The sequence below is a fragment of the Lampetra fluviatilis genome, chromosome 45 (assembly GCF_964198595.1).
Source record: "Lampetra fluviatilis chromosome 45, kcLamFluv1.1, whole genome shotgun sequence".
Taxonomy (NCBI): domain Eukaryota; kingdom Metazoa; phylum Chordata; class Hyperoartia; order Petromyzontiformes; family Petromyzontidae; genus Lampetra; species Lampetra fluviatilis.
The window spans coordinates 6,962,995-7,079,541 of NC_136319.1; the positions used below are offsets into that span (position 1 = coordinate 6,962,995).

The 116,547-nt window shown below is 48.1% G+C and overlaps 2 protein-coding genes and 1 non-coding gene across 3 annotated transcripts; 1 reads left to right on the forward strand and 2 right to left on the reverse strand.

Moving 5' to 3' along the window:
* The first annotated feature begins 4,251 nt into the window (after positions 1-4,251).
* Positions 4,252-4,323, forward strand: TRNAA-UGC (transfer RNA alanine (anticodon UGC)). Its single transcript has one exon. It is a non-coding gene; the product is annotated as a tRNA-Ala (tRNA).
* Positions 4,324-9,986: 5,663 nt separating this feature from the next.
* On the reverse strand, positions 9,987-65,361 carry LOC144947556 (zinc finger protein RFP-like). The gene is made up of 6 exons (XM_078876776.1): positions 64,804-65,361; positions 64,236-64,331; positions 51,824-52,057; positions 49,317-49,339; positions 48,954-49,036; positions 9,987-10,670 (listed from the first exon to the last, which is right to left on the reverse strand). The coding sequence occupies exons 1-6, from the start codon at positions 65,359-65,361 to the stop codon at positions 10,120-10,122; spliced, it is 1,545 nt and encodes a 514-aa protein (XP_078732902.1). The 3' UTR covers positions 9,987-10,119.
* An 11,570-nt stretch (positions 65,362-76,931) lies between these two features.
* On the reverse strand, positions 76,932-97,548 carry LOC144947499 (E3 ubiquitin-protein ligase TRIM11-like). The gene is made up of 6 exons (XM_078876723.1): positions 96,976-97,548; positions 96,286-96,381; positions 88,828-89,061; positions 87,031-87,053; positions 86,559-86,662; positions 76,932-77,521 (listed from the first exon to the last, which is right to left on the reverse strand). The coding sequence occupies exons 1-6, from the start codon at positions 97,546-97,548 to the stop codon at positions 76,974-76,976; spliced, it is 1,578 nt and encodes a 525-aa protein (XP_078732849.1). The 3' UTR covers positions 76,932-76,973.
* Between the last annotated feature and the right edge of the window lie 18,999 nt (positions 97,549-116,547).

The following is a 116,547-nucleotide window of genomic DNA, read 5'->3' on the forward strand; positions in this document are numbered from 1 at the left end:
CAAAGAGCTACGGTGAGCAATGTGGATCAAAGCAGATACCAGTAACGCGATTTGTTATTATCACAGATGTTAATTTGGCATCTTTGGACTGACATACATCAGAATCGGAATATTTATACTACAAGAGGAATCCGATGACCTGTAAAGCTCTTTTTAACAGATGTCCAGTAGAAGCACGGGGTAAGAACGTTACAACAAACAGTACACAATCATGATAGCGCAAGTACAATGAAAGTTAACACATCACCATAATACATCCACAGTAGTTTAACACGTAAAGCCTTCGCGACCAATATCCATTACAGTTTTATTGGGGGTTAACCATCTAACTCAAACAACCTGCATTATAGGACATCTACAGTATATATACATATAAAAGTTAGTAGTTCCCTGCGTCTTGTTGACATTCGGGTGATCACCAGAAAGTGCTTTGCTTTATCCACCGCTTTCTTTGTTGTCTGAGTGCAGCGACGAATTCGCCTTGGCTCCGTGTCGCCATAGACTGCGACTGTATAGCGCGTTGTGGCGAACGGCGTGCGAGTGGTGCAGCTCGTTGACGCCCAGCTGCTGCTGCTGTTGTTGTACAACATTAATGGTTGACGCCACATCAATGTCACTTTCAATTCACTACGCGCGATTGTATCACCGATGTGACTTTTTTACTTTGACGACAGACACTTCTCATCGTTCTTGATTTGAAGCTGTAAAAAAATATCTACGCGATTTTACCGAAAGAACCAAGAATATAAAATATATTGTTCAATGTTTAAAATCGTCAATACCTAAACAAAATAAGTCATCACCTATGCTTGTCAATGTTAACATTTTACATCCTTTACTCTGGCTGATTTTGGCAGATTATATGTAAAATATTTCTTTATATTTTACCAGGTAAGATCCACGGAGCTATATAACTCTCTTTTTTAAGCGACCTGGCCACGATTGAAAGCTCAACAACGTGGCTTTTCGCGTGGATATGTTTTCAGCCAAAAACTTTAAACGCGTGATGTTGATTCTAAATGTCGAGGGGAAACCAGAGGAAGCAGAAAAAATCCACGGGACCACGGCGAGAGGGACACGCAAACTACAAATATACAGCAGGCGTCAGGGTTGGAATGGAACCCACGACCACCTGTATACCAGGCAAGGTAGTTAACATCTCCTAGCCACCGAAGCGATTTGTAAAAAGCATGGAGCAACCACGACGAACAAGGAAACGATCTGACTTCACCTGCAGTTAAATTATGAACAGCACTAGACTCGCCCTGGAATGTTCCCCGCGGCAGCCCATGCTCACCTGTGTAGACGTGGCGTTACATTTGTAATGTAGCTCTCAGAGACACCGTCTTATTCTTCATGTATATTTATTATGAATAAAGTCTGCTGACAACGTAACGAGTGACGATATACACTTGGGTAATTATACGACTCTATTCTGATGAGACAATGTAATTCTAGCCTCAAGACTACTCAGAGACGATGGAGACGACGGCGATTCCCCACAACAACAGCTCCCAGGTCCGGTTCGCACCGGCTCTTATTCAATCTACGCCCTTGTTTCACGTCACGGCCATTGGGTCACGTGCTTCCCCTCACGTGATCCTGTCAACGCTCGTCCCATCAATCATCATTAGCACTTCAATTAGTAACCATGGTCCCGGGGAGCCGTACTCTCCCTCTATCGCTTCGTACTGTCTTTTCAGATTTAAAAATATAAGTAGGCTAATCGCGACCAATATTATTCATTAAACGTGTTTTTGGGTTAGATCGCGTAAATATTTAACGTGTCGTTAAACCCGCCACCACCCGACACAATCAAAGAGAAAGGTTTGTCACGTAAACAAAACACTGGCTAGGGTGAGGCTGTGCGTTTTTCCCAGCAAATCACACCCATGTCAGATCGTATTCAGGGTTTAAAAAACCGATTCCCCTAAAGCAGGGGGTTCAGAAACCAAAATAACGAGACATTTTTTCTTTGTTTGTTACAATTCGGTAAGTAAAAAAACCCAACACGTTATTTCAAGAGCCGCAATGCAACGTGGTGTGAGTACGAGAGACGGTGGTGGTGGTCCTTGATAAATAAGAAAGTGGTGTGAGTACGAGACATGGTGGTGGTGGTCCTTGATAAATAAGAACGTGGTGTGAGTACGAGAGATGGTGGTGGTGCGTGATAAATAAGAACGTGGTGTGAGTACGAGAGATGGTGGTGTTGGTCCTTGATAAATTAAAAACGTCTCACGAAGCAGCCGTCCCTCAAAGAGCCGCACGCCGCTACGGAGCTGCAGGTTGCCGACCCCGTGCTCTGAACCAACTGGCGTGAGCGTCAAGTAATAATAATAATTTAATACTCTTTGGTTCACTATGGGAACCTCATTTGCCAGTAAAAATATGATAATTGGTTCTTTACCCTTCTATCTGGCAACAAAACTGACACCTTTTTACAAGGAGTCATGTTTGCATAGACCGCAATACCTGCAGTCATAATACAAACAAAAGAACATAACTCTGATAATGTGCACATAATGTGCACATTATCAGAGTTATGTTCTTTTTATCACTCTTTGGTTCTTTCGGTAAAGTCACGTAGGTATAAAATAAATTAAATCACGACGTTTCGGGCGCAACACAAGCGTCCGTCATCAGGTGGGACAACCACAGCAAGAAACAATACGGGTAAACCCATATGGGTTGACAGGTATGGGTATGTAACAACATTACACATCACACTATACAGCACACTATGCACTGTATATACATCAGCTATAGTACATGGTGAGAGTATGTAACAACATTACACATCACACTATACAGCACACTATGCACTGTTTATAACTCAGCTATAGTACATGGTGAGGGTATGTAACAACATTACACATCACACTATACAGCACACTATGCACTGTCTATAACTCAGCTATAGTACATGGTGAGGGTATGTAACAACATTACACATCACACTATACAGCACACTATGCACTATCTATAACTCAGCTATATTACATGGTGAGGGTATGTAACAACATTACACATCACACTATACAGCACACTATGCACTATCTAAAACTCAGCTATAGTACATGGTGAGGGTATGTAACAACATTACACATCACACTATACAGCACACTATGCACTATCTATAACTCAGCTATATTACATGGTGAGGGTATGTAACAACATTACACATCACACTATACAGCACACTATGCACTATCTATAACTCAGCTATAGTACATGGTGAGGGTATGTAACAACATTACACATCACACTATACAGCACACTATGCACTATCTATAACTCAGCTATAGTACATGGTGAGGGAATGTTGCAATATTACACACACGTGTACTATATCTGAGCTGTACACAGTAGATAGTGTGATGTGTCATGTTATAGACAACCTCATTGCTTGGGTCCGGGTAACGGCCCCCCAGATAGTAAATATAAACACACCCTGACATAGCTACTCATTGGTGTGAGTCACTCTCTTTCATTTTGATACAATACTGACGCATTTACAACTCATTCAAAAATATTAATATAAACACAAAATCACATAGCTACTCAGTGGTGTGAGTTACACTCTCATAGACACACGAAGAAACCGATATGCACACAAATATTGTTACGTGCAAATTCACACGTAGTAAATCGTTTTATAGAAGTTTAAAGGCATGTGTCACTTGATACCTTGGACAACCTTGCTAATGAGAAGTTCAATCGAGCGACTTTCCCATCATAATATTTTAACCATCAACATCCTGGGGGCTCACAACATCGGAGATGAACAAGGAAGCCAACATTTCTTAGCACGAGGTTACAAACCTCACGAGACACTCCGTGGAAATGTGCTCAGATAATACAGGTAGGAACAATGTTCCACACTGCCCACCAGGGATTTATTGTCTGTCTGTCTGACTGTCTGTCTGTCGTGCATAAATAAATATATAATACACACAGCTCTTTGATTGGTGGAGACCTACTGCCGGGTACGGAGAGGGGAGGTGCCTAAGGGAGGAGGGTCAGGGGAGGGGCCTAAGGAAGGGGGGAGTCAGGAGAGTGGCCTGAGGGGGGGGGGGGATCAGAGGAGGGGCCTAAGGGAGGGGGGGGCAGGGGAGGGGCCGAAGGATATGGGGGGTGGTCAGGGGAGGGGCCTAAGGGAAAGGGGGTCAGGGGAGGGGCCTAAGGGAGGGGAGGTAAAGGGAGGGGCCGATAGTTAAGGGGGCTGGCTTCCTGGCTGGCTGCCAGCGTGGTGGAGATGTAGCTCAGTGGGAGAGTGCACGCTTTGCATGTGCGAGGCCCTGGGTTCAATCCCTGGCATCTCCATGTCGGAAACTTTTATTTAATTATTTTATTCAAACTAAGTTTGAATTCCAAAATCAATTGGCTGTGTCAATGTCCCTGTAATAGGGGTGCACATGAACTCTCGTAAATATTACCCTATATGAACGATACCTTCAGATGCATTTGTGTTGATTTCAGGAACTTGCTATTTGTACAACCAGCGATGCAGACAGTGTTCAAATGGTTTACTTTAACATTTAGAGATGAAAGCAAGTGCTTAAAAGTATCCAGAACACTTTTATTTACGAATTAAATATTTCCAATAATAAATTAATTAGGACAGCATTATAGTATCCATCCACATGTATTCTTGTTATTTATTTTGTTTCAAAGAAATACATTTTGCTTGGACTCTGTGCAGACTCGATGTGTCCAGGGCCCAAGGCCAACAGGAGAGTGAGTGGGGTGACAAGGGAGAGGAAGAAGCTGATGACGAAGTTTCACCCCGTACCGAGGTGGATCTGCGCCCCGGTAGAACCAGAATGGAGATGTAGCTCAGTGGTGGAGTGCACGCTTCGCATGTGTGAGGCCTCAGGGTCAATCTCCGGCATCTCCATGTTGGATCTAGAATCCATGTTGGAAGTTTTTTTAAATTTATGTTTCCAACAAAGGTTGATTTTCAAAATCAATTGGCTATGTCCATGTCCCTGTAATCGGGGTGCACATGAACTCTCGTCAACACATTCCTGCGGAGGGAGCTGGAAGGAACGTTGGTTTTCTCGGTCAATGGCCAGGGTCAACGGCGGCGTGGTGTATTTCGCAAATATGGCCAACTGTGAGGTTGGGCACAAGCCGGCGTGAGTCGGTTAAACGTTGAGTTTTATAAAGGCACCACGGGGTGACCAGCCCTTCCCCACCCTCCCCCACCCAGCCCCTCCCCTCCCCACCCTCCCCTCTCCACCCAGCCCCACCCCTCCCATTTTTGGATTCACGACAGACGGACACAATAATCCCCTGTGGGCTGGTGGAACCAGGTGCTTCCTACCAGTATAACCCTATATGAACGATATATGAGGGTGAATTTGTGTTGATTTCAGGAACTTGCTATTTGTATAACTAGCGATGCACACACTGATCAAATAGTTTACTTCAAATTTTGGAGATGAAAACCAGTGCTTTAAAGTATCCAAAACACTTTTTTATTTCCGAATTAATATTTCCAATAATAAATAAATTGGGAAAGCATCATAGTATCCATCCACATGTATGCTTGTTATTTCTATTTCTTTCAAATAAATAAATTTTGCTTGGACTCTGTGCAGACTTGATGTGTACAGGGCCCAGGGCCAACAGGAGAGTGAGTGGGGTGACGAGGGAGAGGAATAAGCTGATGACGAAGTTTCACCCCGTATCGAGGTGGAACTGAGCCCAGGTAGAACCACCATGGGGATGCAGCTCAGTGGTGGAGTGCACGCTTCGCATGTGTGAGGCCCCGGGGTCAATCCCCGGCATCTCCACGAGGTGATATTTTTCCAGTGGACAATTTTACTCGAAAGAATATGCGTGGCTTGTTTTCATTCGTTATGGTTGCTGAGCACAGATCCAGAAGACCAACATGTCAGCAATGAACATCACTACAATCAAAGTTGTAGTCGATAAGAGTTAACATGTTTATGGCATTCATATTCTCACGTAGAATGGAAAAAATAAAATAATAAAAACATAAAACAATAAAATTATCACGACGTTTCGACTGCAACACAAGCAATCGTCATCAAGTGTGAAATCAAAATATTTATGAAAATGATCAAGATAACCGTAGGATGGACTTCCAAATTTGAGCAGTGCGTGGAGGAAGCCGAGAGAAAAGTGTTGTGACCTGCCGAGTGGTGGTCGAACGGAGTGGGTGAGAAGAACATCAGTTTGGAATCCTCATCGCTGAAGGATAACTCAATGAGTGGAATTATACAGGTAGGAACAACAGTTTCACACTGCCCACCAGGGATTATTTGTCTGGCGTGCATCGCCCCTCCCAAACATGTATGTTCAGGGATTGGTTGAAGTGCATCACGTGACCGCGGGCTTTCTGTCGTGCACGAATGTGCTGTCTAACCAAGTTCCTACCTGCCCACTCCGAAGGAACGTGTTCAAGGTCACAGACACGAGTTTCGTATCGCACGCAACTGTCTAGAGTCTAGACGCACCGTGAGACACGTTACACGGTCGGCTTTCACCACTTCCAGACGGGAGCCAGGTCCACTCGCTACGCTCTCAGTGGGAGCTGCCAGCGCTCGCCACGACTCTCAGTGGCTTCTCACCGATAGCCGCTCGTTGTGGCTGAGAGACGCTGTCCCAGTAGCGCACACGGCAGCGATGAACCAAGACACGAATCGACTCTCACCTGCTTAGACAGGAGCGTGGCATTCACACCGCGGTGTTGGGGTTTTCGGGTCGCGATTTCTACAAAACCCAGAGAGGCCAGGCGAACGGTGATGGTTTGTCCCTTGGACTGATGTCGTCGGCTATGGTGAGGCTTCGTGGGATTCTGCACCAAACCGTACCGTGTAAAAAAATATTATTAAAGGTTTAAAAAAAAAAGTATGTCGTCTCTATCATTGCCATTATTTTAGCATGACAGTTTCAAATTATCTTTAAAAAGAATCAACTTAATATTGTAATTTTTTTGACAAATGATCTTCTAACTTCACGTGTAAATGAGTGGGGGGATCAGGTGGGAGGGTAGGAGGGTGATCGTATTGGGTGGTTGAGCAGGTGTGTGTGGGTGGAGATTAGTGTTGTAGTGGTGAGTGCGCTGTGCTACGAACCTGCCGACCCAACTTCGACATCCACTCACGGCCACCAACACCAGTGACCATTGTCTGAACCGGTCATGGGCATCCCCTAGGTCGACTCAGCCTCAAATGAGTACCTGCTGCGGAGTATAAACATCGTCACTCGGGAGACAAAGGCGGCCGGGCTTGGTGCTGGCCACCCACCCACTCGTGTGCCGTGCCAGCCGTCATAGGTGCTCGCTAACAGCACTTGCCCAACAGTCTGTTCAGGCTATACGGGGCATTTTTGTGTGGGTGTGTGAATGAGTGGGTTTGCAGGCGATCAGGTGGGAGGGAGATCAGCCGGGAATGGGCGCCTGAATATGCATGAGGTGGACGGGTGAGAGGTTGGGCAGGCGAGTACGTTGGCGAGTGGATGGGCAGGTGGGAGGGTAGGAGGAACGGGTGGCAGAATGGGCAGGTGTATGGCCGAGCAGGTGTGAGTGTGGGCACGTGGGAGGGAGGGTCTCTGTAGATGGCTGGGTGAGTCGTGGGTTAAGGAGTGACAGGTATCGGGTAGGAGAGTATTGGGTGCAGGTGAGTGGGTTGTGGTCATCATTACCAAGCATAGTCATTGTTATTTTTATCATCATCATACTCTTCATCATCATCCATCAGTCGGGATCAATTCATGATAGCTCATCGTGAATACGAACAAGCAAACTGACCGATTGTGCAGTTATAAATACCACGAGACACGCCATAGAATTTGGCCCAATGCTACAGACAACACTTACCTGTGAAGGCGTATGCTGTAGATTTCCAAATCGTACCGGGTTTAATCTCGCGTAATATAACACAAGGCAGTCAGGCTCAGCTCTGAGAGAGAAACATTCAAGCCTGGATGACAATCTTGAAAATAATTTTCAAATTTTATTTTTATTCACCCAGAATATTTTTACCCTTGACCCACATACAACGTGATTCCAATTCACAGGTAACCCAGAACACAATCAAGTATACTTATATTTACGCGATTTAACCCAAGAAACCTTTATTATTGATAATATTGGTCGCGAAAGCCTACGAGTTAAAGTCGATTTGTTTAACCACGTGAGAACTCAAGATACCAGGATGAGTGTCGGTTTCAAGAGTGATGATGCTGCTGCTACTGATGATTCTGTTACTACTATTACTGATTATATTATTAATGCTGCTGGTCCTACTCCTGATAATATTGATGATGATAGCGATGATGCTGCTGCTTATGTTATTGATTATTCTGTTACTGCTGATAATGATTGTATTATTATTGATTATGGCCCTACTTCTGATACTGATCATGATGCTAACGATGGAGCTACCACTGCTAATGCTGTTGCTCCTGCTGTTGTATTAATTTTGCTGCTGATGATATTTCTGCTGATGATGATCGATTCGAGTTAAATTTGAGTTCAACGAAGTTAGCACTCAGGAGATCAGGATAAGTCTCATTGACAAGAGTTACCTGGTTCACAAAAAAAATAGCAAAACAAGTCAAACCCATGCCAGCAATTAAGAAAATATAAACCTCACACAGCCCAGAACACAATGCGATTAGCGTTCACACAATTACACAACTTAGACTCGAGGTTGGGTTCACACCGGATTGGTGTCTCGCGTTAAGGAGGGGCGCCGTGGTGGCTCAGAAATGTTAACTCCCTCGCCTGGTTTGAAGGAGGTCGTGGGTTGGATTACGACCCTGAAAGCTGCTGTATATTTGGATTTTGCGTTGTCTCTATCCCTGTAATAACACACAATGTCTCTGTGTTATCAATGCGTGTTGAGACAATATTAGTCGTGTTGTAGTGTAAGGTAGATCTTAACTCTCGATATATATCAGGCGCTTAATAACTTTAACCCACTTTAAAGTCAAAACACAGTTCCCATTGTTGTCAGCAGAAGCGTTATCCCATGAATCGAAGGTTGTGGCTTCAGGTCCAAGTCTGAGAGCAGATGATTAAAATATTAATCAAAACAAACCTTTACGAATAATATTGGTGGCGAAAGACCTCCTACTACTACTAGGTATTAAAATGGCTTATATATCTCTCTATGCCCTGTAAAATAAAACTAGTTTGGGTGGGGGGTGTCACTCGACCCCAGGTTATAACAAATGTTTTAGCCCAGCGACGCTCAACATACACCAAGAGTAGTCCCCCCTAGTGATGCCATCCCATTCCCACCCCGGGTTTATCGCCCAACGAGCGAGTGACCGCGAGGGGGACGGCGCGCGTCACCCTGTAGCGTCACGTGACGCGTGTTCCCAGCACGCCCACGGTGGAGCTCCGCCCTCTCGGCGCTGAGCGCCCGTTGAGCGCCACGTGGCGCGCGGTGCAAGGGACGGTGATGTCAGAGAGAACCTTGGCTCCCCCCGCCCTCCCCCACCAGTGCGCTAACCACTGCACCACCGCTCCACCCCACACTGCGCACATGGCTCTCTATACGCTAACCCTAACCCTGTGTAGCCTTCACAGACTGTAGGGCAAGTGCTGTTTGCTAGTAGCACATATGAAGGCCCGCACTGTAGCACACGAGGGGGTCGGTGACCAGCACCACGCCCGACCCGCCTTTGTCTCCCCAGTGGCGATGTTTGCACATCGCAGCAGGTAAAAGTCAGACCCCCCATCAAATGACGTCACAAAGCTTTGCCCCACCCCCCCCCCCCAAAAAAAAACATGCTTCAAATTGCTTCAAGCTATTGTCATTGTAGTGTGTATTTAATGTGGCGCTGCATTCTGATGTTGTAGGAGAACATATTTATTTTAAAAAAAAGTCTATTTAATTAAGTATATTTAAAGTTACTCATTTTGACGTGACGTCACATTTCTCAACCCCCCCCCCCCCCCATCGTCACAAATGTCTGACCCCCCCCAGGTGCGTGACGTCATTTATGGACGGCCCCATAGGTGCTCGCTGACAGCACTTGCCCCAACAGCCTGTGAAGGCTACACGGGGGATCTGTGTCTTTGTGTGCGTGAGTCTGTGCGTTGTGCCCGTTTCTCTGCGCTGCTCACACTCCGTGCTCTCAGGACGCACGACTCAGATCCAGAATCCTCACTGAGCTACCAACAACACCACCCACACGCAGTGCGGGGTAGAGCGGTTGACTAAACGAGTGGTGGACGGAGTGCAGCAGCTCTATGGAGTCGGCGCGGTAAAACGACAGCAGCCCCGCCTCCCAGTGCAGGTGACACCCGACTCTCCGGAGAGGATCCCTCACCGGCACTGAGGTCTTCACACCACCATGACGCACGTAGCAGCTGTTGTTATATTTATATAAAACCCAGGATGAGTCGTTCTGTCCCAGCCCGCACTCGTCACCACCCCCTTTCCGTGCGATCGTCCCGTACGCGACTCCAACCTCACAGCTCCCCGCCGCACCCCCCACGTCCACCTCCCAGTAGTGCTGACCCGACGAGAAGCTCTCGGAGCACAGGGCTTGTGGACAGGCATCAAAATGGTGTGGGTGATCGGGGCGACCCTGGGAGACAGCGGTCCACGTCACCGTCCTGAGGTCCGAGGAAATCTGGAGGTAGTTGCAGGCCGAGTTTGGATCCACAGTCGGTGAGCGTCCGTCTGCAGTAACGATAATCACAGTAGCCGTGTAACAACAGCACCACTATAACAACAGCACTCGTGCACTAACACGCACGTACACTACAATAGAGCAATTCATAATGAGCATTGTTATACACCGTTGTAATGCGTAGCTATCGGTGTGATGACATGTAACGGGCACTTTGTCAATCCACTGATGGATGAGGGCTTCCCTACACCGTGCGGGTCGCGGGGGATATTTGACCATACTTCACCACGCCGGTCACCGCGCGTTGGCGAAGTCAGGCGGCGCAGCTGGCGAGAGCACAGAAGTACAGTACAGCGGTGCGTTTGTCTGCCCCGTCATCTACATTTTTAAAAGTCGAGCTTCAGTTCAATATTCACTGTGTAATAGATGTAAAACATTTGATGATAGCATCAAAATGTGAACTGCTCTATATATTTTAATGCAAGGCTGAAAACTTAAAATATATTAATTGCTTTCAACATGTATTTGTTAAAAATTTTAATTGAAATAGAACGATCAAACATAGAACAATTGTTAAGTTTTTTCGGTAAAGTCATGTAGTAAAATAATAATAAAATACTATAATAATAAAATAATACTAAAATAAAATAATAATGCTTTCAAAATGGTAGCAATAAAATAAAATAATAATAAAAGCATATTTAAATAATAATAAAATAATATAACATTTATAGTTGTGCACTTATAATAAAATAATAATAAAATAATATTCGTGATAAAATAATAATGAAATGATAATAAAATAATAGTAAAATACTAATAATAAAATAAAGTAATGATAATAAAATAATATTATATTCTAAAGTGATACAGTAAATTTAGCTGTGACGGTCCCCCGTGAAGACGGAGACTTGTGTTGCCTCCGAAACGTCGTGATTTAATTGAGTCATTTGCATTTATCATTTTATTTATTTATTTTTACCTACGTGACTTTACCAAAACAACCTAAGAGTATGAATCCTTGCAGTCACGAAAGCTTCAAATCTAGAATTAATTGTTAAGTTAAATCAATAAAGTTCTAATAATAAAAAAATAAAACATTCCAATAAGAAAGTAATAGGACTTTTCAAAAATCGCAGCCTTTGCGATTTGCTAATCGCGTTGTTTCAAATTGCGACTTCGATTTGAAATCGATTCATCGTTCAGCCCCACTGTGCGGTAGTGCACGTGGGAGGCAGTGGGTCACAGCAGCAGCGGCAACGTGGATATCAACACCGCCGCAGCGTCTCTGTGTGTGTACCACAAACACAACCATCTACTGTGTGTCACCTTTCACAGGCTGTAGGGGCAAGTGGTGTTGGTGAGCACCTGTGAAGGCCGGCACGACACACGAGGTGGGTGTGATAGTGTAGTGATGTACACTCGTGTGTGTGTGATAGTGTAGTGATGTACACTCGTGTGTTTGTGATAGTGTAGTGATGTACACTCGTGTGTGTGTGTGTGTGATAGTGTAGTGATGTACACTGTGTGTGTGTGATAGCGTAGTGATGTACACTCGTGTGTGTGATAGTGTAGTGATGTACACTCGTGTGTGTGTGTGATAGTGTAGTGATGTACACTCGTGTGTGTGATAGTGTAGTGATGTACACTCGTGTGTGTGATAGTGTAGTGATGTACACTCGTGTGTGTGTGATAGTGTAGTGATGTACACTCGTGTGTGTGATAGTGTAGTGATGTACACTCGTGTGTGTGTGTGATCGTGTAGTGATGTACACTCGTGTGTGTGTTAGTGTAGTGATGTACACTCGTGTGTGTGATAGTGTAGTGATGTACACTCGTGTGTGTGTGATAGTGTAGTGATGTACACTCGTGTGTGTGTGAGTGTAGTGATGTACACTCGTGTGTGTGATAGTGTAGTGATGTACACTCGTGTGTGTGATAGTGTAGTGATGTACACTCGTGTGTGCGATAGTGTAGTGATGTATACTCGTGTGTGTGTGATAGTGTAGTGATGTACACTCGTGTGTATGTGTGTGATAGTGTAGTGATGTACACTCGTGTGTATGTGTGTGATAGTGTAGTGATGTACACTCGTGTGTGTGTGATAGTGTAGTGATGTATACTCGTGTGTGTGTGATAGTGTAGTGATGTACACTCGTGTATGTTTGTGATAGTGTAGTGATGTACACTCGTGTGTATGTGTGTGATAGTGTAGTGATGTACTCTCGTGTGTGTGTGATAGTGTAGTGATGTACACTCGTGTGTGTGTGTGATAGTGTGGTGATGTACACTCGTGTGTGTGTGATAGTGTAGTGATGTACAGTCGTGTGTGATAGTGTAGTGATGTACAGTCGTGTGTGATAGTGTAGTGATGTACACTCGTGTGTGTGTGATAGTGTAGTGATGTACACTCGTGTGTGTGTGTGATAGTGTAGTGATGTACACTCGTGTGTGTGTGTGATAGTGTAGTGATGTACACTGTGTGTGTGTGATAGTGTAGTGATGTATACGTGTGTGTGTGTGTGTGATAGTGTAGTGATGTACACTCGTGTGTGTGTGTGTGATAGTGTAGTGATGTACACTCGTGTGTGTGTGTGTGTGTGATAGTGTAGTGATGTACACTCGTGTGTGTGTGTGTGTGTGATAGTGTAGTGATGTACACTCGTGTGTATGTGTGATAGTGTAGTGATGTACACTCGTGTGTGTGTGTGATAGTGTAGTAATGTACACTCGTGTGTGTCTGATAGTGTAGTGATGTACACTCGTGTGCGTGATAGTGTAGTGATGTACACTCGTGTGCGTGATAGTGTAGTGATGTACACTCGTGTGTGTGTGATAGTGTAGTGATGTACACTCGTGTGTGTGTGTGATAGTGTAGTAATGTACACTCGTGTGTGTGTGTGTGATAGTGTAGTGATGTACACTCGTGTGTGTGTGTGTGATAGTGTAGTGATGTACACTCGTGTGTGTGTGTGTGATAGTGTAGTGATGTACACTCGTGTGTGTGTGATAGTGTAGTGATGTACACTCGTGTGTGTGATAGTGTAGTGATGTACACTCGTGTGTGTGTGTGTGTGTGATAGTGTAGTGATGTACACTCGTGTGTGTGATAGTGTAGTGATGTACACTCGTGTGTGTGTGTGATAGTGTGGTGATGTACACTCGTGTGTGTGTGTGTGTGTGATAGTGTAGTGATGTACACTCGTGTGTGTGATAGTGTAGTGATGTACACTCGTGTGTGTGTGATAGTGTGGTGATGTACACTCGTGTGTGTGTGTGTGTGATAGTGTAGTGATGTACACTCGTGTGTGTGTGTGATAGTGTAGTGATGTACACTCGTGTGTGTGTGTGATAGTGTAGTGATGTACACTCGTGTGTGTGTGTGTGATAGTGTAGTGATGTACACTCGTGTGTGTGTGATAGCGTAGTGATGTACACTCGTGTGTGTGATAGTTTAGTGATGTACACTCGTGTGTGTGTGTGATAGTGTAGTGATGTACACTCGTGTGTGTGAGAGTGTAGTGATGTACACTCGTGTGTGTGTGATAGTGTGGTGATGTACACTCGTTTGTGTGTGATAGTGTAGTGATGTACACTCGTGTGTGTGATAGTTTAGTGATGTACACTCGTGTGTGTGTGTTGGTGTAGTGATGTACACTCGTGTGTGTGTGATAGTGTAGTGATGTATACCCGTGTGTGTGTGTGTGATAGTGTAGTGATGTACACTCGTGTGTGTGTGTGTGTGTGATAGTGTAGTGATGTACACTCGTGTGTGTGTGTGTGTGATAGTGTAGTGATGTACACTCGTGTGTGTGTGTGTGATAGTGTAGTGATGTACACGTGTGTGCGTATGATAGTGTAGTGATGTACACTCTTGTGTGTGATAGTGTAGTGATGTACACTCGTGTGTGTGTGATAGTGTAGTGATGTACACTCGTGTGCGTGATAGTGTAGTGATGTACACTCGTGTGTGTGTGATAGTGTAGTGATGTACACTCGTGTGTGTGATAGTGTAGTGATGTACACTCGTGTGTGTGTGTGTGATAGTGTAGTGATGTACACTCGTATGTGTGTGTGTGTGTGATAGTGTAGTGATGTACACTCGTGTGTGTGTGTGTGATAGTGTAGTGATGTACACTCGTGTGTGTGTGTGTGCGTGATAGTGTAGTGATGTACACTCGTGTGTGTGATGGTGTAGTGAGGTGCACTCGTGTGTGTGTGATAGTGTAGTGATGTACACTCGTGTGTGTGTGTGTGTGATAGTGTAGTGATGTACACGTGTGTGTGTGATAGTGTAGTGATGTACACTCGTGTGTGTGTGTGTGATAGTGTAGTGATGTACACTCGTGTGTGTGATAGTGTAGTGATGTACACTCGTGTGTGTGTGTGTGATAGTGTAGTGATGTACACTCGTGTGTGTGATAGTGTAGTGATGTACACTCGTGTGTGTGTGTGATAGTGTGGTGATGTACACTCGTGTGTGTGTGTGTGTGTGATAGTGTAGTGATGTACACTCGTGTGTGTGATAGTGTAGTGATGTACACTCGTGTGTGTGTGATAGTGTGGTGATGTACACTCGTGTGTGTGTGTGTGATAGTGTAGTGATGTACACTCGTGTGTGTGTGTGATAGTGTAGTGATGTACACTCGTGTGTGTGTGTGATAGTGTAGTGATGTACACTCGTGTGTGTGTGATAGCGTAGTGATGTACACTCGTGTGTGTGATAGTTTAGTGATGTACACTCGTGTGTGTGTGTGATAGTGTAGTGATGTACACTCGTGTGTGTGAGAGTGTAGTGATGTACACTCGTGTGTGTGTGATAGTGTGGTGATGTACACTCGTTTGTGTGTGATAGTGTAGTGATGTACACTCGTGTGTGTGATAGTTTAGTGATGTACACTCGTGTGTGTGTGTTGGTGTAGTGATGTACACTCGTGTGTGTGTGATAGTGTAGTGATGTATACTCGTGTGTGTGTGTGTGTGATAGTGTAGTGATGTACACTCGTGTGTGTGTGTGTGTGTGATAGTGTAGTGATGTACACTCGTGTGTGTGTGTGATAGTGTAGTGATGTACACTCGTGTGTGTGTGTGTGATAGTGTAGTGATGTACACGTGTGTGCGTGTGATAGTGTAGTGATGTACACTCTTGTGTGTGATAGTGTAGTGATGTACACTCGTGTGTGTGTGATAGTGTAGTGATGTACACTCGTGTGTGTGTGTGATAGTGTAGTAATGTACACTCGTGTGTGTGTGTGTGATAGTGTAGTGATGTACACTCGTGTGTGTGTGTGTGATAGTGTAGTGATGTACATTCGTGTGTGTGTGTGTGATAGTGTAGTGATGTACACTCGTGTGTGTGTGATAGTGTAGTGATGTACACTCGTGTGTGTGATAGTGTAGTGATGTACACTCGTGTGTGTGTGTGTGTGTGATAGTGTAGTGATGTACACTCGTGTGTGTGATAGTGTAGTGATGTACACTCGTGTGTGTGTGTGATAGTGTGGTGATGTACACTCGTGTGTGTGTGTGTGTGTGATAGTGTAGTGATGTACACTCGTGTGTGTGATAGTGTAGTGATGTACACTCGTGTGTGTGTGATAGTGTGGTGATGTACACTCGTGTGTGTGTGTGTGATAGTGTAGTGATGTACACTCGTGTGTGTGTGTGTGATAGTGTAGTGATGTACACTCGTGTGTGTGTGTGATAGTGTAGTGATGTACACTCGTGTGTGTGTGATAGCGTAGTGATGTACACTCGTGTGTGTGATAGTTTAGTGATGTACACTCGTGTGTGTGTGTGATAGTGTAGTGATGTACACTCGTGTGTGTGAGAGTGTAGTGATGTACACTCGTGTGTGTGTGATAGTGTGGTGATGTACACTCGTTTGTGTGTGATAGTGTAGTGATGTACACTCGTGTGTGTGATAGTTTAGTGATGTACACTCGTGTGTGTGTGTTGGTGTAGTGATGTACACTCGTGTGTGTGTGATAGTGTAGTGATGTATACCCGTGTGTGTGTGTGTGATAGTGTAGTGATGTACACTCGTGTGTGTGTGTGTGTGTGATAGTGTAGTGATGTACACTCGTGTGTGTGTGTGTGTGTGATAGTGTAGTGATGTACACTCGTGTGTGTGTGTGTGATAGTGTAGTGATGTACACGTGTGTGCGTGTGATAGTGTAGTGATGTACACTCTTGTGTGTGATAGTGTAGTGATGTACACTCGTGTGTGTGTGATAGTGTAGTGATGTACACTCGTGTGCGTGATAGTGTAGTGATGTACACTCGTGTGTGTGTGATAGTGTAGTGATGTACACTCGTGTGTGTGATAGTGTAGTGATGTACACTCGTGTGTGTGTGTGTGATAGTGTAGTGATGTATACTCGTATGTGTGTGTGTGTGTGATAGTGTAGTGATGTACACTCGTGTGTGTGTGTGTGTGATAGTGTAGTGATGTACACTCGTGTGTGTGTGTGTGCGTGATAGTGTAGTGATGTACACTCGTGTGTGTGATGGTGTAGTGAGGTGCACTCGTGTGTGTGTGATAGTGTAGTGATGTACACTCGTGTGTGTGTGTGATAGTGTAGTGATGTACACGTGTGTGTGTGATAGTGTAGTGATGTACACTCGTGTGTGTGTGTGTGATAGTGTAGTGATGTACACTCGTGTGTGTGATAGTGTAGTGATGTACACTCGTGTGTGTGTGTGTGATAGTGTAGTGATGTACACTCGTGTGTGTGATAGTGTAGTGATGTACACTCGTGTGTGTGTGTGATAGTGTGGTGATGTACACTCGTGTGTGTGTGTGTGTGTGATAGTGTAGTGATGTACACTCGTGTGTGTGATAGTGTAGTGATGTACACTCGTGTGTGTGTGATAGTGTGGTGATGTACACTCGTGTGTGTGTGTGTGATAGTGTAGTGATGTACACTCGTGTGTGTGTGTGATAGTGTAGTGATGTACACTCGTGTGTGTGTGATAGTGTGGTGATGTACACTCGTGTGTGTGTGTGTGATAGTGTAGTGATGTACACTCGTGTGTGTGTGTGATAGTGTAGTGATGTACACTCGTGTGTGTGTGATAGCCAGGGCCGGCCCGAGGCATAAGCGAACTAAGCGGCTGCTTGGGGCCCCCTGGCCACCAGGGGGCCCCCGAATCGTTTTTTTTTTACTAATATTCGCTATAACATTATAGTGTGACATTTGTGTCAATAATCTTCTAGCACAGATGAGTCTGCGTGGTGGGAGGGGGGCCCCCAAATCAAATTCTGCTTAGGGCCCCCAAGAGGCTCGGGCCGGCACTGGTGATAGCGTAGTGATGTACACTCGTGTGTGTGATAGTTTAGTGATGTACACTCGTGTGTGTGTGTGATAGTGTAGTGATGTACACTCGTGTGTGTGAGAGTGTAGTGATGTACACTCGTGTGTGTGTGATAGTGTGGTGATGTACACTCGTTTGTGTGTGATAGTGTAGTGATGTACACTCGTGTGTGTGATAGTTTAGTGATGTACACTCGTGTGTGTGTGTTGGTGTAGTGATGTACACTCGTGTGTGTGTGATAGTGTAGTGATGTATACTCGTGTGTGTGTGTGTGATAGTGTAGTGATGTACACTCGTGTGTGTGTGTGTGTGTGTGATAGTGTAGTGATGTACACTCGTGTGTGTGTGTGTGTGTGATAGTGTAGTGATGTACACTCGTGTGTGTGTGTGTGATAGTGTAGTGATGTACACTCGTGTGTGTGTGTGTGTGTGATAGTGTAGTGATGTACACTCGTGTGTGTGCGTGTGATAGTGTAGTGATGTACACTCTTGTGTGTGATAGTGTAGTGATGTACACTCGTGTGTGTGTGATAGTGTAGTGATGTACACTCGTGTGCGTGATAGTGTAGTGATGTACACTCGTGTGTGTGTGTGTGATAGTGTAGTGATGTACACTCGTGTGTGTGTGTGTGATAGTGTAGTGATGTACACTCGTGTGTGTGTGAGATAGTGTAGTGATGTACACTCGTGTGTGTGTGATAGTGTAGTGATGTACACTCGTGTGTGTGTGATAGTGTAGTGATGTACACTCGTGTGTGTGTGATAGTGTAGTGATGTACACTCGTGTGTGTGATAGTGTAGTGATGTACACTCGTGTGTGTGATAGTTTAGTGATGTACACTCGTGTGTGTGTGTTGGTGTAGTGATGTACACTCGTGTGTGTGTGATAGTGTAGTGATGTATACCCGTGTGTGTGTGTGTGATAGTGTAGTGATGTACACTCGTGTGTGTGTGTGATAGTGTAGTGATGTACACTCGTGTGTGTGTGTGTGTGTGATAGTGTAGTGATGTACACTCGTGTGTGTGTGTGTGATAGTGTAGTGATGTACACGTGTGTGCGTGTGATAGTGTAGTGATGTACACTCTTGTGTGTGATAGTGTAGTGATGTACACTCGTGTGTGTGTGATAGTGTAGTGATGTACACTCGTGTGCGTGATAGTGTAGTGATGTACACTCGTGTGTGTGTGATAGTGTAGTGATGTACACTCGTGTGTGTGATAGTGTAGTGATGTACACTCGTGTGTGTGTGTGTGATAGTGTAGTGATGTATACTCGTATGTGTGTGTGTGTGTGATAGTGTAGTGATGTACACTCGTGTGTGTGTGTGTGATAGTGTAGTGATGTACACTCGTGTGTGTGTGTGTGCGTGATAGTGTAGTGATGTACACTCGTGTGTGTGATGGTGTAGTGAGGTGCACTCGTGTGTGTGTGATAGTGTAGTGATGTACACTCGTGTGTGTGTGTGATAGTGTAGTGATGTACACGTGTGTGTGTGATAGTGTAGTGATGTACACTCGTGTGTGTGTGTGTGATAGTGTAGTGATGTACACTCGTGTGTGTGATAGTGTAGTGATGTACACTCGTGTGTGTGTGTGTGATAGTGTAGTGATGTACACTCGTGTGTGTGATAGTGTAGTGATGTACACTCGTGTGTGTGTGTGATAGTGTGGTGATGTACACTCGTGTGTGTGTGTGTGTGTGTGATAGTGTAGTGATGTACACTCGTGTTAGTGATAGTGTAGTGATGTACACTCGTGTGTGTGTGATAGTGTGGTGATGTACACTCGTGTGTGTGTGTGTGATAGTGTAGTGATGTACACTCGTGTGTGTGTGTGATAGTGTAGTGATGTACACTCGTGTGTGTGTGTGATAGTGTAGTGATGTACACTCGTGTGTGTGTGATAGCGTAGTGATGTACACTCGTGTGTGTGATAGTTTAGTGATGTACACTCGTGTGTGTGTGTGATAGTGTAGTGATGTACACTCGTGTGTGTGAGAGTGTAGTGATGTACACTCGTGTGTGTGTGATAGTGTGGTGATGTACACTCGTTTGTGTGTGATAGTGTAGTGATGTACACTCGTGTGTGTGATAGTTTAGTGATGTACACTCGTGTGTGTGTGTGTGATAGTGTAGTGATGTACACTCGTGTGTGTGTGTGTGTGTGATAGTGTAGTGATGTACACTCGTGTGTGTGCGTGTGATAGTGTAGTGATGTACACTCTTGTGTGTGATAGTGTAGTGATGTACACTCGTGTGTGTGTGATAGTGTAGTGATGTACACTCGTGTGCGTGATAGTGTAGTGATGTACACTCGTGTGTGTGTGTGTGATAGTGTAGTGATGTACACTCGTGTGTGTGTGTGTGATAGTGTAGTGATGTACACTCGTGTGTGTGTGAGATAGTGTAGTGATGTACACTCGTGTGTGTGTGATAGTGTAGTGATGTACACTCGTGTGTGTGTGATAGTGTAGTGATGTACACTCGTGTGTGTGTGATAGTGTAGTGATGTACACTCGTGTGTGTGATAGTGTAGTGATGTACACTCGTGTGTGTGATAGTTTAGTGATGTACACTCGTGTGTGTGTGTTGGTGTAGTGATGTACACTCGTGTGTGTGTGATAGTGTAGTGATGTATACCCGTGTGTGTGTGTGTGATAGTGTAGTGATGTACACTCGTGTGTGTGTGTGATAGTGTAGTGATGTACACTCGTGTGTGTGTGTGTGTGTGATAGTGTAGTGATGTACACTCGTGTGTGTGTGTGTGATAGTGTAGTGATGTACACGTGTGTGCGTGTGATAGTGTAGTGATGTACACTCTTGTGTGTGATAGTGTAGTGATGTACACTCGTGTGTGTGTGATAGTGTAGTGATGTACACTCGTGTGCGTGATAGTGTAGTGATGTACACTCGTGTGTGTGTGATAGTGTAGTGATGTACACTCGTGTGTGTGATAGTGTAGTGATGTACACTCGTGTGTGTGTGTGTGATAGTGTAGTGATGTATACTCGTATGTGTGTGTGTGTGTGATAGTGTAGTGATGTACACTCGTGTGTGTGTGTGTGATAGTGTAGTGATGTACACTCGTGTGTGTGTGTGTGCGTGATAGTGTAGTGATGTACACTCGTGTGTGTGATGGTGTAGTGAGGTGCACTCGTGTGTGTGTGATAGTGTAGTGATGTACACTCGTGTGTGTGTGTGATAGTGTAGTGATGTACACGTGTGTGTGTGATAGTGTAGTGATGTACACTCGTGTGTGTGTGTGTGATAGTGTAGTGATGTACACTCGTGTGTGTGATAGTGTAGTGATGTACACTCGTGTGTGTGTGTGTGATAGTGTAGTGATGTACACTCGTGTGTGTGATAGTGTAGTGATGTACACTCGTGTGTGTGTGTGATAGTGTGGTGATGTACACTCGTGTGTGTGTGTGTGTGTGTGATAGTGTAGTGATGTACACTCGTGTTAGTGATAGTGTAGTGATGTACACTCGTGTGTGTGTGATAGTGTGGTGATGTACACTCGTGTGTGTGTGTGTGATAGTGTAGTGATGTACACTCGTGTGTGTGTGTGATAGTGTAGTGATGTACACTCGTGTGTGTGTGTGATAGTGTAGTGATGTACACTCGTGTGTGTGTGATAGCGTAGTGATGTACACTCGTGTGTGTGATAGTTTAGTGATGTACACTCGTGTGTGTGTGTGATAGTGTAGTGATGTACACTCGTGTGTGTGAGAGTGTAGTGATGTACACTCGTGTGTGTGTGATAGTGTGGTGATGTACACTCGTTTGTGTGTGATAGTGTAGTGATGTACACTCGTGTGTGTGATAGTTTAGTGATGTACACTCGTGTGTGTGTGTGTTGGTGTAGTGATGTACACTCGTGTGTGTGTGATAGTGTAGTGATGTATACTCGTGTGTGTGTGTGTGATAGTGTAGTGATGTACACTCGTGTGTGTGTGTGTGTGTGATAGTGTAGTGATGTACACTCGTGTGTGTGTGTGTGTGATAGTGTAGTGATGTACACTCGTGTGTGTGTGTGTGATAGTGTAGTGATGTACACTCGTGTGTGTGTGTGTGTGTGATAGTGTAGTGATGTACACTCGTGTGTGTGCGTGTGATAGTGTAGTGATGTACACTCTTGTGTGTGATAGTGTAGTGATGTACACTCGTGTGTGTGTGATAGTGTAGTGATGTACACTCGTGTGCGTGATAGTGTAGTGATGTACACTCGTGTGTGTGTGATAGTGTAGTGATGTACACTCGTGTGTGTGATAGTGTAGTGATGTACACTCGTGTGTGTGTGTGTGTGATAGTGTAGTGATGTACACTCGTATGTGTGTGTGTGTGTGATAGTGTAGTGATGTACACTCGTGTGTGTGTGTGTGTGTGATAGTGTAGTGATGTACACTCGTGTGTGTGTGTGTGCGTGATAGTGTAGTGATGTACACTCGTGTGTGTGATGGTGTAGTGAGGTGCACTCGTGTGTGTGTGATAGTGTAGTGATGTACACTCGTGTGTGTGTGTGATAGTGTAGTGATGTACACGTGTGTGTGTGATAGTGTAGTGATGTACACGTGTGTGTGTGATAGTGTAGTGATGTACACTCGTGTGTGTGTGTGTGATAGTGTAGTGATGTACACTCGTGTGTGTGTGATAGAGTAGTGATGTACACTCGTGTGTGTGTGTGTGATAGTGTAGTGATGTACACTCGTGTGTGTGTGTGATAGTGTAGTGATGTACACTCGTGTGTGTGTGATAGTGTAGTGATGTACAGTCGTGTGTGAGATAGTGTAGTGATGTACACTCGTGTGTGTGTGTGTGATAGTGTAGTGATGTACAATCGTGTGTGTGTGTGATAGTGTAGTGATGTACACTCGTGTGTGTGTGTAATAGTGTAGTGATGTACACTCGTGTGTGTGTGATAGTGTAGTGATGTACACTCGTGTGTGTGTGTGATAGTGTAGTGATGTACACTCGTGTGTGTGTGATAGTGTAGTGATGTACACTCGTGTGTGTGTGATAGTGTAGTGATGTACACTCGTGTGTGTGTGTGTGTGTGATAGTGTAGTGATGTACACTCGTGTGTGTGTGATAGTGTAGTGATGTACACTCGTGTGTGTGTGTGTGTGATAGTGTAGTGATGAACACTCGTGTGTGTGTGTGTGATAGTGTAGTGATGTACACTCGTGTGTGTGATAGTGTAGTGATGTTCACTCGTGTGTGTGTGATGGTGTAGTGATGTACACTCGTGTGTGTGTGTGATAGTGTGGTGATGTACACTCGTGTGTGTGTGTGTGATAGTGTAGTGATGTACACTCGTGTGTGTGATAGTGTAGTGATGTACACTCGTGTGTGTGTGATGGTGTAGTGATGTACACTCGTGTGTGTGTGTGATAGTGTAGTGATGTACACATGTGTGATAGTGTAGTGATGTACACTCGTGTGTGTGATAGTGTAGTGATGTACACTCGTGTGTGTGTGATGGTGTAGTGATGTACACTCGTGTGTGTGTGTGATAGTTTGGTGATGTACACTCGTGTGTGTGTGTGTGTGTGATAGTGTAGTGATGTACACTCGTGTGTGTGTGATAGTGTAGTGATGTACACTCGTGTGTGTGTGTGATAGTGTAGTAATGTACACTCGTGTGTGTGTGTGTGTGATAGTGTAGTGATGTACACTCGTGTGTGTGTGTGTGATAGTGTAGTGATGTACATTCGTGTGTGTGTGTGTGATAGTGTAGTGATGTACACTCGTGTGTGTGTGATAGTGTAGTGATGTACACTCGTGTGTGTGATAGTGTAGTGATGTACACTCGTGTGTGTGTGTGTGTGTGATAGTGTGGTGATGTACACTCGTGTGTGTGTGTGTATGTGATAGTGTAGTGATGTACACTCGTGTGTGATAGTGTAGTGATGTACTCTCGTGTGTGTGTGTGATAGTGTAGTGATGTACTCTCGTGTGTGTGTGTGATAGTGTAGTGATGTACACTCGTGTGTGTGATAGTGTAGTGATGTACACTCGTTTGTGTGATAGTGTAGTGATGTACACTCGTGTGTGTGATAGTGTAGTGATGTACACTCGTGTGTGTGATAGTGTAGTGATGTACACTCGTGTGTGTGTGATAGTGTAGTGGTGATACGCGCTGGGTGTATATGTCGTGTGCCAGCGCGTATGTACGGGTGTGTGTGTGGTGACGCGCGCTGACGGGGAGGAGCAGGCGTCAGTGCGCGGGTGGGGGTAGTGCTGCTGATTGGCTGTGTGCCGGTGACGCGCCCAGAGGGAGTGATCGGGTAGCAGCGCGGGGTGATTGGTCGGAGAGTGGAAACACGCGCTGAGCGGAACCGGATCGTGGGGATAGCGCGTGGGGATTGGGTAACGGAGGAGCGGTGCCGACGTTGAGGTCCGCATCCGCTCCGTCTCCCGGGAAGAAGGGGTATATAAGGTGATGCACAGAGGAGCAAGGGGCAGAAGTGGAACCATCTAAGAATGAAGACGAAGGTGTAGAGATAGAGCCCGGAGAGGAGAGTAATGGAGAGTAGAAGAGAGTAAGGTATAGTGTGTAGCCAGCGAGATAGAACGGTCTACACGAGCTGAGTAATGTATAGTGTGTAGCCAGCGAGATAGAACGGTCTACACGAGCTGAGTAATGTATAGTGTGTAGCCAGCGAGATAGAACGGTCTACACGAGCTGAGTAATGTATAGTGTGTAGCCAGCGAGATAGAACGGTCTACACGAGCTGAGTAATGTGTAGTGTGTAGCCAGCGAGAGAGAACGGTCTGCATGAGCCGAGTATGCATACGGTGTAGCCAGCGAGAGAGAACGGTCTGCACGAGCCGAGTATGCATACGGTGTAGCCAGCGAGAGAGAGGCAAAGTCTACACGAGGCGAGAGAGGAGAGTGTAGCAGAGGCGCAGAGTCTACACGAGGCGAGAGAGGAGTGTAGCCGAGGCGCGGAGTCTACAAGAGGCACAGAGAGCCGGCAGCACAGAATCCTGAGTCAAGAGAAGTGCGGTGTGAAGAAGAGAGGCCACGCGTTGTATTGTTACAAGTCAAGATTTAATAAAAGAAGTGTGTTCCCGTCAAGGAGTTTCCTGCCGTCATTTTCCAATACTTCATCTGGCGTCAGAAGTGAAACGGGCTTCCAAGTATGGAGACGAGGAAGACCCGTAGGACCCACGGGATTGACCGCGAGGAAGACCTGGACGACTCGGAGCCGCTGGTGGCGGGGGGTGAGGAAGAGGACTTGCCCACGCTGCAGGGTCCGTCGACGGCGCCGGCCGAGCGACCGGGGACAGACGCCGGGCTTCGTGAGGCGCACTCCCGACTGGCGGAGCTGCTGCTCGCCGCCGCGTCCATCTTGGCGGAGATCAGCTCGTCGGGAGGAGCGGGGACGGTGGGGGACATTTTACAAGGTCGCCCCGCAGATTCCCGCCAAAACGAATGGGGGATTCCCGCCATTGCGCCTGGGCCTACTTTTGGCGGGAACGGCGAGCGCCACGTGGTGGTGGGTTCCCAAGCGCGCGCATCGACGTCATCAGCGCGCGAGGGGGTCCGCCATCTTACGTCTGCTGCTGGAGCCGCCATCTTAGACACCGACGGACAGGCGGAGAGGAACCACGAGGCGGATGACTTCATTTTTCAGCAGCGCCTGCCCACGTTGTCAGCCTTCAAGGCGGAAGGCGGAGACTGGGGCCAATTTCAGCGAAGGTTTTTGGCGCATCAAGAGATGTCAGCGTGGTCCGATGCTACGGCGCTGCGGGCATTGCCCGCCATGCTGGACGACGATGCGCTCGCGGCCTTCAGGGCTGCACGGAAGTCGGACCGCTCCACGCTGAAGGATGCGCTGGGTTTGTTGGCCAGGGTCTACGGGCCTCCCTCTACATGCCGCCATCAGTTCTACGCAAGACGGAAAGCGGCCACGGAGACCGCGCTGGCCTATCGCACGGCGTTGCTGGCTCTTGCTGATGCTGCGTTCCCTCGGATGGACGAGGAGGGCCAAGACGCGATGGTTTTGGAGCAGCTGCTCAAGTTGGCGCAGGACCTGGGGGTCCCTATCAACACAGCTGACGACATTGATATTTCTTCTTTGAGAGTCGCCACGAGTATTCAAGCGCACGAGGCCCTACAACGGAAGCAAGGCGTTGGTTGCAACGCTGCTGTCGTCGCAGCCCCGGGGTTGGTGGTCGCCGAACCCCAAGTCGTCAGCCCACGAGAGGAGGCGTTCGCCACGGGACGACCAGGGGACTGGAGGCCGGGGGCCCGGTCGCCTCTGCGATCGGGCCGAAAGTCGGAGCAACCAAGATCTACTCCGACCCTCGTCACGTGCTATAACTGCGGCCTCCGGGGCCACGTGGCGTCCGGGTGCCGCGCTCCGCGGCAGCGCGCCATGGGAGCTCGGCTGGACGACGACCGAGAGCCCAAGTCATCTCTACAATCCCCGGCAAGTCGCGGCACCTCACACGCTCGGCCTGTTTATTCGGCACACATGGGACGCCGCGTTGCGGCGGAGGAGGGCCGGTTAAGGTTCGGGGATTCGGTTCGGCGAGGGGGGTTCGGCCGGGACCAGGGAGACATTGAATGGGCGGAATTGGGGCATAGAATTGTGGCTGCTTCGGCGGGTTCGTCCGTTGTTACGGGATCTATTGATGGGGTTGAGATTAGGGTGTTAGTGGACACGGGGGCATCGGCAACTATTATATCGGACCTCATTTATAATATTCTTCCAGTCCAATGTCGTCCGCTGCTTCCAGTGGATGTGCCATTTTACGCCGCTAATGGGGGATCGTTGGGCATTATCGGTCAGGTTAGGGCGTCCATTTGCATTGGAGATATCAAATTATCGGGACCCGTTTTCGTTTCGTCTTCTTTGGCAGTTCCGTGTCTTTTGGGCACTGACTTTTTGGCTAAAATGCCCATTAAAATTCTTATCGATCAACGATGCATTGAACTGCCATCGGGTCGCCGGATTTCATTTTTGACGGGCCCTACTGACATTCGGACGGCGTGCGCTACGATACAAGCGGTGGCGACGCAGACAGTGCAAGTGCCCCCGGGTTCACAGATGTTGATTCCCCTCCGGTTGCGAAAACCATGGGTGAGGGAGGCTTCGGGACAGAGTATGCTTTTGGGTCCTTCTAACAAGGCTGTCGGGGGTCTTGATTTATCGGTGGCTCACACTTTGGTGCGGGCTGACAGGGATCCGTTTGTGATGGTTTTGAACGCGGGGTCGCGACCAGCTGTCATCCCGCAGGGCACCGTGCTGGCTCACGCGGCGCAGGTTCCTGGGGATGATGGGTTGGTTGCGCAGGTGGGCTCGAGCCCCGCGCGGAACGTTGAGCCAAGGGAAGACCTTGAGTGGGTCCATTCGTTATGTGCCGCCTCGGACGATTTGTCGGCGGCGCAGTTGGGTGCGCTGCGCGAGTTGCTCATTGAATTCTCTGATGTATTCAGTAAACATAAGTATGACATTGGGTGCACGGATTTGTTGCACCATCACATTGAAACGGGCGATGCGGCGCCGGTCAGGCTAAATCCCTTCCGACTGAGTCCCGTGGAGAAGGAACATGTTCAGTCGGCTGTTAACGATATGCTAGAAGCCGATATTATTTCACCCTCCTCTAGCCCGTGGGGAGCGCCTATTGTGCTGGTTAAGAAGCAGGACGGGTCCCTGCGATTCTGCGTTGATTTCCGTCGCCTGAATAAGATCTCTGTGGCTGACGCGTATCCGCTCCCCAGGATGGATGAGTCCCTCGATGCATTGTCTGGTGCGCGATATTTTTCGACTCTTGATTTGTTATCGGGGTTTTGGCAGTTGCCGCTCGACGAAGAGTCGAAACCTAAGACAGCATTTCGGACTCCAGGGGGGCTGTTCCAGTTTAACCGGTTACCCATGGGACTTCACTCCTCTCCAGCGACGTTTCAGCGACTTATGGAGCTGGTTTTGTCGGGCTTGCAGTGGGATACATGCTTGATTTATATGGACGATGTCATTGTTTTCAGTAAAACGTTTGAGGAACACCTCCGGCGATTGAGAGGGGTGTTCTTGCGAATGCGATCGGCTAAGTTGAAATTTAAACCGGCCAAATGTCACCTCCTTCGTAGGTCCGTTAGATACTTGGGTCACATTGTCGATTCTTCGGGGATCTCCACCGATCCCGCGAAGACGGATTGTGTCGGTTCGTGGCCGACACCTACGTCCGTTTCCGACGTGCGTAGTTTCATCGGGTTTGCTTCTTATTATCGGCGGTTCGTTGAGCACTTCGCCACTATTGCAAAACCCTTGCACGCTCTAACGGCGAAGGGAGTGAAGTTCAAATGGGGACCGGAGGAGGAGGCCGCGTTTCGCTCCCTCCGGGACGCCTTGGTGGGTGCCCCACCCTTGTGTTATCCCGATTTTGCCAGTCCCTTTTTGCTGGACACGGATGCTAGCAACACGGGCATTGGGGGGGTGCTATCCCAAGTCGTTGGGGGTGTCGAAAGAGTTGTCGCCTACGGTAGTAGGGTGTTGTCTCCGGCGGAGCAGCGCTACTGTGTCACCCGTCGCGAGCTGCTTGCCATTGTTTTTTTTGTGCAGCAGTTTAGGCCATATCTGTATGGTCGTCACTTTACAGTCCGAACGGACCACGCGGCGCTACAGTATTCATTGAGGGTCGCCCAGCCCTCGGGCCAGTTGTCGCGTTGGTTGGAAGTCCTCCAGGACTATCAGTTTACGACTACGTACCGTAAGGGGTTGCGACACACGAATGCCGATTGCTTGTCGCGGTTGTTGCCTTGTGATGAATGCGCGTGTTTGTCGGGATCGGCGCGCTGTAAACCGACGCTTGCGGGGGAGATGGGGGCACTGGCTGCGACAGCGGGCGCACCGAGTGGGGATGATTCCACTGCCTCTCAGGGTCGGGACTCGCTGCTCTCGCTGTCGCTCAGCGAATGGGGCCGCCTCCAGATGGCGGACAGCTCGCTGCTAGCATTGCGCCGCAAGGTTGGGGGTCCCGAGGGGGACCAGGAGCGTACCGGCTCCTATGTACTTGAGCGGGGCGTGTTATTGAAATGGGACAGTTTGTCCCGGCGGAACGCACTCGTGGTGCCTTCCGCTGTGAGGGGGAGGGTTGTCTTGGCGGCACACGAACGCCTCTTGCACTTGGGAGTTAACAAGACGCTTGCCCTGCTTCAGCGTGACTATTACTGGCCGGGAATGGGAAGTGATGTGGTGCATATTCTGAAGGGGTGCGTTGAGTGCGCCAGGCGTAAACCACCGGCCGTGGCAGCTAATCCACCGCTGCAATCTATTCAGGTCTCGCGTACCAATGAGCTCGTTGCACTCGATATTTTGGGGCCCTTCCCAGTCACGCCGAGAGGGAATAAATATTTGTTAGTGGGGGTCGAATACTTTACCCGATGGCCTATGGCGTGGCCTCTCGCTAACCAGTCGGCAGCGGCTGTGACGGATGCCTTCGTCCAGGGCTATGTCCTGGACAAGGGGGCTCCCGAACGCCTGCTGACCGACCAAGGTAAAAAATTTTCTAGTAAATTGTTGCAAGAGGTGTGCGATCTGTTGGGTACCAAGAAGGTGCGTACCTCCCCGTACCACCCGCAGACTGACGGGACGGTGGAGAGACTCCACAAAACCTTGACTTCCATGCTGTGCCAGCAGGTGTGCGAGGCACATGTAGATTGGGACCTGCAGGTCCCGGGAGTCCTTGCCGCGTATAGAATGGCCCCCCATGCAGCTACGGGGTTTTCCCCATTCTATTTGATGTACGGTCGGGAAGCTGACCCGCCAATAGAAACGCAACTTGGCCTGTCCGCTCCACGAACTAATTCTAATTTGGCAGAACATATTAAGTTTAATATTCATAAGCTGACAGAGGCGAGGGAGGCCGCACGGCTTAATTCGCGGGCTCGCCAAATTGCTAATGAACGGTTGCGGGCACGGAAGGTGTCCATGCACGAATGGAAACCAGGTGACAGGGCCTGGCTGCATTGCCCTCAGGCACCCTTGGCTACGTCGCCTAAATTGTTGAGACCGTGGAGGGGACCCGTGGAGGTCGTGCGCGTTGCACGGCCCCAGTGCGTTCAGATAAAGTGGGGAAAGCGCCGGTGGTACGTTCACCCCTCCCGACTGAAACCGTTCTCGCCTCCATATGGCCTCCCCTTGTGTCGTGATGGCCGGGCGTGTGACGTGACCGGCGACCCAGAGGGGGAAATGTCTCTGCCTGATCCACACGTATTGTCGCCTGATCTGCTCCCAGGTGTCTCGGAACTGACAGCTGCCGATCACCGGCGGCCGGATCTCCGCGGCGGGGCCGGCCCTTTCAGGCCCGTTCCGCGCCGTCTGGAGCGGCCGGAACCGCCGGACGGTCGTCAGTGTCCCGCCCCATACGATGGACCAGCCAGACGGACTCGCGCCAGGTCGTGCTACTTTGCATGACCTGCCTCGTGAGGAGTCGGGGCAGTTGGAGCGCCTCGTCACTGCGTGTAGTCGCAGGGACGTGGGGCGCGTTCGTTTCGAATTTGCTCGTATCGTGTTATTGTTGACTTTTCGCGTTCATTGTCAATCTGTACATAGTTATTCTTGTTGTTGTTGTTGTTGTGTTATGTTACGGGGCACACTCGGGGGGTTATGGGGTTTTTTTTTGTTGGTTGTCGTTTTATCGTCGTGGTTGGTTGTTGTTAGCAGCCGGGCCGGCTGCGAGCTATGTGGGAGGGGGTGATGTAGTGGTGATACGCGCTGGGTGTATATGTCGTGTGCCAGCGCGTATGTACGGGTGTGTGTGTGGTGACGCGCGCTGACGGGGAGGAGCAGGCGTCAGTGCGCGGGTGGGGGTAGTGCTGCTGATTGGCTGTGTGCCGGTGACGCGCCCAGAGGGAGTGATCGGGTAGCAGCGCGGGGTGATTGGTCGGAGAGTGGAAACACGCGCTGAGCGGAACCGGATCGTGGGGATAGCGCGTGGGGATTGGGTAACGGAGGAGCGGTGCCGACGTTGAGGTCCGCATCCGCTCCGTCTCCCGGGAAGAAGGGGTATATAAGGTGATGCACAGAGGAGCAAGGGGCAGAAGTGGAACCATCTAAGAATGAAGACGAAGGTGTAGAGATAGAGCCCGGAGAGGAGAGTAATGGAGAGTAGAAGAGAGTAAGGTATAGTGTGTAGCCAGCGAGATAGAACGGTCTACACGAGCTGAGTAATGTATAGTGTGTAGCCAGCGAGATAGAACGGTCTACACGAGCTGAGTAATGTATAGTGTGTAGCCAGCGAGATAGAACGGTCTACACGAGCTGAGTAATGTATAGTGTGTAGCCAGCGAGATAGAACGGTCTACACGAGCTGAGTAATGTGTAGTGTGTAGCCAGCGAGAGAGAACGGTCTGCACGAGCCGAGTATGCATACGGTGTAGCCAGCGAGAGAGAACGGTCTGCACGAGCCGAGTATGCATACGGTGTAGCCAGCGAGAGAGAGGCAAAGTCTACACGAGGCGAGAGAGGAGAGTGTAGCAGAGGCGCAGAGTCTACACGAGGCGAGAGAGGAGTGTAGCCGAGGCGCGGAGTCTACAAGAGGCACAGAGAGCCGGCAGCACAGAATCCTGAGTCAAGAGAAGTGCGGTGTGAAGAAGAGAGGCCACGCGTTGTATTGTTACAAGTCAAGATTTAATAAAAGAAGTGTGTTCCCGTCAAGGAGTTTCCTGCCGTCATTTTCCAATACTTCAATAGTGTAGTGATGTAAACTCGTGTGTGTGTGATAGTGTAGTGATGTACACTCGTGTGTGTGTGATAGTGTAGTGATGTACACTCGTGTGTGTGTGATAGTGTAGTGATATACACTCGTGTGTGTGTGATAGTGTAGTGATGTACACTCGTGTGTGTGTGATAGTGTAGTGATGTACACTCGTGTATGTGTGAGAGTGTAGTGATGTACACTCGTGTGTGTGTGATAGTGTAGTGATGTACACTCGTGTGTGTGTGTGATAGTGTAGTGATGCACACTCGTGTGTGTGTGTGTGATAGTGTAGTGATGTACACTCGTGTGTGTGTGTGTGATAGTGTAGTGATGTACACTCGTGTGTGTGTGTGTGTGTGATAGTGTAGTGATGTACACTCGTGTGTGTGTGTGTGTGATAGTGTAGTGATGTACACTCGTGTGTTTGTGTGTGATAGTGTAGTGATGTACACTCGTGTGTGTGTGTGTGATAGTGTAGTGAGGTGCACTCGTGTGTGTGATAGTGTAGTGATGTACACTCGTGTGTGTGTGTGATAGTGTAGTGATGTACACTCGTGTGTGTGATAGTGTAGTGATGTACACGTGTGTGTGTGATAGTGTAGTGATGTACACTCGTGTGTGTGTGTGATAGTGTAGTGATGTACACTCGTGTGTGTGTGATAGTGTAGTGATGTACAGTCGTGTGTAAGATAGTGTAGTGATGTACACTCGTGTGTGTGTGTGATAGTGTAGTGATGTACAATCGTGTGTGTGTGTGATAGTGTAGTGATGTACACTCGTGTGTGTGTGATGGTGTAGTGATGTACACTCGTGTGTGTGTGTGATAGTGTGGTGATGTACACTCGTGTGTGTGTGAGTGATAGTGTAGTGATGTACACTCGTGTGTGTGATAGTGTAGTGATGTAAACTCGTGTGTGTGTATGATAGTGTAGTGATGTACACTCGTGTGTGTGTGTGTGATAGTGTAGTTATGTACACTCGTGTGTGTGTGATAGTGTAGTGATGTACACTCGTGTGTGTGTGTGTGATAGTGTAGTGATGTACACTCGTGTGTGTGTGTGTGATAGTGTAGTGATGTACACTCGTGTGTGTGTGTGTGATAGTGTAGTGATGTACACTCGTGTGTGTGTGTGATAGTGTAGTGATGTACACTCGTGTGTGTGTGTGTGTGTGATAGTGTAGTGATGTACACTCGTGTGTGTGTGTGTGATAGTATAGTGATGTACACTCGTGTGTGTGTGTGTGATAGTGTAGTGATGTACACTCGTGTGTGTGTGTGTGTGTGATAGTGTAGTGATGTACACTCGTGTGTGTGTGTGTGATAGTATAGTGATGTACACTCGTGTGTGTGTGTGTGATAGTGTAGTGATGTACACTCGTGTGTGTGTGTGTGTGATAGTGTAGTGATGTACACTCGTGTGTGTGTGTGTGTGATAGTGTAGTGATGTACACTCGTGTGTGTGTGTGTGATAGTGTAGTGATGTACACTCGTGTGTGTGTGGGTGATAGTGTAGTGATGTACACTCTTGTGTGTGATAGTGTAGTGATGTACACTCGTGTGCGTGATAGTGTAGTGATGTACACTCGTGTGTGTGTGATAGTGTAGTGATGTACACTCGTGTGTGTGATAGTGTAGTGATGTACACTCGTGTGTGTGTGTGATAGTGTAGTGATGTACACTCGTATGTGTGTGTGTGTGTGTGATAGTGTAGTGATGTACACTCGTGTGTGTGTGTGTGTGTGATAGTGTAGTGATGTACACTCGTGTGTGTGTGTGCGTGATAGTGTAGTGATGTACACTCGTGTGTGTGATGGTGTAGTGAGGTGCACTCGTGTGTGTGTGATAGTGTAGTGATGTACACTCGTGTGTGTGTGTGATAGTGTAGTGATGTACACGTGTGTGTGTGATAGTGTAGTGATGTACACTCGTGTGTGTGTGTGATAGTGTAGTGATGTACACTCGTGTGTGTGTGATAGCGTAGTGATGTACACTCGTGTGTGTGTGTGATAGTGTAGTGATGTACAATCGTGTGTGTGTGTGATAGTGTAGTGATGTACACTCGTGTGTGTGTGTGTGATGGTGTAGTGATGTACACTCGTGTGTGTGTGATAGTGTAGTGATGTACACTCGTGTTTGTGTGTGATAGTGTAGTGATGTACACTCGTGTGTGTGTGATAGTGTAGTGATGTACACTCGTGTGTGTGTGTGTGTGATAGTGTAGTGATGTACACTCGTGTGTGTGTGATAGTGTAGTGATGTACACTCGTGTGTGTGTGATAGTGTAGTGATGTACAATCGTGTGTGTGTGTGATAGTGTAGTGATGAACACTCGTGTGTGTGTGTGTGTGATAGTGTAGTGATGTACACTCGTGTGTGTGATAGTGTAGTGATGTACACTCGTGTGTGTGTGTGTGAGATAGTGTGGTGATGTACACTCGTGTGTGTGTGTGATAGTGTAGTGATGTACACTCGTGTGATAGTGTAGTGATGTACACTCGTGTGTGTGATAGTGTAGTGATGTACACTCGTGTGTGTGTGATGGTGTAGTGATGTACACTCGTGTGTGTGTGATGGTGTAGTGATGTACACTCGTGTGTGTGTGTGATAGTGTGGTGATGTACACTCGTGTGTGTGTGTGTGTGTGATAGTGTAGTGATGTACACTCGTGTGTGTGTGTGTGTGATGGTGTAGTGATGTTCACTCGTGTGTGTGTGTGTGTGATAGTGTGGTGATGTACACTCGTGTGTGTGTGTGTATGTGATAGTGTAGTGATGTACACTCGTGTGTGATAGTGTAGTGATGTACTCTCGTGTGTGTGTGTGATAGTGTAGTGATGTAATCTCGTGTGTGTGTGTGATAGTGTAGTGATGTACACTCGTGTGTGTGTGTGATAGTGTAGTGATGTACACTCGTTTGTGTGATAGTGTAGTGATGTACACTCGTGTGTGTGATAGTGTAGTGATGTACACTCGTGTGTGTGTGTGATAGTGTGGTGATGTACACTCGTGTGTGTGATAGTGTAGTGATGTACACTCGTGTGTGTGTGATGGTGTATTGATGTACACTCGTGTGTGTGTGTGATAGTGTAGTGATGCACACATGTGTGATAGTGTTGTGATGTACACTCGTGTGTGTGATAGTGTAGTGATGTACACTCGTGTGTGTGTGTGTGATGGTGTAGTGATGTACACTCGTGTGTGTGTGTGATAGTGTGGTGATGTACACTCGTGTGTGTGTGTGTGTGATAGTGTAGTGATGTACACTCGTGTGTGTGTGTGTGATAGTGTAGTGATGTACACTCGTGTGTGTGTGTGTGATGGTGTAGTGATGTACACTCGTGTGTGTGTGTGATAGTGTGGTGATGTACACTCGTGTGTGTGTGTGTATGTGATAGTGTAGTGATGTACACTCGTGTGTGATAGTGTAGTGATGTACTCTCGTGTGTGTGTGTGATAGTGTAGTGATGTAATCTCGTGTGTGTGTGTGTGATAGTGTAGTGATGTACACTCGTGTGTGTGTGTGATAGTGTAGTGATGTACACTCGTTTGTGTGATAGTGTAGTGATGTACACTCGTGTGTGTGATAGTGTAGTGATGTACACTCGTGTGTGTGTGATAGTGTAGTGATGTACACTCGTGTGTGTGTGATAGTGTAGTGATATACACTCGTGTGTGTGTGATAGTGTAGTGATATACACTCGTGTGTGTGTGATAGTGTAGTGATGTACACTCGTGTGTGTGTGATCGTGTAGTGATGTACACTCGTGTGTGTGTGAGAGTGTAGTGATGTACACTCGTGTGTGTGTGATAGTGTAGTGATGTACACTCGTGTGTGTGTGATAGTGTAGTGATATACACTCGTGTGTGTGTGTGATAGTGTAGTGATGTACACTCGTGTGTGTGATAGTGTAGTGATGTACACTCGTGTGTGTGTGTGATAGTGTAGTGATGTACACTCGTGTGTGTGATAGTGTAGTGATGTACACTCGTGTGTGTGTGAGAGTGTAGTGATGTACACTCGTGTGTGTGTGTGATAGTGTAGTGATGTACACTCGTGTGTGTGTGTGTGTGATAGTGTAGTGATGTACACTCGTGTGTGTGATAGTGTAGTGAAGTACACTCGTGTGTGTGTGATAGTGTAATGATGTACACTCGTGTGTGTGTGATAGTGTAGTGATGTACACTCGTGTGTGTGTGATAGTGCAGTGATGTACACTCGTGTGTGTGTGTGATAGTGTAGTGATGTACACTCGTGTGTGTGATAGTGTAGTGATGTACACTCGTGTGTGTGTGTGTGTGTGATAGTGTAGTGATGTTCACTCGTGTGTGTGATAGTGTAGTGAAGTACACTCCTGTGTGTGTGATAGTGTAGTGATGTACACTCGTGTGTGTGTTGTTGTGTCTATACCCTTTTTTTAATTAAGAACAATTCAAAAAAATATAATAATTTTTTTTAACCTATATATATATACCTTTTTTAAATTAATTAATGAAAACAACTCACTTCTCCTCACAAGAACACCAGGAATCCATGAAACATGGAGGGCTGTTAAAATGTTGAGAGTTCGGTCACAAAGAGGTCATGGACATCCAGATGGACAAAAGATGTATGGACTAAAAACTAAAGAGTACGAATTCCAGAAAGCTTAAGTGCATAGTACACTTAACCTCCGGACATAAAAAAAATTAACTCAGAATAAACACCAATCTCTGGAGAACTAAACTTGGCGAAACCCAAAATAATAATGTGACGAGGATCATGACGAATATTCATTAAACATAGACGAATGATAACCACGATACTAAGACCGAAGGAACTCATAAAATATAATTCAAGAATAAATGTAACACACAGGACCACATAAATGTATTACAAACATCTCCTCAGCCACCTTTGTCTTCCAGCGGGGTCTGACGGGCAAGGAGGGAGCAAAAGGTCACAAGGGGGGGGGTGTCTGCTTCTTCTCACTCTGTCTTGTTTGTTTTCTCTCGCAAGAGACGCGGAGAGAGGGGAGTCACGTTTTGAGTTAGGCACGGGCGCACACAGCGAACAGACAGTCTGGGTTGAGTCGGTCCGAGTCGCGCTCAGCGGTGCGACGGGGCACGCAAGGGAGCTGTGGCAGTCGTGCCTCGAGAAGAGATGGGACGACGAGACATCGTTAAAGTGGCAGCCTGAGAGCAGTCTGGGTTGAGTCGTGCTCAGTCTCGCAACTCGGCTTGCGACGCGGTGTTGCGACGGGGCTCGCAAGAGAGGTGTGGCAGTCGTGCCTCAAGGAGAGATGGGACGACGAGACGTCGTTAAAGTGACAGTCTGAGAGCAGTCTGGGTCGAGTCGTGCTCGGTCTCGCAACTCGGCTTGCGACGCAGCGTTGCGACAGGGCTCGCAAGAGAGCGGGGGCAGATCGTGCCTCGAGAAGTGATGGAACGAGGAGGGGTCGTTCGAGTCGCAGAAGTCTGAGTTCAACCTGGGTCGGGGCTGGGCTTCAGCCATGCTCCGGCTGGCGGAGCGTCGTGAGGAAACGAAACACCGATGCCGATAGAAGGTGTCGCTTCTCGCAGAACGAAGTTAAGTGCGAGTGAAGCTGGCAGCTGCACGAACAAAGGAAGCACGGAGCAGAGAGAGTGACGAGTGACGACAAGCAATCAACCTGTAAAAGGGCGGAGATCGCCAAGCGTCGACCAAGCGAGCAAAGCAGAGAGCGCGAAGCAGTGGAGAAAGCCTGGTCAAACGGCTGTGGAGAGAGAGAGAGCGCAAGAGCAGCACGACTCGGACGTCACCGGGCGTCACCGAGCGTCGTGCCAACTCGTCATCCAGCAGTGGAGAGAGAGAGAGCGCAAGAGCAGCACGACTCGGACGTCACCGGGCGTCACTGAGCGTCGTGCCAACTCGTCATCCAGCAGTGGAGAGAGAGAGAGAGCGCACAAGCAGAGACACGCAGAGGCTCGCGGCGGCCACGCCCAACCCAGAGAAAACTTCTGGCCGCTGTTTGTATCCTCCTACACCACACAAGCTAACGACACAATTAATATTACGAGGGGACAACGCACACACAGCACGCACACGAATAAGACTAAAAAAAATATTGTCTTTGCGTTTCAAAAAGGGTTGCCATTTCGAGGTGGTGCGTTCAATATCAACTGATCGTGCAAAGCAGTGCTGCCGTCGAGTTACATGAATAAGAAATATTTAGTCATTCATTTTCGTTAACTGCATAGTATCGCAATGCATAAGAGTTGGTTATTCATGAATTATTGACGCATGTTTGACCTGCATGATAGAATGTCACATGCTTGTTAGAATAAAATTGCTTAACACCAACTGTTCGAGTGCTTCTTTCCAAGTCCATGCAAAACTGTCTTATTCATAAGAGCTGTATCCTGATGAGATCTGAACTGGTGACCTTAAATATCATAACACACACTAGGATAATCGGTAAACGTTTAATCGATGATAATCGTGTTATCCTGATTGACAACTCTGGATAAACGAAGCTGAGCCTAATTATCACAACTGCACACATTAACATCGTCGCAAGCATCCGCATAAATTACTACGATTATCTCAGCGATTATCATAATTTATGCATATAATTACACGCATCATCATAATTTATGCATATTAATACACACATTAACATAATTAATGCGATTTGCGCATTTTTCGGAAAATTATTAATTTTTATTATTTTTATCAAAATTTCATAACCCGACACATACAACAGTGTGATAGTGTAGGGATGTACACTCGTGTGTGTGTGTGTGTGATAGTGTAGTGATGTACACTCGTGTGTGTGATAGTGTAGTTATGTACACTCGTGTGTGTGATAGTGTAGTTATGTACACTCGTGTGTGTGTGTGATAGTGTGGTGATGTACACTCGTGTGTGTGTGTGTGATAGTGTAGTGATGTACACTCGTGTGTGTGTGTGTGATGGTGTAGTGATGTACACTCGTGTGTGTGTGATAGTGTAGTGATGTACACTCGTGTGTGATAGTGTAGTGATGTACACTCGTGTGTGTGTGTGTGTGATAGTGTAGTGATGTACACTCGTGTGTGTGTGATAGTGTAGTGATGTACACTGTGTGTGTGTGATAGTGTAGTGATGTACACTCGTGTGTGTGTGTGATAGTGTAGTGATGTACACTGTGTGTGTGTGATAGTGTAGTGATGTATACGTGTGTGTGTGTGATAGTGTAGTGATGTACACTCGTGTGTGTGTGTGTGTGATAGTGTAGTGATGTACACTCGTGTGTGTGTGTGTGTGATAGTGTAGTGATGTACACTCGTGTGTGTGTGTGATAGTGTAGTGATGTACACTCGTGTGTGTGTGTGATAGTGTAGTGATGTACACTCGTGTGTATGTGTGATAGTGTAGTGATGTACACTCGTGTGTGTGTGTGTGATAGTGTAGTGATGTACACTCGTGTGTGTGATATTGTAGTGATGTACACTCTTGTGTGTGATAGTGTAGTGATGTACACTCTTGTGCGTGATAGTGTAGTGATGTACACTAGTGTGCGTGATAGTGTAGTGATGTACACTCGTGTGTGTGTGATAGTGTAGGGATGTACACTCGTGTGTGTGTGTGTGTGAGATAGTGTAGTGATGTACACTCGTGTGTGTGTGTGTGTGATAGTGTAGTAATGTACACTCGTGTGTGTGTGTGTGATAGTGTAGTGATGTACACTCGTGTGTGTGTGTGTGATAGTGTAATGATGTACACTCGTGTGTGTGTGTGTGATAGTGTAGTGATGTACACTCGTGTGTGTGTGTGTGTGATAGTGTAGTGATGTACACTCGTGTGTGTGTGTGTGTGTTAGTGTAGTGATGTACACTCGTGTGTGTGTGTGTGTGTGTGATAGTGTAGTGATGTACACTCGTGTGTGTGTGTGTGATAGTATAGTGATGTACACTCGTGTGTGTGTGTGTGTGATAGTGTAGTGATGTACACGTGTGTGCGTGTGATAGTGTAGTGATGTACACTCTTGTGTGTGATAGTGTAGTGATGTACACTCGTGTGTGTGTGATAGTGTAGTGATGTACACTCGTATGTGTGTGTATGTGTGATAGTGTAGTGATGTACACTCGTGTGTGTGTGTGATAGTGTAGTGATGTACACTCGTGTGTGTGTGTGTGCGTGATAGTGTAGTGATGTACACTCTTGTGTGTGATAGTGTAGTGATGTACACTCGTGTGCGTGATAGTGTAGTGATGTACACTCGTGTGTGTGTGATAGTGTAGTGATGTACACTCGTGTGTGTGTGTGTGATAGTGTAGTGATGTACACTCGTGTGTGTGTGTGTGTGATAGTGTAGTGATGTACACTCGTGTGTGTGTGTGTGTGTGATAGTGTAGTGATGTACACTCGTGTGTGTGTGTATGATAGTGTAGTGATGTACACTCGTGTGTGTGTGTGTGATAGTGTAGTGATGTACACTCGTGTGTGTGTGATAGTGTAGTGATGTACACTCGTGTGTGTGTGTGTGATAGTGTAGTGATGTACACTCGTGTGTGTGTGATAGTGTAGTGATGTACACTCGTGTGTGTGTGTGATAGTGTAGTGATGTACACTCGTGTGTGTGTGTATGATAGTGTAGTGATGTACACTCGTGTGTGTGTGTGTGATAGTGTAGTGATGTACACTCGTGTGTGTGTGTGTGTGATAGTGTAGTGATGTACACTCGTGTGTGTGTGATAGTGTAGTGATGTACACTGTGTGTGTGTGATAGTGTAGTGATGTATACCCGTGTGTGTGTGTGTGATAGTGTAGTGATGTACACTCGTGTGTGTGTGTGTGATAGTGTAGTGATGTACACTCGTGTGTGTGTGTGTGATAGTGTAGTGATGTACACTCGTGTGTGTGTGTGTGATAGTGTAGTGATGTACACTCGTGTGTGTGTGTGTGTGATAGTGTAGTGATGTACACTCGTGTGTGTGTGTGTGTGATAGTGTAGTGATGTACACTCGTGTGTGTGTGTGTGTGATAGTGTAGTGATGTACACTCGTGTGTGTGTGTGTGATAGTGTAGTGATGTACACGTGTGTGCGTGTGATAGTGTAGTGATGTACACTCTTGTGTGTGATAGTGTAGTGATGTACACTCGTGTGCGTGATAGTGTAGTGATGTACACTCGTGTGTGTGTGATAGTGTAGTGATGTACACTCGTGTGTGTGATAGTGTAGTGATGTACACTCGTGTGTGTGTGTGTGATAGTGTAGTGATGTACACTCGTATGTGTGTGTGTGTGTGTGATAGTGTAGTGATGTACACTCGTGTGTGTGTGTGATTGTGTAGTGATGTACACTCGTGTGTGTGTGTGCGTGATAGTGTAGTGATGTACACTCGTGTGTGTGATGGTGTAGTGAGGTGCACTCGTGTGTGTGTGTGATAGTGTAGTGATGTACACTCGTGTGTGTGTGATAGCGTAGTGATGTACACTCGTGTGTGTGTGTGATAGTGTAGTGATGTACACTCGTGTGTGTGTGTGATAGTGTAGTGATGTACACTCGTGTGTGTGTGTGATAGTGTAGTGATGTACACTCGTGTGTGTGTGTGATAGTGTATTGATGTACACTCGTGTGTGTGTGATAGTGTAGTGATGTACACTCGTGTGTGTGTGTGATAGTGTATTGATGTACACTCGTGTGTGTGTGATAGTGTAGTGATGTACAGTCGTGTGTGAGATAGTGTAGTGATGTACACTCGTGTGTGTGTGTGTGATAGTGTAGTGATGTACACTCGTGTGTGTGTGATAGTGTAGTGATGTACACTCGTGTGTGTGTGTGATAGTGTAGTGATGTACACTCGTGTGTGTGTGATAGTGTAGTGATGTAAACTCGTGTGTGTGTGATAGTGTAGTGATGTACACTCGTGTGTGTGTGTGATAGTGTAGTGATGTACACTCGTGTGTGTGTGATAGTGTAGTGATGTACACTCGTGTGTGTGTGTGATAGTGTAGTGATGAACACTCGTGTGTGTGTGATAGTGTAGTGATGTACACTCGTGTGTGTGATAGTGTAGTGATGTACACTCGTGTGTGTGTGTGTGTGTGATAGTGTGGTGATGTACACTCGTGTGTGTGTGTGATAGTGTAGTGATGTACACTCGTGTGTGTGATAGTGTAGTGATGTACACTCGTGTGTGTGTGATGGTGTAGTGATGTACACTCGTGTGTGTGTGTGATAGTGTGGTGATGTACACTCGTGTGTGTGTGTGTGTGTGATAGTGTAGTGATGTACACTCGTGTGTGTGTGTGTGTGATGGTGTTGTGATGTACACTCGTGTGTGTGTGTGTGTGATAGTGTGGTGATGTACACTCGTGTGTGTGTGTGTGTGTATGTGATAGTGTAGTCATGTACACTCGTGTGTGATAGTGTAGTGATGTACTCTCGTGTGTGTGTGTGATAGTGTAGTGATGTACTCTTGTGTGTGTGTGTGATAGTGTAGTGATGTACACTCGTGTGTGTGATAGTGTAGTGATGTACACTCGTTTGTGTGATAGTGTAGTGATGTACACTCGTGTGTGTGATAGTGTAGTGATGTACACTCGTGTGTGTGATAGTGTAGTGATGTACACTCGTGTGTGTGTGTGATAGTGTAGTGATGTACACTCGTGTGTGTGTGATAGTGTAGTGATGTAAACTCGTGTGTGTGTGATAGTGTAGTGATGTACACTCGTGTGTGTGTGTGATAGTGTAGTGATGTACACTCGTGTGTGTGTGATAGTGTAGTGATGTACACTCGTGTGTGTGTGTGATAGTGTAGTGATGAACACTCGTGTGTGTGTGTGATAGTGTAGTGATGTACACTCGTGTGTGTGATAGTGTAGTGATGTACACTCGTGTGTGTGTGTGTGTGATAGTGTGGTGATGTACACTCGTGTGTGTGTGTGATAGTGTAGTGATGTACACTCGTGTGTGTGATAGTGTAGTGATGTACACTCGTGTGTGTGTGATGGTGTAGTGATGTACACTCGTGTGTGTGTGTGATAGTGTGGTGATGTACACTCGTGTGTGTGTGTGATAGTGTAGTGATGTACACTCGTGTGTGTGATAGTGTAGTGATGTACACTCGTGTGTGTGTGATGGTGTAGTGATGTACACTCGTGTGTGTGTGTGATAGTGTAGTGATGTACACATGTGTGATAGTGTAGTGATGTACACTCGTGTGTGTGATAGTGTAGTGATGTACACTCGTGTGTGTGTGATGGTGTAATGATGTACACTCGTGTGTGTGTGTGATAGTGTGGTGATGTACACTCGTGTGTGTGTGTGATAGTGTGGTGATGTACACTCGTGTGTGTGTGTGTGTGTGATAGTGTAGTGATGTACACTCGTGTGTGTGTGTGTGTGTGATGGTGTTGTGATGTACACTCGTGTGTGTGTGTGTGATAGTGTGGTGATGTACACTCGTGTGTGTGTGTGTGTATGTGATAGTGTAGTCATGTACACTCGTGTGTGATAGTGTAGTGATGTACTCTTGTGTGTGTGTGTGATAGTGTAGTGATGTACACTCGTGTGTGTGATAGTGTAGTGATGTACACTCGTTTGTGTGATAGTGTAGTGATGTACACTCGTGTGTGTGATAGTGTAGTGATGTACACTCGTGTGTGTGATAGTGTAGTGATGTACACTCGTGTGTGTGTGTGATAGTGTAGTGATGTACACTCGTGTGTGTGTGTGATAGTGTAGTGATGTACACTCGTGTGTGTGTGATAGTGTAGTGATGTACACTCGTGTGTGTGTGATAGTGTAGTGATGTACACTCGTGTGTGTGTAATAGTGTAGTGATATACACTCGTGTGTGTGTGATAGTGTAGTGATGTACACTCGTGTGTGTGTGATAGTGTAGTGATGTACACTCGTGTGTGTGTGATAGTGTAGTGATGTACACTCGTGTGTGTGTGATAGTGTAGTGATATACACTCGTGTGTGTGTGTGTGTGTGATAGTGTAGTGATGTACTCTTGTGTGTGTGTGTGATAGTGTAGTCATGTACACTCGTGTGTGATAGTGTAGTGATGTACACTCGTTTGTGTGATAGTGTAGTGATGTACACTCGTGTGTGTGATAGTGTAGTGATGTACACTCGTGTGTGTGATAGTGTAGTGATGTACACTCGTGTGTGTGTGTGATAGTGTAGTGATGTACACTCGTGTGTGTGTGTGATAGTGTAGTGATGTACACTCGTGTGTGTGTGATAGTGTAGTGATGTACACTCGTGTGTGTGTGATAGTGTAGTGATGTACACTCGTGTGTGTGTAATAGTGTAGTGATATAGACTCGTGTGTGTGTGATAGTGTAGTGATGTACACTCGTGTGTGTGTGATAGTGTAGTGATGTACACTCGTGTGTGTGTGATAGTGTAGTGATGTACACTCGTGTGTGTGTGATAGTGTAGTGATATACACTCGTGTGTGTGTGTGTGTGATAGTGTAGTGATGTACACTCGTGTGTGTGTGTGTGATAGTGTAGTGATGTACACTCGTGTGTGTGATAGTGTAGTGATGTACACTCGTGTGTGTGTGTGAGAGTGTAGTGATGTTCACTCGTGTGTGTGTGTGATAGTGTAGTGATGTACACTCGTGTGTGTGTGTGATAGTGTAGTGATGTACACTCGTTTGTGTGATAGTGTAGTGAAGTACACTCGTGTGTGTGTGATAGTGTAGTGATGTACACTCGTGTGTGTGTGATAGTGTAGTGATGTACACTCGTGTGTGTGTGATAGTGCAGTGATGTACACTCGTGTGTGTGTGTGATAGTGTAGTGATGTACACTCGTGTGTGTGATAGTGTAGTGATGTACACTCGTGTGTGTGTGTGATAGTGTAGTGATGTACACTCGTGTGTGTGATAGTGTAGTGAAGTACACTCGTGTGTGTGTGATAGTGTAGTGATGTACACTCGTGTGTGTGTGATAGTGTAGGGATGTACACTCGTGTGTGTGTGTGATAGTGTAGTGATGCACACTCGTGTGTGTGATAGTGTAGTTATGTACACTCGTGTGTGTGATAGTGTAGTGATGTACACTCGTTTGTGTGATAGTGTAGTGATGTACACTCGTGTGTGTGATAGTGTAGTGATGTACACTCGTGTGTGTGATAGTGTAGTGATGTACACTCGTGTGTGTGTGATAGTGTAGTGATGTACACTCGTGTGTGTGTGTGATAGTGTAGTGATGTATACTCGTGTGTGTGTGATAGTGTAGTGATGTACACTCGTGTGTGTGTGATAGTGTAGTGATGTACACTCGTGTGTGTGTGATAGTGTAGTGATGTACACTCGTGTGTGTGTGATAGTGTAGTGATATACACTCGTGTGTGTGTGTGTGTGTGTGATAGTGTAGTGATGTACACTCGTGTGTGTGTGTGTGTGTGATAGTGTAGTGATGTACACTCGTGTGTGTGATAGTGTAGTGATGTACACTCGTGTGTGTGTGTGAGAGTGTAGTGATGTTCACTCGTGTGTGTGTGTGATAGTGTAGTGATGTACACTCGTGTGTGTGTGTGATAGTGTAGTGATGTACACTCGTTTGTGTGATAGTGTAGTGAAGTACACTCGTGTGTGTGTGATAGTGTAGTGATGTACACTCGTGTGTGTGTGATAGTGTAGTGATGTACACTCGTGTGTGTGTGATAGTGCAGTGATGTACACTCGTGTGTGTGTGTGATAGTGTAGTGATGTACACTCGTGTGTGTGATAGTGTAGTGATGTACACTCGTGTGTGTGTGTGTGTGATAGTGTAGTGATGTACACTCGTGTGTGTGATAGTGTAGTGAAGTACACTCGTGTGTGTGTGATAGTGTAGTGATGTACACTCGTGTGTGTGTGATAGTGTAGGGATGTACACTCGTGTGTGTGTGTGATAGTGTAGTGATGCACACTCGTGTGTGTGATAGTGTAGTTATGTACACTCGTGTGTGTGATAGTGTAGTGATGTACACTCGTGTGTGTGTGTGTGTGATGGTGTAGTGATGTACACTCGTGTGTGTGATAGTGTGGTGATGTACACTCGTGTGTGTGTGTGTGTGTGATAGTGTAGTGATGTACACTCGTGTGTGTGTGTGTGATGGTGTAGTGATGTACACTCGTGTGTGTGTGATAGTGTAGTGATGTACAGTCGTGTGTGATAGTGTAGTGATGTACACTCGTGTGTGTGTGTGATAGTGTAGTGATGTACACTCGTGTGTGTGTGATAGTGTAGTGATGTACACTCGTGTGTGTGTGTGATAGTGTAGTGATGTACACTCGTGTGTGTGTGATAGTGTAGTGATGTACACTCGTGTGTGTGTGTGTGTGATAGTGTAGTGATGTACACTCGTGTGTGTGTGATTGTGTAGTGATGTACACTGTGTGTGTGTGATAGTGTAGTGATGTACACTCGTGTGTGTGTGTGTGATAGTGTAGTGATGTACACTGTGTGTGTGTGATAGTGTAGTGATGTATACGTGTGTGTGTGTGATAGTGTAGTGATGTACACTCGTGTGTGTGTGTGTGTGATAGTGTAGTGATGTACACTCGTGTGTGTGTGTGATAGTGTAGTGATGTACACTCGTGTGTGTGTGTGATAGTGTAGTGATGTACACTCGTGTGTATGTGTGATAGTGTAGTGATGTACACTCGTGTGTGTGATATTGTAGTGATGTACACTCTTGTGCGTGATAGTGTAGTGATGTACACTCGTGTGCGTGATAGTGTAGTGATGTAAACTCGTGTGTGTGTGATAGTGTAGGGATGTACACTCGTGTGTGTGTGTGTGATAGTGTAGTGATGTACACTCGTGTGTGTGTGTGTGATAGTGTAGTGATGTACACTCGTGTGTGTGTGTGTGTGATAGTGTAGTGATGTACACTCGTGTGTGTGTGTGTGATAGTGTAGTGATGTACACTCGTGTGTGTGATAGTGTAGTTATGTACACTCGTGTGTGTGTGTGTGATAGTATAGTGATGTACACCCGTGTGTGTGATAGTGTAGTGTTGTACACTCGTGTGTGTGTGATAGTGTGGTGATGTACACTCGTGTGTGTGTGTGTGTGATAGTGTAGTGATGTACACTCGTGTGTGTGATAGTGTAGTGATGTACACTCGTGTGTGTGTGATTGTGTGGTGATGTACACTCGTGTGTGTGTGTGATAGTGTAGTGATGTACACTCGTGTGTGTGTGATAGTGTGGTGATGTACACTTGTGTGTGTGTGTGATAGTGTAGTGATGTACACTCGTGTGTGTGTGATAGTGTGGTGATGTACACTCGTGTGTGTGTGTGATAGTGTAGTGATGTACACTCGTGTGTGTGTGATAGCGTAGTGATGTACACTCGTGTGTGTGATAGTTTAGTGATGTACACTCGTGTGTGTGTGTGTGATAGTGTAGTGATGTACACTCCTGTGTGTGAGAGTGTAGTGATGTACACTCGTGTGTGTGTGATAGTGTGGTGATGTACACTCGTTTGTGTGTGATAGTGTAGTGATGTACACTCGTGTGTGTGATAGTTTAGTGATGTACACTCGTGTGTGTGTGTTGGTGTAGTGATGTACACTCGTGTGTGTGTGATAGTGTAGTGATGTACACTCGTGTGTGTGTGATAGTGTAGTGATGTACACTCGTGTGTGTGATATTGTAGTGTAGTCACTATTTCGTGATTTACACGGCCAACCATGGTGAAGCCCTTGGCTGGCTGGCTGTCTGATAAACCTCTGAATATTCACAAATAATTCTCAGAGTACCTTTGATTCTGAGAGCTCTAGGCATTTACACTGAACCCTACGAATCCTAACGATGTCTCAAGTACTAATAAATGCATCCTAAACATATCAGCCATAGTGTCTCTGTGTAAAAACTCACACAGCATAGCAACAGCATCCTCATACATTAATACACACGTGTAGTGTTAATAGAGCTCATGTAATACTCTTTTACACTCGTGTGTGTGCTGTATGTTAACGTAGAGGTATTGCAATACATTGGCAATAGTTATTTATCTGTATGTTTGCACAGTGATACACATGATCAGCCAAAGTTATACCCCCGTCTAACTCTGTGAGCCTCGGGTATTAACCTCTAACCCCAATAATCCTTAAGGTGCCTTAATTTGGGATATAGCAGCCTCAAGAATTATGAATGAATCCTGAGAATCCTAAGGCTGCCTTAGTCTGGATATGAGCCTCCGGCATTATCAATGAACCCTATGCATCACAACGGTGATGTAGTCTCGCTCTCGTCTGATAATGACATCCATCACAGAGAAGACTTATAGTCAGATGAATATGCTACAATAGTTACTTTGGCCAACAGCATCCTCACTGGATAATACACACGTTTTAGATCAATGGAGCTCATGTAATAGTGAATTACACTTATGTGTGTGCGATATATTATTGTCCAGGGAATACATTACCGTCACCACGTCTATCATTGTAGTGATAGACAAGGTTGACCAAGGTTATGAATTAGTCTGGCTGTGAGCCTCAACCATTAACTGGGAAACCTAAGAATTCTAAAAGTGCCTTAGTTTGACACTGAGCATCAGGCTGTTGGCATGAAGCCTACGAATCTTAAAAGTGTCTTCGTCTGGATTATGATCCTTGGGTATTAACAATCAACCATTACATTCCTAAAATTACCTTGATCTCGTTCTAAAAGCCATAGGCTTTATCATTGAACCATACGAATCCCGCAGGCTGCCTGTGTTTCCGCTTTGCCGATGTTTGCAAGATGTACTCATTAAGGCTGAGCCGACTTAGGAAAGGTCCAGATTTGGTTCTGAACTGATGCAAGCCATGGCCTGTTGGTGTCCATGTTTGTATCTCTGCACAAACCATCCCATCTTCACTGAACATCCGTATTCGCTCTCGCTCATCCATACACCTCCGATTAGCACGGTTGGCTTATTACGATGTGAAAGAAGTTCAACATTTATCCATACAGACACTATTACAAAGAAAAAGATACCCACTTATATTCTTAACAGAGTTTTTGGGTAAGTGCTGTAAGCAAGCACATATGAACGCCGGCATGGCACACGAGGGGATTGGTGGCTAGCACCACGCCCGGCCGCCTTTGTCTCCCCAGTGCTGATGTTTACTACACACCGCACTAGGTACTCATTTGATGCTGCGTCGACCTAGGGAAGGCCCATGACGGGTTCAGATAATGCATCACTGGTGTTGGCTGTGAGTGAGAATCGAACTCGGGGAGCTGGATTCATCACAGAGCATTCTAACCACTACACGACCGCTCTGCAACATGTACGAGCACAATTATACGCGCAATAATACACAAGCACACGTGACAAGAGTCCGTGGAACTCACACATGAACGCCAGCTGGTTCCTTATCGAGGCGATGTCTTCTTCCTTGGGACATGGAGGTGGAGTTCCCTTCTGAGCGCCTCTCCTGTGAGACCAGAACCAGCAGTGACTCACACAGCCCGTGTCTTACACAGCACCAACACACACAGCACCATCACAGTATCATCATCACAGCATAATTCACAGCATCATCACACCATCACAGAGCAAGTGCCTTACACAGCATTATAACATACAGTATAATCGATCACAGCATCATCACACACAGCATCATCCACTCACACACACACATCATCTACTCACACACACATCACACATAAGGCGTCACCCAGTGTGTGAAACTGTGCAAGTTCATGAGTCCATACCGGTTTGTCTCCTTCAGGTGAACCTGCAGGAGTCAGACACAGGGCAGGGGGCGCGAGTCAGTTCACCTCCAGCCACGTTAACCACACGGTGATTGGTAGACGCGATGAGCTGGGCTGTGCTCAGCCATTCGCGTATTCCAGTGTTGTTGGTTGTAAACAAGGAAAAGCCGTGGACTCGTTCGGACTCGATGGTTCTCATCAGCAAAGTGTGGCCTCGAAAACCGTGACACATTGGTACCTGATGTCACGGGCAAGAGGCGTCCATAGCACTCGACATCGAGTCGCAGTGATTGTGACCCAACATTCAAAATAATGATCAATCTCTGGGTTTGTTTCACATGTCTGAGACTCATCAGCAGTCGGTGCTAAACTACAAATGCTTCTAACTTTACTGATGTTAAAGGTGCTTCTCTTTTCAGTTTTACTAAATGTTGGTCTATATTTGGTTACATGAATAATCAAAATTTAGCATGAAGTAGCCTCAATCTGTGGTAAATTACAGGACCATGCTGTTACGGTTTTTAATGCCAACATCTGCATACATTACCAACCATTTATTAACTGGTGGGATTTTTGTGTTAATCGTTTATTTATTCTTTGGAAATTCAGCGGTAATTTTCATTTTTGTCAGAATATAGCATGGGCTATAGGTTGTGTTGAAGGTACAAGTTGTGTTATCCTGTGCTTTGTGATACATCGCATGTGGCACATTTATAAATGCACAGGCAGTCCTCGATTTACGAACACCGGCACTTACGAAACAGCTTCCTTGAAATATATATATATTTTACATTGACTTAAAACGCAAACTCACACTTGCAAACTAAACTCCAGAACTATTTTTTCAGCGGAGCGATCCTCCTCGAGATGTAATGAGTCAGCTGCACGCTCGGAGTGAGTATGTGTTCATGTGTGCGCCCGCAGGCAAACATGTCGAGCGGTATTATCTTTACATCGGTTGCGTAACGCTGTGTGGAAGCTACCTGGTCTGTCGCTCCACACGAAGCTTCAGGTCTTCTTTGCCACAGTCATGCCCTCCCTTCTCTACACTTGCAAAACGTGGACCCCCCTAATGGAACATCTTCGCCGGTTAGAAACATTTAGGCTGGCCTGCCTACGATCCATCCTGGGTTTAACCAAGCTGGATTGTGTGAGGAGCTCACAAATCCTTGAAAGATCTGGACAAAGTCCCATCGGTGAGCTCTTCCAGCAGGCAAGGCTGGGTCATGTAGACCATATGCCCAGCGACCGCATGCCTAAACAGCTTTTGTTTGGCCGGATAGGGGGGGCTGAATGGGCACGTCACGAGCTAGAGAAAAGATGGAGTGATGTGGTACAAGAGGATGTGGAGCTGAGTGGACTTGCTGACGACTGGTCCTAGCGGTGTTAAGATTGGCCTCTGTGGAAGAGGCTCATGAAGGATGCTACTGGGCAGTTGGAGGCAGTGGCCCTCAAAAAACAATGGAGGGCAGAGAACCGATGCTCACAACAACCAGCGGAGTGCCGGGTGGCTAATGCCCAGCAAGTTGGCACAGTAGGGGGGCACAGGTGGTGCATCAGCCAGTCATCTCAGTTCGTTAACCCGTGGCACCTGGGTTTGCCCCGTGACCTCCTACCAGGAGATGTTCACTTCACGTGGCCTCGACGTGGACATAACCTAGCACAATCGCCGTGGTGATGTTACAGCCACTTAGTGGCGAATGGCGGTTGTTGTTATTGTGTGGGGAGTGGTAGTGCAATGGTTAGCGTGCTGCACTATCAACCCGGTAACACGAGTTTGATTCAGCCTCACAACCAACACCAGTAGCAATTATCTGAATGGGCGCTGGGCCTCCCCTACGTTGACTCAGCCTCAAATGAGTACCTGGTTCGGTGTGTAAACATCGTCACTGGGGAGTCAATAGTGGTCAATGGTGGCCGGGCATGGTGCTCCCCATTCACTCCCTTGTGTGCCGTGCCGGCCTTCATAGTTGCTCCTCTACAACAGTCTGTTCAGGCTATATGGCACATTGTTGTCATTGGAGTATGTCTGTGTGTGTGCGCATGCCCCGTGTGTGTGTCTTTGTTGTGTCTGTCAGTGTATATTTGTCTTGTGTGTGAGTTTGCGCGTGACCCATGTGTGTGTGTGTGTGTTCAATTGTAGTCACTAATTGCGCCCCTTCTAACAAGCAAGATAGGATCAGGACTCAAGGTAATTAAAAATAAAACCGATTTTTGTTTTCAATTTATATCACTTTATCTTACGTGTTATATGCTATACAATTATTTGACAGTGTTACATGATAATGTACAATATTTATTCTTATTTATTAGTTTAACAGTACTTCAATTTTTTGTTGAGCTATAAGACATTTCATAACACCGACTGTATCGGCATTTAAATAGAGTACATTGTTGTGTTCTGACTTACGAATGGGGCTGATGAACGAGTTGTGTTGGTCAGTCGAGGACTGTCCATAATGAACACGTGAAATGGGACACTCGACCTGGTTCCGCAAGCACTCTACCTGCACGAACGTGAGCGAGTCCCTCTCCTCCTGCAGAGTTCGCAGGCGCGTAGCTGCTGCCTGCAGCTCGCTGATCTCGCGCTCGTAATGAGCGATGTTCTCCTCGATCTGGGACAGCAGCTCGCTCCCCTTCATGTCCACGCGATACAAAGTTGTCCTCTCGTCCTCATCCAGCGTCACTCTCATGCGGGTGAACTCCCCTGAGATGCAAGCCTTGGTCTGGGCCATGGAATCCTGCAAGGGGTGTGCGATGGATTCTATCAATTCGTATTCCATGCTTTAAGACCAAAGTCACATTGTTTTCCAGTTACTCCAAACCTTTTTTCCCCTGCCTTCTTGTCTGTTGACTCATCCCATTGAATAGGTCGATAACTTTAGAGGTATCAAGGTGCTATCTTGCCCTTAACATTGATCATATCGCCAGTAAGATAAAAAACATTAACGAAATCCCCTATATAAACACATTGTCTCACCTCGGCTCCATCTTCATGTAGTCCAAGCTGCCATCCTCCCCACCTTTGACTCCTGTGACATCATCGACTGCCGAGCATTCTGTTCCATTATACCACCTGGCCGCCCACCTCTGACCTTGATGCCTCCATATCAGCACATTATGCAATTTGTCACCTCTGGATAAGTTTAGAGACCACCAATGGGCTGTCTTCATCCTAATATTCCTTTTAAACAAATCAGCCAAATATGTAAGGACCTCCTAACTCCGGAAATTCCCAGTCGCAACCTGTTCTCCCTAAAATTACCATATATTAAAACTAGGTTTGACGATGCGTCCTTCCACGCTGCTGATATTACCCCACATTACTGGAGTGTCCTTGCTCCTCAGCCTAGGCTGGGCTCCCTCCCCAGCCTCCACCACGATTAGAGAGCTGCGTGATGAGTGAGATATGAACCAGTGCTTGACTCTACCTTCACCAACCTGCACTGACCCACGTAACTAAGTATGGCCAACTAGCCTCAATGATCAACACGATGTTGCGGAACCTTCGTCCAGAAGTGTATTGGCGAGGATCTGGAAACTCACCCTCGGGGACAGCGACATGCGGTTTACAGCGCGCCGACCCCATAAAACACGCACATTCGGAACGAGGCGACAATCGCGACAGGGCATCCGCGTTGGTGTGGCGCAACCCCTTACGGTAAGTGGTCGTAAATTGATAGTCCTGGAGGACCTCCAACCACCGTGACAATTGGCCCGAGGGTTGGGCGACCCGCAATGCGTACTCAAGTGCCGCATGGTCAGTATGGACCGTAAAATGACGGCCGTAGAGATACGGTCTAAATTGTTGTACAAAAAAAACAATAGCCAGTAACTCGCGACGGGTCACGCAGTAGCGCTGTTCAGCTGGCGATAAAACCCTGCTACCGTAGGTGACCACCCGTTCGACTCCCCCGACCACCTGTGAGAGCACCCCCCCAATGCCTGTGTTACTGGCATCTGTATCCAGCAGGAAGGGTCTCGTAAAATCAGGGTAACACAAGGGCGGGGCACCCACCAAGGCGTCCCGAAGGGAGCAGAACGCGGCCTCCTCCTCTGGCCCCCAGCGAAACCTGACCCCTTTGGCCGTCAGAGCATGCAAGGGTTTGGCTATGGTGGCGAAATGCTCAACGAATCGACGGTAGTAGGAAGCAAACCCAATGAAACTGCGGACCTCAGTAACCGACGTGGGCGTCGGCCATGAACTGACGCAGTTTGTCTACGCGGGATTGGTGGAGATCCCCGAAGAGTCGACAATGTGGCCTAAGTACCGTACGGATTCCCGAAGCAGGTGGCATTTAGCCGGTTTAAACTTTAACTTGACCGACCGCATCCTCAGAAACACCCCCCTTAATCGTTGGAGGTGTTCCTCGAAAGTCCTACTGAAAACGATGACGTCGTCAAGGTAAATTAAGCAGGTATCCCATTGCAGACCTGACAGAACCAATTTCATAAGGCGCTGAAACGTCGTGGGAGCAGAATGGAGTCCCATGGGCAACCGATTAAACTGGAACAGGCCCACAGGAGTCCGGAATGCGGTCTTAGGTTTTGACTCATCGTCGAGTGGTAATTGCCAGAATCCCGACAGTAAGTCTAGCGTCGAAAAATACCGCGCCCCAGCTAACGCATCCAGAGACTCATCCATTCTGGGGAGCGGATATGCATCAGCCACGGAGATCTTATTAAGGCGACGGAAATCAATGCAAAAACGCAAGGACCCGTCTTGTTTTTTAACCAGAACGATGGGTGCTCCCCACGGACTGGATGAGGGCGAAATGATGTCGGCGGTTAGCATGTCATTGACGGCCGATTGAACGTGTTCCTTCTCAGTAGGACTCAACCGGAAGGAATTCTGCCGAACTGGTGCCACGTCACCCGTTTCAATGTGGTGGCGTAACAGGTCCGTGCACCCAATATCATATTTGTGCCTGCTGAACACATCTGAGAATTCGATCAGCAGAGCGCACAGTGCACCCAATTGCACACTCGACAAATGACTGGAGCCCGCACACAGCGAGTCCAACCACTGCAGGTCATCCCCTGATTGAAGTTTCTGCGCCGGGACGGGATCAACGTGCGCAATAAGCCACTCTTTCGCAGGGAGCGGTGCCGCGTGAGCAAGCACGGTGCCCTGCGGAATAACGGCCGGCCTTGAACCTGCGTTCAAAACCATGACAAACGGGTCCCCGTCAGCCCGTACCGTCTGAGCCACCGCCAAGTCCAGACCCCCCACAGCTCTGTTCGACGAACCCAAAAGCACGCCCTGCCCCGCAGTCTCCCCACCCAACGGCTTCCGCAACCGGAGGGGTACCAACATCTGCGAACCCGGGGGTACGTGCACCGTATGGGCCGCTAGCGCTTGGACCGTCGCACAAGCTGTCCGCAATTTAGTAGGGTTAGACAAAAAGGAAATACGGCGACCCGATGGCAGCTCGATACAACCTTGATCAACAAGAATTTTAATGGGCATCTTAGCCAAAAAGTCTGTACCCAACAGACATGGAACCGCTAGGAGAAGAAGAGACCAAAACAGGTCCCGATAATTTAATATCCCCTATGCAAATGCTCGCCCGAATCTGGCCGACAATGCCCAACGAGCCCCCATTCGCCGCATAACATGGCACGTCTACCGGGAGCAGAGGCCGACATTGGACGGGGAGAATGTTGTAAATAAGGTCAGAGATGATAGTTGCTGACGCGCCCGTGTCCACCAGCACCCTGACTTCGATACCGTCTATAAATCCCGTAACCAGACGCCCCGGCCGATGCGGCCACCATCCTGTGGCCCAACTCGGACCATTCAATTTCTCCCAGCCCGCGTACGAACCCCCCTTTCCGAACCGAACCCCCGGCCCCCATGCGCACCTCCTCAGCCGCGAAGCGGCGGCCTATGTGTGACGTGTATGCGGACCGAGCATATGTAGTGCCGCGACTTGCCGGGGGTAGTTGGGACGACTTGGGGCCTTGGTCGTCGTCCAGTCGAGGTCCCGCGGCGCGCTGACGTGGAGCGCGGCATCCGGACGCCACGTGGCCGCGAAGGCCGCAGTTGTAGCACGTGATGAGGGACGTCGCAGGTCTCGGTTGCTCCAGCTTGCGGGTGGATCACAGAGGCGAACGACCCCCCGACCTCCAATCCCCCGGTCGCGCTGTAGCGAATGCCTCCTCCCGTGGGCGGCTGACTTGAGGTTCGGTGTCCACCGGGGCAGGAGCTGAGACCGCGGCAGAAGCGCAGATGACCGCCTGTTTCCGTTTTAGGACCTCATGCGCCTGGATGCTCGTTGCAACTCGCAACGAACAAACGTCCACCTCGTCCGCCGTGTTGGTGGAGACCCCCAGGTCCTGAGCCAGCATCAGCAGCTGTTCCAATACCATGGCGTCCTGCCCCTCCTCGTCCATGCGAGGGAAGGCGGCGTCAGCGAGAGCCAGCAGCGCTGTGCGGTATGCGAGCGCTGTCTCCGTGTCCCCCTTCCGTCGCCCGTAGAATTGGTGGTGGCAGGCGGAGGGTGGACCATATACCTTGGCCATGAGGCCCAGCGCGGCCTTGAGCGTGGAGCGGGCCGACCTCGGAGCGGACCTGAAGGCCGCGAGTGCATTGTCGTCCAGCATCGCAGGCAGTGCCCGTAGCACCGTAGCGTCAGACCACCCCGACATTTCCTGATGGGCGAGGAATCTCCGCTGGAAGGCGCCCCAGTCACCCCCTTCGGGTTTGAAGGCCGTCAGCGCGGGAAGTCGCTGCTGAAAAACCATGTCGTCCTCCGACAGCTGATTTTCCTGCGCCACGCCGTTGGTATGGGAAATGGCGGCACCTATCACGGGCGGTTGATGGCTGACCGCAGCGCACGCTGATGACGTGAGCGGCAGAGAATGGAGGTCCCCGGTCACGTGTTGCTCGCGATTCCCGCCAAATGACGGCGGCTCGGTAAAAATGGCGCCATTTTGAAAGTCCTTGGTGCGCAGCGCATTTTGGCGGGAATCTCCCACGCGACCCCTCTCGACGTCCGTCGACGTCCTTCCTCCTCCTGACGCGGTGAGATCTCCGCCAAGATGGATGCTGCGGCAAGTAGCAGCTCTGCCAGACGAGAGTGTGCGTCGCGGAGTCTGGTGTCGGACCCCAGCGGATAGTCGGGCGCCCGCGAAGGGTCCTGCGACGTCGGCATCTCTTCCTCCTCTCCTCCCGATGCCCGCTGCCCCGAATCGTCATGGTCGTCCTCCCGGTCACGCTCGTGAGTCCGATGAGTCTTCCTTGTATCCATGACTTGAAGACAGGTTCACTTCTGACGCCAGTTGTAATATCTTCAATAATGGCGGGAGACGAGTTGATGGGGCAGCACTCTTTATTCACAACGGTTGCACACGTAACAGTCCCAACCGAGATAACACCTATGTCACACGTGCCTAACTCGCCCACGTACTCCGTCTTCCCCGTGGGGTACGCGCACCTAACTCTGCCTCGACTCAGGCTCTCCGGCTACACTCTCCCCACGGGGAGCTATCAGACCCCTACGCGCACCCGGCTTGGGCCGCACTCAGTCTCTCCCGTAGGGTACGCGTGCCTATCTCTGCCTCGACTCAGGCTCTCTGGCTAGGCTCTCCCCACGGGGAGCTATCAGACCCCTCTTGTCAGACCACGGGTCTCGACCACTGGGCTACACAGCCCGAGCCCTTACAAGGGTGTCAGACCATGAATCCCAAGGCCTCGTCTCTGAGCCTCTCAGAGCCCCGGCCCTTACAAGGGCAGCGGGGCTAGGGGTCCCAGGGCCTAACTCTTCCTTCGTCTTCTGTCTTCACCGGTTACCAACTCCCCGAGTGCCCGCGCGCATCGCCTTACATAGCCCTCCGCTTCCGAGGGGGCGGAGCGTATGCGGACCGCGATGTGAGCACCCACTCGATGTAACCAATCACCACGCGCTGCCTCACGATCCCTCCTGCCAGCGCGTATCACCACTACATATATATGGGGATGCGTTCTCGTCAGTGTTATTTCTTTCAGATGACCAATATATGAGGGCTTCATTGGGGTATCGGTAAAAGCACCAATCTAGATTTGAAGTTTTCGTGATTGCAGGGATCCATACTCTTTGGTTCTTTTGGTAAAGTCACGTAGGTATAAAATAATATAAATCACGACGTTTTGGGCACAACACAAGCGTCCATCATCAGGTGCGACAACCACAGCAAGAAACAATTGCTGAAGCGGGTGAGAGGGCTGCCGTGACAAGAGGATATCGGTAAGAGAAGGGGGAGGAGCAAGGGGAGACAGATAGAGAGGGGGGGGAGCAATGTGAGAGCGTTAGGGGACGAGCAGACGTGATGCCAGTGGGGGGAAGTGGGTGGGGCTGGGAGTGGGAGGCTGAAGAAACTGGAGAAGCAGATATGAAGGCAACAACCATAAAGCAGTTAATGTTTTACCTGGTTAATAACATCCTTCCAATGATTGCTCAATTTGTAACCATCTTCTCGATTGAAGTTATGTCTATGTTTAAATATCTGGATGGCTTCATGAACAAACCTTTGATAGTTGCCCGAAGGTTTGCAGAGCATCTTGGTCTCGGAAAAAAAACAAATTTAGCAAAGACGAGTGCTCTGAACTCGCAAAATTGAAAAAGAGAGATGACATAGTCATCCTCTCGGCCGACAAGGGCAATGCTACTGTCATCATGGATAAAACCATATACAACAACAAAATGCAGGACCTTCTTAATGATGGCAGTTACACCAAAATCAACAAAGATCCTACTAACCGCCTGGCTACAAAAACCAACAATATCATTACCAGTTCGACTTCTCTAATCGAACCATTCAAATGGCTCTCTCTTAAAACCTGCTACTAGACCACCCAGATTCTATGGTCTTCTTAGAATCCATAAAGAAGGTACTCCACTTCGGCCCATCGTTTCCACTATCAATTCACTGACCTACAAACTGGCCCGTTTTCTGTCTGATACCTTGCTTCCATTCACTGCCAAGACTACCTCAGCAGTACGTAACTCAGCTCGCTTGGTCTCTCTAATCAAGGGCATTTCACTGTCCCCAGATGATTTTCTCATCAGCTTTAATGTAGTTTTTCTGTTCACCAAGGTTCCTGTGCCTGACACCTTAGCAATCATTGAAGATTTAGTCCAACATAGACTGAATCCTGATGTTCCTACTCTGGTTAGGCACTGCCTTACCAACACTTACTTCACCTGGAATGGTACTTTCTACAAACAAAATGAAGGTACTCCCATGGGTTCCCCCTTATCACCAGTGATGGCGAATGCTTTCATGGAGAAATTTGAAACAGATGCCATCCATACTCATTGTTTTTTTCGGTGAAGTCACGTATGTGGAAATAAAATTAAATTTAAATAAATAAAATAAAGTTAGATTAAAATAAATCACGACGTTTCGAACACAACACAAGCACTCATCATCAGGTGGAAATGGGGTAAAACAGAGAGCAAAGAGTGACCAACGTAGAAGAAATAAAATATCTGATGATGCAGCAGTGATGAGAAATAAACTGGCACTAGATGAACACATGCAGTAAGGAAAACAACAGGCAAATGAAAAGTGTCTTGTTGTTCAGAACTATGGAAGGAACCGGAGAGAGAGTAAGACCTCACACAGAATGGATTGATGACATTAAAGATTGTTGCCAGAAAGATGTGGCACTACTAGAGCATATTGGCACAAGACAGAGAGAGGAAAGTGGAAACCAATGACGACATGGGCAGTAGACATTACGGGCTATCTGCCCATAGATCGTCATGATGGTGATCACCAGGTAGGGCAGTGGTGGTGTGGTGGTCATCAAACTGTTTGGTGAGTAATTTATGAATGGGTGCTGGGCTGTCTTCACCAACCCACATTGGCCAACTTGGTAAAATATGGTTAAGCAATCTGATTGCTTGTCGGTTGTGGAAAGGCCTCAATGTTACACTCGTTTCACAAAGAGTGTAAATTATCCATGAGAGGTGTTTGTGTACAAACATAATGTACATACATGTAAATTATGTATGTTGATTAACTGTGAATAACCCAACTAATAATATATATAAATTGTAATTTGTATAAATACATGAACCCCTCCCCCATCCCCAGGTCTTCGCAACTGATTAGCTGACAAATAATGACATCGCATTTATCTCTCTATTTAACACCGAAATCAGAGGATTTCTCCACAATTTTGGCTGTTGCCTGATGAAGCTGGTTGAAATTACCGGTGAAACGTCATACTCGAATTGTAAATGTTGTGGGTTTACTCTCCAACACACCGGTGTGCTGAACTAGTAACTAATTGGCATGTTTTGTTTACGTGGCAAACTTTACTTATTGGCTGTGTTGGGTGGTGGCAGGTTTAATGACACATTTATATTTTCACGATCTAACCCCAAAACACCTATTTTGGATAATATTGGTCGCAAAAGTGTTAAACTGGTGTAAATTATTATTACCATCACAAGGTGACTCGATGGAGGATACAAATCAATCATTAGCAGGCCGTTGTGTAGCGATACTCGTGATACATCGCCAGGCAACCCTGTCCTGGGTTCCACTCCATGTCAAGAGCAGGCCACCTAGATGAGAATGCCTGAGATCGGCCTCAATTGTGCGTCCAGGTCAGCCTCTGCCTGCCCCTGGGCCACCTCCAATAGCGAGGAAGGCCGTCAATGATTCCACGCAGAGCTCTGGTGTGATGAGCCAACATGTCAGCTTATGTAATCTATCCACAGAGCCAGATCCTCCTGGCTGTGACTGCTTCAAACAGCGGCTGTCGTGCTGTTCACCGATGGACTCCGGTATTTGAGAAAAGCTCGCAGAGTGAATGTGAAGTCTCCGTCGCAAGCTACACTGGTCAAAGGCGTCAAGTTCTCTATATGATGAAATGCTCTCTTGAATGTCATATATTTGGTTAGAATATTAATCCATGCGGTTGATAGCAACGAGGCTCAGACCCATTTCCTTGCAGAAATATTAAAAGTATACGCAATTGCATTATTATTGGTTGCCTTATGCGCACGACACCAAGATGAAGCAATTAATACATCACAATGAACGCAAACTGTAATGCAAGTGAAACCAGTTTTAACATTTCATTATTTATGCATTGTCTACTTTATACTTGTGTAATGCGGGCGTAAGCGACCTTCCGGATGTGACGTCACGGGGGGGGGTGGAGTCATGTCACGTGGGAGGAAGGTTCAGGTCCTTAAAGGGGTAAACCGGAAGGAGAAGGCAGTCGGGGTGTGAATGGAAAGGAGTGAGGCCACGCGGGCGAACGAGAGGAGGGGGGCACCGTCGGCCATCGGGAGCCAACCCCGGGGAGTAGGGAGCTACTGGGTGGTGTGAAGCTGCAGAGAAGTACAGCCAGTAAGGCTGTGTGTTAGAGGCAGCGGTGTGGCTGCCAGGAGTTGCAGGAGCAACCAAGAAGGAGACAGCACGAGGCTGTCAGAGCTGCGGAGTGGCTGGGAGAAAGAGAAGAGCTGCAGCAAGGACAGCCAGGGGGGCTGTGTGAGAATAACAGCAGCGGAGCTGCTGTGGTGCTACGAGAGCGACAAGGAACAGCAGCGGGGCTGCTGATGGTGACTGGAGCGACATCGGAGCCAGCACTGTGGGGACTGAACAAATAGGAGACAGCCGTGTGGGAAATACTGTACGAACCAAATAAAGGACACTGAGCCAGACATCGTGGTCAAGTCTTTTATTACACTGGTGTCAGAAGTGAAACGGCATGTCGAAACAAGTAAGGAAGAAAATTACTCCGGCGCCAGCATCGGCTTCTTCGTCCGACGACGACGATTTCCCTCCAACCATGGATCCTGCTGGGGTGGTGGAGGAGAGCCCTGCTGAAGCGAGCACGGGGACGGGAGTGGAAGATGTTGGCGCGATGGCGGGTCCGTCAACATCATCGGACGCTGATCAAAGATGGCAACAGATGGCGGAACAACTGGAGGCACTCAAGGACGTCCTGGCGCAACTTTGTCATCTCGTCACGCCAAGGACGATGGAGGAAGCGGAAGGTGCTCCACGGGCCGCCATGTTGCCTGCCCTGCCGCCGCCATTGACCACGTGGCAAGAAGCCGCCATCTTGCGCGCTCCGCAGCGCCAAACCGCCATCTTGGCCACGCCGCGGGCCGACGCCATTTTGAATTTGCCTCCAGAACAACCACCATTGGAGGACGGCGTGAAGAGGAGTCGGAGTCGCCACCTTACCACAGTTAAAGAATTCTCCATCGGGGGCGATTGGAGCGCTTTCACCTGCCGATTCTTGGCAGCGGTTCGTTCAGCAAGATGGTCCGATGCGGAGGCTTTGGAGGTGTTGCCGACTCTGCTGGACGACGAATCTGTTCGATTTTTCCGTTCTATAACGACCGATAAGAAGAAGACCTTATGTGGAGTTTTTGAAGAAATGGCCGACGCTTATGAGCCACCTGACGACGCGCATCGGCGATTCGCTCAACGACAACGAGCACCTGAGGAATCGCCCGTGGCGTTCAGGGGTGCGGTGCTGGAGCTGGCCATGGCAGCCTATCCTGAGACGCCACAGGACCTGCTCGAGCCTCTCATATTAGGTAAAATGCTGGAGTTGTCTCGGGATCTGGGGATCCCCATGCCTGTGTGTGGGCATGAGAAGCTTACTTCTCGGGCGGCAGCAAAGTGTCTGGATGCGCAATTTAATCTCCGTCGCTGGAAGCAAGTGGCGGCGTGGACGGGGGGGCCCGTCAAAGAGGGGGGCGCGCTGGGGTGGGACCCTACGAAGGCGGTCTACTTTCCGGAGGAGCGGGGCCCTCAGGAGCTGACGGCCGCCTCTGCTCCATGGCCGGGGCCGCGCGCTACGCTACCAGGACGGAGCCGTCGGGATGCAAGGCCTGCGCTTCGGCGCAACGATGTCGACTGCTTCCGCTGCGGGCGGAGGGGCCACTACGCAAAGGATTGCTGGGCCCGCTTCCCGGGTCCGCCGCAGCAGGAGGCCACAACACCGGACAAGCGGACCAAAGAACCTCCGAAACAGACCGGCCGTGACACCGCAGGGGACGAGGGGCCCCGCTCGGAGGGCGCCTGCCAGGTCTGCGGGACCCTCGAGCCCTGCAGCCCTTCCGACCCCGCTGCAGGCACAGTCGCGGGACACGGCCAAGACTAATTCTTCAGGGACACGGGACGTTGGTGGACTTCCAGCCGCAACAGGGGAATTACCCCCTGTCATTCTTCGAGTTCCATCGCGTTCCCGTTCTGCAAGTGGGCCGCCGACCGTCCGGGACGGGCCGGCGTCCCGCACACGTTCCAAATCGCTTACGTTTCGTTGATTGTATGTTGTGTTATTGTTCTTGTTCTTACCGCTGTATTTATTGCATGCTTCTCGTACGTTCGTTGATGTTACTTGTGTTGTTGTTCTTGTTGTTATATTGCATGCTTAGTGTCCTTTAAGGGGGAAGGTCGTTCGCCGCATTACGGTTTGGTATTGTTCAGCCGAGGTCGGCTGGGATTTTCTCTACGGGGGAGGGTGGTGTAATGCGGGCGTAAGCGACCTTCCGGATGTGACGTCACGGGGGGGGGTGGAGTCATGTCACGTGGGAGGAAGGTTCAGGTCCTTAAAGGGGTAAACGGAAGGAGAAGGCAGTCGGGGTGTGAATGGAAAGGAGTGAGGCCACGCGGGCGAACGAGAGGAGGGGGGCACCGTCGGCCATCGGGAGCCAACCCCGGGGAGTAGGGAGCTACTGGGTGGTGTGAAGCTGCAGAGAAGTACAGCCAGTAAGGCTGTGTGTTAGAGGCAGTGGTGTGGCTGCCAGGAGTTGCAGGAGCAACCAAGAAGGAGACAGCACGAGGCTGTCAGAGCTGCGGAGTGGCTGGGAGAGAGAGAAGAGCTGCAGCAAGGACAGCCAGGGGGGCTGTGTGAGAATAACAGCAGCGGAGCTGCTGTGGTGCTACGAGAGCGACAAGGAACAGCAGCAGGGCTGCTGATGGTGACTGGAGCGACATCGGAGCCAGCACTGTGGGGACTGAACAAATAGGAGACAGCCGTGTGGGAAATACAGTACGAACCAAATAAAGGACACTGAGCCAGACATCGTGGTCAAGTCTTTTATTACACTTGTGTTATGACGTTGGAGACACCGACTTTAGAGGGTTTATTTATTTCTTGACCTTTTCACAGCGTTGGCTCGATTACACAGTCACCACTTGACTATACATCAACGACGGACTATATAGCGATGACTGACGACGAAGTGACAGCAGCGATGACAACGATGACAGCATCGACCCCGATCCCCACGGCAGCCCAGAACCCCGCTTCTCGCCCCCTTTTACCCTCCAGCGTGGCCCATGCCACCGCCTCTGCCCACACCCCGCTTCTCGAACTCTCTCACAGGTTCCTGAAGATTCCATCATTCCCCTCTTTGTTTCCTGGCTTGGTATGGTTACTAGTCGTATATACTGTCTCTGTTGTTACCACTCGTCTCCTATAATGTCTCCACACCTGAAGTTAACCACTCGTGGTCGCTAGTCCACGCACTGTCTCTACGTTTGGATGCATGACGAGACGTTTTCCCTTCATTACCTGTAATATCTCTTCAAGTCATCTCTTGTGTTCTAGAATTAAAGAGCTAAGATTTACTATTATATTTTATCACAATCTTTACTTGTTTAAGTGTTAGTTTTTAATCCAACACAATCGTTGCCCCATTCACTTTTATTTTATCAAACCCGTAAAAAGAATTTCCCTTATACGTCTTTGCAGTGGTACTAGAAATTAACGTTTTGTCATAAACGTTGCATTTTAATATCCACATTCAAGAAGCAATTTACATCATGTATTGCTCTTTCCTATTACACTGACGCCTCACGACGTTCGCTTGAATCTACGGAGTTGTCCTCACAGGAAGTCACAGATTCCACGGAGGGTGAAGGTCACAATGTAACAGAGCCCACGCGTGGTACCTGCACGTCCTTGCGAGCGGCCTTCATCCGTCCCACGGACGCCTCCGCCTTCTTCCTTTTCTCCTCCACCACTCGCGTCTCCTCTCCGACTCCACTCTGCAAGAGACAAAGTCACCAGAGGAGACTCCACTCCCTGAGCGGCCCCCCTCTCAGCCACACTTCACAGGGAGCACTCCACAGTGATGGCTCTATAATTGTCCACCAGAAGAGTGCTCAGTTTGTCAGGCTGGACTGACTTAACATTTTGTAAACAAGTAGGCAAGGCTCAGTGATGAGAATAACTTCCTGGTATTTTTGATTGAATGAGATGTGGAAGTTGTGAATTTGTCAGCTCGACTCCTGGTATGGTAGAGGCCACATCAGGGGACATGGACAAGATCGTTCCACACAACAGCTCTTCACTTCACGTGCAATGTCCAATCACGGCCTTCCTCCAGCACGGCTCACCCAAAAAGCGTCGAACCACCCTCCTCCCTGCACTCCAACTCCTGTCCCTTCCTTTCCCTGCCAAAACCGAATGGCTACCTTGAACTGAAGCGATCCCATTCTCACACACTGAGGTGCTCACCTTCCGCGTATCATGCTCATCCTCCAGTGTGTCGACATCATGCCCTCTATGTTCCCCGGTAATGGTACAGGCCATGCACACCGGGCTCGCGTCCTGCTTGCAGTAGAACATGAGCTCCTGTTTGTGCTTCTTGCATCTTCTTTCCTCCAGGCTGACAATGGGAGCCACCAGGACGTGGTCCATCAACTTGGGGGTTTTCAGATGAGGCTTCAGGTGGGATTCACAGAAGGAAGTCTCACATCTGAGACAGGTCTTCACTGCAGGAGTCTCCCCATCACCACAGGTGTCACAGAAGACAACTGCAGCCATCCTCTCTCCAACTCTGAGCTGCTCCACCAGGTTGGCGAGCGCCACGTTCCTCTTCAGCTGGGGTCGCTCAGGGAAGGCCGCTCGGCACTGCGGGCAGCTGAAGTTGCTCGCTGTCTTCCAGGCACCGTCCAGACACCGGAGGCAGAATGAGTGTCCGCAGCTCAGCGTGGAGGGGCAGTCAAACGTGCCCAGGCAGATGGGGCAGCTCAGCTCACTGTCTACACAATCACTGGGAGACGCGCTCGCCATGGCCCATGGCTTCACTCGGACTCAGTCGCTCGCCGCGGCTCACAGAGGAGCTATCGCAGCAGCAGCTGCTCACGCAGCGGAGACGAACAAGGAAATGAACTTGACTTCACCTGCAGTTAAGTTATAAATACCTCGAGACACGCCCTGGAATGTTCCATACGGCGGCTGGGCTCACCTGTGTAGACGTGGCAGTACAGTCATGCACTGTGTTAGCTAAAACTGACTTTTGTGTTTAGTTGTCCTTCCCCTGCACTTCCGATTAGCACGGTTGGCTATGTACGGTGTGGAAGAAGTTCAACATACATACATACATAGCTTTGACCGCTCTCAAGTGATATAATTTTTATACAAACAAAACCCAGCAGCAGCAGCAAGGGACGCAGCGCTAATGGTTTGTCCCACAAGCTGATTGACCGGCTAGGTCAGGCTGTGTGCATTGCACACAGTGGAACCGCACCTTGTACAAACATTCTGATGGTAAAGGTTAACTAGTTTTTTCCCATCTGTGTTTTCATTCATTATTTTTTATTGCAAGGCCTGTTTGTTTAAGCTTCAGTCTGTAATCGTCTTCCACCTTTATCAACTAATATTTAACTACTGGCTTCATGCACCCTCTGTTCATCTGTCAATAATTGTTTAGTTTTTTTTTATTCTGACTACACCGTATTATGCTGAGTGGACGGTGGTTGTATGTATGTTGAACTTATTTTTCACCGTACGTAGTCAACCGTGCTAATCGAAGGTGTGTGGGTGAGTGATTTAGTGTGTGGATGAGTGGTTGGGTGAGGGGTTTGGTGAGTGGTTTGGTGAGTGGGTGTGTGGGTGAGTATGTATGTTGAACTTATTTCGCAGCGTACGTAGCCACTCGTGCTAATCTAAAGTGCGAGTGAGTGGGTGGTGGAGTTTGAGTGAGTAAGTGGGGGGGTTATTGGTGAGAGGGGAGACAGATGGGCAGGAGGATGGCGTGAAGGATGGACGAGCAGGTGGTGAGGGAGGGCTGGAGGAAGGGTGGCTGGGAGGGCGTGCGGTTGAGTGGTTGGGTCCCTGGGTGGGTGGCCTCACAAATGATCACCTATTGTTAATGTTAAGATTTTAAATCCTGGAATCGCTGAGTTTGGACGATTTCTATAAAACCTTTTTTTTATTTGACCAGGTAAGGCCCACTGAGGTTTACAGCTCTTTTCAGAAGCGACCTGGCCACAAATCATAGCTCAACGACGTGGCTTATTATGCGGACATTTATAGCAGCCAAACACTCTAAACGCATGTTTCTAAGTATGGAGGGAAAAATTGGGGAAACGGAGACAAATTAACGCGACTACTTGTAGAGAGACAAGCAAACCCCAAGTACATGTACAGGCGTCAGGGTCGGGATCGAACCGACGACCTCCTGTATACCAGGCGAGGTAGTTAACATCTCGTAGCCACCACAGCGAGATGAAAAATAAATCACAGATCAGCGACAACGAACAAGGAAACGAGCTGACTTCACCTGCAGCTAAATTATAAACACCACGAGACGCGCCCTGGAATGTCGCACGCGGCAGCCCGTACTCACCTGTGTAGACGTGGCGTCACATTCACACACACAGTGTCAAGGTTAAAGAGTCGCAATTGATATATTTTTACAAAAACCCCACGGTAACCATGAAAACAGTGATGGTTTGTCCGATAGACTGGTTACACCCGCTTGGCTGAGGCTGTGTTTTTCTACTGTAAACCTCACCGTGTAAATTCTTATTAAAGATTTAAAATAATAAATAGGCTATCGCGACCAATATTATCTATAAAACGTGTTTTTGGGGTAGATCGCGTAATTATAAGTGTCGTTAAACCCGCCACCACCCGTCACAACCAATGAGTAAGGTTTGTCACGTAAACTAAATAAGTAAAATGTAAAAATATTTTTTTTAACACGCTTTAATGAAATGTACCATACTCTTCTTGGTTCTTTCGGTAAAGTCACGTAGAAGGGAAGTAATAAAATAATAAAAATAAAACATTACAAAGTAATTCTCACGACGTTTCGACTTTACCGAAAGAACCAAGAAGATGAATCCCTGCAGTCACGAAAGCTTTAAATCGAAATTGTACCATACTCGTAATGGCAGAACTCGACGACGCCAGCAAGTGGCCCCGAAGCTTGCCACAACGTAAGGGACCGTGGTGATTTACAGCCAACGTTAGTTGAGCGTAGACAATTAGACCCAAGCCGAAACATAACATGTAAAAAATAATGTTTAAAAAATATACTTGTTTTTATATAGAGTACTAGCATAAGTACCCGGCGTTGCTGAGGCTGGGTTTTAAAAATATTTCAAAACTACTGTTAATAATGTAACTGCAGTGCGTACTGACTGTGGTGGTACCTGCTTTCACTGCAGCAGTGCATACTGTGGTGGTACCTGCTATGATTACAGCAGTACATGGTGACTCTATAGCAGTATTTATGGACTGTATAGCACAAAGTACTCACCTGTCAGAGTGGCGTGGTGAGGCCTAGTCCCGTGCAGAGCCTCCGGCCTCGCCTAAATTGGCCACCCGGCTGAGGCTGGGTACTGGGGCCGCTACCCCCCCCCCCCCCCGCGCTACAATAATACTGTCTAATCGTTATAATTTTATTATCTACCGAGCCTATAATAGTAATTGCACACATTGTGGTGGGGGGGGAGTGAAGAGGACGTGAAACTTTGATGAATTTACCTCAGAGTCGCGTGTTAATGCGTGCGCATATTTTTAACGGGAATTCAAAATGGCGTCCACCCCGCAGCGAATGCGTCGCTACCCGTTGCCAGGGGCAACCGCCATGGAAAACCAAACGGACCAATCGCGTCTCGCAAATCCCTGACATTTCGTCCGATGAAACTGCGTATGGTCCGGCGACACACACACACACAGACAGACAGACAGACAAACAGACAGACAGATTTGCGATTTTATATATATAGATAGTATTGTCATCAGTATGAGTATACCAAGTTTGTAGTCGATACCACATTGGGAATTGGGTTAAAATTGAGTTACAAGATTTCAGGATACGACAACAACAACAGTGAGTTCAATAAAAGCGTGTAATAATAATACAAACATTCTGGCTAGAGTGAGGCTGTGCGTTTTGCCCAGCAAACCACACAGCTGTCAGTTCGTATTCAAGGTTTAACAAAAAAAGATTCCCCTAAACCAGGGGGTTCAGAAACCAAAACAACAAGGAGAGACATTTTTTCTTATTTTTTACAATTCGATAAGTTATTATTTCAAGAGCCGCAATGCAACGTGGTGTGAGTACGAGACACGGTGGTGGTGGTCATTGATAAATAAGAACGTGGTGTGAGTACGAGACACGGTGCTGGTGGTGGTGGTCATTGATAAATAAGAACGTGGTGTGAGTACGAGAGACGGTGGTGGTGGTCCTTGATAAATAAGAACGTGGTGTGAGTACGAGAGACGGTGTAGGTGGTTCGTGATAAATAAGAACGTGGTGTGAGTACGAGAGACGGTGGTGGTGGTGGTGCGTGATAAATAAGAACGTGGTGTGAGTACGAGAGACCGTGGTGGTGTTGGTCCGTGATAAATAAAAACGTCTCACGAAGCAGCCGTCCCTCAAAGAGCCGCACGCTGCTACAGAGCTGCAGGTTGCCGACCGCGTGCCCTGAACCAACTGGTGTCAGTGTCAAGTAATAATAATAATTTAATTATGTTATTATATTAATTTAATTATTATGTAATTGGAAATGGATAATGTTACGAATATAACTTAACCATCATCCGTCGATTCAAATTTGAATTTGTTAATAATCGTATTATAACAGTTACAGTGATTTATCATGCTGACTTACATTAATTTGTCTAGATTTGAAGCTTTCGTGACTGCAAGGATTCATATTCTTAGGTTTTTTCGGTAAAGTCACGTAGGTAAAACATCAAAATTAATAAAAATAAAATAAAATAAAGATCACGACGTTTCGGAGGCAACACAAGTCTCCGTCATCAGGTGGGACCGTCACAGCCAGATTAGCTGCATCAAGTGAGGCAATGATTCAAGATGTAATCCCTTAAAAGCGAGTTGAGGAGGGAGGAGAGGGGGGGGGGAGCTCATCAGAATGTGGTAGCCAATGAATGGAACGTATCGGGAGGGAGGGTGGCGGGGCCAAAAGGGTGGGCGACGGCGTGGAAGCGATTGTGCGCAAGCGACAAACTGCTGCACACGCCAACGCATTGGACAGAGAGGGGGGAGGGGGAGGCCTGATACACATGGGCATTTCCGTTCTTTTCTATCATGTGTATCAGGCCTCCCCCTCCCCCCTCTCTGTCCAATGCGTTGGCGTGTGCAGCAGTTTGTCGCTTGCGCACAATCGCTTCCACGCCGTCGCCCACCCTTTTGGCCCCGCCCCCCTCCCTCCCGATACGTTCCATTCATTGGCTACCACATTCTGATGAGCTCCCCCCCCCCTCTCCTCCCCCCTCAACTCGCTTTTAAGGGATTACATCTTGAATCATTGCCTCACTTGATGCAGCTAATCTGGCTGTGACGGTCCCACCTGATGACGGAGACTTGTGTTGCCTCCGAAACGTCGTGATCTTTATTTTATTTTATTTTTATTAATTTTGATGTTTTACCTACGTGACTTTACCGAAAAAACCTAAGAATATTAATTTGTCTTGCAATGACCCACGGAGAGAGAAACCATTATCAACCACAGGGGTGATTTTATTCCATAATTTAACAGTTTTACGAATAAAACTTTACCCTATTCCGTCGATTCAAGTTGTAATTTGTTAATTATTCTATAATAACAGCTGCAGTGATTTTATAATTCTATGTCTTGTTTTTAATGTTTTTAAGTAAAAGTTAATGCGAAATTGTTGCTACTCCCCCCCTTCCCGCTGAGTAAGTGGTACATTCCGAACAGCCCAACAGCTACGGTGAGCAATGTGGATCAAAGCAGATACCGGTAACGCGATTTGTTATCACATATGTTAATTTGGCATCTTTGAACTGAAGTACATCAGAATCGAAATATTTATACTGCAGGAGGAATCCGATGACCTGTAAAGCTCTTTTTAACGGATGTCCAGTAGGAGCACGGGTAAGAACGTTACAACATCAAACAGTACACAAACATGATAGTAGCGCAAGTACAAGGAAAGTTAACACATCACCATAACACACCTAACAGTATTCTTAGGTTTTTTTCGGTAAAGTCACGTAGGTAAAAAATAAAAAATTATAAAAGTAAAATAAAATAACACAAGCTTCCGTCTTGCCTCCGAAACGTCGTGATTTTTATTTTATTTTTTATTTTACTTTTATTAATTTTAATTTTTTACCTACGTGACTTTACCGAAAAAACCTTAGAATATGAATCATTGCAGTCACGAAAGCTTAAAATCTAGAACACCTAACAGTAGTTTAACACGTAAAGCTTTCGCGACCAATAACCATTATACAGTTTTATCGGGGGTTAACCATCTAACCCAAACAACCTGCATTATGCACATCCACAGTATATATATATAAATATAAAAGTTTGTAGTTCCCTGCGTCTTGTTGACATTCGGGTGATTGCCACAAAGTGCTTTGCTTTATCCACCGCTTTCTTTGTTGTCGGAGTGTAGTGACGACTTCGCCTTGGCTCCGTGTCGCCATGGACTGCGTCTGTAGCGCGTTGTGGCGAATGGCGTGCGGGTGGTGCAGCTCGTTGACGCACAGCAGCTGCTGCTGCTGTTGTTGTTGTACAACCAGAACCGGCCCTAGACCTTTGGGGGCCCTAAGCAAAATTTGGTTGGAGGCCCCTTTGATGTATGATTTTTTTCACCCACTAGCTAGCAGTGACTCTAGGGGGCCCTCTGCTTTCCACGGGGCCCTTTGCAATTGCAAGGGTCGCTTAGTGGCTGGGCCGGCTCTGTGTACAACATTAATGGTTGACGCCTCATCAATGTCTCTTTCAATTCACGATGCGTGATTTATCACCGATGTGACTTTTATTTGACGATATCATTCTTGATTTGACGCTTTCGTGACTGCAGCAATCCATACTCTTTGGTTGTTTCGGTGAAAAATATCTACGTGACTTTACCGAAAGAACCGAGGAGTTTACTTCTCATAATTTTCTCACAATAACCTCGCCTTAAAGCTTTCGTGACTGCAGGGATTCACCTTCTTGGTCAGGTCTGTCTCCTCGGCAGACCTGTTCTCCACCTGAGGATGGCTGCTTGCGTTGTGGCCGAAACGTCGTGAGAATTATTTTATTATGTTTTATTTTTTATTATTTTATTATTTCCATTCTACGTGACTTTACCGAAAGAACCAAGAAGAATAACCTCGCCGTTGACTGTTTACAGCTCAGATCTGGCACATGATGTGGGTATGCAGAGCTGTCAGCCCCTTTTCAGTGCCCTACTTTATTACGGACCAATACAGACGTGATCGGTCACTCCGTGTCCCTTATAAATCTCAGCATTCATCCATCAAAGTCCCATCACAAGGGAGAAACACAAAGACATAGACAAACAAAATTATTTTACTCAATTTTCCTGGACAACAATATGGGTAAACCCGTATGGGTTTACAGGTTTTGGTATGTAACAACATTACACATCACACTATATAGCACACTATGCACTGTCTATAACTCAACTATAGTACATGGTGAGGGTATGTAACAGCATTACACATCACACTATACAGCACACTATGCACTGTATATAACTCAGCTATAGTACATGGTGAGGGTATGTAACAACATTACAGATCACACTATACAGCACACTATGCACTGTCTGTAACTCAGCTATAGTACATTGTGAGGGTATGTAACAACATTTCACATCACACTATACAGCGCACTATGCACTGTATGTAACTCAGCTGTAGTACATGGTGAGGGTATGTAGCAACATTACACATATACACTATACAGCACACTATGCACTGTATGTAACTCAGCTATAGTACTTGGTGAGGGTATGTAACAACATTACACAGCACACTATACAGCACACTATGCACTGTATATAACTCAGCTATAGTACATGGTGAGGGTATGTAACAACATTACACATCACACTATACAGCACACTATGCACTGTATATAACTCAGCTATAGTACATGGTGAGGGTATGTAACAGCATTACGCACACGTGTACTATATCTGAGCTGTACACAGCAGATAGTGTGATGTGTCATGTTATGGAACACATCATTGCTTGGGTCTGGGTAACGGCCCCCCAAATAGTAAATATAAACATACACTCACATAGCTACTCAGTGGTGTGTTACACTCTCATTTAGATACAAATACATACGCATTTACAACTCATTCATAAATATAAACACACACTCGCATAGCTACTCAGTGGTGTGAGTTACACTGTCATAGACACATGGAGAAACTGAAATGCACACAAATATATATCTGTGCAAATTCACACGTATTTTTAACATTGGAGAAAACTCACGTTTATTCATGACACTGTATGGACTTAGACGGTAGTACTGTATACAACAGGTGACGTTTCGAGCAACGGCCCCTCTTCACAGCACATTCCGAGCCCGGAAAAGTGTAGAGCGACTCTACGAATGTGCTGATATTGTTTCTTCGTGGTTATTTGTGCGCCACTGTCAAACGCAGCGTCGCTAAAAATAATCGGTGATTTGAGAACGGCTCGCCACGCTGCAGAAGCTGGCGTTGTTATTTATTTATGAATTCGCTGTTGATCCGCTAAACTCTGCCACGTGCACACAGAGAGAAACGCGTGCGTGGGAACCAATTCCAACCCCTTACATTCACTCAAGCAACGATCATCAGAGTAAAAACCGAAACACGCACGCACTCATTCAGAATTGCAGTCCTTCATCTTTGGTTCTTTCGGTAATGTCACGTATAAAGATAAAATAATAAATTAAATAATAGCATACGACCTTTCGATTGCAACACAAGCAATCATCATCAGGTATAAATGAAATAGCAACAAAAAATCTAACCAGAAAACTATAGACAGACATATAAGCAGACAGATATCTCCAAGATACATAGAGAGAGAGAGTAACACAAGTACAGATAGGGAGATCGTCTCTGGGGAGTGGCCTTAAATAGGCAGAGGGGGCGGGGGCAGAGAGATGGAGGGGGTTAGAGAAAAAATTAACATGTCAAGGCCACTCCACAGAGACGATCTTGGCTGCGTGGTATCACGTGGGCCAGGGATTATAAGGGGTGGAGAAAGACAGCACGTGGTCAGTGTGCGGAGGAACGAAGGGGAAAGCCACGTGGCTGGTGCCGTGGTCCCGCTCCAGCCACGTGGCGGGCCACGGCAGTCTCTCTCACGCTGTCAGCCAGCAGCGTGAAGGAGCAGAGAGGGAGGCGAGGGAACCGAGTGTGTGAATGCGGTGGAAGGCTGTGAACAGGAAAACGAATAAACAACTCTGAAGTCAAGATGTCGTCTGAACGGGATTTATTACACCTGTGAAGGTATATGCTGTAGATTTACAAATCGTACCGGGTTTAATCTCAGGCTCAGCTTTGAGAGAGACACTTTCAAGCCTGTGTAATGCGAGCGTAGGCTGGGGCTTCGCCGCCCCAGCCCCTAAGCCATCGGCGGCAGGGTTCAAGGGTGGAGCCCGACGGCGCTAGGGGGTGCTATTATCTGGAAACTTCTTAAGGGGTGTGGTGAAGGGCGGAGTCTGGGTGACGCGGGAAGGGGCTCGTGGTCAGTTGGTCAGAGCTGTAAGCTGGACCACGTGGCGGGTCTCCGCGAGCCATCGGCCACGTGGCAATGCGGAGATGGCTCCCAGCACGCCGTTTGCCAGCGGTGCGCGGGAGCGGAGAAGCGGGGCACCAGCTCACGCGACGCGGAACGTCCGAGAGAGCGGAACGCGAGCTGTCCAGATAACGAAGAAATAAACAGATGGAGACACAGTCGCTTGTCGTCGACCTGTTTTATTACACCTGGATGACAATCTTGAATAAAGATTTTCAGATTTAATTTTTAATTCACCCAGAATATTTGGACCCTTGACCCACAATACAATGTGATTCCAATTCACAGGTAACCCAGAACACAATAAAGTCTATTTATATTTATGCAATCTAACTCAATAAACATTTATGATTGGTAATATTGGTTGCGACAGCCTACGTGTTAAAGTCGATTTGTTAAACCAGGTGAGAACTCAAGATACCAGGATGAGTGTCGGTTGCAAGAATGATGATGCTGCTGCTTCTGATGATTCTGTTACTACTACTAATGATTATATTAGTATTAATGCTGCTGGCCCTACTCCTGATAATATTTATGATGCTAGCAATGATGCTGCTGCTTATGTTATTGATTATTCTGTTACTGCTGATAATGATTGTATTATTATTGATTATGGCCCTACTTCTGATACTGATCATGATGCTAACGATGGAGCTACCACTGCTAATGCTGTTGCTCCTACTGTTGTACTAATTTTGCTGCTGATGATATTTCTGCTGATGCTGCTGATTATGATCGAGTCGAGTTGAATTTGAGTTCAACGAGGTGAGCACTCAGGAGATCAGGATACGTCTTATTGACAAGAGTTACCTGGGTCACAAAAATGAAAAAAAAATTGGAAAACAAGTCAAACCCATGCCAGCAATGAAGAAAATAGAAATCTCACACAGCCCAGAGCACAATGCGATTAGTGTTCACACAATTACACAACTCGTACGATATAATAGATGTCTAAAATCATCTACGCGTCGCTAAACAGCCTCAGACACGTTAAGGAGAGGCGCCGTGGTGGCTAGGAGACGTTAACTCCTTCGCCTGGTATGCAGGAGGTCGTGGGTTTTATTACGACCCTGACAGCTGCTGTATATTTGGAGTTTGTGGTGTCTTAATGCATGTTAGTCGTGTTGTAATGGAAGGTAGATATTCACTCTAGAAAAATATCAGGCACTTAATTATTTAAACCAACTTCAAAGTCAAAACAATTAAAATATTAATCAAAGCAAACCTTTATTATAATGAATAATGGTGGCGAAAAACCTCCTCCTATTACTAGGTGTGGCTTCTCTCTGTCTATACCCTTTAAAATAAAACTCTTTTGGGTGGGTGAAGGAGTCACTCAACCCCTGGTAAAAAAAAAATGCTTCATCCCAGCGACGCTCAGCATACACCACGAGTAGTCCCCCCTAGTGATGCCATCCCATTCCCACCCCGGGTTTATCGCCCAACGAGCGAGTGACCGCGAGGGGGACGGCGCGCGTCACCCCGTAGCGTCACGTGACGCGTGTTCCCAGCACGCCCGCGGTGGAGCTCCGCCCTCTCGGCGTTGAGCGCCACGCAGCGCGCGGTGCGAGGGACGATGACGTCAGAGAGAAGCTTGGTTCCCCCCCACCAGTGCGCTAACCACTGCACCACCACTCCACCCCACACTACGCACATGCCCCTCTATACACTAAAGACTAAGATACCCCGTCTAGCCTTAACAGACTGTTGGGGCAAGTGCTGCTAGTAGCGAGTAGCAACTATGAAGACCGGCACTGTGACAGACGAGGGTGTGGGAAGGCAGCACCACACCCAGAAATACACACAAAGACACACACAGTAACAAAGACACACAAAGGCACGCACAGACACAGTAACAAAGACACAAATACAATAACAAAGACACACAAAGACAAATACACGCACAGACACAAAGACAAAGATATGCACAGACACAGTAACAAAGACAAACATATGCACAGACACAGTAACAAAGACACAAACACAATAACAAGACACACAAAGACAAAGGCATACACACCAACCCACTTACCCGAAGACAAAGATCACCCGTATAGCTTTCAAATACTGTTGGGTCAAGTGCTGCTAGTGAGTAGCACCTATGAAGGCCAGCCTGGGAGAGACCTGCCTTTGTATCCCCAGAGGTAATGTTTACTCATCGCACCAGGTAGTCATTTGAGGCTGAGTCGACCTAGGGGAGACCCAAGACCGATTCAGATATTTGCTATCAATGATGTTTGTAAACCGGTCATGGGCCTCCCCTATGTCGACTCAGCCTGAAAAATTTGTTCCTGGTACGGTGTGTAAACGTTACCACTGGGGAAACAAAGGCGGCCGGGCGTGGTATTGGCCACCCACCCCCTAGTGTGCTGTGCCGGCCTTTATAGGGGCCGTCGTTAAATGACGTCACTCGATATTTTACCCCCCCCCTTTCGTCACACGGCGTCACAAGTCACCCCCCTCAAATATGACGTCACAAAGCTCTGCCCCGCCAAAAATATAAAACATGCTTCAAATTGTCATTGTAGTGCGTATTTAATGTGGCGCTGCACACTGATGTTGTAGGAGAAAACATTTATTAAAAAGTCTATTTAATTAAGTAAAACTTGTTGTCTGTATTCATTTAAGTTGCGCATTTTGACGTGACGTCACATTTTTCACCCCCCCCCCCATCGTCAAAAATGTCCAACCCTCCCCCCCTAGGTGCGTGACATCATTTATGGACGGCCCCAGAGGTGCTCGCTAACAGCACTTTCCCCAACAGTCTGTTAAGGCTACACGGGGGATCTGTGTCTTTGTGTGCGTGAGTCTATGCGTTGTGCCCGTTTCTCTGCGCTGCTCACACTCCGTGCTCTCAGGACGCACGACTCAGATCCAGAATCCTCACTGAGCTACCAACACCACCCATACTCAGTGCGGGGTAGAGCGGTTGACTAAACGAGTGGTGGACGGAGTGCAGCAGCTCCATGGAGTCGGCGCGGTAGAACGACAGCAGCCCTGCCTCCCAGTGCAGGTGACACCCGACTCTCCGGGGAGGATCCCTCACCGGCACTGAGGTGCAGACATCACCATAATACACTGAGCAGCTGTTGGTATTTTTAAATAAAACCCAGGATGAGTCGTTGTGTCCCAGCCTGCACTCTTTACCACTCCCTTTCCGTGCGATCGTCCCGTACGCGACTCCAACCTCACAGCCCCGCGCCGCACCCCCCACGTCCACCTCCCAGTAGTGCTGACCCGACGAGAAGCTTTCGGAGCACAGGGCTTGGTCCCAGACATCAAAGCGGTGTGGGTGATCGGGGCGACCCTGGGAGGCAGCGGTCCACGTCACCGTCCTGAGGTCTGAGGACATCTGGAGGTAGTTGTGGGCCGAGTTTGGGTCCACAGTCGGTGAGCGTCCGTCTGCAGTAACGATAATCACAGTAGCCGTGTAACAACAGCACCACTATAACAACAGCACTCGTGCACTAACACGCACGTACACTACAATAGAGCAATTAATGATGAGCATTATTATACAACGTTGTAATGCGTAGCTATTGGTGTGATGACATGTAATGGGCACTTTGTCCATCCGCTGCTGGATGAGGGCCTCCCTACACCGTACGGGTCGCGGGGGATATTTGACCATACTTCACCACGCCGGTCACCGCGCGTTGGCGAAGTCAGGCGGCGCAGCTGGCGAGAGCACAGAAGTACAGTACAGCGGTGCGTTTGTCTGCCCCGCCATCTACATTTTTAAAAGTCGAGCCTCAGTTCAATATTCACTGTGTAATAGATGTACAACATGTGATGATACCATCAAAATGTGAACTGCTCTATCCATTCTAATGCAAGGATGAGAACTTAACAAATATGAATTGCTTCCAACATGTATTTATTTAAAAAAATATTAATGAAATAGAACGATCAAACATAGAGCAATTGTTAAGTTAAATAAATAAAGTAAAATTAATAAAAAAAATATAAACAATTCCAATAAGAATGTAAAAGGACTTTTCAAATCGCAAAAAATCGCTGCCTTTGCGATTTGCTAATCGCATTGTCTCAAATTGCGACTTCGATTTGAAATCGATTCATCGTTCAGCCCCACTTTACGGTCGTGCCCGTGGGAGGCAGTGGATTACAGCAGCAGCGGCGTGGATATCAACAACGCCGCAGCGTCTCTGTGTGTGTACAACAAACACAAACATCTCCCGTGTGTCACCTTTCACAGGCTGTAGGGGCAAGTGGTGTTGGTGAGCACCTGTGAAGGCCGGCACAGCACACGAGGTGGGTGTGATAGTGTAGTGATGTACCCTCGTGTGTGTGTGATAGTGTAGTGATGTACACTCGTGTGTGTGTGTTGTTGTGTATATGCCCCCCTTTTTAATTTTTAAAATTAAAATTTTTTAAGAATTATTCTGCCAACATAGATAATATCGTTTTTTAATAGACACGGGGCAACGTGAGAACGGACACGCCCCCACACTCCCACAGATGTGCGCACACCTCATTTCAAAGGAAAGAGGGCATGAAAGAAGGGTAATCAAGATCATAAAAACTCCCCGAATTTCACACAGGAGGAACAAGAGAGGGGGGAATGGCAGGCGGGGGGGTTGGAATGACACCCTCTCGTAAAAAAAACCTTGCAGGGCCGGGCACCACGGAGGAAGAGAGAATGTTATGTCTTAACAAAGAAACAGCATTAACGACAAAAAGCACAAACGGGTTTTGAACCATGTTAGACAAACCAGTACAACTTAGCCATGAAGTAAGCAAACAGTATCCATCCTCACTCCAATTGAAAACCAGAGTCGCGATTCATCAATTGTTAATTTAATACGGACATTATTTACCTTAAATAATTCCTACGCGGCCGGGCCGAAGCATAAAAGAATAATTATGGCTTGGGGGTCCAAAACAAAATTCCTAGCCGAGATAGCAGATTAAATAATCACAAGAAGTCAAATAATAAGTACGGAATTAAAGTAGAAGAGGAAAGGCGGAGAAGGCTCTCAAAATTAACCAAAGACAAAACCCCATGGGAAGCAAGCAACACGGCCGTCTTTGTCTTTCCGAGAGGATCTCCACACGCAGGCACAAAGCGAGGAAATTACACCAATAAAACTCCCGGGCAATGGCTCAAAGGAAATTAACACGCTCTCAGAAATAAATAAATAAGCGCATGCGCCGGGTGCTTCCACCGTGGAAACAACCGTCTTTGTCTTCCCACAACACGGACAGGGAAAAATTGCACACGCGAGGAAATAACATTTCCATGAGAGATCGGGTCACGATGAAACATCGTGAACACGGTTTCGGCATAACTATGCAGATGGAACCAAGCAGCAAATAAGTCGCATTTCAACTTCCAAACCAAAACAACTTAAGCTGTGTGAGACAAAAGATATGATCCCGAGCGAGGGAGGAAATAATTAAGCTCGCTTAACGCGTAGGTTTTCGCGACAAATATTATTCAGTAACAAAAACATGGATTCGAATATCTCTTTTATATATATATATATAACTCGACGCGAATCATCGGTCTGGCTAAATGGATAACTTCGTTGGCGCCGTCACGAGCCCCCCCCCCTTCCAGAACGACAACAGCTGTGTCTTCAAAGCTAATAAACACACGGACAAACACGCACGCGAAACACACGGACACACACACAGGAGGGTTTTACGACACAGCCTTTGAACAACTCGAAAGCCGAGTGGAATTTTCTCAATATAAGCCGGGGAAAAATCCATTCAACTCAGCTCGTCAGGGCCTCTGGCCCCATCGCAGATCATCCGGGCCACGGGCCCCAACACAGATCATCCGGGCCACGGGCCCCAACACAGATCGCCAGGGCTCTGAGCCCCATCTCGTCGCCAGGGCTTCGACTCCACCACAGATCGTCAAGAAGTTTTCGTCATCCAGCATGACGAGGATCGCGAGGTAGCGACGTGCCGCTACAAGCCGAGGTCTGCACCACCTGAGAAGAATCGCTACCCTGAGTCGCCGAGCTGCGAGTGAAGCCAACAAAGACGCCAACGTCCACCCTGCCACGAACGAAGCATCGCTCCTCGTCAGAGTGACGACCCGCGAACAACCCGCAGGAAAGGCGGAGATCGCTGAACGAGCGACACCGTGCGCCACCTTGCGCCCCCGTGCGCCCCCTTGCGCCACCTTGCGCCACCTTGCGCCACCTTGCGCCACCTTGCGCCACCTTGCGCCACCTTGCGCCACCTTGCGCCACCTTGCGCCACCTTGCGCCACCTTGCGCCACCTTGCGCCACCTTGCGCCACCTTGCGCCACCTTGCGCCACCTTGCGCCAAGCGAGCGCTAAGCGAGCGCCACCGAGCGACAACGAGCGACACCCAGATCGACCCGCATCAACCAAAACCGACTCGTCATCCTGCCGTGGAGAAAAAGAGTCAAAGTCTTCTACACGAGCGCCGCCGCTCACCTCACCGCGGAGAAAGTGTCAGCTGCAGCTCGCACAGACGGCAGAAAGGTCGTATCGCTCCCCACATACAGACTCAAGGAAACACAGAGAAAATTTTGTCAAACCAGTTTCCTTTGTCATAGAGCCTCGCCGAAGAATTAATTAAAACAGAGCCAGATTAGCTCTCCCGCAACACGCCTCACCCACCATTGTATCAAACATTCCGTTAAAAAGGATTTGGTACTTGCCGATGAATCTATTGACAGGTACTTTCGCCTCTTGGGTATAATAAGTGCTATATTACCGCCATACGAAATGTGTCATGCTTGTTTCAAACTCGGCCAGTCGCCGATTGTGATCGATACGAAAACGAACTAATGAGATGCCTGGTTGTTAGGAGGGTTTTTTTTAGTCATTCAGTTCGTTAAATGCATAAGAGTTTTGAGTTATTCATTCATTTTAGTCAAACGCATAGTCTAGTAATTGCATAAGAATTTTAGTTATTCATATTAATCGAATGCATGATATCGCAAATGCATAAGTGTTTGGTTATTCATGAATTATTGACGCATGTTTGACCTGCATGATAGAATGTCACATGCTTGTTAGAATAAAATTGCTTCACACCAACTGTTCGAGTGCTTCTTTCCAAGTCCATGCAAAACTATCTTATCCATAAGAGCTGTTGACTGCGATGAGATATGAAAATGGAGACCTAAAATATCATAAACACACACTAAGATAATCGGTAAACGTCTAATCGATGATAATCGTGTTATCCTGATTGATATAACACTGGATAAACGAAGCTGAGCCTAACTATCATAACTGCACACATTAACATCATCGCAAGCATCCGCATAAATTACTACGATTATCTCAGCGATTATCATAATGTATGCATATAATCACATGCATTATCATAATTTATGCATATTAATACACACATTAACATAATTAATGCGATTTGCGCATTTTTCGGAAAATTATAAATTTTTATTATTTTCATCAAAATTTCATAACTCCAACATATGCAACAGTGTGATAGTGTAGTGATGTACACTCGTGTGTGTGTGTGTGTGATAGTGTAGTGATGTACACTCGTGTGTGTGTGATAGTGTAGTGATGTACTCTCGTGTGTGTGTGTATGATAGTGTAGTGATGTACATTCGTGTGGGTGTGATAGTGTAGTGATGTACACTCGTGTGTGTGTGTGTTAGTGTACTGATGTACACTCGTGTGTGTGTGTGTGTGATAGTGTAGTGATGTACACTCGTGTGTGTGTGTGTGATAGTGTAGTGATGTACACTCGTGTGTGTGTGTGATAGTGTAGTGATGTGCACTCGTGTGTGTGTGTGTGTGATAGTGTAGTGATGTACCCTCGTGTGTGTGTGTGATAGTGTAGTGATGTACACTCGTGTGTGTGTGTGTGTGATGGTGTAGTGATGTACACTCGTGTGTGTGTGTGAGATAGTGTAGTAATGTACACTCGTGTGTGTGTGTGATAGTGTAGTGATGTACACTCGTGTGTGTGTGTGTGATAGTGTAGTGATGTACACTCGTGTGTGTGTGTGATAGTGTAGTGATGTACATTCGTGTGTGTGTGATAGTGTAGTCATGTACACTCGTGTGTGTGTATGTGTGATAGTGTGGTGATGTACACTCGTGTGTGTGTGTGATAGTGTAGTGATGTACACTGTGTGTGTGTGATAGTGTAGTGATGTACACTCGTGTGTGTGTGATAGTGTAGTGATGTACACTCGTGTGTGTGTGTGACAGTGTAGTGATGTACACTCGTGTGTGTGTGTGACAGTGTAGTGATGTACACTCATGTGAGTGTGATAGTGTAGTGATGTACACTCGTGTGTGTGTGTGTGTGATAGTGTAGTGATGTACACTCGTGTGTGTGTGTGTGTGATAGTGTAGTGATGTACACTCGTGTGTGTGTGTGATAGTGTAGTGATGTACACTCGTGTGTGTGTGATAGTGTAGTGATGTACACTGTGTGTGTGTGTGATAGTGTAGTGATGTACACTCGTGTGTGTGATAGTGTAGTGATGTACACTCGTGTGTGTGTGTGTGAGATAGTGTAGTGATGTACAGTCGTGTGTGTGATAGTGTAGTGATGTACACTCGTGTGTGTGTGTATGTGATGGTGTTGTGATGTACACTCGTGTGTGTGTGTGTGTGATAGTGTAGTGATGTACACTCGTGTGTGTGTGTGTGATAGTATAGTGATGTACACTCGTGTGTGTGTGTGTGTGATAGTGTAGTGATGTACACTCGTGTGTGTGTGTGTGATAGTGTAGTGATGTACACTCGTGTGTGTGTGATAGTGTAGTGATGTACACTCGTGTGTGTGTGTGATAGTGTAGTGATGTACACTCGTGTGTGTGTGATAGTGTAGTGATGTACACTCGTGTGTGTGTGATAGTGTAGTGATGTACACTGTGTGTGTGAGATAGTGTAGTGATGTACACTTGTGTGTGTGTGTGATAGTGTAGTGATGTACACTCGTGTGTGTGATAGTGTAGTGATGTACACTGTGTGTGTGAGATAGTGTAGTGATGTACACTCGTGTGTGTGTGATAGTGTAGTGATGTACACTCGTGTGTGTGATAGTGTAGTGATGTACAGTCGTGTGTGTGATAGTGTAGTGATGTACAGTCGTGTGTGTGTGATAGTGTAGTGATGTACACTGTGTGTGTGAGTTAGTGTAGTGATGTACACTCGTGTGTGCGTGATAGTGTAGTGATGTACACTCTGTGTGTGAGATAGTGTAGTGATGTACAGTCGTGTGTGTGATAGTGTAGTGATGTACAGTCGTGTGTGTGTGATAGTGTAGTGATGTACACTCGTGTGTGTGATAGTGTAGTGATGTACACTCGTGTGAGTGTGTGATAGTGTAGTGATGTACTGTACACTCGTGTGTGTGTGTGATAGTGTAGTGATGTACACTCGTGTGTGTGATAGTGTAGTGATGTACACTCGTGTGAGTGTGTGATAGTGTAGTGATGTACTGTACACTCGTGTTTGTGTGTGATAGGGTAGTGATGTACACTCGTGTGTGTGATAGTGTAGTGATGTACACTCGTGTGTGTGTGTGATAGTGTAGTTATGTACACTCGTGTGTGTGTGTGTGATAGTGTAGTTATGTACACTCGTGTGTGTGATAGTGTAGTGATGTACACTGTGTGTGTGTGATAGTGTAGTGATGCACACTCGTGTGTGTGATAGTGTAATGATGTACACACGTGTGTGTGTGTGTGATAGTGTAGTGATGTACACTCGTGTGTGTGTGTGATAGTGTAGTGATGTACACTCGTGTGTGTGTGTGATAGTTTGGTGATGTACACTCGTGTGTGTGATAGTGTAGTGATGTACACTCGTGTGCGTGTGTGTGATAGTGTAGTGATGTACACTCGTGTGTGTGTGATAGTGTAGTGATGTACACTGTGTGTGTGTGTGATGGTGTAGTGATGTACACTCGTGTGTGTGTGTGATAGTGTAGTGATGTACACTCGTGTGTGTGATAGTGTAGTGATGTACACTGTGTGTGTGTGTGATAGTGTAGTGATGTACACTCGTGTGTGTGATAGTGTAGTGTCGTCACTATGTAGTGATTTACACAGTCAACCAGGGTGAAGCCCTTGGCTGGCTGGCTGTCTGATAAACCCCTGAATATTCACAAATAATTCTCAAGGTGCCTTTGATTCTGAGAGCTTTACACATTAACACTGAACCCTAAGAATCCTAACTGTGTCTGAATCTGTATCACGCTGCCTCAAGTACTAATTATGAATCCTCAGAATCTCAGCCACAGCGTCTCTGTGGTAAACACTCACAGAGACAGCATAGCAACAGCATCCTCATTCAATAATACAAAAGAGTAGTGTTAATAGAGCTCATGTAAAACTCCTTTGCACTCGTGTGTGTGCTGTATATTAATGTAGAGGTATTGCAATACAAGGGCTATCGTAATGTATGTGTATGTATGTGTAGTGGTGATAACTACTCGCTGTTTGCAAGCTGTGAGAGAGCTGATCATAAACAGGGTTTTCCCGCTCGTTAGAACGGTCAGGGTCAAATAGGGTAAGGTGGGATCCAAACGCCAGATTGGGAAGGACCAATCGGCAGGTTCCACAAGGTGGCCGGGGATTTGACAACCCGGCCACGAAATGGTACAAAAGCCAGAGCGCTGAGAAGCTCTGGGCCAGTTCTGCTACACGAAGACCCAAGTCGGCCGAAGACATCTAGGACCCTGGACCAAGCCCTCCAGCCCTTATCAGGGCTAGGGCTCAGTGTAACCAGTGGTCGGGGAGAGATTAGGTCCTAGATAGCTAGGACCCTGTCTCCCAGCCGTCCCGCCCTTGTGAGAGCGAAGGCCCTGAGCGACCAGAGGTCGGGGACCCGCCGGGCCAGCGGTGGGTCAGTGTGCCTCCCCTAGGTCCAGCCAGAGGACGCTGGGATAGCAGGAAGATTAGATAGACAGCAAGGTCCGGAGGCTGTACCTCCTTAGAATAGGAGGTAAGCGTGAGTGTGGAGCTGTACAAGGTCCAGAGGCTATACCTCCTCAGGGTAACGGGTGAGGGGGCCATATACCCCTTTGTGTGATAGGGACTGTGTATTAAGACAATAAACAGTGTGTGCCATAAAGAAGTTTAGAAGTCCGTCCTTTACAACGCTATATATGCACATTGATACACATGGTCAGCCACAGTGATTGCCCAGTATGGCTCTGTGAGCCTCGGGTATTAACCTTGAACCCCAATAATCCTTACTGTGCCTTAGAAGGGATAAAGCAGCTTCAAGCATTATGAATGAATAATGCGAATCTGTAGGCTGCCTTAGTTTGGTTATGAGCCTACAGCATTAACAATGAACCCTACGCATCACAATGGTGATGTGGTCTTTCTCGAGTCTGATGATGACATCCATTACAGGGAAGACTTATTGTCATATATTAATCTGCTACAATGGTTGCTTTGGCCAACAGCATCCTCACTGGATAATACACACGTGTAATATCAATGGAGCTCATGTAATAGTGAAATACACTCGTGTGTGCTATATATTATTGTCCAATGAATACATTACAGTCGTAATGTTTATCTTTGCACGTGCAGTGCGGTGATAGGCAATATTAACCAAGGTTATGCCTTAGTCTGGCTCTGTGAGGCTCAGCCATTAACTGGGGAAGCTAAGAATTGTAAAGGTGCCTTAGTTTGACTCTCTGTGCATCAAACTGTTAACATGAAGCCTAAGACTCCTATGTCTTAGTCTGGATGTGTGATCCTTGGGTATTAACAATCAACGATAAGATTCCTTGTTCTAAAATCTATAGTCTTTATCATTGAACCGTACAAATCCAACAGGCAGCCTTTGTGTCTGCAGTGGTGAACTTTACAAGACGTACTAGGTACTCATTAAGGCTGGGTGGACCAAGGAGGGATCCAAAATTGGTTCTAATTCCACTCACCACTGATGTTAGCCATGAATAGCCTGTTGGTGATGATGTTTTGTAGCTCAGTGCACAATACATCCAATCTTCACTGGATATCCGTACTCACTGTCGCTCATCCATACAACCAGACACCTCCGATTAGCACGGTTGGTTTAAAATAAGTTCAATGTAGATCTATACACTTTTAATAAGACAAAGATACCCCCGTATATCCTCAGACGTTTGGGGCAAGTGCTGTTAGAAGGCACCTATGAAGGCCCGCATGGCACACGACGGGGTCAGCACCACGTCAGGCCGTATTTGTCTCCCCAGAGGTTATGTGATGTTTACACACCGCACTAGGTACTCATTTGAGGCTGCGTCGAACTCGGGGAGGCCCAGGACCGGTTCAGATGATCCATCACTGGTTTTGGCCTTGAGCAGGAATCACACCCAGGATACCAGGTTCATAGCGCAGTGTGCTAACCACTACACTACCGCTCCACAACATACTTGTACAAGCACAATTATACGCGCAATAACACACACGCACAGATGGTAAGAGTCCGTGGAACTCACACATGAATGCCAGCAGGTTGACCCCAGCTCCCTGCAGGGCGCTCATCACGGCGATGTCTTTTTTGCTGAGAGATGAGTGTGGAGCTTCCTTCTGAGCGTCTCTCCTATGACACCAGAACCAGCAGTGACTCACACAGCTTGTGTCTTACACTGCATCAACACACAGCATCACCACTCACAGCACCATCACACATAGCCCGTGTCTTACACTGCATCAACACACCGCATCACCACTCACAGCATCATCATCATCACACAGCTTCATCGCTCACAATCATCACACATCGCATCATCACGTGCAGCATCATCACACACAGCCAGTGTCTTACAAAGCATCATCACACACAAAGTAACACAGCATCACAGATCGTGGTACACAGCATCATTACACTCATCATCATCGTCATGCAGTCCATGTCCCACACAAGGCGTCACCCCGTGTGTTAATCTGTGCAAGTTGATGAGTCCATACCGGTTTGTCTCCTTCAGGTGAACCTGCAGGAGTCAGACACAGGGGGCGCGAATCAGTTTACCTCCAGCCACATTAACCACACGGTGATTGGTAGACGCGATGAGGCTGCACTCAACCATTTGCTTATCCCAGTGTTGTTGGTTGTAATCAAGACAAAGCCGTGGACTCGTTTGGACTCGATGGTTCTCATCAGCAAGGTGTGGCCTCTCAAACCGTTGCCACGGGCAATAGGCGTACGTGTCACTCGACATTGAGTGGCAGTGATTGGAAATAATTTTCCACTGCATCGTGTTACCTTTGTCAGAAGTTTTGAATTTTTGGGAAATTGTTTGGGCCTAAACACCTCAGAGAAGCCCACTTTTGATACAATGTTGGGCCCAAAAGTCGGTAATGTACATACGTAACGTACCTACATATTGATTAACTATGAATAACCCAACTAATAATCGAGATCCATTGTCATGTATATGCATACATTAACTCACCTTTCCCACTCTGGGCTTCGCACATGATTTGCTCAGGGTGATGACATCACATTTATTCCTCGAAGACCAAAACAGGAGAATTTCTCCACAATTCTGACGGTCACCTGATGAGGCTGGTTGTAATTACTGGAAAAAGTTGTACTCCAATTGTAAAGGTTATTTGTTTATTCTCCAACACAATGGTGTGCTGAACTAGTAACTTATTGGCATTTTATATTTACGTGACAAATCTAATTGGTTGTATCGGGTGGTGGCGGGTTTAACGACACCTTTATATTTAAGCGATCTAATGAAAAAAAAAACTTCTATCCAGGGTGAACACTTGTGGAAGCAGACAATCTTCGGATTGGTTTAAACTTTCCGAGACTGATCAAATAATAAATGCCTGTGGCTTTCGTGATGTTAAAAGCTCTTCTCTTTTCAGCATTACTCTTGGTTGATCGACATTTGGATACATGAATTAACTAAATCTAGCGGTAAGTAACTTAAATCTGTATGTTACAGGACCATGTGGTTAGATGTTGTAGTGCCAACGTCTGTATAAATTACCAACCGTTTATTAACTCGATGGATTTGTGTGTTAATAGTTTCGTAGATAGAAATATAATAATAAAAATAAAGTTAATGAAAATAAAAATAATAAAAATAAAATAATAATAAACAAAACACTTCATTTTGATTTTTCTATCTATGTGACAGAACCAAAGAATATGAATTCCTGCAGTCACGAAAGTTTAAAATCAAAATGTTTATCGTTTATTCATTATTTGGAAATTCAGTAGTAAGTTATATTTTTACTAGAACATACACATTCACGTTGGTGGACTTGTTTCAATAAAATATATGGCCGATAGATTGTATTGACAATGCAAGTTGCGTTATTATGTTCTTTGTGATACCTTGCATGTGCCGCCTTTCTAAATGTACGGGCAGTTTTCGACGTAAAACGCGAACTTAATCACGGAACAATGTTTTTTCAGTGGAGCGATCCTTCGCGAGATGTAATGAGTCAGCCTCGTGCTGGCAGTGAGTGTTTGTGCATGTGTGCACCTGCGCTCGTATGTGTGTGCGCGTATAAGTTAGTGTGGGGGGAGTGGTAGTGCAATGGTAAGCGCACTGCGTTACCAACCCGGCGACACGAGTTCGATTCCTGCTCACGACCAACACCAGTGACGATAATCTGAATGGATCCTAGGCCTCCCCAAGGTCGACTCAGCTTGAAAGGAGTACCTGGTTTTGTGTGTAAACATCGCCACTGTGGAGGCAACAGTGGTCAATGGTGGCCAGGTGGGGTGATGCCTACTCACTCTACCTGCAGGAACGCGAGCGAGTCCCTCTCCTCCTGCAGAGCGCGCAGGCGCGTGGCTGCTGCCTGGAGCTCGTTGATCTCGTGCTCGTAATGAGCGATGTTCTCCTCGATCTGGGACAGCAGCTCGTGCCCCTTCATGTCCACGCGATACAAAGTTGTCCTCTCGTCCTCATCCAGCATCGCCCTCATGCGGGTGAACTCGCCTGAGATGCGAGCCTTGGTCTGTACCATGCAATCCTGCAAGGGTGTACGATGGATGCTATCATTTCATATTCAATGCTATACATACCAAAGTCACATTTTTTTCTGGCTACTCCAAACCTAGTTTGCCCTGCCTCCACATTTCAGTGAACTGGTCGATAACTGTTTAAGAATCTAAGATGTTCACATCTATAATTTGGTTAGTAAGATAAAAATCAAAATTGTATTCTTCTGCGGAAATAAACACATCATAAAGTGAAACATTAAATTGTAAATCGAAACATAATTTTCCATACGGTCCCATAATTTGACCTAAGATGCATTCCTAAAACAAATGTACCCACCTAAAACAAACATACAAAAAAATATCTGTCAATACAACTGAGATATTTAATGCACAAATATGGAGAAAATTAACGACTAATAACTTATTAAAATTATATGTTATTAAAACTACCTCACGTTATTGGAATGTCCATTCCTCTAAGCATAAGCTGGGATCTCTCCCCTCCCTCTACCGTTTCAAATCACTCCGAGCTCAGATATTTTATGGAGACCAATGATCTGCTTTTCTGGTTGTATTACTAATATTCTCCACAACATGGAGATGTGTGAATTATTATCACTAGCTGACTTGATGCCCACTTTTACAGCAGGATTTGCATGACATTGGATACTTTGGATACTCGTAACATTTTCGTGGTGGTGGGGTGTTTGTGTTCCAATGACCCTCAGAGCTATGTCGTCTGGAGTCTTGTATTCCTGGTAGGATCTGCCTTGGTTAACAGGTCTGGGCAGAGGTTCCAGACAACAACATCCCTTTATGAATGGTTAAAAAATACTAAAATCAGAGAGCCTGACCCAGACAAGGTATACCAGGACAACCCCATGGAGCCAGGCCTGGGGGTGGTGTTCGCCGAGAAGCTCCTGGTGGCCAGGTGACCACATAACCCGGTTGAGCCCTGTCCAAAATGGCTACATGACGTCATCCTCTGGGCCCACCATCTGCAGGACGAAGGGTGAGGGCCGGGTGCGATGCCAGTATTGCAGGGAGTGGGATGGTCTCAGTCGGACTGAACCTTGAAAATGGGTTCTAGCTATTAGGACGTGGAATTTCACTTCACTGGCGGGGGGGGGGGAGGGGAACGAGTCGGCACTGGTGGAGGAGGTGGAAAGGTACCGACTAAATATAGTTGGTCTCACCTCCACACACAGTATTGGCAATGGGCGCGAACTTCTCGATTGGGGGTGGTCTCTCCTATTCTGGAGGAACCCCTGGCGAGTGGCCCCAGGCGAGTTTGGAGATATTCAAAATCCCGGCTGTGTGCTGTTCAGTTTGAGTTTGTCCCAGTGGATGAGAGGGTTCGCCTCAATGAGACGTCGGGTCTCAGAAAGGACAACTCTGACTGTTGTCTGTGCATATGTACCAACATCAGTTCAGAGTTTTCAGCCCTCTTGGAGACGGTGGGTGCAGTGCTCGATCGTGCCGCCTACCGACTCCATAGTCTTACTGGGCAATGTCAATGCTCACGTGGGAAAATATGGAGAAACCTGGAGAGGCATGATTAGAGGGAATGTCCCCCCTGATCTGAACCCGAACGGTGAGATGTTACTGGAATTCTGCGATAGTAACGGAATATCAATAATGAACACCATGTTCGAACACGAGGATGCTGATATGTGTAATTCTAGATTTGAAGCTTTCGTGACTGCAAGGATTCATACTCTTAGGTTTTTTCGGTAAAGTCACAAATGTAAAATAATAATAATAAAATAATAATAAATGAAAAATAACTAAATTAAATCACGACGTTTTGGAGGCAACACAAGTCTCCGTCTTCAGGTGGGACCATCACAGCCAAATTTACTGTATCAAGTGAAGAGAAATCCAAGAGACAATATCTTAAATACTGGTTAAGGGAAGGGGGGAGGAGCTTATCTAAATGTGGCAGTCAGGGATTGGGAGGGTGGGGGGCCGGGGCTAGAAGGGAATGTCCAAGTGAAGCACCTCCACAGGGATTACGGCCAATATTGGCTTCCAAAACCAATCAATAGCAGCACTGTTTAACGCGGTGGATGTCAACAACTCAGTAAAATAGACTAGTACCTGTCAAATAAGATGGTACAAATATGCGTAGTAAAATCTTTTTTACATGGTTAATAACATCTTTCCAATGATTGCTCAATTTGTACCCATCATCACGGTTGAAGTTATGTCTATGTTTGTATATCTGGTTGGCTTCATGCACAAACCTTTGATGGTAGCCATAGGGTTGGCAGATCACCTTGGTCTCGGAAAAGACAATATCATGAGAGCCCACAGCGTTGTAACAATGATCAGCAACGGCGGAAGAATCAGTTTTGCCGTGTTTCAGATCTGACTTGTGCTCACGGACCTGATCAGTGACATGACGTTTCATTTCCCCAATGTAACAATTACCACACATGCAACTCAGTTTATAGACTCCAGGGTATTGCAAGTCAGGAATGACATCTTTCACAGATGGGATTAGATCACGGATTTTATGTACTGTACTGAATCGGACCTGGATCTCATGTTTGTTTAGAATTTTGGAGATCTTTTTGGTCACGCCTGCTATGAATGGCAACGTGATGGTTTTGATCGGAGTTTCAGGTGGTTGTTTCTGTATGGTGGGAGAAACAGCTTGGCGGATAGAACGGTCAGAGTATCCGTTCATCTTGAGGGCCAGATGTACATGTCTTAATTCACTGGTCAGGTGGTGTTGGTCAGAGATGCAATGAGCTCTGTGGTATAGTGTTTTGATGAGATAATTATTTTGAGCCGGGTGGTGGTCGGAATCAGGTTTCAAGTAGGAATCTGTGTGGGTGGCCTTCCTGTAAACAGAATGTCCCAAGGAGCCATCAGGTCTCCTCTCAAACAGAACATCCAAGAATGGTAGTTTGCCATCTTTCTCCACTTCCATGGTGAATCTGATGGATGGGTGTCTGGAATTGATGTGGTCCAGGAAATGGTTCAATGCTGGGAGGCCATGTGGCCAAATGACGAATGTGTCATCCACATATCTCTTCCACAGGGAAGGACACAGGGTAGATGTCTGGATGGCGTCTGATTCAAACTTCTCCATGAAAACATTGGCTATCACTGGTGACTAGGGCGAGCCTCATAGGGGTACCCTCATTCTGTTTGTAGAAGGTGCCATTCCAGGTAATCCTACTAACAGCCTAACGATAAAAACCAACAAGATCATCCCTAGTTCGACTTCCCTAATCGAACCAACCAAACGTCCCTCTCTAAAACCCTCGGCTGCAAGACCTCCCAGATTATATGGTCTTCCCAAGATCCATAAAGAAGGCACCCCACTACGGCCCATAGTGTCCACGATCAACTCTCCTACCTACAAGCTAGCCCTTTTTCTATCAGATACTCTGCTTCCCTTCACTGGCAAGACCACTTCAAAAGGTACTGAACTCAACCCAATTGGTTTCTATGGTCGAAGACATGGTACTGTCTCCTGACGATATCCTCGTCAGTTTTGATGTGGTCTCTCTGTTTACCAAAGTCCCAGTTCCTGACACGTTAACAATAATTGAAGGCTTGGTCCAACATGGACTGAACTCGGATGTACCTGCGTTGGTTAGGCATTGCCTCACCAACACTTACTTTACCTGGAATGGCACCGTCTGCAAACAGAATGAGGGTACCCCTATGGGCTCCCCCTTGTCACCAGTGATAGCCAATGTTTTCATGGAGAAGTTTGAATAAGACGCTATCCAGACGTCTATCCTGCGTCCTTCAAAAACAAAAGAGTGCAGCTTTTCTGGAAACGTTTCGCGGAAGACCCAGTGCAGAAATATTTCAACTTCCACCTCTGAGAAAACTTCTCCTGCACTCCAGAGAAGGTCATGGACATTGAGTCCGAGTGGACGTAGTTCAGGACCTCGATTGTGGATGTGACTGCAAAAGCTATTGTCGGAAGGCAGTTAGTGCCTGTGAAAGTGGCAAACCTAGGTCCCGCTGGTGGACACCAGTGCTGAGGGATGCTGACAAGTTGAATAAGGATACTTTTTCATAGCCATGCTTCCAAGCTATGCTTGGAAAAAGTCTCCCGAATCGATTGAGAGGTACCAGCTTGCCAAGAGCGTGGCAGCGGTAGCAATTACTGAAGCGAAATCCAGAGCAAGGGAGGCACTTGGAGAGGTCATGGAGAGAGAATACCAAGCAGCCTCAAAGATCTTGTCAAACTGTAGTGTCTTGAATCACGGGCGAATAACCTCCTTTGAGGCACACACTGTTTATTGTCTTTCTTCGACACAGTCCCTAACACACAAGGGGTATACGGTCCCCTTACCCGTTAACCTGAGGAGGTACAGCCTCCTTGCTTGGCGGAACCTACACACAAGTCTACCCGCATAACCTAGCGTCCTCCGGCTGGGACCTAGGGGAGGCTAACTGACCCACCTCTGGCTCGGTGGGTCCCCGACCTATGGTCAAGCAGAGCCTCAGCCCATAGAAGGGCTGGAAGGCTGGGACCCATTGTTCTGCCTATCCAGGACCTATTCTCCCCTGACCACTGGAACACTGAGCCTCAGCCCTTAAAAGGGCTAGAAGGCTTGGTCCAGGGTCCTATCTTCTTCAGCCCGGGCTTCGGTCTTCATGTGTGGAGAACTGAGCCAGAGCTCTCAGCGCTCTGGCTTTTATACTGGTTCGTGACTGGGCTTGTCCAATCCCACGCTACTTTGTGGACCCTTCTGATTGGTTCTTCCCAATTTGTCGTTTGAAAACTCTTTCACCTTATCTGACCCTTGGCCGTTTGTCTGGCGGGAATCTGTGATTACAATCCGCTCTCACCTCTCCCTGACTCCGACCGTTTACCGAGGGAGGCAACGCTATACCGTAGGTCCCCGAATAATGAGTAGCTATCACCTCTACAAACCATCCGACACATTAGGAAGGGTATATGGGATGTGGCCCCATCTGTTCTCAGTAACATTGAACACAACTAAGCAGATACTCGAGAGGTGGAAGGAACACTTTGAGGAGCTCCTCAACCTAGTGGACATGCCCAAATCTCAGATGGCAGCCCTGGAAACAGCTGGGGGGATCTGATCCATCACGGCTGCTGAAGTCACTCTGGCGGTCGAGGGCCTTCTTAGCAGCAAAGCTACTAGAGTCTATGAGGTTCACCCAGAGTTGTTTAAAGTGCTCTAGACAGTGTAGGAATGCCATTGCAATGTTGCATCGAAGGTTGGTACAGTAACTCTGGATTGGGAAACTGGAGTCGTGGTTCCCATTTTAAGGAAGGGGACTAGAGGATTTGCTCCAACTACAGAGGGATCACACTCCTCAGCGTCCCAGGTAAAGCCAATGCTAGAGTGCTGGAGAGGAGTTTCTTGCCGGTTGGTTGATCCTCAGATTCAGGAGGAACAATGTGGATTCCGTCAGGGTCATGGAACAATGGACCAGCTCTTTCCTTCTCACAGATATTTGAGAGGTCATGGGGGTATACTGCTCCAGTCTACTTTTGCTTTGTAGACTTGGAGAAAGCATATGACCGTGTTTCCTGTAATATCATGTGGGAGGTGCTGCGGGAGAATGATGTACCGGTGCCGCCTTTGTGTGGTATCCAGTCCCTCTATTCACAGAGAGCTGTGTCCGTATTCTTGATGTTAAATCAATGTCATTCATTGTGGGTGTTGGACTCTGCCAAGGGTACGACTTGTCTCTGCTCCTTTTTGTGATTTTCATAGACAGGATATCAAGGCGCAGTCCAAGTATGGAGAGTATTCAGTACGGGGGCATGGAAATGGCATCGCTGTTTTTTGCAGATGACATCCTCTTTTCTTCATCAGTCTGTGATCTCCAGCTTGCGCTGGAACAGTTTGATGCCGGGTGTGAAGTGGCTGGGATGAGGATCAGCACTTCCAAATCTGAAGTCATGGTTCACTCTCGGGAGACGTTGGATTATTCTCTCCCTGTGAGGCGGGGAAACTGCCCTTTGTGAAGAAGTTTAAGTACCTCGGGGTGTCTATCCCAAGTGATGGTAATTGGGAGCAGGAGATTGGACGCTGGATCGGTGCGGCATCCGCAATGTTGCAGGCACTGTACCGTTCCATGGTAGTGAAGCGGGAGGTGAGTTCTTGAACAAAGCTCTTGCTTTACAGGTCAATCTACGTTCCCACCTTCACCTATTGTCATGAGTTTTGGGTGATGACCGAAAGGATGAGATCGCGGGTACGAGGGACGAAAATGAGGTTTCTCCGCAGGGTTGCCGGGCTCACTCTCCGTGATCAGGTGAGAAGCTCGGTAATCTGGGAAAGCCTCAGAGTCGAGCTGCTGCTCCTCCAGATCGAGAGGAGCCAGTTGAGGTGCTTTGGGCACCTGGTAAGGATATCCCCCGGTAGCTCCCCCTGGAACTATCCTAGGAACATTCCACTGGGCGATGACCCTAGGGCCGACCCAGGACACGCTGGTGGGACTATATCACTCGGCTGGCCTGGGAACACCTGGGAATTCCCCAGTAAGTGCTAGAGTCTGTCACCAGGGAAAGGAGGTCTGGACCGCCCTACTCAACATTCTGCTGCGGCGACCCTCACCAGGACAAGTGGATTGAGAAACGAATGAATTAACAAACTCATGCATGCGACAACGCAAACAGGCTCATAGCAATATCGTTGAAGACATATCAAAAGTAGATTCAATTACGTAATTATCTGAATCATTAAAATGTACTACATCAAAAGAGTCAATCACTAATACATTATGATTCGTGCATATTCAATTTAAAACGTTTTAAATAATAATTGTCTCTACGTTGTGCTGCTTTAGAGGTAGGTGCGTGTCATGAGAGCAAAAGTGTTTTCTGGCATTCCTTGCACTTTCTTTATAGCCGCATCTCTTATGTTAATTCTAGCATTCAAAAGCCGATTTCCTGTCGTTTTTTATCGCCGTCTTCACTCGTTTAATGTCTCGTTTATAATTAAATACAATCGTTGCTCCATACTGCTTTATTTTATCTGATCCATTGCAAAACATTCGAGTTATCTTGCGACGTGCATTGAAGTCTCACGAGAGATACACTTTTTGTGTAAGAACGTTGCATTAAAAAAAATTACGTTTCAATCACCCATAACTATAATAATGCAATGTCCTGCACAGTCATTACACACTGACTCAAGCCTACCAGAGTTCACTTGAATCTACGGAGTTATCCTCAAGGGGAGAGTCACAGACTCTACTCGGGGTGGAGGTCACAGGGCCACAGAGGCCATGCGCGGTACCTGGACGTCCTTGCGAGTGGCCTTCATCTGTCCCACGGACGCCTCCGCCTTTTTCCTGTCTTTCTCCACTGCTCGCATTTCCTCACCGACTCTACCCTGCAAGAGATGAAATCATCAGAGGAGACTCCACTCTATCTGGAGCCCTCCACGGTGACAGTTCTGAATTGCCCACCAGAAGCGTGGTGAGGAAGTCATCCTGGACTGACTGAAAAAGTCTAATAGGCAAAGGACCTGTGGACAGAGAATCAACCCACGGTGATGTTTGTTGTATGAGATGTTTCTATTATACCCAGGGGACAGTTTGCTTTTATCAGTTTATGTAGAGGTATCATAATCTGTATGTGTATTTATACTGGAGGAATTCGATGAGCTATAAAGCTCTTTTTTCACAAATGTCCAGTAGGGGTGGGTAAGAACGTTACAACAACAAACTATACAAAAACATGATAGAAGTGCAAAGTACAAGGAAGTTAAACAAATCACCCAACAACATACACATACAATCAAGCCATCCCCATCCTACCAGGCAACGCCCAACCAGGTATTATTATTTTTTTTTAGAAGCGACCTGGCCACAAATGATAACTCATCAAAGTGGTTTATCATGTGGAAATGTATAGCTGCCAAATAACCTCAATGCATGTTTGTTCTGCACCTCACTGATTATCGCTGTCGGCATGCAGTCCTCACCTTCCGTGTCTGATGCTCGTCCTCCAGCGTGTCAACATCATGCCCTCGATGTTCTCCAGTGAAGGCGCAGACTGTGCACACGAGGCTCACGTCTTGCTTGCAGTAGAACTTGAGCTCCTCTTTGTGCCTCTTGCACTTGCGTTCTTCAGGGTTCACATCTGGTGAAACCAGGACGTGACCTTTAAACTTCCTATTTTCCAGGTGAGGCACGAGGTGTTCCCTGCAGAAGGACGTCTCACACTTGAGGCAGGTCTTCACTGCAAGCGTCTTGCCTTTTGGGCAGTTGTCACAGAAAACAAAACCATCAGCAGCAGCAGCAGCCATGGTCTCAGTCACTCGCAGCTGCTCTATGAGGTTGGCGATCGTCACGTTCCTGGTCAGTTGGGGTCGTCGAGGGAAGGTCTTGCGGCACTGCGGGCAGCAGTAGGAGTCTGTCTCCTTCCAGGCATCCTCCAGGCACTGGAGGCAGAACGAGTGGCCGCAGCTGAGTGTGGAGGGGCAGTCAAACGTGTCCAGACAGATGGAGCAGGTCAACTCACGGTCCACGTTCTCAGCGGGAGCTGCGCTCGCCATGACCCAAGGATGCACCCAAAGTAGTTTATCACTGTGCCTCAGAGAATATATTTCAACAAAAATACTTTATGTTTACAATATCGTGAGATGTTGATTAACATTGACGAGGTGTGTTCTGTTCAGGAGACGCTGTGTGAGCAGCTCACACAGCGGAGACGAGCAAGGAAATGAACTGACTTCACCTGCAGTGAAGTTATAAATATCTCGAGACACGCCCTGGAATGTTCCACACGGCGACCGCGCTCACCTGTGTAGACGTGGCGTTACAGTCACGCACTGTGTTAGCTAAAACTGATTTTTGTGTTTAGATGTCGTTCCCCTGCACTTCCGATTAGCACGGTTGGCTACGTACGGTGTGGAAGAAGTTCAACATACATACATAGCTTTGACCGGTCTCAAGTGATATAATATTTGTACAAACAAAACCCAGCAGCAGCCAAGGGACACAGCGATAATGGTTTGTCCCACAAGCTGATTAACCGGCTAGGGTCAGGCTGTATGCATTGCACAATGGAACCGCACCTTGTGCAAACATTCTGATGTAAAGGTTAACTTGCTTTTTTCCCCATCTGTGTCTTTATCCATTTTTTTCTTGCAAGGCCTTTTTTTTAAGGTTCGCAGTCTGTAATCGTCTTCCACCTTTATCAGCTAACATTTTAACTACAGGCTTCATGCGTCCTTTGTTCATCTGTCAAATATGTTTCAGTTTTTTTTATTCCTACCACACCGTTTTATTCTGGGTGGACGGTGGTTGTATGCATTATCACAGCTAACAGCCGCTGGCTAAACAAAACATCGTCGTTCGTTTAAGCTCAATATCGGTATGACTATCACTGTACATTTTCCTAATATTCATAAACAAATCTTGCTCAACGTTTAAAATCAACATCACGTAAACGAAAAAAGGTTTTCATCACCTATTCTTGTCAAAGTTGACATTTTAAATCCTGGACTCGCTGAGTTTGGCAGATTCGATAAATAAATAAATTATTTCACAAGGTAGGGTCCACTGAGCTACGTAGCTCTTTTTTCCAAAGGCGACCTGGTCACAAATGAAAGCCCAGCGAAGTGGCTTTTCTCAGCCAAAAACTCTGAACGCGTGATGTGGATCCTAAATGTCGAGGGGAAAGCAAATGGAGCAGAGAAAAATCCACAGGACCACGGCGAGAGAGACATGCACACTCCAAATATACAGCAGCAGGCGTCAGGGTCGGGATCGAACCCACGACCTCTTGTGTACCAGGCGAGGTAGTTAACATCTCCTAGCCACCGTAATGATGAGAGAGAGACATGCAGACTCCAAATATACAGCCGCCGTCAGGGTCGGGATCGAATATACGACCGCCTGTATATCAGGCGAGGTAGTTAACATCTCCTAGCCACCGTGATGATGATGAGAGAGAGACATGCAAACTCCAAATATTCAGCAGGCGTCAGGGTCGGGATCGAACCCACGACCTCTTGTGTACCAGGCGAGATAGTTAATATCTCCGAGACACCGGGATAATGATGAAAGAGAGACATGCAGACTACGAATATACAGTAGGCATCAAGTCCGGGATCGAACCCACGAGCTCCTGTATACCAGGCGAGGTAGTTAATATCTCAGAGCCACCGCAGCTAGATGTAAAATAAAATTACATAGCAGCCACGATGAACAAGCAAACAACCTGACTTCACCTGCAGTTAAATTATGAACACCACGAGACACGCCCTGGAATGTTCCCTGCGGCAGCCCTGCTCACCTGTGTAGACGTGGCGTTACATTCACACACAATGTGTCAGGGATTAAGAGTCGCAATTGATATATTCATACAAAAACCCCATGGTAACCATGAACACGGTGATGGTTTGTCCCACAGACAGGTTACACCAGATAGGGTGAGGCTGGGTTTTTTCAGCGTAAACTGCAAGTTGTAAATTCTTATTAAAGTTTTAAAGTTATACATAGGCTTTCTCGAGCAATATTATCCTTACTATTTCTTTTCATTTTGGATTAGATCGCGTAAATATAAAAGTGTCGTTAAACCCGCCACTACCTGACAGTCAATTAATTACAGTTTGTCACTTCAACAGAACATTCCGATGAGTTACTATAGCACACCGGTTGTGTGTTGGAGAGTAAACCTACGGCATTTACCTTTTGACAATTCTGGCTATTGCCTGATGAAGCTGGTTGTAATCACCAGCAATACGTCATACTCGAATTGTCATCGTTGTGGATTTACTCTCCAATACACCACCAGTGTGCTGAAGAAGTAACTAATTGGCACTTTTTATTTAAGTGACACACCTTACTGATTGGCTGTGTCAGGTGGAGGCGGCTTTAACTAGATATTTATAATCACGTAGTCTAATCGTAAAAATTATACTCGTCGCAGTCAATACCATTTATTTGTTCAGCATCTGTGTTTTAGAATTTTAAATTTGGAATTGTTTCAAATCTACAGCAACTTAATATGTTCAATCTGTGCCTCGTGATCTCTGATGGTCATTTGTAAAATAAGATTTTTTTCTTGGGATGCGGTTTTAGTCCTGGTGGTTGGCGATCGGCAGGATGGGTGAGTCGGTGGGCAGGTGAATAGGTTATCAGGTTGAGCAGGTGAGCGGGTGAGCAGATGGGCAGGTTGGAGAGTGGGCCAGGTTATTTGGTGGATGAGTGATCAGTTGGGTTGGTGTGTGAATGGATGGGCGGGTGATTGGATGGGCACCTATGCAGGTATGAGATGAGTGTGGGTTGGCGGGGAGATGTGAGGGGGGGAGGTCTCTAGATGGCTGGGTGGGTCGTGGGTTAGGGAGTGGCAGATGACCGGGTGGGAGGGTGTTGGGTGCAAATGAGTGGGTGTTGGTTGTAATTTTTTCATCATGCTCTTAGGTTTTTTTCGGTAAAGTCACGTAGGTAAAAATAAATAATAAAAATAAAAGAAATAATAATAGAAATACAATTAAAAATCACGACGTTTCGGAGGCAACACAAGTCTCCGTCATCAGGTGGGACCGTCACAGCTAGATTTACTGTATCAAGTGAGGAATTTTGCCTCGTTGTGATTTATAATTTTGTTGCTATTGTAGAGGTGTAATTGTGTATGGGCACGGATGGCTAACAAACACAAGGGGCGTGGTTAGGGCCGTACACAGAGGAGGTGCTCACACCGACGTCCGCACCTGCATCCCCCACGGGCCCCTCCTGGGGGCCGAGTGCTATAAAAGGTGGTGAGCCGGAGGGCTCAAGGTCGAGTATTAGCTTTAACCAGCGAAGAGTGAAGACCAGCTAGAATAGGCCCCGGAGCTCCCCTGGCTCGCTGTCCTTGTCAGGGCCGACCAGGGCAAGCCGGTGGCGTGGCCCCGAGAGCCCAGACTGACGTTCTTATAAGAGCCGGTCTGGAGACTCAGGGTGCCGGGATCCCAGCTTGACCAGGGCTGGGATAGGTAGCCTCCCCTAGCTCCGTAGTGGAGGACTCGGGCGTAGGTTAGCGGGGTTAGAAGTGGTGTCTCCCTGTTAGACGAGTGAAGGGGACGATACCCCTTCAAGTGCTGTGTGTACCCGTTACTGTGCACAATTTGGTGTTAATAAATAAGTGTGCCTCCGACCCCGTCGTCCAAGCCTCTTGCAACTTACTACATCTGGGGTCAGAAGTGATCGTGCAACAATGGACACACGAAGGACGACACGTACCAGGGAGTCGGAGATGGAGGACACCTCGGCCGACTCGGCACCAGAGATGGCCGAGGTCGGATCCGAGCAGCCGGGGCCGAGTACACCCGCGCCGCTATGACAGGAAGGGTGGGATGCGTCGGCCGACGGACTTCGGCTGGCTCACTCCCGCCTGGTGGAGCTGCTCTACGCTGCGGCCGCCACGTTGGAGGAGATCACGCGGCTGGGGGCTGGAGGGGCTGCGCGGGACGACGACGGCAGCCGTCGCGCGTCGCCGTTTCCCGCCACCCCGACGCGGCTCGCACTCAAATTTCCCGCCATCGCTACAGTGGGTGCAGAGGGCGGGGCCGGCCCACGTCAGGTGACCGCCGAGGGCCAAGCAGAAGCAGTGACGTCATCGACACCGGCCAGCGCGTCAACAACGGAGCGACCGGCGATGCCATACGCCCGGCCCGCCCACACTGTACCGAGTGCCGGGAACGACGGAGCGCGATCCGCAGCCACGGACGTCGCGTTACAGCAGCGACTGCCGCCTCTCAAAGAATTCGTGGGCGCGGACGGGGTCTGGGGCGGCTTCAAGAGACGGTTCCTCGCTCATCAGGAGATGGCGAACTGGACGGACGCCGAAGCACTACGCGCGCTGCCGGCGATGCTGGACAACGACGCCCTGGCTACCCTCACCTCGGCGCCTAAGGAAAAGCACGCCACGCTGCACTTGGCGCTGCAGCTGCTGTCGGCTGTCTACGGCCCGCCTTCGGACTGCAGGCAGCTGTTCCACGACCGTCATCGGGGCGCCAACGAATCGCCTCTGGCTTTCCGGACGGCTCTCCTGGCCCTGGCGAAGGCAGCTTTTCCGCGGATGGACGAGGAGGGAGTGGACGCTATGGTGGCAGAAAAGCTGTTGCTACTCGCGGACGAGCTGGACGTCGCCGTCTTGGCTCAAGACGACACAGAGATGTCTTCCTTGCTGGTCACGCGCCACATCCACGGGGGCTTGCGGTCCCTGCGTCGCAAGGCCGCCAAGGGGGTGGCCGGCCATGCCATGGCGGCTACCACCCTCCCATCGGAGGAGGTCTGCGGGGTGGAGCGGCGGAGGGAATGGAGATCTGCGGGACCACAGGCTCGGAACGGACCGAGCCGCCAGGAGCAGCCCAGGCCATCCGGGGCGCTCACACGCTGCTACAACTGTGGCCTTCAAGGCCACGTGGCTTCAGGATGCCGGGCTCCTCGTCAGTGCGGGGCGACACCTCGTCAGGACGCCGCGCCGCCTCCACCCAAGCTCCAGCAGAGAAATACGGCGAGTCGTGGCACCTCACACGTTTGGCCCGTGCACACATCTGTCACACACTCACTCGCTGAAACAAACAGGGCTCGAAATTCGCCGGGCGTTGCGTCAGATTGTTCAGAAATGCGGCGAGTGCTCCAACCGGGCCAGTGGTCGGAGCTCGCCTATCGTGTCGTTGCAGCGTCGGCGGGGTCGTCGGTCATGGTCGGTCACATAGATGGGGTTGAGGTGCGGATTTTAATTGACACGGGAGCATCGGCGACCATTATATCTGATTTGATTTATAACATCCTTCCCGTTCAAAGCCGTCCTTTGCTCCCCGTTGACGTGCCATGCTATGCTGCTAACGGGGGCTCGCTGGGCATCATTGGGCAGATCCGCGCCAAAATTTGCATTGGGGACATTAAATTATCCGGGCCTGTATTGGTTTCCTCCTCGCTGGTGGTTCCGTGCCTGTTGGGGACGGATTTCTTGGCCAAAATGCCTATCCGTATATTGATCGACCAGGGGTGCATCGAACTCCCGTCGGGCCGACGTGTAACATTTTTGTCTTCCCCCGCCACAGAGCGTCGGGCATTTGTGACCGTGCCCCCGGGAGCTCAGATGCTCGTCCCTCTTAGGTTACGTCGGCCGTTTGCTGAGGGGGTTGCGGATCGGGGGGTCTTGTTGGGACCATCTCGAGCCGGGGTCAATGGACCCGATTTGATAGCGGCTCAGACCATGGTGAAAGGGGATGGGGACCCCTTCATTGCAGTCCTTAATGTGGGATCGCGAACAGCCGTGGTTCCTCAAGGGACTGTGCTTGCACACGCAACGCCGGCACCCTATGAGGAACCTCTCGTGGGTCAGGTGAGCACCGATCCTCCATCGCGACCACATTCAGACTGTGATGACGGATGGCTGGATGTGCTTTGCGCGGGATCAGTGGACCTGTCCGACTCACAGCGTGAGAGGCTGCGAGTTCTCCTGAAAGAGTTTGCCGACGTTTTTAGTCGACACAAATTTGATATTGGTTGTACTAAATTGCTGCGACACCACATTGACACGGGTGACAGCGCGCCAATCCGCCAAAATCCCTTTCGGTTGAGTCCCGCCGAAAAGGATCATGTCAAATCGGCCGTTGACGACATGCTAGCCGCCAATATCATATCCCCTTCCAACAGCCCGTGGGGCGCACCGATCGTTTTGGTGAAAAAACAAGACGGCTCACTGCGGTTTTGTGTCGACTTTCGCCGGTTGAACAAAATTTCAGTAGCCGACGCGTACCTGCTTCCTCAAATGGATGAGTCGCTTGATGCCTTGGCGGGGGCGCAATTCTTTTCCACCCTGGATTTACTTTCTGGATTCTGGCAGCTTCCTCTGGATGACGAATCTAAACCTAAGACGGCTTTCCGTACACCGCACGGCCTTTTCCAGTTTATCCGCTTGCCGATGGGCTTACATTCTGCGCCGGCAACTTTTCAGCGGTTAATGGAACTGGTCTTGGCGGGCTTGCAATGGGATTCGTGTTTAATTTACTTGGACGATGTCATCGTCTTTAGCAAAACGTTCGATGAACACCTCCAGAGGTTGCGTGCTGTTTTTCTCAAAATGCGGGATGCCAATTTGAAATTTAAACCGCAGAAGTGCCATTTGCTCCGCGAATCGGTGCGGTATTTGGGTCATATTGTTGGTCGCTCGGGAATATCCACCGATCCCGCCAAAACGTAATGCGTCAGCTCCTGGCCGACTCCCACCTCGGTGGGGGAGGTCAGGAGTTTCATTGGGTTCGCATCGTACTACCGACGGTTTTTGGCTGACTTCGCTACGATCGCGAAACCCTTGCATGCCTTGACGTCCAAGGGAGTCAGGTTTCGTTGGGGGCCGGAGGAGGAGGTTGCTTTTCGCTCCCTCCGAGATGCCCTGGTGGGGGCTCCGCCGTTGAATTATTCCGATTTCTCACAACCCTTCTTGCTCGATACAGACGCAAGTAACACGGGCATTGGAGGCGTGCTGTCCCAGCTCATTGGTGGCGTAGAGCATGTGGTGGCTTACGGTAGTCGGGTGTTGTCTCCGGCGGAACAACGGTACTGCGTTACCCGTCGTGAACTATTGGAGATTGTTTATTTCATTCAGCAGTATCGCCCGTATCTGTACGGTCGACGTTTCACCGTCCGTACAGATCATGCGGCGCTGCAGTACACCCTGCGGATTCAACAACCATCGGGACAGTTGTCTCGATGGTTGGAGACTACGACTTTGTCACCACATACCGTAAGGGCGTCCGCCACACGAACGCTGACGCTCTGTCGCGGTTGCCGCCCACTTCGGAGTGCGCTTGCCTCTCGGGTTCGGGGCGTTGTAGGCCCCCGAACGTGACCACGGATTCGGTCCTTGTGGCCGCCGCAGATGCGCCTTCAACTTCAGGTCCTATCGAGTAAGAAGGGAGGGATTCCTTGCTGGGGTTCTCCGTTGCGGAGTGGGGACGCCTCCAAATGGAGGACACCTCCCTCCTCGCTCTGCGCCGTCGCATCGGGGGGGTTGGTCAGGGGGCGGCGAACGTTGACTCGTGGGGGTTGTTCCAGGGGCTTTAAATGCACTGGGACGGGAAATCCCGCCGCCAACGGCTGGTGGTGCCTGCAGCATTGAGGGGTAAAGTGGTGTGGGCTGCGCATGAGCGGCTCCTGCACTTGGGGATTCACAAGACCCTTGCCATGCTCCAGCTCGATTTCTTCTGGCCGGGCATGGCAAGGGACGTGGGGGATCTCCTGGGGTCATGCACTCAATGCGCGCAGCGGAAGCCACCAGCAAGGATGTCCAACCCTCCGATGCGGTCCATAAAGGTTTCCCGAATTAACGAGCTCGTTGCTCTGGATATTCTCGGGCCATTTCCCGCTACACCCAGGGGAAATAGGTACTTATTGACAGGGGTCGTATACTTCACGAGATGGCCCATGGCCTGGCCCCTGGCCAACCAGTCGGCAGCAGCCATCGCGGAGGCCTTTGTCCAGGGCTACGTCCTCGACAAGGGTGCTCCGGAACGGCTTCTGACTGACCAGGGTAAAACATTTTCGGGGAAACTCCTCCGCGAGGTGTGCGACCTCTTGGGTACGGAGAAAATTCGGACCTCCCCATATCACCCACAAACTGACGGGATGGTGGAACGGCTGCATCGGACTATCACGTCCATGTTGTCCCAGCAGGTATCGGAATCACAGACAGATTGGGACCTTCGCATTGCGGGTGTGTTGCAAGCCTACAGGATGGCTCCCCATGCGGCCACCGGATTTTCACCTTTCTTTTTAATGTATGGCCGCGAGGCTAACCCACCTGTGACGACTCAGCTGAAGCTCTCGGCGCCTCAGGCGATGTCTAAATTGTCCGACCACGTTAAATTTAACATCGGGAAATTAACAGAGGCGGGGGAAGCGGCCGTGCAAAATTCCGCCAAAAGGCGAATGAGAGGCTTAGGCTGGGGTGTGCTGAAGAAGTAACTAATTGGCACTTTTTATTTAAGTAACAAACCTTACTGATTGGCTGTGTCAGGTGGAGGCGGCTTTAACTAGATATTTATAATCACGTAGTCTAATCCTAAAAATTATACTCGTCGCAGTCAATACCATTTATTTGTTCAGCATCTGTGTTTTAGAATTTTAAATTTGGAATTGTTTCAAATCTACAGCAACTTAATATGTTCAATCTGTGCCTCGTGATCTCTGATGGTCATTTGTAAAATAAGATTTTTTTCTTGGGATGCGGTTTTAGTCCTGGTGGTTGGCGATCGGCAGGATGGGTGAGTCGGTGGGCAGGTGAATAGGTTATCAGGTTGAGCAGGTGAGCGGGTGAGCAGATGGGCAGGTTGGAGAGTGGGCCAGGTTATTTGGTGGATGAGTGATCAGTTGGGTTGGTGTGTGAATGGATGGGCGGGTGATTGGATGGGCACCTATGCAGGTATGAGATGAGTGTGGGTTGGCGGGGAGATGTGAGGGGGGGAGGTCTCTAGATGGCTGGGTGGGTCGTGGGTTAGGGAGTGGCAGATGACCGGGTGGGAGGGTGTTGGGTGCAAATGAGTGGGTGTTGGTTGTAATTTTTTCATCATGCTCTTAGGTTTTTTTCGGTAAAGTCACGTAGGTAAAAATAAATAATAAAAATAAAAGAAATAATAATAGAAATACAATTAAAAATCACGACGTTTCGGAGGCAACACAAGTCTCCGTCATCAGGTGGGACCGTCACAGCTAGATTTACTGTATCAAGTGAGGAATTTTGCCTCGTTGTGATTTATAATTTTGTTGCTATTGTAGAGGTGTAATTGTGTATGGGCACGGATGGCTAACAAACACAAGGGGCGTGGTTAGGGCCGTACACAGAGGAGGTGCTCACACCGACGTCCGCACCTGCATCCCCCACGGGCCCCTCCTGGGGGCCGAGTGCTATAAAAGGTGGTGAGCCGGAGGGCTCGAGGTCGAGTATTAGCTTTAACCAGCGAAGAGTGAAGACCAGCTAGAATAGGCCCCGGAGCTCCCCTGGCTCGCTGTCCTTGTCAGGGCCGACCAGGGCAAGCCGGTGGCGTGGCCCCGAGAGCCCAGACTGACGTTCTTATAAGAGCCGGTCTGGAGACTCAGGGTGCCGGGATCCCAGCTTGACCAGGGCTGGGATAGGTAGCCTCCCCTAGCTCCGTAGTGGAGGACTCGGGCGTAGGTTAGCGGGGTTAGACGTGGTGTCTCCCTGTTAGACGAGTGAAGGGGACGATACCCCTTCAAGTGCTGTGTGTACCCGTTACTGTGCACAATTTGGTGTTAATAAATAAGTGTGCCTCCGACCCCGTCGTCCAAGCCTCTTGCAACTTACTACATCTGGGGTCAGAAGTGATCGTGCAACAATGGACACACGAAGGACGACACGTACCAGGGAGTCGGAGATGGAGGACACCTCGGCCGACTCGGCACCAGAGATGGCCGAGGTCGGATCCGAGCAGCCGGGGCCGAGTACACCCGCGCCGCTATGACAGGAAGGGTGGGATGCGTCGGCCGACGGACTTCGGCTGGCTCACTCCCGCCTGGTGGAGCTGCTCTACGCTGCGGCCGCCACGTTGGAGGAGATCACGCGGCTGGGGGCTGGAGGGGCTGCGCGGGACGACGACGGCAGCCGTCGCGCGTCGCCGTTTCCCGCCACCCCGACGCGGCTCGCACTCAAATTTCCCGCCATCGCTACAGTGGGTGCAGAGGGCGGGGCCGGCCCACGTCAGGTGACCGCCGAGGGCCAAGCAGAAGCAGTGACGTCATCGACACCGGCCAGCGCGTCAACAACGGAGCGACCGGCGATGCCATACGCTCGGCCCGCCCACACTGTACCGAGTGCCGGGAACGACGGAGCGTGATCCGCAGCCACGGACGTCGCGTTACAGCAGCGACTGCCGCCTCTCAAAGAATTCGTGGGCGCGGACGGGGTCTGGGGCGGCTTCAAGAGACGGTTCCTCGCTCATCAGGAGATGGCGAACTGGACGGACGCCGAAGCACTACGCGCGCTGCCGGCGATGCTGGACAACGACGCCCTGGCTACCCTCACCTCGGCGCCTAAGGAAAAGCACGCCACGCTGCACTTGGCGCTGCAGCTGCTGTCGGCTGTCTACGGCCCGCCTTCGGACTGCAGGCAGCTGTTCCACGACCGTCATCGGGGCGCCAACGAATCGCCTCTGGCTTTCCGGACGGCTCTCCTGGCCCTGGCGAAGGCAGCTTTTCCGCGGATGGACGAGGAGGGAGTGGACGCTATGGTGGCAGAAAAGCTGTTGCTACTCGCGGACGAGCTGGACGTCGCCGTCTTGGCTCAAGACGACACAGAGATGTCTTCCTTGCTGGTCACGCGCCACATCCACGGGGGCTTGCGGTCCCTGCGTCGCAAGGCCGCCAAGGGGGTGGCCGGCCATGCCATGGCGGCTACCACCCTCCCATCGGAGGAGTTCTGCGGGGTGGAGCGGCGGAGGGAATGGAGATCTGCGGGACCACAGGCTCGGAACGGACCGAGCCGCCAGGAGCAGCCCAGGCCATCCGGGGCGCTCACACGCTGCTACAACTGTGGCCTTCAAGGCCACGTGGCTTCAGGATGCCGGGCTCCTCGTCAGTGCGGGGCGACACCTCGTCAGGACGCCGCGCCGCCTCCACCCAAGCTCCAGCAGAGAAATACGGCGAGTCGTGGCACCTCACACGTTTGGCCCGTGCACACATCTGTCACACACTCACTCGCTGAAACAAACAGGGCTCGAAATTCGCCGGGCGTTGCGTCAGATTGTTCAGAAATGCGGCGAGTGCTCCAACCGGGCCAGTGGTCGGAGCTCGCCCATCGTGTCGTTGCAGCGTCGGCGGGGTCGTCGGTCATGGTCGGTCACATAGATGGGGTTGAGGTGCGGATTTTAATTGACACGGGAGCATCGGCGACCATTATATCTGATTTGATTTATAACATCCTTCCCGTTCAAAGCCGTCCTTTGCTCCCCGTTGACGTGCCATGCTATGCTGCTAACGGGGGCTCGCTGGGCATCATTGGGCAGATCCGCGCCAAAATTTGCATTGGGGACATTAAATTATCCGGGCCTGTATTGGTTTCCTCCTCGCTGGTGGTTCCGTGCCTGTTGGGGACGGATTTCTTGGCCAAAATGCCTATCCGTATATTGATCGACCAGGGGTGCATCGAACTCCCGTCGGGCCGACGTGTAACATTTTTGTCTTCCCCCGCCACGGAGCGTCGGGCATTTGTGACCGTGCCCCCGGGAGCTCAGATGCTCGTCCCTCTTAGGTTACGTCGGCCGTTTGCTGAGGGGGTTGCGGATCGGGGGGTCTTGTTGGGACCATCTCGAGCCGGGGTCAATGGACCCGATTTGATAGCGGCTCAGACCATGGTGAAAGGGGATGGGGACCCCTTCATTGCAGTCCTTAATGTGGGATCGCGAACAGCCGTGGTTCCTCAAGGGACTGTGCTTGCACACGCAACGCCGGCACCCTATGAGGAACCTCTCGTGGGTCAGGTGAGCACCGATCCTCCATCGCGACCACATTCAGACTGTGATGACGGATGGCTGGATGTGCTTTGCGCGGGATCAGTGGACCTGTCCGACTCACAGCGTGAGAGGCTGCGAGTTCTCCTGAAAGAGTTTGCCGACGTTTTTAGTCGACACAAATTTGATATTGGTTGTACTAAATTGCTGCGACACCATATTGACACGGGTGACAGCGCGCCAATCCGCCAAAATCCCTTTCGGTTGAGTCCCGCCGAAAAGGATCATGTCAAATCGGCCGTTGACGACATGCTAGCCGCCAATATCATATCCCCTTCCAACAGCCCGTGGGGCGCACCGATCGTTTTGGTGAAAAAACAAGACGGCTCACTGCGGTTTTGTGTCGACTTTCGCCAGTTGAACAAAATTTCAGTAGCCGACGCATACCCGCTTCCTCGAATGGATGAGTCGCTTGATGCCTTGGCGGGGGCGCGATTCTTTTCCACCCTGGATTTACTTTCTGGATTCTGGCAGCTTCCTCTGGATGACGAATCTAAACCTAAGACGGCTTTCCGTACACCGCACGGCCTTTTCCAGTTTATCCGCTTGCCGATGGGCTTACATTCTGTGCCGGCAACTTTTCAGCGGTTAATGGAACTGGTCTTGGCGGGCTTGCAATGGGATTCGTGTTTAATTTACTTGGACGATGTCATCGTCTTTAGCAAAACGTTCGATGAACACCTCCAGAGGTTGCGTGCTGTTTTTCTCAAAATGCGGGATGCCAATTTGAAATTTAAACCGCAGAAGTGCCATTTGCTCCGCGAATCGGTGCGGTATATGGGTCATATTGTTGGTCGCTCGGGAATATCCACCGATCCCGCCAAAACGGAATGCGTCAGCTCCTGGCCGACTCCCACCTCGGTGGGGGAGGTCAGGAGTTTCATTGGGTTCGCATCGTACTACCGACGGTTTTTGGCTGACTTCGCTACGATCGCGAAACCCTTGCATGCCTTGACGTCCAAGGGAGTCAGGTTTCGTTGGGGGCCGGAGGAGGAGGTTGCTTTTCGCTCCCTCCGAGATGCCCTGGTGGGGGCTCCGCCGTTGAATTATTCCGATTTCTCACAACCCTTCTTGCTCGATACAGACGCAAGTAACACGGGCATTGGAGGCGTGCTGTCCCAGCTCATTGGTGGCGTAGAGCATGTGGTGGCTTACGGTAGTCGGGTGTTGTCTCCGGCGGAACAACGGTACTGCGTTACCCGTCGTGAACTATTGGAGATCGTTTATTTCATTCAGCAGTATCGCCCGTATCTGTACGGTCGACGTTTCACCGTCCGTACAGATCATGCGGCGCTGCAGTACACCCTGCGGATTCAACAACCATCGGGACAGTTGTCTCGATGGGTGGAGACTACGACTTTGTCACCACATACCGTAAGGGCGTCCGCCACACGAACGCTGACGCTCTGTCGCGGTTGCCGCCCACTTCGGAGTGCGCTTGCCTCTCGGGTTCGGGGCGTTGTAGGCCCCCGAACGTGACCACGGATTCGGTCCTTGTGGCCGCCGTAGATGCGCCTTCAACTTCGGGTCCTATCGAGTAAGAAGGGAGGGATTCCTTGCTGGGGTTGTCCGTTGCGGAGTGGGGACGCCTCCAAATGGAGGACACCTCCCTCCTCGCTCTGCGCCGTCGCATCGGGGGGGTTGGTCAGGGGGCGGCGAACGTTGACTCGTGGGGGTTGTTCCAGGGGCTTTAAATGCACTGGGACGGGAAATCCCGCCGCCAACGGCTGGTGGTGCCTGCAGCATTGAGGGGTAAAGTGGTGTGGGCTGCGCATGAGTGGCTCCTGGACTTGGGGATTCACAAGACCCTTGCCATGCTCCAGCTCGATTTCTTCTGGCCGGGCATGGCAAGGGACGTGGGGGATCTCCTGGGGTCATGCACTCAATGCGCGCAGCGGATGCCACCAGCAAGGGGGTCCAACCCTCCGCTGCGGTCCATGAAGGTTTCCCGAATTAACGAGCTCGTTGCTCTGGATATTCTCGGGCCATTTCCCGCTACACCCAGGGGAAATAGGTACTTATTGACAGGGGTCGAATACTTCACGAGATGGCCCATGGCCTGGCCCCTGGCCAACCAGTCGGCAGCAGCCATCGCGGAGGCCTTTGTCCAGGGCTACGTCCTCGACAAGGGTGCTCCGGAACGGCTTCTGACTGACCAGGGTAAAACATTTTCGGGGAAACTCCTCCGTGAGGTGTGCGACCTCTTGGGTACGGAGAAAATTCGGACCTCCCCATATCACCCACAAACTGACGGGATGGTGGAACGGCTGCATCGGACTATCACGTCCATGTTGTCCCAGCAGGTATCGGAATCACAGACAGATTGGGACCTTCGCATTGCGGGTGTGTTGCAAGCCTACAGGATGGCTCCCCATGCGGCCACCGGATTTTCACCTTTCTTTTTAATGTATGGCCGCGAGGCTAACCCACCTGTGACGACTCAGCTGAAGCTCTCGGCGCCTCAGGCGATGTCTAAATTGTCCGACCACGTTAAATTTAACATCGGGAAATTAACAGAGGCGGGGGAAGCGGCCGTGCAAAATTCTGAACTCCGCCAAAAGGCGAATGAGAGGCTTAGGCTGGGGCGGGCACATGTGTTCCAATGGAAACCGGGGGACAGGGCATGGTTGCACTGTCCCCAGGTGCCACTGGCGACCTCGTCGAAGCTGGTGCGGCCGTGGCGGGGACCCGTGGAGGTCATACAGGTCTTGCGGCCGCAATGTGTACGCGTCAAATGGGGGAAACGTCGGTGGTACGTGCACCCCTCCAGGTTGAAACCGTTCATTGCGCCGCCCCAGGGTTCTCACACACACACGCATGGCCAAATGTGTGAGGGGTCCGCCGACTCCCCGGCTTCGCTGCTTTCGCCTAACCTGACACCGACTGTTCCATCTCCAGGTGCACCAGGAGTGACGGGTCCACGACCGCCAACCCCTCCCGGGGGGGTCGGGGGTCACTCAGCAGCGAAGCCGGACACTCTCGCACCCGGACTGTCGACACCCGCCACTGGGCGAGCCGGGGCGGGCCCTTGTGATGGGCCCGCCGCGAGAACGCGCGCTAAAACGCGCAGACTTTTGTGAGGTCGGCCGTTGGGGGGCCCTTGCAGAAGAAGGGGGGGGGCGTCCGGAGTGCGTGTATATATGTTGTTTTTGCGGAATGGGGTATTTATTCAGGGGGGGTGCGTCGGGTTGTATTTTCTGTTTCCTGTTGTTATTGTTGTTGTTCTTGTTAAAATTACGCGAGGCGCACACGGTTTTGGGGGGGGATGCACCTTTATTGTGATTTTGTTGCAGCCGGGGACGGCTGCGAGCTGTACAGGGGGGGGAGGGTGATGTAGAGGTGTAATTGTGTATGGGCACGGATGGCTAACAAACACAAGGGGCGTGGTTAGGGCCGTACACAGAGGAGGTGCTCACACCGACGTCCGCACCTGCATCCCCCACGGGCCACTCCCGGGGGCCGAGTGCTATAAAAGGTGGTGAGCCGGAGTACTCGAGGTCGAGTATTAGCTTTAACCAGCGAAGAGTGAAGACCAGCTAGAATAGGCCTCGGAGCTCCCCTGGCTCGCTGTCCTTGTCAGGGCCGACCAGGGCAAGCCGGTGGCGTGGCCCCGAGAGCCCAGACTGACGTTCTTATAAGAGCCGGTCTGGAGACTCAGGGTGCCGGGATCCCAGCTTGACCAGGGATAGGTAGCCTCCCCTAGCTCCGTAGTGGAGGACTCGGGCGTAGGTTAGCGGGGTTAGACGTGGTGTCTCCCAGTTAGACGAGTGAAGGGGACGATACCCTTCAAGTGCTGTGTGTACCCGTTACTGTGCACAAGTTGGTGTTAATAAATAAGTGTGCCTCCGACCCCGTCGTCCAAGCCTCTTGCAACTTACTACACTATTATTATTTCTATAATTTTATTTTCATTATTTATTTTTACCTACGTGACTTTACCGAAAAAAATAAACCTAAGAGTATGCATCCTTGCAGTCACGAAAGCTTAAAATCTAGAATTTTTCATCATGGTTATTATTATTATTTTCATCCACTTCATCATCATCCATCTACCTACTCACATGAATGGCTGCTTAGCCCTCCGCCCCACTGCTTCAGCGAAAGATCTTCACTCTATAGTCCTCTGTAAACGACGCAGGTCTCGGTAATCCCCCAGTCAAACGGCCCCAGACGTGGCCGTCGCGGTTGTCGAGGTGGCAGGAGTCGAACTCTCCATGCCGCTACTCACGCTCCTCATGTGAGATCATCCGTCTGTTGTATCTATTGTGATGAAATTATAAATAAAATGTAAAAATTAAAATATGATTTAAAAATTAATTTTTAAAAATTGTATTACGTAAAATATGTTAACATGTGCAATTAAGTGTTATTAACTGGAAATGTGTGTTAAGTGTAATTCATGTGTGTGTTCAAAATTTTTATTGGACGTGTATGTTATTGTGTTGTGATTGTGTGATTATATGTGAGTGAGTTGTGTTTGTGATTGAGTTAATTAAGTGTATGTGATTATGTTTTTGTGATTATGTGTGTGTGATTATTACGTATGTAATTGCGTGTTAGATTATTATGTATGTGATTATGTGCGTGTGATTATTCTTCTTCTTGGTTCTTTCGGTAAAGTCAAGTAGAAGGGAAGTAATAAAATAATAAAAATAAAACATAATAAAATAAAATAATTCTCACGACGTTTCGGCTACAACGCAAGCAGCCGTCTTCAGGTGAAGAATGAGACACTACCAAGCTAGGAGCTTATATATACGCTGCGTTGGAGGTGCAAGAGCGCCTTAACAAAAAGAATGTGAATATGAAGAGGAATTTAGCATATTCATGGGAAATGCGTAGGAGGTGGGTGGGGGGGGGGGTTCATAGTTATATTATTATATTATTATTATATTATTATTATATATTATTATATATTATTATTATTATTATTGACCTCCTGTCAGCGGGCGTTCGCCACTACACGTGGTAGCCTCAAGGTGCACATGGCCTGGCACAAGCGTCGTGGTGACATCACCGCCACTTAGTGGCGAATGGCGGTTGCAAATTATCCTTAGCAAATGTTTAGAAAGCATCAAAAGCCAGATTTTCAAGATTATGTGATTGACAGACAAACACACAGCTAATATCAAAATTACCTATTCATGCAGGCATATGGGTTCATACAATACATACTTATTAAATGGTTAGAAGAACATCAATGATCGAATCTCACAATCACGTGGTTAAACCAAGCCAATAGGCAACACCTCGAAATGGCAATATTCGCACAGAATTCACACTCTTAATTTTTTCGGTAAAGTCACGTAGGTAAAAAATGAAATTAAAATTAATAAAAAAAATATAATAAAAATCACGACGTTTCGGAGACAACACAAGTCTCCGTCATCAGGTGGGACCGTCACAGTCCGAATTTGCTGTATCACTTGATACACTTAATACAGCACATCTTTTGCTGTATCACTTGATACGATAAAACATAGAACAATTGTTAAGTTTTGTCGGTAAAGACACGTAGGTAAAATAATAATAAAATAAAATAAAGTGATACAGTAAATTTAGCTGTGACGGTCCCACCTGATGACGGAGACTTGTGTTGCCTCCGAAACGGCGTGATTTATTATTTTATTTTTTTATTAATTTTTATTTCATTTTTTACCTACGTGACTTTACCGAAAAAACTAAGAGTATGAATCCTTGCAGTCACGAAAGCTTCAAATCTAGAATTCGCACAGAATGCGTTCTCATCAAACGCGTGTCAAATAGTTCGAAAACGTCAACGATCTGATCTCCCAATCAAGTGATTAAAATAAAACAATAGTCTATCTCATGGTAAGGCGACCATACACAATTCCCTTGTTATGGTGTGTGAGGCATGCAAGTCGAGATTCTTCTTGGCCCACAACCTCTACAAGGTACAGTTAAAAATAGTGAGTGAGCGTAAAGTTAAAACTCTTTGGTTCGTTATGTATGGATTCCTGCAGTCACGAAAGCTTCAAATCAAGATTTTTTATTAAATTATTAAGTTATTAATAGATAAAAATGTAAAAAAAAATCGCTAAATCATTTTTTATTATCAATTTCCACTTTAATTCTAATGATCAAATAATTACAATTTAGTAATCATAATTTAATAATTATAATTATTACATTATAACTAAATTATTATTATTTGACGCTGACGCCAGTTGGTTCAGGGCACGGGGTCGGCAACCTGCAGCTCCGTAGCAGCGTGCGGCTCTTTGAGGGACGGCTGCTTCGTGAGACGTTCTTATTTATCAAGGACCACCACCACCACCGTCTCTCGCACTCACACCACGTTCTTATTTATCAAGGACCACCACCGTCTCTCGTACTCACACCACGTTGCATTGCGGCTCTTGAAATAATTATTTGGTTGTTTTCTATTTTACTGACCGAAATGTAAAAAATAAGAAAAAATGTCTCTCCTTGTTTTGGTTGGCGACCCCCCTAGTTTAGGGGAATCGTTTTTTTATTACCTTGAATACGAACTGACAGCTGTGTGGTTTGCTGGCCAAAACGCACAGCCTCACCCTAGCGGGAATGTTTTTTTGTTTAGGTGACAAACCTTACTCATTGGTTGTGTCGGGTGGTGGCGAGTTTTACGACACTTTTATATTCAAGCGATCTAACCCAAAAACACGTTTTATGGATAATATTGGTCACGATAGCCTATTTATTATTTTAAATCTTTAATAAGAATTTACACGGTGAGGTTTACAGTGAAAAAACACAACTTAACCCAAGGGGGTATAACCAGTCTATAGAACAAACCATCACTGTTTTCATGGTTACCGTGGGGTTTTTGTAAAAATATATCAATTGCGACTCTTTAACCTTGACACTGTATGTGTGAATGTGACGCCACGTCTACACAGGTGAGTATGGGCTGCCGCGTGCAACATTCCAGGGCGCGTCTCGTGGTGTTTATAATTTAGCTGCAGGTGAAGTCGGCTCGTTTCCTTGTTCGTTGTCGCTGCTCTGTGATTTTTTTTTACATCTCGCTGC

Bases quoted from the DNA above. Each gene is read 5' to 3' on its own strand.
- LOC144947556 (XM_078876776.1), bottom strand. From the start codon at position 65,361: ATGGCGAGCGCGTCTCCCAGTGATTGTGTAGACAGTGAGCTGAGCTGC. The intron at 52,058-64,235 runs GTACCACGCGTG...CACCCCTTGCAG, and splicing joins CCGCTCGCAAGGACGTGCAG to GATTCCATGGCCCAGACCAA. The intron at 10,671-48,953 runs GTGAGTTCCACG...TCGTTACTGCAG, and splicing joins GAACCAGCTGGCGTTCATGT to ACGGACGCTCACCGACTGTG.
- LOC144947499 (XM_078876723.1), bottom strand. From the start codon at position 97,548: ATGGCGAGCGCAGCTCCCGCTGAGAACGTGGACCGTGAGTTGACCTGC. The intron at 89,062-96,285 runs GTACCGCGCATG...ACACCCTTGCAG, and splicing joins CCACTCGCAAGGACGTCCAG to GATTGCATGGTACAGACCAA. The intron at 77,522-86,558 runs GTGAGTTCCACG...TCGTTACTGCAG, and splicing joins CAACCTGCTGGCATTCATGT to ACGGACGCTCACCGACTGTG.